This window comes from Setaria viridis, chromosome 8 (genome assembly GCF_005286985.2).
Source record: "Setaria viridis chromosome 8, Setaria_viridis_v4.0, whole genome shotgun sequence".
NCBI classification, from domain to species: Eukaryota; Viridiplantae; Streptophyta; class Magnoliopsida; order Poales; family Poaceae; genus Setaria; species Setaria viridis.
The window spans coordinates 33,883,936-34,026,439 of NC_048270.2; the positions used below are offsets into that span (position 1 = coordinate 33,883,936).

General features: G+C 43.8%; 8 protein-coding genes, 2 long non-coding RNA genes and 2 pseudogenes across 21 annotated transcripts; 5 read left to right on the plus strand and 7 right to left on the minus strand.

Annotated features, from left to right (window-relative positions):
* The first annotated feature begins 12,812 nt into the window (after positions 1–12,812).
* LOC117866919 (wall-associated receptor kinase 2) lies at positions 12,813–19,499 on the plus strand. The gene is made up of 3 exons (XM_034751217.2): positions 12,813–14,046; positions 14,159–14,323; positions 18,280–19,499. The coding sequence occupies exons 1-3, from the start codon at positions 13,014–13,016 to the stop codon at positions 19,323–19,325; spliced, it is 2,244 nt and encodes a 747-aa protein (XP_034607108.1). The 5' UTR covers positions 12,813–13,013; the 3' UTR covers positions 19,326–19,499.
* A 3,072-nt stretch (positions 19,500–22,571) lies between these two features.
* LOC117866633 (disease resistance protein Pikm1-TS) lies at positions 22,572–33,182 on the minus strand. Its single transcript, XM_034750916.2, has 4 exons — positions 32,988–33,182; positions 31,938–32,797; positions 23,086–25,381; positions 22,572–22,985 (listed from the first exon to the last, which is right to left on the minus strand). Exons 2-3 carry the CDS (start codon positions 32,777–32,779, stop codon positions 23,263–23,265), a joined length of 2,961 nt encoding a protein of 986 aa, XP_034606807.1. The 5' UTR covers positions 32,780–32,797; positions 32,988–33,182; the 3' UTR covers positions 22,572–22,985; positions 23,086–23,262.
* Positions 33,183–33,436: 254 nt separating this feature from the next.
* LOC117866734 (disease resistance protein Pik-2) lies at positions 33,437–37,922 on the plus strand. Its single transcript, XM_072295627.1, has 2 exons — positions 33,437–34,695; positions 35,405–37,922. Exons 1-2 carry the CDS (start codon positions 33,791–33,793, stop codon positions 37,719–37,721), a joined length of 3,222 nt encoding a protein of 1,073 aa, XP_072151728.1. The 5' UTR covers positions 33,437–33,790; the 3' UTR covers positions 37,722–37,922.
* A 217-nt stretch (positions 37,923–38,139) lies between these two features.
* LOC117866457 (uncharacterized) lies at positions 38,140–42,393 on the plus strand. Its single transcript, XM_072295629.1, is given in 2 exon segments — positions 38,140–39,538; positions 39,541–42,393. Coding segments are annotated over 2 exon segments (2,022 nt in total). The 5' UTR covers positions 38,140–38,610; the 3' UTR covers positions 40,635–42,393.
* Positions 42,394–49,400: 7,007 nt separating this feature from the next.
* LOC117833067 (uncharacterized) lies at positions 49,401–58,275 on the plus strand (annotated as a pseudogene).
* LOC117833064 (LRR receptor kinase SERK2) lies at positions 53,414–59,274 on the minus strand. 4 transcript variants are annotated; one of them, XM_034712438.2, is made up of 12 exons: positions 58,844–59,274; positions 57,625–57,789; positions 56,926–57,055; positions 56,569–56,640; positions 56,309–56,452; positions 56,171–56,242; positions 55,979–56,044; positions 55,818–55,885; positions 55,579–55,716; positions 55,057–55,404; positions 54,338–54,726; positions 53,414–54,038 (listed from the first exon to the last, which is right to left on the minus strand). In XM_034712438.2, the coding sequence occupies exons 2-12, from the start codon at positions 57,692–57,694 to the stop codon at positions 53,715–53,717; spliced, it is 1,821 nt and encodes a 606-aa protein (XP_034568329.1). In that variant the 5' UTR covers positions 57,695–57,789; positions 58,844–59,274; the 3' UTR covers positions 53,414–53,714. The 4 variants fall into 4 exon arrangements, with proteins under 4 accessions (XP_034568329.1, XP_034568328.1, XP_072151731.1 ...); XM_034712437.2 differs by having other exon boundaries at positions 57,625–57,811; XM_072295630.1 differs by having other exon boundaries at positions 57,625–57,822.
* Positions 59,275–71,795: 12,521 nt separating this feature from the next.
* LOC117833062 (uncharacterized) lies at positions 71,796–96,466 on the minus strand. Of its 4 annotated transcripts, none has more exons than XM_072295626.1 (22): positions 96,246–96,465; positions 95,027–95,191; positions 94,410–94,539; positions 94,053–94,124; positions 93,793–93,936; positions 93,655–93,726; positions 93,463–93,528; positions 93,302–93,369; positions 93,063–93,206; positions 92,488–92,888; positions 87,577–87,832; positions 86,589–86,811; positions 86,342–86,468; positions 86,013–86,240; positions 80,933–81,127; positions 77,991–78,233; positions 77,857–77,916; positions 77,732–77,782; positions 77,443–77,640; positions 76,714–76,977; positions 76,083–76,280; positions 71,796–72,227 (listed from the first exon to the last, which is right to left on the minus strand). In XM_072295626.1, exons 2-22 carry the CDS (start codon positions 95,094–95,096, stop codon positions 71,973–71,975), a joined length of 3,465 nt encoding a protein of 1,154 aa, XP_072151727.1. In that variant the 5' UTR covers positions 95,097–95,191; positions 96,246–96,465; the 3' UTR covers positions 71,796–71,972. The 4 variants fall into 4 exon arrangements, with proteins under 4 accessions (XP_072151727.1, XP_034568323.1, XP_034568324.1 ...); XM_034712432.2 differs by having other exon boundaries at positions 95,027–95,304; XM_034712433.2 differs by having other exon boundaries at positions 95,027–96,126.
* LOC117833066 (uncharacterized) lies at positions 78,701–80,480 on the plus strand. 2 transcript variants are annotated; one of them, XR_004635336.2, is made up of 5 exons: positions 78,709–79,135; positions 79,278–79,340; positions 79,519–79,608; positions 79,757–79,869; positions 79,984–80,480. It is a non-coding gene; the product is annotated as an uncharacterized lncRNA (long non-coding RNA). The 2 variants fall into 2 exon arrangements; XR_004635335.2 differs by having other exon boundaries at positions 78,701–79,135; positions 79,757–80,480.
* An 8,083-nt stretch (positions 96,467–104,549) lies between the features above and the next one.
* Positions 104,550–106,485, minus strand: LOC117833015 (uncharacterized). The gene is made up of 3 exons (XR_004635314.2): positions 106,095–106,485; positions 105,795–106,002; positions 104,550–105,704 (listed from the first exon to the last, which is right to left on the minus strand). It is a non-coding gene; the product is annotated as an uncharacterized lncRNA (long non-coding RNA).
* Positions 106,486–109,679: 3,194 nt separating this feature from the next.
* On the minus strand, positions 109,680–123,678 carry LOC117833013 (uncharacterized). Of its 5 annotated transcripts, none has more exons than XM_034712351.2 (13): positions 123,536–123,678; positions 121,054–121,219; positions 120,280–120,538; positions 116,698–116,917; positions 116,439–116,565; positions 115,585–115,806; positions 112,710–112,907; positions 111,886–112,125; positions 111,725–111,802; positions 111,598–111,660; positions 111,313–111,510; positions 109,817–110,072; positions 109,680–109,737 (listed from the first exon to the last, which is right to left on the minus strand). In XM_034712351.2, exons 2-12 carry the CDS (start codon positions 121,210–121,212, stop codon positions 109,842–109,844), a joined length of 1,995 nt encoding a protein of 664 aa, XP_034568242.1. In that variant the 5' UTR covers positions 121,213–121,219; positions 123,536–123,678; the 3' UTR covers positions 109,680–109,737; positions 109,817–109,841. The 5 variants fall into 5 exon arrangements, with proteins under 5 accessions (XP_034568242.1, XP_034568243.1, XP_034568241.1 ...); XM_034712352.2 differs by lacking the exon at positions 123,536–123,678 and adding an exon at positions 122,026–122,218 and having other exon boundaries at positions 111,743–111,802; XM_034712350.2 differs by lacking the exon at positions 123,536–123,678 and adding an exon at positions 122,026–122,215.
* Positions 123,679–125,379: 1,701 nt separating this feature from the next.
* On the minus strand, positions 125,380–128,201 carry LOC117866998 (G-type lectin S-receptor-like serine/threonine-protein kinase At1g11410; annotated as a pseudogene).
* An 8,593-nt stretch (positions 128,202–136,794) lies between these two features.
* Positions 136,795–138,317, minus strand: LOC140220293 (uncharacterized). Its single transcript, XM_072290312.1, has 2 exons — positions 137,864–138,317; positions 136,795–136,904 (listed from the first exon to the last, which is right to left on the minus strand). Exons 1-2 carry the CDS (start codon positions 138,315–138,317, stop codon positions 136,795–136,797), a joined length of 564 nt encoding a protein of 187 aa, XP_072146413.1.
* Positions 138,318–142,504: the final 4,187 nt, after the last annotated feature.

Consider the following 142,504-nt stretch of genomic DNA (forward strand, 5'->3'; position numbering starts at 1 on the left):
TAACTATAAATTAATAGAACTAAACTCATGAAAAATAGAAAAAATGCGTGTAATATTTTCAAAGTACTAATAAGGTCAGTCTAGACATATAATTATGGAAAGTTAATTTATTATTCAAAGCGAGGTATTGATGATCAAAACTAAAATGTGTTGACTATGCGTATCATAGAAGAACAATTATTTAGAGAATGTAGGAAGTTGAATAATCTTGACAACATTAATTGTTGGCACATCTCTATCCAAGTCATTGCCTGCTCACACCGATTGTTCATCCAGCTATGCTTAAGCTGTTAGGTGGTATGTCTAATTTCTGATATATAGTAAGGGAGACGAGACACTTAGATAAGAAACGGCTTAAATAGGATTTTAAGGAGATCAATGATCAATTAAGGTCGTCTTATTCATTTGAAAATATATGCTGCGTGCTTGTCAGAGATTGGAAAACACGTTGTAGAGATAGTAGATGTAGATTTCTCATGTAATTACGATTATAATAACCATTTGCTGTGCTGGTGATAACATCTTGCCACCGCAGGAAGAGTACAGGTATGGAAGCTAAGGCTTTCATGCTTCAAAAATACGGAGTCTCCTCTTAATCATCATTTGTCAGCAGAGGGAATGGACAAAGTCATTGTTCTGGCCCACGGCAGAGAGCAACATGCCAACTTGAAGTAATAATTGGCCAACTTAGATGGCGGGAGGGTCGTTGTTATTTCTTAGGTCTTTGAGACGGGGATAATAATTGGCCAATACCAGCAGCATATGTATGCGCTACCAACTTGTACCGTGCGACAAGCTAACTGTACTATAAGTACAACAGAAAACATGACAATAATCGAGCCAACTTGAAGTAGAATAACATGAGCAATCGTTGACATCTCAATGTCGGCTTCAGAATATGCACTGGGCGGAACATAGTGTGCAATGGATTCGTTGGAGTATAGTGTATTTTAATTGTTTCTTATATATTCCTATTAGCTCTTGACTCCCGACTGAACGCTGCAGTGTTATCGGTAGAATAGCTCTTTGATTTTGCAAAGACCCCTACTCAACCCCACGGAGTAGGAAGGCCCCTACTTGGTAGGTTTTGTCTGTTTCTTTTCCTCATCACGAGCCCATCCTCGCCCCGTACCCATTCCACACGTGCTGCCACAGCACACCCCTTCTATGTATGGAATCTTTGGCTAACCACTAGTAGAGAACTGACTTTCGATCCACCCCTTTTATCCCGGTTTAAAAGTGGCCCGGGACAAAAGGGGGTGCGCCGGGGTGCGGGAATTTGGAGGGGAGCATTAGTCCCGGTTGGTAATTGCAACCGGGACTAAAGGCCCCCCTTTAGTCCCGGTTGCAACGGCTAGCGGGGGGCCGTCGGTGGCGGGACCCTTTTATCCCGGTTGGAGGATCCAACCGGGATAAAAGGGACACCCTTTTATCCCGGTTGGAGGCACCAACCGGGATAAAAGGGTTAGTCCCGGTTGGTGCCTCCAACCGGGATAAAAGGGTGTCCCTTTTATCCCGGTTGGATCCTCCAACCGGGACTAACTTTCCAACCGAGACAAAAGGTGTTTCCTTTTGTCTCGGTTGGAGTTTTTAACCGGGATTAAAACTCATCCCCCACTATACCCCGAGACAGAGACTTTCTTCTTCCTCCAGCCCGAGCAGTCCAGCACATTGATAGAGAGCTGAGCTTCACCTACTCTCCGGTGGTGCCCAAGCAAGGGAGGTGCTGCCCGAACTTTTTTCCCTCATTTTCGTGGGAATTTGACTCAGCCAACAAGTGCTGCGAAGGTTTGCTACTTCATCCTCGTGTTATGCTTTGATTTATGCTTTGGAGATGGAAAGATTATTTGCTACAATGTGATGATGAAGTAGAAAAATGGAGAGGTATTTTGAGCTAGAATGTGAGGGAGATTGATGTGTCATATATAGTATGCATTATTTCAGTGGTTTAAAAATGATGCTACCTTGTCTAGACGGTTTATCTTATCAAATTCAATATGGTTTTTTAAATCCATATACTTGTTGAACTTGCATACCGTGTTCATTTCGGCGAGAATGTTCTCCGCCGAGCAGCAACGTATGTCAAGAAGGAGGTTCGATTCTACGAGAAAGAGTGGATACGGACATCGTGACCGTGTCCCCTTTTCCGTAGCATCTAACCTCTTTCATGACGAAGTGCGGTGCTGCCGAGCTGAGGACATCCTCGCGAAATGAACACGGTCTTCAAGTTCAACAACTTCTGTAGTGGTAAGGAAAGAATTTTTGTACATAGATGACTTCTGCTACTTGTTGAACTTGCATACCGTGTTCTCTCGCCGAGGATGTTCTCCGCCGAGCAGCAACGTATGTCAAGAAGGAGGTTCGATTCTACGAGAAAGAGTGGATACGGACATCGTGACCGTGTCCCCTTTTCCGTAGCATCTAACCTCTTTAATGACGAAGTGCGGTGCCGCCCAGTTGAGGACATCCTCGCGAGATGATCACGGTCTTCAAGTTGAACAACTTATGCAGTGTTTGGGACTTTAATTTAAATATGTGTATTTGGATCTTCATGTTGTTGTATTGTACCATGTTGTTTGGATCTTTAATCGATTTTCACGCGTAATCCATTGTCAAGTGTAATCCATTTTCGTGCGTAATACGATGCAGATGGACCGGCATTGGATGTATAATGCAGACAGGCGGAGCAAGGTGTTTATTGATGGCTTGCATTATTTTCTCGAAGTGGCAAAAGCGAACAAGCCAGAGAATGGGTTCGTATGTTGTCCATGCTTCCAATGCAATAACAGGAAGGAGTATTCAAAGAATTCCTGGGGGACTATTCACAGCCACTTGTTTAAATACGGTTTCATGCCTAACTATTTGGTTTGGACCAAGCACGGTGAACTAGGGGTTGTAATGGAAGATGGTGAGGAGGAGGAGGAAGATGACACCATTCCGGACTGGGTTGCAGGCCAAGCTTTTGCAGGTACTACAATGGGCGAGGCTGATGAAGATGAGTTTGCAGAAAATGACCCTACTGATGACCTTGGTCAGGTGATACGAGATGCATACAGAGATTGCGAAACTGAGAAGGAAGCAGCAAAGTTGCAGCGCATGATAGATGATCACCAAAAATTGTTGTACCCAGGTTGCCAGCAGGGCCATAAAAAACTAGGTACGACACTAGAATTTGTGCAATGGAAGGCAAAAAATGGTGTGTCCGATAAGGCATTTCAGGGGATGTTGAGAATTGTCAAGAAGATTCTCCCCGAGAATAATGAATTACCGTCCACAACATATGAAGCTAAACAGATTATTTGCCCTCTCGGATTGGATGTTCAGAAGATACACGCATGCCCTAATGACTGTATCCTCTATCGTGGTGATGAATACGAGGAATTGGATGCTTGTCCCGTCTGCGAAGCCCTGCGGTATAAGATCAGGCGAGATGATCCTGGTGATGTCGAGGGGCAGTCTCCCAAGAAGAGAGTTCCCGCGAAGGTGATGTGGTATTTCCATATAATACCACGCTTGAAGCGCTTGTTCAGGAACAAGGCGAATGCTAAGTTGATGCGATGGCACAAAGAAGAACGTAAGGAAGATGAGATGCTGAGACACCCCGCAGATGGGGCACAGTGGAGATCAATTGATAGAACATTCCCAGACTTTGAAAGTGAAGCAAGGAACATAAGGTTTGGTTTAAGCACTGATGGATTCAATCCATTCGGTGAGTTGAGTAGTGGTCATAGTACTTGGCCTGTGACCCTTTGTATGTTCAACCTTCCTCCTTGGCTGTGCATGAAGCGGAAGTTCATTATGATGCCGGCGCTTATCCAAGGCCCAAAACAACCCGGCAACGACATTGACGTGTACCTAAGGCCGTTGGTTGATGACCTTTTACAGCTCTGGAAGGAAGAAGGTGTACGTGTGTGGGATGAGGATAGACAAGAGATCTTTAATCTACGAGCACTGTTGTTCGTAACCATCAACGATTGGCCTGCATTGAGTAACCTTTCAGGACAGACAAATAAGGGATATCGGGCATGCACCCACTGTTTAGATGACACAGATAGCATATACTTGAAGCACTGTAAGAAGGTCGTCTATATGGGTCATCGTCGATTTCTCCCTGCTCACCACCAGCTGAGAAAGAGCGGGATGCATTTCAAAGGGACGCCAGACCATCGTAAAAAACCTGCACACCGTAATGGAAAGCGTGTGTTCGAGATGATGAAGGATGTACATGTAGTCTTTGGAAAGGGACTTGGTAGCCAACCTATTCCGAACGATGATAACGGACATGCACCCATGTGGAAGAAAAAGTCAATATTTTGGGAGCTACCTTATTGGGAAATCCTAGAGGTTCGCAACGCAATAGACGTGATGCACCTGACGAAGAATCTTTGCGTGAACGTGCTAGGCTTCATGGGTGTTTATGGAACCTCAAAAGATACATTGGAAGCAAGACAGGACCTGAAAGCCATGGGGCAACGAGATGACCTACATCCGGAAAAGAGAGATAATGGACAGCACTACTTACGTCCTGCCAGTTACACTCTCAGCAAGGAGGAGAAGGATAGCATGTTTGAATGCTTGAATAGTATGAAGGTCCCATCTGGGTACTCCTCGAATATAAAGGGAATAATAAATATGAAACAAAAGAAGTTTACAAATCTCAAGGCTCATGACTGCCACATGTTGATGACCCAGTTGCTTCCGGTTGCACTGAGGGGTGTTCTACCCGAAAATGTCCGGTTGCCGCTCGTAAAGCTATGCGCGTTTCTCAATGCGATTTCGCAGAAGGCAATCGATCCATCCAAGCTATCAAAGCTACAGAACGATGTGGTGCAATGTCTTGTCAGTTTTGAGTTGTTATTTCCACCATCCTTCTTCAATATTATGACGCACTTACTGGTTCACCTAGTAAAAGAGATTGGTATTCTCGGACCTGTATACCTGCACAATATGTGGCCTTTCGAGAGGTTCATGGCAGTCCTAAAAAACTATGTTCGTAATCGTGCTCGTCCAGAAGGAAGCATCGCCAGGGGATATGGAACAGAGGAGGTGATCGAGTTTTGTGTTGATTTTATTGATTCAATTGACTCGATTGGGGTTCCAACTTCACGCCACGAGGGGAGGCTCCGAGGAATGGGCACCCTTGGAAGGAAATCAAGTTTGAGCAATGATACTAATTTGTTCGACAAGGCACACTACACTATTCTACAACAGTCATCCTTTGTGTCTCCGTATATCGAGCAGCACAGGCAGATGGTAGCTTCCAAAAACCCGACCAAATCCGATGCTTGGCTTACCCGTCATCACATGGAAACTTTTCCCTCCTGGTTGCGCCAACAACTTATGGGTAACTCTGAGATTCACCCACAGCTTGCCTGGTTAGCCAGGGGACCTGCTACCACAATCGTCAAATTCCAAGCTATGAGATAAATGGTTACACATTTTACACGAGAGCCCAGGACCAGAAAAGCACGAACCAGAATAGTGGTGTCCGCATAGATGCCATGGACAGAAATAATAGCAAGGAGTCGTATTATGGTTTCATACAGGAGATATGGGAACTCGAATACGGACCGCTGTTCATCCCTCTATTTCTTTGCAATTGGGTGAAGCTAACTGCCGTTACCAAAGATCAGTACGGAATGACAATAGTAGATCTGAGCAAGACTGGATACAGTGATGACCCATTCGTACTTGCCAATGATGTGCATCAGGTGTTCTATGTGAAGGACATGTGCAGCAAACCCAAGAGGAATCCAGAAGAGACATGGGAGCCAAAGTGCCACATAGTTCTTCCAGGTAAAAGAAAAATCGTGGGAGTCGAGGATAAAACAGACCAATCAGATGATTATGATCAGTTTGATGGCATGCCTCCATTCGACGTTGAAGTTGATCCAAGCATCCTGCTGTCCAAAGAAGAGGCTCCGTACTTACGCCGCGATCATGATCAAGGAACTTTCGTGAAGAAGAAATTTTACAACGTTGTATTGTAATGCGTTAAATGTGCATGACCTTTGTGTATTAATTGATACAATTTGTAATTTACCCTATGTATGATTTCATGTGTTATTAAATTTGTTAGGTGAAGATTTTTTAGATATACATGAACATTGTTAACCACATACTAACATGGATTTTTCTGCGCATTCAAAAAATTTAATTGAATAATTTATTGATCACAGCAATGCAGTAAAATAAATATTTTACAGGCTACATGAGTTGGTATAGAAATAATGATTACTTCATACTTATTGTCAATTTACTCGTTAATTAAATATATTTTTGCATGTACAAAATCTGAGAAGGTTTTGTTTTTCATCCTGGAATGCAGTGAAAAGGTTAAATAAAATCCATTTCCAAAAAACAGGCGGGAGAAGAAAAATAGGAAAAAGGACCTTTTGTCCCGGGTGCTAACAGCAACCGGGACAAAAGGCCCCCCTTTTATCCCGGTTGCAAACGGCAACCGGGATAAAAGGGTACGTTTCGTCTCCCGCCCGAACGTACCCTTTTATCCCGGTTGCCATTTGCAACAGGGATAAAAGGCCCCCCCCTTTTATCCCGGTTGGTGACGGGACCCGGGATAAAAGGGTGCGCTCCCAGCCCCACCTGGCGGGGGCACCCTTTTGTCCCGGGTCCCGTTACCAACCGGGATAAAAGGGGGGGCCTTTTATCCCGGTTGGTAACGGGACCCGAGATAAAAGGGTGCCCCCGCCAGGTGGGGCTGGGAGCGCACCCTTTTATCCCGGGTCCCGTTACCAACCGGGATAAAAGGGGGGGCCTTTTGTCCCGGTTGGTGACGGGACCCGGGACAAAAGGCCCTTTTGTCCCGGGTGCCATTACGAACCGGGATAAAAGGGGGGGGGGGGTTAAAAGCACTGTACTCCCTTCTACCCCCCGCCAGTTCCACACTTAGCGAAATTTTCGCAAGTCCCGCGCTCTCCGCCCGTCGCCGCCCGTCCGCCTCCCTCGCCGGCCGCCGCCGTCGTCGTCCCCCATTGCGCCGTCGAAGTCCCGCATTGCGCCGTCGTCGTCGCCCGTCCGCCTCCCTCGCCCGTCGCCGCCCGTCCGCCTCCCTCTCCGCCCGTCGCCGCCCGTCCGCCTCCCTCGCCGGCTGCATCGCCCCTCGTCGCCGGCTCCATCCTCGTCGCCCCTCGTCGCCCCTCGCCGGCCGCCATCGTCGTCTTCGCCTCGGCCGCCGTCGTCCCGCCGTCGTCGTCTTCGTCCTCGTCGCCGCCCCGGCCGCCGCTGTCCCGCACGCCGCCCGGCCGCCGCCGTCCCGCCGTCACGCCGCCCCGGCCGCCGCCGTCACGCCGCCCCGGCCGCCGCCGTCAGGCCGCCCCGGCCGCCGCCGTCCCGCCGCCCCGGCCGCCGCCCCGCGCGCGAGAGGTCTGCCGCGCCGGCCGGTGCGCCGGGAGAGCTGGCCGTTTTCTTTTAATTTTTAATTTTGTTTTTTTAGATGGAATTGTAATTTTGTTAAGTTAGATTTTTAGATTTCTAATTTTGTTAAGTTAGATTTTTAGATTTCTAGTTAGTTTGTTAAGTTAGATTTGTAGTTAGGTTGTTAACTACCGTCCCGCCGTCGTGATCGCCGCCGTCCCGCCGAGTAGCTACCGTGAGAGTCGCCTTGTAGCCGTCGTGATCGCCGCCGAGTAGCCGCCGTGATCGCCGCCGTCCTGCCGCCCATCACAACGTAGTAGCTTTGGCACCGCCCGTGGTTCCGGTGAACCGCCTCCGCCGCCCTGACCGCCGCCGTCCCGCCTCCGCCGCCCTGACCGCCGCCGTCCCGCCTTCGCCGCCCTTATCGCCGTCGTAGAAATTCGTAGAAATTCGTAGAAATTCGTCAAAATTCGTAGAAATTCGTCAAAATTCGTAGAAATTCATAGAAAATCGTAGAAATTTGTAGAAATTCATAGAAATTCGTAGAAATTTGTATAAATTCATAGAAATTCATAGAAATTCATAGAAATTCATAGAAATTCGTAGAAATTCGTAGAAATTCGTAGAAATTCGTAGAAATTTCATTATATACATGTATGATTCCGAACTGTGATTATATACAAATTTGTATTAAGACGATTTCTATGACTGTCATGTATGATTCCATGTATGTTTGCAGCAATAGTTGAAATGGCAGACGATGAGACCGCAAGGTATATCATGGAGCAGATAATCGCTGGTGATGATAGTGGCGACAACGTTCCACTATCATACACGGATGAAGAGGGCACCCAGGCGGACATGTTCCTCAACATGTCTGCCGATGTGAATGAAGAGCAACAGCCGCAGCAACAACTTGCCGTGGCGGAAGGTTCCGGCGAGGTATATACAACCATTCTTGTATTGTTTCACGCCACCGCTACTAGTACGTACTAATTAACGAATCTTAAACTGTTAGCCCTCCGGATCGACACAAGGGCAGAAGACCCGAGGTCGTACAAAGGTGATGGAAGGGAGGCTTGTCATCACCGAAGTTACAGATGAAGGCAGGCCGGTTGCTCCCGAGAAAGTCGCAAAGAAGTACGTTAGTCAAATCGGGGCAATCGTCCGGGACAACGTACCTATCAGCATCAGAGAATGGAAGGGCAGAAGCGATAATCCGTACGCCCTTCCAGAGACAGAAAAGAATATGCTGTGGGAAGACGTGAAGAGGCATTTCACATTCCCCGAAGATTATAGCGAGAAGGATGTCAAAGCGTGGACACTTAAGAAGATGGCTACTCAATTCCAGACATTCAAGAAGATGCTGGACACCCACTACATCAAGAAGGGCAAAACTCCAGACTTCAACGCGTGGCCCAAGTTGAGGGACCACTGGGATGCATTTGTTGAATACAAGAGGAGTGAAGAAGGGGTGAAAAAGATCACGACCAACGTTGCAAATGCTAGTCAGAAGGGCTACCACCATCATTTGGGGCGAGGTGGGTATGGCTCAGCAATTCCCAAGTGGAGAAAGATGGAACAAGATCTGATCGAACGGGGAATCATACCTGCAACTATTGAATGGCCCGAACGATCAAAGAACTGGTACTACGCTCATGGAGGCTCCCTAAGCCAAGAGGATGGGACGCTGATTTTCAATGACAGAATACGTGAGAAGGCCGAACATCTCATGAAGAACATTGAAGATTCCAAGGCTGGGAGGTTGAGGGTGGACCGAGAAAATGATGAGCTCACATTGGCCCTCGGTAATCCAGAGCACCCAGGACGTTGCCGGGGGTTCGGGGTGGTTCCGTGGAAGTTCGCTTTCCGAGGCGACAGCGCCTCTTACAGAAGCCGGAAGCGAAGAAAGGAACAGATGGAGGAGAGCTGGCGGCAGATGCTAGAACAACGAATGATGGATGAAATCAATCGGCCGGTGGCCGACGTAGTTGCGGAGTTGGCGCAATCTGGAGCACTGCCGAATCCTCACACCGCCAGCCCTTCTCAACGCCTCGGGAGCAGTTGTGCTTCTACAGGGGTCCCCGATGCGCAGACGCCCAGGTTACCCGTGGAGGAGCAACGGTTCCCCGTGGATGCCATCACGCAACGGACCTCATGTGAGCTGCATGCACCGGTCGGCAACCTCACTATTAAGGTATACTTATACATAATATTTATGCAATCTTGTCAATTGATCCAGGCCTCGAGATCGGAGTTCAACTTGTTTACTTCTGCTATATGTACAGGTAGCGTACGGGAGTGCGTTACCAACGCTGGCAGGGCAGAGCAGTCATGGCATGGACATTCCAACAGGCTACGCCAGCGTCTGCGTCGAGCAAATAGTAGATGCCCAGTATGAAGGTCTAGAGCTCGACTTCCCGGGAGGCGACGGGGAAAAGACATTGGCAGATGCGCTTCATGGGATCATTCTATGGAAGAAACGCTACATCATTATTTCCCGCACGGAGCCATCTCCTCAGACCTCAAGACCGCTCCCCGTAGATCCCGAGCAGCGACCTTCTCCTCATACCTCGAGACCGGCATCTCCTGCTCCAGGACCGTCGCTTCCATCTATATCAAGGTCTCCATCTCCACCACATCCTGGTGCTGGGAGCGACGACGACAATAACAACACCCCTCCCCGATCACCGTCGCCGGCACCAAGAGCGGCCCCCTCGAAGGAACCTGCAGCACCACTCAAGAAGTCACGAGCACCGCCTCCCAAGCAAAGACAGCCTCGAAAGAAGAAAACAAAGGTCGACCCTGAAGTGGCTCGCAAGGAACGCTTTGAGGCAATGTCTCATGCGGAACAGTGGGCAGAAATCCAACGAGAGGCCAGTGAGTGGTTCAAGAAACAAGCCGAATTAAAAAAAGCAAGGGAGATGGAGCCACCGCCAGTAAGTCGGCGGGATTTAAACTTTTTTATCAGGATGGAGGAAGGAGCCAAGAAAAGGATACCACTCTTGTCAAACTATGAACGGGCTCTAGTAAAGGCTGATGAAAAGGATAAAAGAAAAGGAAAATCATCCTCCAGCGGTTCAGTCCCCGACCTCAGCCATTTATCAAAGAAAGATGCTCAACGGGTAAAAGCAATGCCCTTGGATCAACAAGAAAATATATTGAAGTTCATGGAAGAAACAGGTCTGGGACTTGAAGAATGCATAGGGCAAGTCGAGACGCCAACTGCACCGCCCCCTGAGCCGAGATGGCCTTATGAGCTAGGCAAGCCTCTAGTGAAGCCGGCAATGGTACGGAAGCTGTCAACAAAGATGTACGAATTCCATCAATGGTACATGACGGCATCCGCCAAATCGAGGGAGATGATCGGCATGAAGGTAAAACCGATAGATTTTCACGGTGAAGGGGAGAAAGTACTGTGGCTAGACTTCAAGGATATATACGAAGTGTGCCATCATGATGCCCTGGACGTCTCTCTGATCAGCGCTTGGATTCTGTAAGTGTCCGTTTATTATCTCTACATGTAAATTTTGGCGTGCGTCACCGTACTAACTTCATCTTCCATTTCATGTAGGATGCTAATTCAGACATGCCGCCGAGAGGCGTACCTACATGTAGGCTTCATGGATCCATCTGTAGTTAACCAACAACAGATACAATTAGCGCCGGAAAAAACCTTTGCCGAAATATACAATTTCCTACACAAACAAACATTCAAGGATTTCATACTACTTCCATACAACTTCAAGTAAGTGTGTGTATACCGTCTACTTTCGATGTCTTTTTCCTTATCTCTACATGTTAGTTAGCTCTAATATGCATGAACATTTTACGCACGCAGCTTCCACTGGATCCTTATTATAATTGAGCCTGAAAGAAGCCACGTCACTGTCTTTGATTCGTTACGGAAAGATCCGGTGGACTACCAAGAATTGCAAGACATGCTAGGCTTGTAATAATTCTGGACCTTTATCTCTATGCAAAAATTTATTTCCTAAATTTTATCCCTGTTACACTATGTCATTCATTATTCTAATCCGCAGCGTATGGAAACAATTCATAAGGACACACAAAGGTCCATTCAAAGAAGATCTTACATGGAACACAGACTTCCCGGTACGTATGAAGTCTGCACATTTATTACATTGTATAACACGAATATTTCATAACTTATTTTTTTTCCGCACTGAAGTGCTTAAGACAGGAACCCGGGAATAACCTATGTGGATACTACATCTGTGAGCACATGCACAGTTTTTTGGGACCCAAGGGACCGAAGATGACGCCGCACAACTTTAAAGTACGTAAAATAAATATATTACTAGTTAATTATTTTCTAGCTCCTTATATGTATTTGTTCATGTAACATTCACAAATTTCCAAATTATAGATGTTAAATATTCAACAAGGACTCTTGAAGGAAGAAAGAGTAGCGGCAATATGTGAAGGTCTCATTGGATTCATAATGGACGAGGTGGTAAATCCAAGAGGAGAATTTTATTACGATGGACGACAATTAGACACTCCTCTCAGCAACACCACGACGGGAAGATCGTAGGAAGATACTTTGATTTATTTGTATATATGATCGATTTGTACTAATTAAGCTAGTTGAATTGTGTATATGAATTGTGTATAAGGATTGTGTATATATATAGTAGTTGTATAATTACAAATCCCATTCGTTTAAATACTAGTTGATTTAATTCATTCTAAAAAAATCTCAACTACAAGGTTAACAAATTAAAAGGGCCGCGGTACTACTATACGTATACGTGATGCATGCATGAAAAATTCAGGCGTCACCAGTGCCATGCAAGCGCAATTTAGTCCCGGTTGGAATTGAGCCGGGACTAAAGGTGACCCCTTTAGTCCCGGTTGGGAAATCCAACCGGGACTAAAGGGGACCCCTTTAGTCCCGGTTTGGAAATCCAACCGGGACTAAAGGGACCCCTTTAGTCCCGGTTGGTGTCACCAACCGGGACTAAAGGGCCTGTCCCGCGCCTGGCGTGGCAAAGACCCCCCCTTTTGTCCCGGTTGGTTTATCCCGGATGGATATCCGAGAGATATGACCCTTACCAACCGGGACTAATGCTCAGTTTTCTACCAGTGAACAAAGAACAATTCTATGTTTCGATATCAATAATGGCAAGAAATACAGATGGTCTTGAGGCAAATCTGGAAGTGTATGGTGGCTTGGAGGCCGACCGTCAAAGAATGCATCCGGGATGGGGCAATCCAATGGTTCTGCATGCTAGTTGGAGGGGCCCTCAAGACCCATTAGGAAATCGCCTCTTGTAAAGCAGATCGATCAAGCTGGGGATGCTGGAGCTGGACTTTTGAATCAACCGCGTCTCCCAGGCTCCAAGATGGCGTGCTCTCTTCGTTCTGAGGGCATGCCTGCTGGAGTTGTTCTTATTAAAATAAAACAATGTTCTTATTGTTCTTTGCTAAGTCTTGTTACCAGCCATCACCAATGGCTATGCAGAGGAGAAAATACAATTAGCAAGTGGGGTAACCAGCAATGCGCCCACCTCAGCCTTCTATATCAACCTAGTACAGTGGTGCAAGCTTTTTCGTTCATGGAGACGACATAGACCTAGCCGCCTGCTAGCGCTGCATATTAATCACACACCGCCATGGCCGCGCCCTCGCAGTACTCCCAGCTGCTGCCCACTCTACTGATCCTCGCGGCGGCGATTCACCTGATCCTGGCTGCCAATCCTGATGAGCAGAAGAAGCCGATCACACTTCCCGGTTGCCCCGACAAGTGCGGCGACATCAGCATCCCCTACCCGTTCGGCACCAAACCCGGCTGCTTCCTCCCGGGTTTCGACGTCACCTGCAACCGCTCCTTCAACCCGCCTCGCGCTTTCCTCAACGCAACTGCAAACCAACATTACGTCGGTGAGCGATACTACTCGGAGGCGTCGCCGAATCCGACCGGTGCCCTTACCGGAGACAGCCGGTCGGTCTGGCCGTTCGAGCTCGTCGACGTATCGCCGGCGAAGAGCGAGCTGCGTGTGTACGGAGCGATCAGGTCCGACTGCAGCGACGCCAGCAGCAGGAACCACACCGTCAGGCTGCAAGGCACGACGATGAACATCAACTCGGATGGCCCCTTCTTCCTCTCGCCGCTGCGCAACGCCCTCGTCGGCGTCGGCCTCAACGTCCAGCCCAAGATGGTGCGGTCACCGTCGATCGACACCACCACGGGCTACATGCTCGCCTGCCTCTCGTACATCGCCGACGACAGGCTTGCGCAGAGCGGGTCGTGCACGGGGCAGGGTTGCTGCCAGGCGACCTTCAGGGCCAGGCCTGAAGCTTCCATCTTCAGCTACAACTACTTCTCAGTGGCGTTCCAGAAACAGGACAACACGTACGGGACTGGCCCCAAGCCCCCGTGCACCTACGGCATGGTGGTGGATAGCTCATGGTACGACTTCTCGACGGAGGACATGTACAACTACGAGGCGCTGCCCAAGAAGTACCCAAGAGGTGTCCCCTTCGTGCTCGATTTCGCCGTCGGCGGCGGCTCGTGCGCGGCGCCTCAAGGCACCGGATGCAGCGGCAACAGCTCTTGTGCCGACGCGCCCAGCGGCGCCAAAGGCTATGTCTGCAGTTGCTTGACATTTTACGAAGGCAACCCATACATCCCTAATGGATGCCAAGGTACATTCCTAATTCCACGGCGACGGCGTGTAATTCCGTTGACTTGATATCTTTTTCAGCGATCGAACTAACTCAACTTTCATATCTTGTTTGACCCTCTATTAATTTCCAGACATCAATGAGTGCTCCGATCATAGTTTGAATGGTTGCCACCACACTACGACCTGCGTGAACAGACAGGGTGGCTATGACTGTAAATGCAAACCCGGAATGACACGCCGTGGGACTGAAGGACCCTGCACCGAGAAATTCCCCCTACCAGCGAAGATCATCGTCGGTAAATAAGCACTAAACTAGCGCACTACATAGTTGAATTACATCCGTACACCAACTTTTTCTGTAAATGCATGTTTTTTTAAAAATAAGATAATTAACAGATCATTATGTTAAAAAAATACTTCAATTTAGATAGGTAAGGTGAATCTTTGCCTTAATCAAGATTACCCTTGGCTCTCTAGCCATGTGAGCAGCGACCTTGAGTCGCCTTCCATCCCCAAGAGGATGATGGAGTCTCTAGGAGTTTTGACCCTATTCATTTCATAGTGCTCATAAGTTTAAGTTTCTAGTGATTTGGTTGCTTTTAGAGAAACTCCAGCAATGACCTCTAAACGGAGGCTCCTACCTCTTGAGTAGGGGCTGCACCTACCTTCTAGAGGCCTGTTTTCTACAACCATTTTCTACAACCAACTTCAGCAAGGGCCTCTAAATTTGAACCCCTATTTCTAAATTATTTCTTCTTTTATTTTCACACACATCCTCTATGTATATTCTTCATTTCACACAACATTAATTCAAACTAAAATATTAATAATGCGTCCCTTCATGATTTGAAACACGATCCATATTCAAATTCAAAAATTTTAAATATGGAAATGACCATATTCACAGCTCACTATCTTTAAATTGCAAAACCATCACACAGTTTGAATAAACAAGTGAGTTGAAGTTACATCCATGTGAAGTCACAAAATACAAATATTTTAACCAAAACTAAAAATGTTCTAATTGTAACAAATGGGCAAATAGACTTAGAGAGTGAAGACATTGGACCCTTTCAAGAACCGTAGCATGCATTGTAAAACATATGCAATCAGAAATCAAACATGCTACCATGTACCAAAATTCAGTACAAGGGGCTGCAATACTAAAATGCTCAATGCATAAATTCCATATACCTATGGATATACAACAGCGGCATCACATCAAACAAAATTAAATAGGCCAAATGGAATGAATAGCACAAGATAAAATGATTGATAATGAAGCATGCTACCATAAAACATACCTATTGTGATGCTCCATTGACATCACCACCTTTAGAAGACTCAAACCCACCATCAAACCTGCTACCAAATCCACTATTGAAGGCAGCCATCTTTTGTGCTGCATTTTGTGCCCTCATTGCCAACACATAGGTCTTCCGATCCAGATTCAAGGTGCTCACATCACAGAACATGATCCTCTGTTCTTGCTCCCACATGAACTTTTCCTTTACCAAGGATATCTTTTGATGATGAATCATCCTCTTTTCCTTCCACCTCTCCTCCTTTAGTTTTTTCTCCTCCTCCCTCAGTTTCTTCTGCTCCTTCTTATCCAAGATCAACTCCTCAATAGCTTCTTTATATGGACCTGCATCTCCTCTAGTCTTCAACCTTTGCTTTGCTTCCTTCCTTCCAATCGGCCTCTTAGTTTCACTTGCTTGTGCTCAATCAGGAGTATGACTCTTACCATTCTCATCTCCCTCTTCTTCTTCTTTAGTGCTTTTCTTAGACAGTGTGGAAGACTTGCTGGGCCTTGGTCTCTTGTGCGATTTATCTATTTCTTGAAACTTGGGACAATTCCTCACCTTGAGCCTAAACTGAAATGCCTTCTTTGGTGGCATGGTAGTGAACATTGCATGGGCTTCAAGAAGCTGCAAAAAAGTAAGTGTTAGTTGATGGCAACACAAAAGAATCTATAGAAAATGATCAGTATAGAATTACACTTACATGCTCCTTATATGATACGTCGCTTGGATGTCAACGCTCATCTTGTTCATAGCATGCATGAAACTTGCCACATTCCTTCTTTATCGTGTCCAAGCGATTCTCAAGTGAGTTTAAATTCTTATCAGAATGAAAAGTGCGGTTGGCATGGAAGTGCTCAGCAATTCTTTCCAATATGCCCTGCCCGGCTGCTCATTTGCCACAATAGGATCCATGCTGATACTCTCCCATGACATGCACAATTGCATATCCTCCTGTGGAGTGTAATTGGTTGATCGTTTGGTGCTTCCTCTTCCACCACTTGCTGGAGTAACAGTGTCTTCAAGTAGCATTGATAAGCTCAATGCATCGACAACAGTCTCATCGGACATGAGGTCAGTCCAAGAACCACCTCTTGTTGTCATCTGCAGAGGAAAAAACAAGTTTGTGGTTGGCAATATCTAAGAATTATACATTTGAATCTTAGAAAATAATAATTTGTTCGCACTGCCAATACACAAAAATATCATCCATAGTAGCAATAATTGTTAGGAGCAGTATAAATATTTCAGCCAAAGAACCATCTCCCGGTATAAGAAAATTATGCTAAAGCTTAAGCAATAGGTCTGCGAACTTATCACTAACCTGTCCTACAATAGCATAGGGCCTGTTCGCTTCAGCTTATAAGCCGGTTGAAAAGCTGAAACGGCTGATTTGTTGTGAGAGAAAAATACTGTTTGGTGGCTGATAAGCCGGTCGAATAAGCTGAAGCGAACAGGGCGATAGTAGTCATTGTTCTTAATGGACAGTATACGAAAAAAGTATCCAACTATTTCTACGAGACTCTCAGTAACATTGCATATTCACTTTTTTCAGGACTAAAAAATAGGGCAATCATCCCTGCATCTCTCATTGTCTCATTTGGATTTTGGTACTGAGCACTATTACTGCTGTAGAAATTCCCCAACACCAAACTGACCCATTGAATGCTAGTCCTATTTGCTGCTTATCCGAATGCCCCAGCAGCAACACGACATACCTTGGAAATTACGAAATCAAACAACAATAACAACATAACCTTGAATTGGGAGATCAAACAAATAAACAAAACAAGAGCATGCAAGCTTCGATGCACCGATTGCAAGCCTCGGTAAACTACAAAACCAAACTAATTTTATGACAAAACAATCAAACAAAAAAATACATTGCAACCTGGTGGAGGCCTGGTAGAGGTGCTGGTGGAGGAGGGGCAGATCAGGGAAGGTTCGATCGAGGGAGGCGCACCGCGCGAGGGTTGGGCCAGTGAGGAGGGATGGAGGTGCTGGTTGGAGTGGAGCACATCCACGCACGTTGTAGCCCCACACTCCAGCAAGAGCTCAGGCTGGCCTGGATTTTATCCTCCTCGCGACCTAGCGTGGTCTTGGTGGAGGAAAAGAGATGAAGAGGGAAGGAGATGAAGAGGGAAACATAGAGGCGATCATGAGTCTCGGGTGACTCAGTCAGTCCACAAAGTCTTAAGTGGGCCATAAAAATAGTTCACCCTTGTAGCTAGCTGATGGGCCTCCATAAACAAAGAATTATTGTAACGTGAGTATGACATGACTCATATTGCTAGCCATTGGTTGATCTCTGCATTCATTGTTTTTTATTTCCACCAGGTAATTTATTGTACTCACTCTGTCTGAAAAAAGACAGCATTCTAATAGAGTTGTTTCCAAGTGTAACTTGGAATACACTTTTATAAGAAAAACAAACATCAGTCCCTAACTTTGGCCGGTCCTTTTCCTTTTAGGCTTACAGCCTATGTAACACTTGCTTATAAATATTTTCCCTTTATATATAAAAAAAAATAGGTAGGAGCTTCCCTACTAATTCCGTCAAAAAAAACAAACATCTAGGATACCATATAAGTAAGATTAAGAAACAGTAGTTCATGATGAATCTAATATACTAATTTACTATCGTGGACGTTGATATTCTCTTATAGAAACCTGATCATAAATAAAAATAGTTTGACTTAATTAGGACAACTTTAGAGTGCTAACCTCTTACTTTGAAACTTAGTTTACTTATTATGTGCACAGTTAATATATATTACTTCTAGTTGGTGTAGTTGTTGTGCTATTTATGCGCGGTCACAAAGAAATAGCACAGCAAAACAATATAATCCTTTTGTTATCTGAAAGAAATCTTGTATACCTTGAATCAACATTTTGAAATGTTTACAGGGTTTGAAAACTAAAAGACTCATTGCTTTATACTTCCGCAGGTCTCTCTGCCTTGGTTGTTGTCTCTGTACTCGTGTTTATGGTAAATCAGATCCTAAAGCTCAAAAGGTTCTATGAACAAAATGGTGGTCCATTACTAGAAGGTGTAAAGAATATAAGGATTTACACCAGGAAACACCTTAAACAAATAACAAATAACTACAAAAATTCCATTGGAGAGGGTGCCTTTGGTAAGGTTTACATGGGAACTCTCAAGAACAAACAGCCAGTAGCTATAAAGAAGTCAATCAAAGTTGATGAGGAGAGGAAAAAGGAGTTCACTGATGAGGTTATAATCCAATCTGAAATGAGACACAAGAACATTGTCAGGCTCTTAGGTTGTTGTTTAGAGCTAGATGTCCCCATGCTGGTTTACGAGTTTGTAGCAAGGGGAAGTCTGTATGATTTTCTCTTTAAAAGAAGAGAGAGCATTCCAGTTGATACACGTCTGAAGATTGCTATTGGGTCAGCTGAAGGTCTAACATACATGCATTCTGCTGGGGAGAGTACCATCCGTCATGGTGATGTTAAGTCTGCTAATATTCTTCTTGACGAAGAATTCAACCCAAAAGTTTCAGACTTTGGGACCTCAAGTCTGCTGGCACGAGGGAAGGCGGAGATGACAGAGCGTGTCATTGGGGACATGAGTTACATAGATCCGATATACATGGAACAAGGGATCGTCACACAGAAGAGTGATGTGTATAGCTTCGGAATTGTTCTTATAGAGCTTGTTACAAGGCGGGCTGCAACGTATGATGAGAAGAGGAGCTACATTGAAAACTTTGTTGGTGCTTGTCAAGACAATAGAGCAAGGTTCTTCTTTGATAATGATGTCACATGTGAGGACGACATTATCATCTTGGAGATGGTAAGTGGAGTCGCTGTGGAGTGCCTGAGGCCTAATCCAGAAGAACGCCTAGATATGAAACAAGTGGAACACCACCTTAGGGGTATAGTTGGACTATCTGCACAGAATGGGCAGGAGAGAGGAAACTTTAGGGGAGGACTTAGTCCTGCACCAGATGATGTTGCTTTGCTTAATTAAGCCTGGGAGAATGATGCACCTACAACTTAAGCACATGTAATGTTTTGCACGTTTCATCTATAGTCAAGTAATTTTATTTTGTACTTATCAATTTTATACGTTCTGTCAAGATTCAAAATCAACACCGTGTCACCGCTATTTATATATTTGAATTAAATGAACAGTTGTTTCGTACGTGCTCTTTTGAATTTGTATGTGTGAACTGACATGATTATCATCTGGACTCTAGTAAATAAGTAATATGTGAAGATATGATCCACATGTTCCTAGTGAGAAAAAACTAGGAATATCTCTCCTCATTTGTATTTCGGAGTTCCTTTGGCCGTAACCAGAAATGAAGATAAGTCCAACTATAGGTACATTACATACAAACAAAAATGATATCCCAATCAGTAGTATTATTTTTCAGGCAAACAATAAATTTCGACCAAAATTTTGCACACTTGGTAGGGGCAGCATCCATGTCATCGTAGATGAAGTCTAGATGCCATCGTAGTTGCCATTTCTCTAGTTTCACCAAGACTTCAAGGATATATGACACTTGGTAGCAGCAGCTGTTTTTGTAGCCTTCAAGGATCGACCGATCGAATAAACATGATTGAATATGACCAGACCATTCGCATCTGGGGACAGAATCTTCAGATCAGTAGACGCAAGCACAGGTGCCACTCAATATATGACAGATTTATACAGATCACACGGTAGAGTAGCGTACTTATAGTCTGAATGTCTGATACACCACCAATCATGCACCTAGGAGCCCAAAGCACTGGTTTCTGTTGATTCTAGTGCAAACAGCAGCAAGCAGATAGCATGAGAAAATGAAGTCGTATATGCTTTTCTTCTCTTTAAAAGAAGATTGCTATTGGGTCAGCTAAAGGCCTAACATACATGCATTCTGCTGGGGAGAGTACCATCGGACATCCGTCATGGTGATGTTAAGTCTGCTAACATTCCTCTTGACAAAGAATACTTCAACCCAAAAGTTTCAGACTTCGGGACCTCAAGTCTGCTGCTGGCACGAGGAAAGGCGGAGATGACAGAGCGTGTCATTGGGGACATGAGTTACATAGACCCGATATACAAGGAACAAGGGATCGTCGCACAGAAGGGTGATGTGTGTAGCTTCGGAATTGTTCTTATAGAGCTTGTTACAAGGCGGGCTGCAACGTATGAGGAGGCCGCGGGGCTGAAGTGAGTGGAGGCAGCTCCACCCCATGCCGAGATGCTCTCTCGCCACCCCCACGCCCGCCGCCGCCGCCGCCTCCTCCCCCCGAAAGCTCCAGCCATTCTCCACCACCTCCACCTACCGAACTCAACCTCCCGCTCCCTCGTCCACCGATGATGCCATTGCCATCCCCGACGCCTCCCTTCCCGCGGACGACGCCATCGCGGACTCCGCGGGCTCCGCGGCGGCGCTGGCGCTCTTGCGCCACCTCGCCGCGCGCCCGGACCTCCGCCGCCTCATGCGCCTCTACGCCACGGCCGCCACCACCTTCGTCGCGCGGTGGAACCTCCCCATGGTGCACGAGGCCATGCGGGCGGCTCCGGGAGGCCGCGGACATGGCGCTCGAGATGAGAACCCGCGGGCTTCAACTGGGTGCTTCCGACGCGCGCAAGGTGCTTCGTGCACGCGCGCAAGGTGTTCGACGGAATGGTGGCGCAGGGAGAGGTGCACCCCGACGCGCAGCTTTCAGCCCTGCTCATGGTTTACGTGGGGGAAGGGGTCAGTACTTCAGTCTGGCAGTGCGACGTGCACAGTGGTTGTGCGCGCGTTCTGCCAACAAGGATGGTTCAAGTATGTGTCTGAGCTATTGAGAATGATGCCAGAGATGGGCATCCCGCCAAGCATGGTGAATTAAGCTGTGTACGCCAAGAAGAGGCAATTGCAAAGCAAGTGTTCCATCTATTGAAGCCTGGAGGAGATTGTTGGGAAAGGGTTCAAGCCCAAATGGCTATGGGATTAGCAAGAGTGCAAGACTGGGTAGACAGAGTGGGCATTCAAGCATTTCTTGAAGCTCGCTAAGAGTAGCTCAAAGCTCATATAATCCTAAGCCTAGTGTCCAGACACTATGCCACACACTTTGATGATTCAGAGCGTACTACTAAAGAGGGCAGGCTTGCTCGGCCTGAGCAACCAGGGCGAGGATATTGTGCATACCAAACACATACTATGCTATTCGATGGTCAGTGCAAAGGAGGCGGCTTTGATTGTACTGTTCAGCTGATGAAGTTGGATGGTTTTTTTTTTTTGGCTGAGAAAGGATGGTATGAAATACTTAGTGATCATGATGACTACTAGTCTGCACCTGGATTTTGATAAGGTGGCATACACCACCCTAGTTTGCTGTATACTGAGAGTAGACCAAATGGAAGAAAGCCAACACTGTTGAGAATTCCTTGAAGTAATATATTGGCAACCAAGCAAACATGTATCTCAGTGATTGCAGGTACTCTTCCTGTTTCATAGTAAATTAATGCACCTATGTCACATGTTTCTTAAGACAACCAATATGAAAAATTCAGGAAGTCATACTGGTTGCTAGTAGTTCTTTTTTTTTGGATAACAGCATACTGGTAGGTAGTAGTTGAAGGATCATTCATCACAAGTCATAAGTTTGGTACAGAGCTAGTAGCACAACATGAAAAAGTGACTGCAGGACTTTTTTTTAAAAAAAAAAATGCAAAGCAAACTACAGAGATGACACATGAATAATAATAAGATGCTGGCAGTGGCAGAGGGGCTGCCTGGTTGATCCATGGGCTTTGCTGTACGTGCAAGTAAACAAAGCCAACTACAGAGATGATATGTGCATGAACAGATAGACTGCAGGTTAACGCGAGAAGCTAATCAAAACATTCTACATGTCACGAATGACATTTTGCAATAAACTAGTAATTTAATTATACACTGAAGTAGACATCTCACGAATGACACTTTGGGATGGAGAAAAAATCATATAAAGAAATCCATTGAGTGTCTTAGAAAGAAAAATTGCAAAGTTCCCCCTGCATCGATTGCCCCTTCTTGCAGCCATTTTATGTCATCATGCACTTCCATTTGGTTTCTCTCTGTTCAAACGATCCTTACACTGCGTCCCCAGTGTTCTGTTTTCTGCAGTCATGTTCTTTTTGTACTTTGCGTCACATGCTTCATTGCCCGTGCAGTCCAAATGTGCTGGCGGTCTTGCAGTTACGAGTAACATTTTTAGCTGAATTAGTCCAAGTGACTGACACAAGCACACAAGGCACAACACGGTGGTGGCATTACCAATTTACCATAGCAAAGTCTCTTACATGCGATCCACAAAATACAGCTGAATCAATACTACAGTATCTAAGTCTTAGAGTTTCTCTGTGGAACTCGAAGAACACCTGAGTTCCCTACCTTCTACACACCTTACATAATGGTTATACAAGCAACAGCATAATCAGACACACAGACATATACGCCAGTATATAGTATCTTATTGATAATGTGGTGAAACTAACACGGCATGACCAAACAAATACAACATCTGACATGGCAATGCGGATACAAGTGGCAATGACAATTTACCACGGTACATCAGGCTGCACCTCTTGTTCTTGTCTTCACTTGAACCCAAGCGGAGCACTCCTTTCCTTTCAGCAATTGATGCCTCTGGGATATCACTGTTCCTGCGGGAAAAACAAGCATGAATCTTATCACATACTCACATAAGTGGTGCTAGGTTACTTTATATGTGGCATTCGGAGATACATTCTGTAAACAGGGTACCTTGTCTGGAGGGCCAGCTACGCTTCGTTCATGTCAGTATGTCACCACCTTCAGCTTCAGGTTCAATCTCGCCCTGAATCTCTGTTCGAGGCCTCAATGCCTCGTTCCCAACTGCGGCCTAGCCCATATACCCAGAATCCAAATTGCCTGACGGAAATTCCAACTGCAACGTGACCACTAAGAAATTTCGGTTGCCCTCTCAGTCTCCTGATCAACTTCTTGGACATCAACTATGGTGCCATCGATGATGAGGTCGATTGGGTTACGATGCTTGGCAACCTCTTCCTTCACCGCCTCGATGGTCCTCTTGATGCTGGTGCTATCAGCGCACCATTTGCTGTAACTGAGGACTACCTCCGTGAGCCTATGGAGATTGCTGATACCGCACGGACGACTCCCTTGACTTCCTGGGCCTGAGCAGAACTTCAATTGAAGATATGTAAGGTTTGGCATAGCTTCTGTACTAAAGGTAAGCCATGGCACTGGGCAATCGATGGATAATCTCAGAAGCTTACTGAACGACCCATTTTGAATCACTATCACTTTTCTGGGAATGAAGTCCAAACCTAGTATTAGGCACTGCAAGCTGGACAAGTCGCCGAGTATTTTCAGATCATCTACCTCTAGTCTGCAAATGGTGATCTGCACAAAAAATAGACAGTTGAGCCCACTGATCCATTTGGGAACACTTATAAATCTTCCTACTGTGACCTTCAACTTCTCAAGCTTCTGAGGCGGATCAGATAGGGAACCCAAGAACTCCATGGAGCAAGCGAATCCACAGCGAATGGTCAGGGACCTGAGCTCCTTCCACTTTCTAATGGATGATAGCAATGCTTTAGTGTAGGCTCTGTCAGTGCACAACTGGAAGGACCATAAGATTGCAATCACTCTCAGGCTTTGCAGACCATCAAGTGCATCTAGAAAGCTTGCAGGGTGTTGGCTTAAATCAACAGTGGCCAGTGTCTCCAGATTGTCCAAGTGCCAGATATCCTGTGGCATCCTTGTTGTTTCAACAGAATCAGTCGGTTCTTCACCACCAACGAGAAGAGCATTCAAACTATCCTTTAGCTTCACAATTTGCTTTGGCAGCTGCCTTATCCGCGTGCTTCTTAGATCCAGCTTACTCAAAAATCGTAACTTGAACACTTCTAAGGGGAGCTCGGATATTTTAGTGTGACTTACATCCAATATTTCCAGAGAAAATAGCTGCTTGACCTCTGATGGGAGCTTTCTGATCTGAGTGTTTCTAACACTCAGATACCTCAGAAACAACATTTTGCTTCTGCATATCTGCAAAAGGTCATTCTCTTTCAAATTCTCCCAGCCTTCAAGATCTAACACCATCAAATTGATAAATTTGTCAAATTGAATTGCATTGACTGCACCAGACACAGCTAATGAACGAGTTTGAGAGAAATCCATCTTTTCAAGCAGATATGGGAGGTTTGGATCTGGATGATGGAGTGCTAGCCTCCGTGGTGTTGGATTGCCGCTGGCTGTTGTTGGTGCCACCGAGTTGAGCGTGCCACTGGTAAAAGCAAAACCCACCTCTGCTGATTTGGAGGCAAGGAACTGCAACATATAATGGTTGACTTGCCAATAGCAAGCATCAACTTTATCCGGGTCGCATTCATAGTTTGCTAGTACAGGGTTGATGACATTCCTGTCGACTAGCTGGAAGAAACATATCTCTGCATGCTCCATAGATCCAAGGATAAACCCTTCCTGTAACCATTTCGTGATGAGACAGTCCATCTTGAACAAATACCCCTGCGGAAATAGGCTCATGTACAAGGACAAATGCCTCAACTCGCGAGGAAGGTCATAGTAAGCATGTGCAAGTGCCTGTTCGAACCGCTTTGGTAACTGGGGGACTTGTTCCTTCCTACAAGACACAAATATCTGATGCCGTTGCATGTTGTATTTATGCTGTAGTTTCAGCTCTTGCAGTAGTTGTTGTTTCAACCAGTCTACCATGCCAGTTATCAACAATGGTACACCTTCGCACGCCGTGAAGATTTTATCACAAGCCAGCACCACATTGTGTAGCTGACAACCATCCATTGAATCAAAAGTTTTTGCTAGGAGCAACTTTTCAGAATATTTCTGATTCAGAGGCTTCATGTCATGCACAAGGCCATCGAAATAAGAGTAACACAACCATCCTATGCTTCCCATGCGCGTTGTGATCAATATTCGGCTACCACAATTGTTATCAGGAAAAGCATCCTTGATCATTGTTAAATCCGACTCTCCCCATACATCATCAACTCCATCGATTAATATGAAGTACCTAGCAAGGATAATTGGAAAATATTAAGCTAACTCCAAACTATGTTTTCATTGTATCACAGAGCAATCTATATTGTAGCTCAACACTGTCGACACAAAAAAAATGACCACAAAACAAGTTTTTATGAACATTGGATAGTCCGGTGATGGAGGGCATAGCAGTAGTGGATCGTTCTTGGTGAAAAGAAGGCTAGTGCGAAGGAGAAGGCTAGTGTGTGAAACTCTTGTGTGAGCATTTTCGGAGCAGCAGACTATCCAGTGAGAGAAGCAATGAGCAAAGACTAATACAACGGAAGAGTACACATCGAAAAGCATTGAGAGCTAGGTTCAACTTCAACATGATTATAATCACCAGATAGTCCAATATGCTCACTTGTGTTCACTTGACTATCCAGTGCTCCTTGTCTTTTTGGGATCGATTAGGGTTTCATGTTCTATATTTTCAGATTCTTTCATGTTTTGAGCCTAATATTACTTGTGTATGGCATATGCACACATCCCATTGGGATTGCCTAATTGAATTATCCCTCATATTTGGGAGTTTTGACCGAACCAAGTTAATTAGGAAAGTGTTTAGTGTTTGGTTTAAGGAAAATATGTATAGTATCATGATAGTGAACGAAAAGTCTATGCCGCCCCACGTAAATGCAGAGGAGTGCAGACTCAAATCACCATAATAGCTCAAACAAATAAGTCTTTTACTTTTCATCTACTTTGATCATACTCTTCCAAACCCTATATATAATGTTCATCTACTGATCTTAACGACTAGAGATGGTGGCCTAGGCTCACTAGACAATTTATGGCAAACCAGCGATGCTCATGCCCCAATAGGGTCTCTCTTGGGCAAGTGCTTTGACAACCTTTGCTGATTTGCTTGAAAACTAGTCTCATGTCACCGTGAAAGCGCGATAGCTACCTTCACTAGCAATAGCTACAATCACTTTGCTAGGGAAGATTAGATGTTCCATCAAGATAGTTGTTGCTACAAAGAGATCATCATCAAGGATTTACAATCTACAAAGTAATGCTCAATCTAATCATGTAGATGTACAACAAATCTCTATGTTAATTTTGCTAGATCTATTGTTGAGCATATTGCATCGACTTGAATCTACTTAGATAATTGCTCTAGATATCCAAATTATGCATATTAAAATTATATACAAAAGCGTGTGCTAGATAATGTGTATGCAGCATCAAATTTTAATGTTCGTAGAAACATGCAACATATAAATTGGTACTTCAACAAGTTCATATGCAATGAACATATACTTTGGCCAAATTTATGTGATGAATTTAACTGATTTTTATGAATCATCACACATTAAACACTTTAGTCGCATGCGACAAGATGCTTCATCCTTTTATTCATTGCCAACAATTTCACAACCCATGATTGCATTGCAAAACATGTATGTTGAACCCAATATTTCATATGTTCAGCCTCAACTCTATGATCCACTGTCTAGTATACCAAGGGACCACTTGGGATTAGAGTTCATCGGAAATAGGTCCATATCAAAATCCTTATATCTCGAGCATTATAATTAAGTCACATGTCCCTAGGACATGTACAAAACCTTAGAAGACCTTAAAGCAACAAAGAGAAGCCCGGACAAAGACACACGAATAAATGAAGCAAAATGGTGAAGATTCCTCACAGTCGCATATCATAGTATGATACGGTGATAGCCATAAAGGGAGCATAGGATGAATCAGTGATTGGCTCGGTTTGAAGTTAACATGCATCATAGGATGATACATTGATGGCCATGAAGGGAGCACATTGTGAATCGGTGTGATCGGCACGACTCGGCATCATCACAAATTTGGCTCTACAATACCTGAAGCATAGGATCAATTGGTGATCACAGTACGATACGGTAATAGCCATAAAGAGGTTATAGTATAAGTCAGTGATCACTGTTTTTGTGATTGTTAGAGCAACGACTAGTTTCTTGGCTTGAGGATATAAATATCCAATTGTCTGGCCATTTCAAGTGTGTTAGAGCTTGGAGAAGCTATAGGCTTAGTTTCCACACATACACAAGTGCTCTATCCACCAAAGTGCTCAAGAGAAGATTAAGACAATTAGCATAAGACTTAGATCTTGATTAGTGCTAGTTTAGGCCTATTAGCGCATTGCTTTAGGGATTATCCTACACAGTTCGGTGAGGTTTGCACACCTCTTTGTTATCGGTGCTTGCGTGCACCAAGAGTTGTAAATCCAAGGCTTGTAAATCTTGCGAGACCCTTCAACCGCATTTGTGGAGTTGGGGCCAGTACATGTGATAGTAAGGAGAGGCCCTAGACATTTTGCCGAAGCTCTACCAAGTGAAGAGCGGTGAGGAGCTTCTGGGAGAGGCTAGGTGGAGATCCACTTGCGCATGGAAGGCCTATCGACTATCCATGGAGTTACTTGACCGATGAGCGTATGCCCTTGTGTGAGCATTCCCTTGAGAGGAGCTCCAACAATGAGGACTAGTGGAAAGCAAAGCTTTCCATTACCTCGATAAAAATCATCGTGTCACCGTGTCAAGAGGTTGCATCCTCTACCCCTTTATTTTTCGCATTTTCTATTGCACTTTTCGCGTTTACATTTTCTAGAATTTCCATCTGTAGTTGATAGGATTGGAACATAGGGTGCAGAACTCTTTTGCGGTAGAGATAGCAACACATAGAAAAACATAGTGCCCATCTAGATAGAAGTTGGAATATATTTTTATATGTGCTTCTTAGGGTGTCACGGTCTGCTTACACAACAAGAGATGTTGGAGTTCCATCAAAGAACAGAGCAAGCATCATTCAAACGAAGGAAATGCCATGCTTCTCCAACATATTTGATAAGGTAAAATTTACAAGTATCTTACCTAATTCTATTTTTTATTGTATGATTGTATATATTGACACCCCTATTCCTGTATTTTGCATACGTGATCCTAAAGATCATTTGGGGAAGTTAATTACTTTTTGGCAATGAGATTATTACAAAGTATGTATATTAATGCATTGTCCAACCTAGAAAGGCCAATAACAACAATTCAATAGAGTTAGGTCTTACCTCAGTGTTTTCATCGAGCTTTGTATCTACATAGATTGATTTATTTTTATACTTTATTTATAGTTGGTCACAAATGAGGTTCAAATTCTTTAATTATTTTGCATTCATATATATATAAAATTCAAGGTTTAAAAACATTATAGAAACCAATGCTAATATAATAATAAATCTAAAACATCTAACAAGAGAAGCACAAACAATGGGTGGAGGAGAAATCTGAACCATTCTTTATGTTTAGCTCTAAAGCTATGTAAATTAAATGATCAGAGAAAGACAAAAATGTACACTTTTGATTGGATTATGAGTTATTCCATCCCTCCAAGGTCTAAAACAATAAGTTTATTGCAAGTGGCATAATTCATTTGTCAGTAGTGCAAAAAACCACAACATGTTTCGTTAAATAATACAATCAGCTATCGATAAAGGATGGATGAGATTCGCTGAAACAAACGTTTCTTGATGGCAAGAAATTGTTGTAGCGGCTCTTATAAGTCATCCATTTAAAGTTGTAAAGGTAATTGTTGATATGTCAAAGCCTTTGAGTGGACTATAGGATGTCGTTTGTGATATGCAATTTGAAGACGTTCTTAAAGGGGAAGAATTTGTTAAAGCTGCATCAATCACTCATGGCAACAAGGCAATTCAAAGATCGGTGCATGCAAGTTCAAGGAAGACAGAGGCTGTCATAAGCACATGGGTCAAATGTCTAAGGTTACATTTAGAGAAAATATAAAAAAGAGAAGGAAGTAAAGAATGATTATCAGTCAAATGATGCCAATCAAGATCATCTCCAATGCTCAAGTGTGAAGACCGGATTGGCAAAGAAAGAAATTTGATACAATAGTAAACTTCCTCCTTTTGGGCTGTCGATGCTAACGTTATGGGCCTCTTGGTGATGTTTATCCATGTTCATTATAGGGCTGGTATGGTCCAAGGGCACACCACCTCCCCCCCCCCCCCCCCCCCAAAATCATATTTTAAGGAAGTGAGCCTAGCTCAACTGGTTAGGATGGGAGGTGTGGTCGTGCACTCTAACCATCCAGGTTCGAGTACCCTCTATCTCAAATTTGGGTGCCTATTTCTTCTTCTTAATGAAAAATTGCCTAGCTTCTCCTAGGTTGATCTATTTTTTTTAAATCATATTTTACACCATATTACTTAGAATATCCAGCCCCAAGAAGACCATCATTTGAAGGATAATCATATACTAATGACCGTTTTGATCAAACAAATCAGTCTAGAGCTAATGTGAATAGAAAAGTCATCAATCAAGTTTAGGCATCAAAAGGGATGGTCTCAAGGATATAAGGTCATATCAAACTTCAAATGAAAAGCCAATAAATTTGGCTCCTAAGAGGCAAAGAGATGAAGCAATTAGTTGTTCATACTTTTGGTGCCAAATATGAGAAAAGAAGTTGAAACTTCCCAAAATTAGGGAATGTTCAAAACAAAATAACAAATGGGATGCACACTTAGTCTATTAAGTTGCCATATGAAGAAGTTGAAAAGGCTTAGTATATAGAGGCTGAAAGAGAAGAACGTAGCATGGATTCCCAAAGGAAGTGTTAAGCTCAATCAACTATTGATCAAATAAATAAATTCCCAAAAGGAGTCACTACTGCACAACAGTTCATCACCGCCAGCTCTAAACCCTGCATCACCACCGGTTTGGGGGTTCGGCAGATATAGGTTGGTTCCCCATCACCGCCGGACCATGAACTAGCAATGAAGCCTCATTAACAAACAAAAAAATCCCCCATCTCGCTGCTCCTCCGCTGCACCATTGCGCGCCGCCGTAGCCCCCTCGCCAGATCAGAGAGAGAGAGAGCGACTTCGCCGGATCTGAGAGGGGGGGAGGAGAAAGTGACTTCACCGGATCTGGGGAGTGGGGATAGGCTCACCGGGGGGAGAGAGAGGTGGAGCACCCTACTACCCTACGGCCGCTCCCACCCTGCTACTAGTGGCGGATCTTAGGGGGGGCTAGGGGGCTTGAGCCCCCCTGATGCCTGTGACACAATGGAGCCCCTCCTCCAAATTTGAGGCACCATGGATGAGAACTTGAGAAGTTGCGGATTTACTTGGCTTAGACAGATGTAAAAGATGACATGTGCATTATTGGGCTAGGATGGGTCGAGTAAAGGAACTTGGCAATTACTTGGGCCGTGGCGTATGGCCTTCCAATTACACAGCCCAAAACAAATGAAGCTTGGTAACCCAAGGTCAAGGCATGCGCGTGCTGCTAACAAATACCGAAGGTCTGTAGTATGCTAGTGAATACTCTGTCAAAACCGGCCCAAACCAACCCCCTCGCTATGGATTGTGAGTGAACAGTAACACAACTTAGAAATGATGAGCCTTTGTTGGCAGTATGTTCAACCCCCCTATATTTTTTTCCTAGATCCACCCCTATTTGCTGCCGCCGCGCGTCGCTGGTCGCAACCCCGCTGGCCACCACATCACCGCTGTGACCCTACACCATCCGCCGTCGTGGCCTCGCCTGCAGCTTCATCCCAAGGGCTGCCTCCATACCTCGTCCCGCCGCCACTCCTCACTGCAGCTATGAGCGGCTCTCTAAGGGGCGAGTGGTGGGTGGAGGGGAGGGGTAGCGGGGAGTGAGGGGCTCGGTCGGCTGGCTGGCCGCTGTCGACAGGAAGAGATCGACGAAGAGGAGAGGAGAGATCGGGGGGAGATGGAAGGATGGAGAGGGGATTCGAGGGAGAGATGATGAGATCTGGAGAGGTTGGGAGAGGGAGGGGTGGTGACGGGGTGAGATGAGGGGACTGAGGGAGAGTGGGGGTAGGGGCGGACGGGCGGCGGGCGCAAGCTCTGTCAAAATCGGAGTTTATAAAAATTTCAGGTCCGAAGGAAACATCACTGCCGGCTCGTAATAGAAACCGACGGTGATGGTAAATTATCATTACTGGTTTCAATTTTCACCGTGTAAAAGTCTTAGCTGAAAACTGGCAGTGATGGCCTCCTCTCTAGTAGTAAGTGCAGGATGATTGAATCACCCACAATTGATATTGATCAAGTAAATATTTCTAGTACTTCCGATCTACTTTTATCGTACTCTTCAAAACTCTACTAGCGAGGGGGGTAACTGGGTAAGCATTGCGCGTGTACATCATGGGCCAATCATGTGGCCTGCTCCGTGTTTGGCGTGACTTCTTTTTTGTCAACAATTATGTACACTTTTTTCTAGTACTCTCACCAGTCACCAATAGTCTGGGTCATCAATACGGTGTACAAGGTGAAACCTTGACTACCAATTTCTATAATGATATTTTCTACTAAACTTAATTCTGTAACAATATATTATTTCAAATATCAAGCATTATCTACTGTGAAATTACTTTTCATGTAGAATCTGGTAGTATCAACTGTACATGCAAAATTATTTGCACTTGATGATATGGCTACGTTAAAGTTATAAAAATATATGAGTTTGGAGAAATCTAAAACAACTTTATACATTTATGAATGGAGGAAGTACCTCTTATTTTGTAGACATATTGAGACGCAGCGAACTAGTTCCTCCAATTTCGATGTCACGGAGAGAAGAGATGATGTTTGTGGCGGATCTGAAATCTGCGAAAGGATGTCTCGGAGGAGAAGCTTGTTTCTATCAGGCCCTCGGGAAATGTGGGCCTTGGCATGGAGCTCGAAACAGCAGCGCCCCCCGCCGCCACTATTATACTGGAGTTGGCGGTGGAGCTCCATGGCAAGAGTCGTCTTACCCACCCCGGCAGGTCCGACAATGGACAGTGCTCTTAGGCCATTATTACCGGCCTCTTCGCCGTCGTTGGTTGGCGTGAGCCACCTGAGTAACTTGTTGATGCGGCCGTCGAACCCAACAAGCCGGACCGTCGCCCCAGCGGGTGGCACCACAATGTCGGGCGGAGTAGCAAGAAGCAGCCTGTGATCTTGGGCAATATTGTGACATGTCGGACTCCGGAAAAACCGACTTAGGTTACTGGGATGCAAGCACGGAGAGATCCTTGGCAGCAGCATGTGACGCCGGGACTCAGCTTCTTCGATGATGATGCTGGTAGCTCGGGCCCACGCAACAACGTCGACCAGCCAGGTATACACGTTGTAGTCCATGTCATTATCCCGCCATGGGCTCCGCGACAAGGACGAGATAATGGCGCGCACCTCCTTCTCAATGAAGGCGAAGCTGCGCCGTTGAAGATAGCCAGGGACGGAGCGGCAGCCACCAGTCTCCAGCAGCGCCAAAACCCTCGCATGGAGGGGCTCCAGCATCCCCAATGCAACCTCGATCCGCCATGCCCAGCTTGCTTCTCTCGCCTCCTCCTTGGAAGCTGCAGGCGCCATGCATTGCCAAGCAACCCCCTGCAATGATCAAAAGGAGGCCAGGTTGAAGACGATGGAAGGCTGTGATTATTTTTTTATTTAATTGTGATGAGGAGGAGGCGATATATATCGGACTGGCAACAATTAATCTTCCAAAAATTAAATGCAGAAAAAAAATACGCATGGAATTGGCGCAGAACACAGTGTACGTAGATTGAAACCGACTTACTGGCTCCGCGCTGCTAATTAGAGATTGACACTTTTGTTGGCCAGCCGGATGATGGCGCGCACGCTTGTTTTGGTGTTTCGTTGCTGATGTCCCGCCTCTCTTTGAAACGAAGGACTTTTTTGTTTTTTGAAACAATGATGTCCCGCCTTTCAGTTCACTGTTTGGCACGGATATGCATAATAACTCTCTTCTCTGCAGCGTACGTGAGATGATCAGTATTACTAGGTATAAGGAGGAGTCGCCAGGAGGTTATGTCGATTCGATTCCAAAACAAAGCGTGCACGCCACCCAATCTGATCATTCCATTCCTTGCTTCCTGCATCACATGCATGCGTCCTCCAGGGTGTAGGGGACTTGGCATCAATCCCATGCATGCCCACACCCTTTTTGTTTGCCCCAAAATCACGTCATCCTCTCTCTTCTCAGATCGATCCATGTCCTGCGTAATTTAGAGATGCCGGCCACGTTACAGATGGTTGGACTCTATTGGCCCGTCCTTTTTTCTTTTGTATCAAACACCTCTATCGGAAAGGAATAAGCAGGTGATGAGCACCTCTAGCGGGAGTGAGTCTGGACTTAGAACCTGGGTGAGCAATATCCTCCACCGCCGGCTCTGAGATCCTTGTAATCAGTTTCTCACCTCTCAGATGAGTTTTTGGCTACATCTCAGCAAATGGTTAGACAAATGTAACAATTAGTTACCTCTTGGTGATGCCTGAAAACATGCATCGCATGCATTAGGTGACGGCCGGCCGAAGACGAAGAGACAAGGCAGCTAGCCCCTGCGACAGAGCTCGACGAGCATGGACCTCGCCGTGGGCGCCTCCGAAAGCGCCATGAGCTCATTGCTGGGCAAGCTCGGCAGCCTCCTCGCCCAGGAGTACATGCTGATCAGCGGCGTCCGCAGCGAGATCCAGTACATGAACGACGAGCTCGCCAGCATGCACGCCTTCCTCCGCAAGATCGGACGCGCCGAGGCGGCCGGTGCCGTCCACGACGAGCAGACCAAGGACTGGGTCGAGCAGGTCCGCGACGTGGCCTACGACATTGAGGACTGCGTGGACGACTTCGCCCACCGCCTCGGCCGCCAGCCACGTGGCGAGGGCCTTCTCGTCAACCTCCGCCGGGCGTGGTACACAATGACCACGCTCTGGGCGCGCCGGGACATCGCCGCCAAGGTCATCGACCTCAAGAACCGTGCGCAGGATGTCGGCGAGCGCCGCACGAGGTACGGCGTGCAGGACCCCAGGCACCGCAACTCCGGGCGCAAGTCGAGCAGAGCGCCTCGATTGTACACGACCGACCACCTGCAATCACCCAACCCGCGGCTCGTTGGCATGACGAAGCCGGTGGGGCAGGAGGAGGCCATCACGAACCACGGGCAATGGCTCACAGATCCGCAGGCTGACCACCAGAGGATTCTCGCCATCGTCGGGTTTGGTGGGCTCGGCAAGACGACGATGGCATTAGAGCTGAAACGCAGGTTCGGGGAGAAGTTCGAGTCCCGGGCGTCCGTACAGGCGTCACAGAAGCTGAACCTTGCATGGCTGCTGAGAGATGTTCTCAGGCAGGTCATGCCGCAGCAGGAGCCCGAGCACAAAGGTGACGCCGGTGTCACGGCCTCATCAGAAAGCCGTTCCGATGCGAGCCAGGGGTGGAGCGTGAAACAGCTCAAGGAGAAGCTCAGAACACAACTCGAGCGAAAGAGGTGAGAGATCCTTCTTGACCTGTTAGATGCATTGTTTGAAGATTCTCTTGCAACCAACATTTTCTTAAATGCATTGTTAATATTAGTTGCTAAGCTTCCTCGAAATCTAAAGATTTTGTTGGTGAATTGTTTGGCTCATCGAATGCTCAATACTATACCAAATGCCATAAATTTATCCTGACGACATATGTTTAGAAATGGCATAAATATTTGTATTGTTAGGAGTAATCCTGTGCGTGCTGTCCAGGTTCAAAGTGTCTGGGTGCAGAGCCTGTCCAGGTTCAGAGTGTCCAGGTGCAGAGCCTATTTACTTAGCAGATTTCCAGTTGCTAGTTAGTGAGAATAATGAGTCAATCAAGGTAGTGATGGCTGTAGTTATTAGCTTTCATTTACAGGCTCTATTGTAGTTCTCGACTGTGTACAAATAGAGAAGAAAACAGAAAAGGCAGCAAGCAATTGCACACCAAAAGAGACTGTTGTGTACGTGTGTGTTATGTGCTTGAGTTCCTGGGCTACCTGTGGGGCTTTAGGCCTTTCATGTATTGGAATCTCTATTGACATCTGGTTGAATTAAAGAAAAAAACTGATAACAGATGTAGTGATAAAATAGTGCAAGCGAGTAATATCATACACATTGTTATTTATAACAGGTTTGGTAATAGTGCTAGTACCATGCCACTAATTTTATTTGTACATGTTGTCCTAACAGGTATTTCCTCTTAGTTGATGATGTATGGTCCGTATCATCGTGGACAAATATATGGGAATCTTTGCCTAAAAATCAAAATGGCAGTAGAATAGTGGTGACTACAAGGTTCAAGTCTGTGGCCAATGCTTGTAGCCATCAACAAGGTCGTATCCATATGCTTCAACCACTCTCTCATGAGGAGTCTAAAAAACTGTTCTTTGAAATAATTCAAGATCAAGATCCAGGGGAGCCCAGAAACATCATGGAGGATGAGCCCGAAAACAAGGAGATGCCCAAAGACAACAGAGAGGACTCCAAAAACACCAAAGAGGAGGTGTCACTAAACAAAGAGTCTGAAAATAGTAAGGAGCCCAAAAACACCAATGACAAGTCCAAAAACATTAAAGGGGAGTCCCAAAATACTATGAGGGGTGAGTCTAAAAACACCGTGGAGGAGTCAAACAATACAAAAGAGGAGTCTAGGAAAACCAAGGAGCAGTCCAAACACACCAAGGATAAATCATCAAAAAACACTGAGGGAGAGCAGTCCAAACACATCGAGGAGTCAAATAACACCAAGGATTCAGAGGAATTTACAAAAATCAAGGAGGATATTTTAAGGAACTGTGGGGGTCTGCCTTTAGCTATAGTTGTAGTAGCAGGGCTCCTAGCCCGAAGAGACCTAAACAATATGAACCATTGGAAAACGGTGAGAGAGTCTCTAAATTCAGAGTTGGACAAGAATCTGACCCCAGAGGGAGTGACACAGATCCTTAATCTCTGCTACAACGACTTGCCAGCTGATCATAAAAATTGTTTATTGTACTTGAGCATATTCCCAAAGGGTTGCAGCATAAACAGGAGGCGTTTGACAAGGCGGTGGATAGCTGAAGGTTTGATCATTGAGAAGGATGGGAAAACTGTTGAGGAAATTGCTGACGACACCTTTAATGAGCTCATCAGCAGGAATATAGTTCGGGCAGTGGAGCATAGAAGCAATGGAATGGTGAAGGCTTGCCAAGTTCATGATATGATCCTTGAATACATTGTATTTAAGTCAAGCGAAGACAACTTCATCACTGTAGTTGGAGGCCACTGGCTCACACCAACACCAAGCAACAAAGTCCGTCGACTTTCATTGCACAGCAGCAATCCAGAGGATGCAAAAGACAAAATAGAGAACATGAACTTGTCACACGTCCGGTCGCTAACAGTATTTGAGAATTTACACCAACTGCCTTCTTATTCATTCAAGTCTGGGATATTGCAGGTGTTAGATCTGGAAGGTTGCAAGAGCTTAAATACTAGTCAGCTGAACAAAATATGTACGATGTTTCATTTAAAGTATCTGAGCCTTCGTAGGGCGGCGTACATCAAGAAGCTCCCAACAGAAATAGGAAAGCTAAAATATTTGGAGACACTGGATATAAGGGAGACAGATGTGACTGAGTTACCTTTATCCATTGGCCAGCTCCAAAAAATGGTCCATCTGCTTGGTGGGAATAAATCCACACGTCTTGCCTTGAGGTTCACTGAAGTAATTGCAAAGATGACAGCATTACAGACACTATCAGGCATTGAGATTAGTAAGAGCTCAAATCCGGACCTTGGAAGCATGCACAACCTCACCAGATTGAAGAAGTTAAGTATCTTCAATCTTAGAGACCTTGATGCCAGCAGCCATAAGTATGATGATTTAATCTCAGCCATTGAGTACCTAACTGGCTTCTCCCTGAAGTCTCTTGCCATTGATGATGGTTTCACAGGCTTCCTTGATTCAGTGGAGGAATTATCCACTCCCCCAAAATACATCCACTCACTTGAGCTTTCTGGCAAACTGACTCGTGTGCCTGGATGGATCAAGGAGCTGGAAAGTCTCGAGAAGTTAACTTTATCATTGACTTCATTGGGGACAGATATGTTGCTAGTTCTTTCCCAGCTCCCTTTGTTATTCTCTCTCACATTTTCAGTAAATGCAAAAGGGCAGGAACGCAATGTTGTGGAGATTCTTCATAAGAATACAATGGATTCAGGAGGCAAGATCTTTGTTCCGGCTGGTGGGTTTATGAGTCTTAAGCTACTCAGATTCTCAGCACCGGTGATGCCACTACTGAGCTTCCTAGAAAGGGCAATGCCGGAGCTTCAAAGGCTAGAGCTACAGTTCAGGCTACTCGAAGGTGCTTATGGTTTGGAGAACCTAGAAAGTCTTCAGCAGGTGCATCTTAGAGTCAGCCAGCAGGCTTCTGAAGCTACCATAGTGAAGGTGTCAGATATTAGGACTTCAGTAAGTATGCATCCAAACAAACCCACAGTGGTAGTTGATGAGTACTATGAATGATCAAAGTTGAAACGACTATTGTATTTGAAACCTTGCAAGCAGCAGTTTTTTTTGTTAAAAAAACTATGCAAGAATTCGCGTTGTGTGAACATGTTATTATTGAGTTTGAATAATAGCCCATTGGGCCGACTGGCTTGTGTGCGAAATGTAAAACAAGTTCTGTTAAGTGTCCAAGTAGGTGTGTGGCGTGATGACTGAGACTCTTTTAACCATAACTTCAGTGGAGCTTTTTCAAAGTTTTTTTCCTGACGTTTTACAAATTTTTGGTTGTAGAATACTATGAGATATATCTATTGTAATCCAAACAAATCACAATCGAGGCACGCGAACCAATGGATCGATTCTGATATCATAACTCAGAAGACAGAAGGAGCACAAAAGCAATATGAACAGTTCCTCACGGCAAACGCACTTCAGGATAGGATTGGAAGAGTTGGAAATTACCAAGGCGACGCGGAGCCCTGGAGGAGGGCGCCACGGCGGCGGCGGCGGCGCCGCTGATGAGCGCTACCGAGAGCTCCCACGGAAGGTGCAGGCAGCCAGGGAGCGTCACCAGCAGCCTCATCTTACTTGGCCACCGTGAAGGAGATTCAAGTCGTAGCCGATGGTGTGACCCGGAAAGGCCCAGGCCATGGCGGCGGCGGCGGCCGCCGGTGCAGGGGAAAGCGGTGACATTTGCAGTTGCAGCGCACGGGAACCGTCCATCATCGAACTAACGGTACAGAGCATGGTGGCAGTTCTAGACGTTTCCGTATCCGCAGCTCCAACGCGTATCTCTGTCTGGTACTGAAATACGTATTCGCCACACGAAAGCGGGCTTCGCGCAAGCACACCGCACACACTCCTCCAAACTGGAGGCCACGGGCGGGGCTGCAGGCTCCGCTCCGAGATGCTCTCTCGCTACCGCCGCCGTCACGGCCGCTGCCTCCTCCTCCCCAGACTACCGCCATTCTCCACCTTCACCTACCTAGCCCCACATCCCCCACCCTCCGCCACTGATGCCGCCCCCGATTACTCCCCCGGCGGTCTCGACCCCGCGTCCCTCCCCGCGGACGACGCCATCGCTGCGCTCCCGTCCCTCGCGGACTCCGCGGCGGCTCTGGCGCTCTTCCGCCGCCTGGCAGCCCGCCCGGACCTCTGCCGCCTCATGCGGCTCTACGCCACGGCCGCCACCACCTTCTTCGCGCGGGGGAACCTCCCCATGGCGCACGAGGCCATGCGCACGATGGTCGCCGCCTTCGCGGAGGCCGGGCGGCTCCGGGAGGCCGCAGTCATGGTGCTCGAGATGCGGAGCCACGGGCTCCCGCTCTGCGTCGAGACGGCCAACTGGGTGCTCCGCGTCGGGCTGGCGCACTCCTGGTGCTTTCTGCTCGCGCGCGAGGTGTTCGACAGAATGACGCGGAGCGGCGGGATGCGCCCCGACGAGCGCAGCTTTCGGGCGCTGGTCCTCGGGTGCTGCCGGGAGGGGCGCTTTGAGGAGGTCGACGCCTTGCTGGTGGCGATGCGGCAGAAAGGGTTCTGCCTGGACAACGCGATGTGCACGGTGGCCATGCGCGCGTTCTGCCAGCAGGGACGGTTCAAGGATGTGTCGGAGCTGTTCAGGAGGATGTGGGAAATGGGAACGCTGCCGAACATGGTGAACTACACCGCGTGGATTGATGGCCTGTGCAAGAGAGGCTACGTCAAGCAGGCGTTCCATGTGCTGGAGGAGATGGTTGGGAAGGGGTTGAAGCCAAATGTGTACACGCACACGTCGCTGATACATGGGCTATGCAGGATTGGGTGGACAGAGCGGGCGTTCCAGCTGTTCTTGAAGTTGTTAAGAGTAGCTCGTACAAGCCGAATGTGCATACATACACTGTGATGATCGGAGGGTACTGCAAAGAGGGGAAGCTTGCTCGAGCTGAGATGCTGTTGGGCAGGATGGTTGAGCAGGGACTGGCGCCAAACACAAACACATACACTACACTGATCGATGGTCACTGCAAAGGAGGCAGCTTTGATCGTGCCTTTGAGCTCATGAATAAGATGAAGCTGGAAGGTTTCCTGCCCAATATTTATACATATAATGCTATTGTTGGTGGTTTGTGCAGAAAAGGACAGATTCAAGAAGCTTACAAGGTTGTCCGAGCGGCAACTAGTCAGGGGCTGCATCCTGATAAGGTGACATATACTATACTGATAACTGAGCACTGCAAACAGGGCCACATCATGTATGCCCTACGGTTGTTCAACAGGATGGCAGAAAATGGTTGCCATCCGGATATAGGCACATACACCACCATCATTGCTGCATATTGCCAGCAAAGGCAAATGGAAGAAAGTCAGAAGCTGTTTGAGAAATGCCATGCTATAGGATTAGTGCCAACCAAACAAACGTATACTTCAATGATTGCCGGATACTGTAAAGTTGGGAAATCAACCTCGGCTCTGAGAATGTTTGAGAGAATGGTTCAACATGGATGCCTTCCTGACTCTATAACTTACGGGGCCCTAATAAGTGGGTTATGCAAGGAGTCCAGACTAGAGGAAGCACGGGCATTATATGAGAGCATGCTTGATAAACATTTGGTTCCATGTGATGTAACTCGTGTCACTTTAGCTTTTGAATATTGCAGGAAGGAGAAGATAAGCATTGCGGTATCCATGTTGGATAGACTGGACAAACGGCAACAGGCTCACACAGCAGATGCACTTGTTAGAAAGCTCAGCGCCGCGGACAATTTGGATGCTGCTAGTCTTTTCCTTAAAAATGTTCTGGAGAAGCATTACACTGTTGACCATCTAACTTATACAAGCTTCATCAATTCATGCTATAACAGCAATAGATATGCCCTAGCTTCTGAAATATCTGAAAAGATCTCGAAGAGGATCTCTAACTTTCATCAAAAGGATGCCACAACCATTGCTTGATTAACAAGAGTAATCCAAATTTTGTCTACCAATGCAGACAACTGTGAAGGCATCCATTGCTTATGCCTTCACAGTTGTTGATTAACATAAGAGTGATTAACATAAGAGTGAAGCATAAGAATATTCCATCCAAATGAAAAACATTCCTTCTTTATGAACAGTTGGGAACTTGGGATCAATTACTTCACCCATAGTTAGCTAATAGAATAAGAAAATTCCTTATATTCGAAAACCATATTGTGAATTTGGTTAAACCTTAGCTGCCTTGGTCAGTAATGGAATTCAAACTTCAATATAAACTTACATTTTTGTAACTTTGTTGTCCTGACAAGTAACATGGTTCCAATAGCAGGGGCTCATTTGATTATCCTTCCAGTCATTAAGCACACCACTGTTATCGATGAGTTGTTGCCTCATTTCATACAGTGCTTCAACTGCAGACAAAACAGAGTTTTATTTCTGGAGTCTGAGTTCTAAAAAAAAAAGTGGTTAAATCCTCCTTATTGAATCTATTCAGTGTCTCACTTGCAACCTGGATTCTGTAGCTCTTTACTGTTAGGGCGTCATAGAGTATATTTTGATAATCTGAAGCTGTCTATTTGAACTAAGGAAAATTAACTGTGCTCAATTTAATTGCTTTTATGCTCCCTGGAAACTACAAAGAATATTGCACCGGCACTAGCATGCTGAAAGGGGTCAAGAATTTCACTGCTCCACTCCACTGGTACGCGTTACAGCGTTAGATCTATCGTGTAATTTCCTTCTAAAGTTTCTCATTCAAACATTTGACTGGTGACATGGATGGGGAGCCAAATTTCTAAGATCCACTTCTGTGGTCTTTAGAGATAGTCTAGTCAATAGCACTATAATTTCCATGTCACTTATGACAGCTTGTCATTTTAAAGTCAACATTTCAATTTAAATATACTATCATCTTATCTAATGCTAGCTAATAAAGAATATCTTATTTCAATTTAAAGGCCTTACCTTGGAACTCTGCAGCAGCAGAAGATTGTAGGCATCCCAATAAAACTAGTGCAAAAGCTAACAGCTTCATGCTTTCTGAAAATATCCTCAGTTTGTTATGTTTTCAGGAATTGGAGCACGGCTGATGTACTCAATCCATTTCATTGATTCAAACAGAAGCCCTCTTGACGCAAGATCAAAGTGCAACTGCTGCGTCACTGAAAGAAAAGAAGCGTATGAGATGGAGGAACAGAAATGCTCAGAGAAGGATTCTAAGGATGATCCTCAACTGGAAGCAAGATGGAATGATACCTGAACATGCCAAGAATCTACTTCAAAATAAAATTAAGATTATTGAAATTATGTCTACAGTGAGAAGAACTAGCTCAGTTTGGATTGTTTTCAGTTGGACCACTTGTATGAAAGAAATCATTGCTACGTCTGAGGAGTCTCAGTGTGGGTACCTAAGTAATATCCAATGGCTGGTCATAATAACTATCCTCACAATTAAGAACAATAGTTTCGTTTGGATGCTCCTCGAACTGCCACGCGTTGATCGAACTGCCACGCGTTTCCAAAGGCAGGTCTCCACTCGAGTACCTCCTTTGGCTGGAGAAGCTTGGCATCAACAAGCGCCTGAATGGCCGCCTCCTTCATCACGGAATTCTGCCACGTGATTCCAGCCGGTGGCGGCGCAATCTGGTTCGTCGGACCAACCTTCAGCACTGGCAACACCAGCTTCTTTCCCTTCTTTCATTTGGATCTTAACTTACCCGCCGTCGGAGCTTTGCCCTGAGTTTTCTCGGGTTCCTTCCCCATTTTCTTGGTGCGCATCAGACGATCTCAGCCGCAGCAAGGAAAAAAGAAGTCAACCTTGGATCTCTCTCAAAGAACAACAGCAATGGCTGCGGCGGCAGTGGAAAATTGCGACGGCGCAAAGAGGAACAGAAAAATGGGGAGAAGGGGCAAAACAGATCTGCTACAATGAAATGTAACCTTAACCAAAAGGGGACCCTCTTGTTATATCTCCTCTACCTCTGGATTCCAAGCGTCAGTTACGCAACGGTCAGGTATAAAACAGATTCATTGCCGTAAAACCCAACGGCTACTCAAATCAACGGGTTTTGACCACTTCATCGACAAAAATCGCCTAAGTGCTCGGGAGCTGCGGGTACCGTACCAGATGGACAAAGTTTTCTTTTTCAGACTACCAGAAAGAAACAGCCAAGAAGCAGAATTGACCCTAAGCCTGACTCTTCGACTCAAACTAAGGCTCAAGGGCTACTCCATATGGAGTGCGATTGTCATCGCACTACCATATAAAATTCTTGGAACAGAAGCAACTCAAAGGAACAAGAAGAGTACCTTCCAGCCACGCGACAGTACTCGAGCACTTTGGACACTACAACCACTGCGAAGGACTACTCGGATGGTGCCTCCAGTACTCGTGACTATGACACACGACTACAAAGTACTCGGGGGCTTGTCGAGCATGCACCCCAGGCCCACGAGTAGGCCCTGAATGGCCCACTAAGGGACGTACTCGGACACAATCAAGACAAGAGGGCTACGCACCAATAGGTGTATCCCACTCGGACTAGTTAAGTGTGCATATAGAAACTACTCAGACCACACCGAGTAAAACTCTGTAATTGTACCCGACTAGGATTCAGACTTGTAACCCTGCCCTCCCGAGTATATAAGGGTGGGCAGGGACCCCCTCAAAAACAACAACTCTAGTTCATCCAAGATCAATACAACCAACTCACGGGACATAGGGTATTACACAATCTAGCGGTCCGAACCTATCTAAATCGTGTTCCCTACATCACCATCGACTCCTTGATTCTCGATAGCCCTTACCGCACAAAAGACCACCTAGGGTACCCCCTAGGCGGGTTGCCGGTCTAAAACACCGACACCCTCACCTTCCGAAGGGCTAACAGTAACTCTTCGTACTCTGCTACATTGTTGGCGCGATTTTGACAATTCAATCTCAGTGTGTATCTTAGTTTGACGCTCGATGGTGACTTTAAAACTGTTGAACCACTGTACCTGCATGATAGTAGGCTCCATCACACTAGACCTCCCACACTGGTTCGGTGATTGTGCCTTCACTTTGTGACGATGCTGGCGTCCAGTTTGCGACGAAGTCCACCAATACTTGTGATTTTATGGCACTCCTCAGAACAAAGTTGATGACATGTTCTGCCAGCTCTGCGGCCCACTTCCCCATTCTTCCTGATGACTCTTTGTTCTCAAGCATGTCCCGAAAGAGGGTACGAGGTTGGTACTGTTATGCTGCGACTCTGAAAATAGTGCCGAAGCTTGCACTTAGGCATAACCACTGTGTAGGCCATTTTCTTCATTTCTATGTAAAACAGCTTCGAGACACTCAGGGGCTCGAAGACATAATAGATAGGCATCTGCATTAGCTTGTCCTCTACCCTTCGTTCTTCTACCAACACTACACTGAGAGTTGTATTAGTTGCTACAATGTACAATAACAATTCTGCCTTCGGAGACGGGCTTGTCATGATGGCAAGCTTCTCCAAATAATCTATCAATTCTTCGAATGCTTTTTGCTGCTTCGAACCCAAAGCTGTTGTTTGTTCTGAGGACCCTGAAAAACGGTAGGCTTCGTTTTGTTGCTTTTGAGATGAATCTATTAAGAGATGCTCTTCGGCCTATCAATGTTTGGACTTCTTTCCTTGACCTCGAAGGGTGCATTCTGCGGATTGCTTCGATTTTTTCTGGGTTTGCCTGAATGCCTTGTTTGGAGACCATACACCTCAGCAGTTTTCCCTTCCATACCCCGAAGATGCATTTCTTTTGGTTGAGTTTTAGCCCATACTTCCTCATGTTGGAGAATGTCTCTCGAAGGTCAATAATATGATTAGTGTCCTTGAGACTCATGATTACCACATCATCTACATACGCCGAAGCGTTCCTTTTCAATTGTGTTCCAAGGATAATTTTCATCATTCTATTGAAAGTTGGACCTGCGTTCCTAAGCCCCTCGGGCATCCGAACAAAGCAAAATATTCCGAAGGGTGTAGTGAAACCAGTTTTGCCTTCGTCTGATTGCCACATCCACATCTAATGATATCCGGAGAAACAATCTAGCAGACTTAACATTTCACAGCCTGCCGCTTGATCAATTAGTATGTCAATTCTTGGCAATGGATAGGGGTCCTTTGGGCATGCCTTGTTGAGCTCAGTGAAGTTGATACACATTCTCAACTTGCCGTTCTTCTTCGGCACCATGACTACATTTGCGACCCAGATTGGGTATTGCACTTTTCTTATTATGCCCGCATCTAACAACTTTTGGACCTCCGCCTCTACTGCCCTTCGTCTATCATCAGACATTGGCCTTTGTCTTTGAATTCAGGGCTTGACCTTCGGATCTGTGTTCAGTTGGTGCTCAATCACGCTCTTGTCAACTCCCTTCGGGTCACTAGAGGACCAAAAAAATACATCTTGATTGTTTCTCAAAAACTCTAAAGGTGTTTTTCTTCTTCGTCTTCCATTTCCTTCCCAATAATGACTGTTTTGTCCGGGACATCTTCGCACAATGGGACGGCCTTCGTATGGTCTAAGGCTTCCATTCTTTCCTGCTCAGCATGCTTCATCGACTCCCTCATCTGCTTTTTAGCTAATTTCTCTACCTCAGAGGCCTGCTCCTCATCTTGCCCTTCGTCAATGACATGGACCTATCTGTTCAAGATTGATGTGTTTCTTTCTGCTTTTCGTACATCGTCCTGATTCCCATATATACTGAGAGCACTCCAGGCACCATTGGTATCTTCATCAGTAGGTACCCTTGATGAATCACCACTGCGAACTTGTTTATTGTATTCTTGCCGAAGATGGCATTGTATGGGTAATCGAAATCAATGACATCAAATGTGATGACCTCTGTCCTCATCATCGATCTTGCTCAGAAGGTAACATTGACATTGATTTTGCCAAGCGCTTCGATTCTTTTGTTTCCGAAGCCATATAGCGGACAGTCTGCTTTCTGCAGGTCTTGCTTTGTGAATTTCATGTCTGTGAAACACTTCCATGTCAAAATGACTACCGAGCTGCCATTGGCTACAAAGATACGGCCCACATCGTTTCTGAAGAAGTATGCTGTGTTTTTTTTATGTTCGCTCTAATGACGAGGGGGTCATTGTGAGGATAACGTTGCAGTCTAACATCTACTGTTGTGAAAGAGATTGGTATATGTGACCATGGCAAATGGAAATACTTCCCTGAGCATATATGATTTACTCCTCGGTAATATTCTTGTCTCTATTTCTTGCTTGTGTGACTCCTCGGTAATATTCTTGTCTCTGTTTCTTGCTTGTGTGTACTGGCTCATTCGATCCTCCGGAGATGGCATTAATGATGTTTACCATTCCGAGGGTTCCCCCTTGTTCCGAAGGTCCTTCATGGCCTGAAGCTTATGTTTCTGTTTTTGGCTTTGTTGGCAGATGGCAGTTGATAGGATCATACATGGTACTGATGTGTTCTTCGTCCAGGTTGGAGTGAACACCAAAGGGTGTGTTAGCTGTGGTAGGGGTGATGGTGGTGGTGGCAGCTGTGTAGATGGCTGAAATACTTGTTGCGTCATGTATGGCTGCATCATGTAGGGGTGAGGCGAGTATACAAAAGGATTCGGAGCTTGGATTTGCCCAGCTGCGGCAACGTGATTTACTGTACTTCTGTTGAGACCCCTTTCTACTCATCCTCGTATTCTTTCTTCTTTTGTATGGCGGGAGGTGTGTGGTGCTCTTTGTTTGTGCCATGAAGCCAATAGTAATACATCTGTTACTGGCCTCTGCCTCCTCTACCTCCTCGTCCTCCTCTATTGCTTCTTCCGCCCCTTCGGTTGAAATTGAAGTTTTGACTAGCTCTGCTACACGGATACGTCAGAAAGGTCACGTATCGCGTATCCGATACACGGCGTGGATACGTGCGGCAACTCATAGGTAAACTCGCTCTGTTTTTTTGCTTTCCCGTTCTCGATCAGGTGCTCTTCTTCTTTGGTTTCTTTCTTCCCTTACTCGAAAGGGATGCTCATCAGCTTGACACTTTGACTGACGGGCCGGGGACTACACGCAGCAGGGAGCAGGCCATGAGGGCATCAACGCATCATCAGGCTGTGCAGCAGGAAGATAGAAAGGAACGCCGACCTGTTCTGATCCAGTGACTTCTTCATGATTATTGATTAGTGATTACCCTCTTTCCCTTCCATTCTAGCTTTCTTCTTGCTTGATTTATTTGTTCCCCTTCCTGACCCAACCACGAGTAGATGACCTCACATTTAAGTAGTGCTAGTGTAATTGTTAGCAAAACGTCCAGAGAAGGCTATATTGCAAAGTAATTTCAACGTTCCTTAGGATGCTATTCTTTTTAGAATTTCAATATGCATAAAATTTATTTATTTTAAATATTAAAATGTATCCATGAATCGGGTTATTTTGAAAAATGTCGTATCCCCGTATCCTATCCACCCGATACTGATACCCGTATCTGTATCCGTGCAGCATAGTTGACTAGGCCCTTCATTTTGCCCTCGAAGACATTGTTGACCGGCCTTCCTTGCTGTTTGGGGGCCTCATTTTGCCAAGGCTTCAGCTGTCCTCACTGATTCTGCGTTTGTCTCTGCTTCTTCTTGGCAACGAGGTTATCATTCTTCGCCTCCATCCCTTGTCTGATTTGTAGTATTTTTGCATCACCTCAAATTTGGGTAGTGTTTGGCCGTTGTCTATCCAAAAGGTCCTGGTACGGTCCTACCTTCAAGCCTCCTATTGTGGCATCATTTATGCTGTCCTCAAACGGGCTCTAGCTGTCATTCTAACAACTCTATGCATGTATTCTTGCAATGTTTTCGTTTCCCTTGGATACAAGTGTGGACGAAGTCATTTGAATTAAGTTTCTCCATTTGCATTCCCTTGAAACTGGACAATAACCTGTTTTGAAGCTGGAACCAAGAAGATACCTGCCCCTTCGGGATGTTTGTATACCAATATTGTGCGGGTCCTTTCAAAGCCATGATGAAGGCCTTTGCTTTTATTGTGTGATCACCTCCATTGGATTCGATGACCGCTTCGTATTTCATGAGAAATTCCTTTGGGTCAGATTCGCCGTCGTATTGTGGAAGGGTCATCACATTGAACCTCGGAGGCCATGGGGTTTCCTCCAACTCAAGGGACAACGGACTAGTCAAAGCGTTAATGAACCTATTCTGTGCCCTTGCCTCCGCCCTCGCCTGATGAAGCGTTGGCTGCGCTCCGTGAGCGTTGTTGTTCTGCTGGATCTCATTTAATCTGCTTTGCATTTCTTGTATGGTCTGCCACAGTTGAACCTCGGAGGATGGTTATGAAGGTTCCACCTCTTCATATAGTATTGCTTTGGCGAGTTGATTCTTCTTATTTGCAATCTGATTATGGAGGATTATGTATCTTTGTTCTGCTTGCCTTAGTTCTTCTTCTTCTTCTTCTTCTTCTCCGTTGGATGCAGCTAGCACTTTACCCTTTGACTGCCTTGTACGCACTTGAGAAGTTGATGGGCGAGCCGCTGCGGCTTGCTGCGTTCTTGCCACCGCCTCTGTCACTGCAGCTTCAATTCTCCTTAGTGCCGCAATGTCCTAAGCTACAACTGCCAAACTCTCTGAGCCTACTTCCAGCTCACCGTCTGATGTGTGCTCAACCTCTACTTCCTCTTCTTGCTCCTCTCCGTCGCTTGGGTGAGTGATGATGGCTCCTTCGTTTGCAGGTCCCGTCGGTACCTTCTTCTTCAATGGAGCCATGTGGTCATGAAGCTATCACGAGGTGGGCACCAAAATTGTTGGTGGAAAATGGCTCCGAAGTGGACCCTGTCACAACAGTCAATAAGTCCTTCCTCCGAAGGGGTAGGCCCCTCTCCAGATGGAATAAATATGCGAGTGGCTAACCTAACCTTCTTCTAACGGTTCGAAGTCAAGTCCAACTGAGAGTGAAAAATGAGGTGTAGTAAACATCAATAAATGGCCTTAGCTTTCATTTACTTTGGACCAGCCGTCCCATCATTTACAGTGATTCCGCTATAGGGAGATGAACCGCCACAAAGTACAATTACAATTTACCGTTACTCATCTGTTGGATTCCTAGAATATCACAGAACATTACTCCTCGTACAGCTTCTTCGCTCCACGTGGTGGACAGCGTGGTCTTTCAACATTCGCCCTACTTCGGAGGTCGAGGTGCTCTTCGTGGGATCGCTTTGCTCCTCTATCCTCTGATAACTCGCGTTGAAGATGAGCCAAACGCAGCAGCTTCCATTCAGGGAGTCCTGAGGGCCGTCCTGCCATCGTCGAGCCCGAAGGCCCCTTCGTACTCTAAGGCCCTTCGTTTCCGTCCTCCTCGTCCCTGAGAGTTCGCCACAAATCAAAGAAGTCTGTCATGATCAGAGACGAAAGGATTTCTCCCTCCGAAGGTGGTTTCCCAAACATTGCTGTCACCCGTTGGAGTCGAGGCCATGGGAGGATGACGAAGGGGTCGCTGGTGACCGCATGGTTGCAGAAAGCAGCACCGTCGGCTGCAGCCATGGAGCCGTCGCGTACTCCTCAACCACGGATAATGATTCAACGCATCGCAGTCGCTGGACTTCGGCGGCTCATAGCGGCGGCCACCACTGCCGCCGGTAAGGTGGGCTCAGGAGGGCGTTGACTGACTCATTTTTGCAGAAAGCTCCCTGCCCCTGCGGAAAGCCGGTGCAGTGCTTACAACAAGCCGCGACCGTCCATCACCAAATGAACGGTCTCGGATTATGATAGCGGGTTTATTTGCAAGGGGGATTCGGAACTCGAAAGCGTATTTAACTCACATTTTCCGCCTCCGCCGATGGAAAGCGGGTTTACAAGCTCTTCCCGTGTTCCAAAGAAAACAAGTGGAGTGGCGCTCTCGCCCGCTCCGTCTCCATGCCGAAATGCTCTCTCGCCACCGCCATGGCCGCCGCCTCCTCCTCCTCCCCAATCCCCATGCTCCGGCCTCTCTCCACCGCCGCCACCCCGGCCGCCTCATGCCCCCCTCTCCCTCCCCTCCACTCCTACGATGCCGCCTGCCCCGGCGACCCCGACCCCGCCACGCTCGCCCCCGACGACGCCATCGCGGCGCTCCCGTCCCTCGCGGACTCCGCCGGCTCCGCGGCGGCGCTGGCGCTCTTCCGCCGCCTCGCCGCGCGCCCGGACCTCCGCCGTCTCATGCGGCTCTACGCCACGGCCGCCACCACCTTCGTTGCGCGGGGGAACCTCCCCATGGCGCACGAGGCCATGCGCACGATGGTCGCGGCCTTCGCGGAGGCCGGCCGGCTCCGGGAGGCCGCGGACATGGTGCTCGAGATGCGGAGCCACGGGCTGCCCCTCTGCGTTGAGACAGCCAACTGGGTGCTCCGCGTCGGGCTTCATCACCCAGCCTGCTTCCCGCACGCGCGCGAGATGTTCGACGGAATGACGCGGGGCGGCGGGGTGCGCCCCGACGAGCGCAGCTTCCGGGCGCTGGTCCTCGGGTGCTGCCGGGAGGGGCGCTTCGAGGAGGTCGACGCCTTGCTGGTGGCAATGCGGCAGCACGGGTTCTGCCTGGACAACGCGACGTGCACGGTGGTTGTGCGCGCATTCTGCCAGCAGGGGCGGCTCAAGGATGTGTCCGAGCTGTTCAGGAGGATGTCGGAGATGGGAATGCCGCCGAACATGGTGAACTACACCGCGTGGATTGATGGTCTGTGCAAGAGGGGCTACGTCAAGCAGGCGTTCCATGTGCTGGAGGAGATGGTCAGGAAGGGGTTGAAGCCGAACGTGTACACGCACACGTCGCTGATACATGGTCTCTGCAAGATTGGGTGGACGGAGCGGGCGTTCCGGCTGTTCTTGAAGCTTGTTAAGAGCAGCTCGTACAAGCCCAATGTGCATACATACACTGTGATGATTGGAGGGTACTGCAAAGAGGGGAAGCTTGCTCGAGCTGAGATGCTGTTGGGGAGGATGGTTGAGCAGGGACTTGTGCCAAACACAAACACATACACTACGCTGATCGATGGTCACTGCAAAGGAGGCAGCTTTGATCGTGCCTTTGAGCTGATGAATAAGATGAAGCAGGAAGGTTTTTTGCCCAATATTTATACATACAATGCTATTGTTGGTGGTTTGTGTAGGAAAGGACAGATTCAAGAAGCTTACAAGGCTCTCCGAATGGCAACTAGTCAGGGGCTGCATCTTGATAAGGTGACATATACTATACTCATAACTGAGCATTGCAAAGAAGGCCACATTATGTATGCCCTAGAGTTGTTCAACAGGATGGCAGATAATGGTTGCTATCCGGATATAGACACATACACCACCATTATTGCTGCATACTGCCAGCAAAAGCAAATGGAACAAAGTCAGAAGCTGTTTGACAAATGCCTTGCCATAGGATTAATGCCAACCAAACAAACTTATACTTCAATGATTGCCGGATACTGTAAAGTTGGGAAATCAACCTCGGCTCTGAGAATGTTTGAGAGAATGGTTCAACATGGATGCCTTCCTGACTCAATAACTTACGGGGCCCTAATAAGTGGGTTATGCAAGGAGTCCAGACTAGAGGAAGCACGGGCATTATATGAGAGCATGCTTGATAAACATTTGGTTCCATGTGATGTAACTCGTGTCACTTTAGCTTTTGAATATTGCAGGAAGGAGAAGATAAGCATTGCTGTATCCATGTTGGATAGACTGGACAAACGGCAACAGGCTCACACAGCAGATGCACTTGTTAGAAAGCTCAGCGCTGCGGACAATTTGGATGCTGCTAGTCTTTTCCTTAAAAATGTTCTGGAGAAGCATTACACTGTTGACCATCTAACTTATACAAGCTTCATCAATTCATGCTATAACAGCAATAGATATGCCCTAGCTTCTGAAATATCTGAAAAGATCTCGAAGAGGATCTCTAACTTTCATGAAAAGGATGCCACAGCCATTGCTTGATTAACAAGAGTAATCTGAATTTAGTCTACCGATGCAGCAGAGAAGTTAACAGTAGTGCTCAATGCTCCTGTTCAGCAGAGCTGCTATGTCAATCAATTGGCCATAAATGGTATGCCAATCAATTACTAGTAGTGCTCAATGCTCTTTTTGCTCCTTTTGTAGTTTTCATTTACCAGTACTACGTTCTCAAAGTTTTGCTCTTGCATACTTGTTGATCTTACAAAATAATAAAATATACAGGTGATGGTCTAGATGATCAGATATTCATCAATGACCTGGGTTAGAACTGTTTGATGATGGCATGGAATTTTCTATTGCATAAACTATGTGAGAAGATTGCTTTTGCATACAATATGTGAGAAGAAACAAGGCAAGTTGTTCATAAGGAATAGAAATTGTGATATCCTCGTCATTTTAGCAATCTTTCATTTGGGCCTGATTTCAATTTTACTGATGCAACTCTTGTGAATGCTTATGTTTCTACAGGTTAACAATTTTTTCTTAAAATGCTTTGAATATGTTCAGTGTTATAAAATTCATCTGATTTGTGTATGATGAATTTAAGGTTTGTTCTCTCTCCCACTGTACCTAGTTCTGAAGAATATATTTGATTTTCTCTACTGTCTTGTTCGAGAAAAATGTATATATTTGATTTTATGTATTTGAGACTTTACACATGTATGTTCTGTTTATCTGTGGTCTAATTTCTGCAGACGTAATTCTTGATATTTGAACCTGTTCAGGGTGGCTGCCTTCAGTGGTTTGAACTCCTATGACTTTTCTAGGTACTGTAACTGTTGCGATGCTGTTGGCTGCATGCTTATTTCACACCAGACAGACTTTGACTCTACCTCTCAAGGTTAACCTGGTTGGAAATCAACAAATTTCCTGCAAAAACTGAATTCTAGCTAATTACAATATTACCGAATAAAAGAGCATCCTGAAAATGGAGAAAAGTCAATCAGGATGCTCATAAATTAGAGGCATTCGTCCCCAGTTATGTAAATCTCGGTGATTGCTAGTATTCTGGGGAACTCTTGGTGCCTAGGCAAAACATTGATTGTCCCATATAGCAGTGTTTCAAAGGCGTTACCTAGGCGACGCCTTGGCATCCAGGCGGACCCAGCTCGCCTTAGGAAACAGGTCTGCCTTGTTGCCTAGGTGATAAGGCTTACACAGCTCACCTTAGGTCGCCTTGTTGCCTTTAAAACACTGCCATATAGGATGCCTTCACAGTTGTTGATTGAAGATGCTTACGTTGACATGTTTGATTTGAGCTCGATGTGACATTTTTTTAACCAAAAGTTCCACATTATCATCGTCTGTTTCTTGTATTGTATTCTTAAATGCTAATTTTGTCCTAAGAAAGTCATGACATTGTTATTTTAAGGGCCTGTTTATTTGCCTCCTAGATTATACAATCTAGCTGGTCTAAGTACAACATGGGAAAAGACCACCTTCGACCACCAAAATAAACTGAAATAAGCTCTGCCCTGATGGCTTATTTCAGATTATTTTTGGTGATCTAGGGTGACCTTTTACCATGTTGTCCTCGGACCATAAGTTAGATTATATAATCTAGGAGCCAAACAAACAGGGCTTAAGTTTTCTTTGTTGGTTGTATCTTTATTGATGGGAGGTTCAATACATTTGTCCTGCTAAACTAAGAATTGAATAATCTTTTTTTTGGTTAAAACTGTTAGAAGACACACTTTAGGCAGAAGGTCTTTTTAGCTCAATGATGAGGTTTTTGGTTTTCTAGGCTAAATGGTTTTTTTTCAAGTTTCACGTTTGAGGATTTGTAACAAGCAAATGATACACACACGATAATGTCATTTGCAAGATTTATGCACCGATAGTTATCCACTGATACAGAATGCAAATAAAATGTAGAACAGTCTATAGTCTATAGTATACACATGGTCTGCACTAGATGTAATCCAATTGTTATATTCATGGACATGGATGCACTTGCCCATGCCAGCTATGGCATCAGGACCCTATAGACTATTCCTAGCAGTCAACATTCATAGAGCGTACTTCTGGAGTTTCCTTGCACCATTTCTACTGAAGGAACAAGTGAAAATCATGTCACTTTTTGATGATCTTGCAGCTCATCTTCCAGTCGACAGCTCAATGGCTTCCTGAATGTTTAGAGACTCTTCGCTGAAGCTGAATGGTTTGCATTGCTGCCTCATTTCATACTGTTGTCGTCGGTTGAGCTCAGCCAGCTGCCACTCCTGCCATCGCTCTGCTGGGACCAATTCTCCTTCCAGCATCTGCACCACTTCGGACATTGCAGGGCGATGATCAGGTTCCATGTCGGTGCAGAGGAGTGCTATCTGGATAATCTTCTCCAGCTCTTCAAGGTTGTATAGATCACCTAGATTGCGATCCACAATGGCTTCTAGTTGCCCTTCTTCCATCATTAGTTTGACCTTCACATTCACAATCATTTGAATCAACTTGTGAATTTAACAATTGTTTTTTTTAAGTGAGGTCAACTATGTGAACATATGAAGCAATGGTTCATCAGAAAATGTAAGATAATTGTGTGGTTATACCTATACGTAGTGTCCACTAATAATAGATTACTGATTACTGTGGTTAGGAGAACTTTCTGTTTAGACCTTAAAATGCTTCTCTTAATTTTCCTTGATCTATCAGTAACATTTTGCAATTTGATATCTATTCATGTACTTATACAACAATCATTAGGATCATGTAGTTATCTTACCCGATCAATTAGCATGATCTCGCCTGCTTCAGGATAGAATGCAATTACCCTTTCTCCTGTCACAATCTCTAATAGCGTGACACCATATCCAAAGATATCTGTCTTAACTGATGGCCTTCCTGTCTTTATGTACTCAGGAGCTATGTGGCCCATAGTACCACGGAGCCCCGTTGTGACTGTATTCCTCCCTATGTCCATCATCTTCGCTAGGCCAAAATCTCCTACCACTGCTTCAAAGTTTCCATCAAGCAGGACATTGGCAGCCTTCACATCACGGTGGATGATCTTGGGATTGCAGTGCTCGTGAAGGTACTCCAAACCACGTGCAGCACCAAGAGCTATTTGCATTCTTGTAGACCAATCTAATGCTGGTTCATTCAGTTTTATATCTGCATTTTCAAGTTTCGTTACTAAATATTTGACAAGATGGATGGTAAACAGGAATTATTACGGTACGTCTATACTTTTATGAAATTATAATAGTATCCTGGATAAAATTTAGAGAAAATTCAACTATGCATACTTTTGTTGCATGTTTTCTGCATCATTACCTTACCACTTCCATTCCTAATATCTGGCAATATATTAGATTATAGATACAACTGCATGCTTCAACTGACAATTCTGAGTGAAGAACAATCTAATAAACAAAGCCATAGACTATTATAAATAAAGATATATAGTATAATGCAAAAGAGATGGTCTTAGCTTAGTTGTACCTCTTAAACGGGAAGCAACACTCAGATTCTCCATGAAAGGGTAAACTAAGAGCCTCTCTGTTGGTGTCGTACAGAACCCTATCAACCTTAGTATGTTTTTATGGACAGCGATGCTTATTAATTCAACTTCTCTGAGGAAAGCCATTTCCCCTTCAGGACTCTGCACGTCAAACAGTCGTTTCACTGCAATCTTTATACTGTCTGGACCTGGAAGAACTCCTTTGTACACCTTACCAAAACCACCCTTGCCAAGAACATTCTGTTCACTGAAATTGTTGGTTGCAATCTGGAGCTCTCGCCATAAGAACCGCTTTATTTGCCCAAACTCTAGCCTGTGATCATTCTGACCTGGAATTGTTGAACATTTTCTTCTTGTATCAGTTAAAAGAAGTTTGGTACTTTCTTTCAGAATGCTAATTTATCTAACCATTTCAGTCTATGGGAAAATGTTTCTGCTTTTAAAATCACCATTATGGTCACTATGGAAAAAACATTGTTATGCACTTATGCTGCTAGACAAACCTGAGACGTCAATGTAGATTTCAGGTCGGTAACGCATTCTTTGCCACCATAACACAAACAGAACTCCAAGGACAAGTAGTGTGACTGCTCCAGCAATGCTTCCAAGGACCACATTTAACTTGGAGTTTTTTGATCCACCTGAATGTATTATTACCAAACATTTATCCTGAGAAAAATGCACTCACAGTTTCCCCAAAATTTAGTGTTCATTAGGGATTGCCAGTTTGTTTGTAAAGTACCTGTCTTTGTGCTGCCTCCTTCACATGGAAATAAATGTTGACCACAATTCAAATGATTGCCTGTATAGCTGGAAAGACAAATTTACAATTACTAAGTATATTGTACAGTAGCACACATGAAATTTGTTTCTGTAATATGCTATGGTGCAGATATGACATACTTGTATTGAGGCACCCGAAGTAGATATTGTGGTATTTCACTGCTAAGATTATTATATGCAAGATTACTGCAAAATAAAGTGACTTATGATATATGATTGCCGAACTGTTATTGACTTCCTTTATTAAACAAATGGCAGCAGTAAATATAACAAATATTTTTCAGGTTTTACATCATGAAGTTAAAAACTTACATATTATTCAATGATTGAAGATTTATGAAAGAGCTTGGGATACTCCCACTTAAATGATTTTGGCTTAGATCCCTGTCCAAGTTATCATTGTTAGGGCCTTTTTATCAACCTTGATAACATGAGTCATGGCTGACTTACATAATTTCGAGTTTAGGAAGGCGGCCAAGAGTGTCCGGTATCGAGCCATTTAAATTATTTTTTCCAAGGTCTAGAGTTTTCAAGCTTGATAGGTTTCCAAACTCCTGAGGAATCACTCCAGTTATGCTGTTGCCATGCAATATCCTGAAACCATAGTATGTAGCAAACAGCAAGTTTATCCCTGTATTAGACATAATTTTATTTATGATTGGACTCATGTTTGTGAGGACAAAATGTTGCACAGGCAAAAGGGAACTTACAGCTCTTGTAAAGTTGTTATCTTTGCAATGCTGGGTGACAGGGTTCCTGTTAACCCAGATGAGGACAAACTTCTGCAGACTTAGAAATGAGAAACTAAGCAAATAGTCATGTAGACAAAGTACATGGTATTACAAATTTAGAATAGTGAAACCAGATAAGAGTGAAGCATAAAAATATTCTATCCAAATGAAAATGTTCCTCCTTTATGAACAGTTGGGAACTTGGGATCAGTCACTTCACACATAGTTAGCTAATAGAATAGGAAATATCCTTATATTCGAAGACCACAATGTGAATTTAGTTAAACCTTAGCTGCCTTGGTCAGTAATGGAATTCCAACTTCAAAGTAAACTTACATTGTTGTAACTTTGTTGTCCTGACAAGTAACATGGTCCCAATAGCAGGGGCTCATTTGATTATCCTTCCAGTCATTAAGCACACCACTGTTATCGATGAGTTGTTGCCTCATTTCATACAGTGCTTCGACTGCAGACAAAACAGAGTCTTATTTCTGGGGCCTTGATGTAACTCGAGTTCTCAAAAAAGTGGTTAAATCCTTCTTATTGAATCTATTCAGTGTCTCACTTGCAATCTGGATTCTGTAGCGCTTAACTATATAGGGTGTCATAGAGTATATTATGCTAATCTGAAGCTGTCTATTTCAACTAAGGAAAATTAACTGTGCTCAATGTAAATGCCTTGATGCTCCCTGGAAAATGCAAAGAATATTGCAACAGCACTAGCATGCTGAAAGGGGTCAAGCAATTCACTGCTCCACTCCACTGGTATGTGTTACAGTGTTACGAGATCTATCCCGTAGTTTCCTTCTAGAGTTTCTGATTCAAACATTTGACCGGTGACATGGACAGGGAGCCAAATTTCTAAGATTCACTTCTGTGGTCTTTAGAGATAGCCTAGTCAATAGCACAATAATTTCCACGTCACTTATGACAGCTTTTCAATTCAAAGTCAATACTTCAATTTAAATTACTATCGTCTTATCTAATGCTAGCTAATAAAGAATATCTTATTTGGCAAAAATGTAAAGGCCTTACCTTGGAACTCAGCAGCAGCAGAAGATTGTAGACATCCCAATAAAACTAGCGCAAAAACTAACAGCTTCATGCTTTCTGAAAATATCCTCAGTTTGTTATGTTTTCAGGAATTGGAGCGCGGCTGATGTACTCAATCCGTTTCGTTGTTTCAAAACAAAAGCCCTCCTGAAGCAAGATCGATGCTTGACTGTTGTGTCACTGGAAGAAGCGTATGAGATGGTGGAACAGAAATGCTCAGAGAAAGATGCTCCTCAACTGGAAGCAAGATGGAATTGTACCTGAACATGCCAAGAATCTACTTCAGAATAAAATTAAGATTATTTATTGAAATAATGTCTACAGTGAAGAACTAGCTCAGTTGGGATCCCATTTGGACCACTTGTATGAAAGAAATCATTGCTACGTGTGAAGAGTCTCAGTGTGGGCACTGGACTTCAGTAGTTAGAACCATATCCTTCATTTCTCAGAATTTTCCTGGGGTAGTTTTCTCAGCAAAGAAAAGTTCCTCCAAGACATATGTACATGTGAGTCCATTATTTGGTCCCACCGATATTCTGTATCTAAAAGAGGTGCCCAATGAACCTACAGACCTATACCTTCAAAAAGGGTGTCATTAAAAATCCAAACTAAAGGCAGCCACTGTTTTTCGTACTTGATGGAATGCATCTTTTGTGTTTGGATAAACGCACAATGGAATGTACAACAAAGCAGAATCAGCTCCTAGTTGCAACAGGAACCTGATACTGGAAAACAAGCTGAGCAATAGGCATGTATGTTCCCTCTCCTTTTCCCAATTACATGGAAACTTCTCAACGATCACTGACTACTCTGTTCCCAGAACTTGCAACCATGGTATGCAAATGGAATTTCTCACCAAGTTTCCTGTCCATTTTGGTTATGCAGGGTCCAGGTGGAAGCTTCCTCTTACCAAAGGTAGTGTTTGCCTGTTTAGTAGTGTTTTGGGCTGAAGCAAAGGTATTCCATCCACCCTTTGGTGTCTCTTCTTCCCCGTTTTCCCCCAAGCACCCAACAGCCATTCCACAAAATTAAAGGCAAGACACAGGCTATATTCCCTCAAAGCTCAGAAGCGGCAAACCACTCTAATGGAGAGGAAGCAATCCAGTCAAGCAAACAGGTGCTCCAAGAAGATGACGACGACAATGAAGTCAAACAGGCAGTTCTGTATGTGAGCATGCAAGGAAGGCCGGCAAGAACTTACCTAGAAAAGGGGAAGGAAGAAGTATCAGGCAAGTTGTGCTCCAAGCTTCTGAGAACTTTCTTTCTTTGAGCTGTCTCCCGGGGTGAAGGCTGAGATTGAAGAGGAGAGGAGAGCAGGCTTATTCTCAGCAGCACGGAGAGGAGCTGAGGAACAAGTGTTTAGCTAGTGGTGCACAAAGAATTGAATGGGTCAAATATATCACAGCTCTCTCTGAAGTGGAGGTACTCCCGGCCAGTTCATTGGATCGTGCAAACAGACAGCTCAGATTGATCCAAGCCGTCCACTTGTAATCAACGGCTGCCGAATAACCTTCTCATAGACCCGTCGGAGGACCAAAAGTTTCTGTTAGGGGCCTTTATCAGCCGACTAACAGATCTTCTAAATCTCAAGGGCACTACTACCTTTTATCATAAGATTTTGCTGGGAGTAGAGCAAGTTGAGTATTAGAGAAAAAAAAGGAAGTGCAGTGGGTGTGAGCATAGGTTGTTGAAATAAAATGATGGGAGTTCGCACCATACCATTGACTAGCTGATACGCAGGGAAACTGCAAAAACCACCCTATATTTCTTTATATAAACTTTGTGGAGCATCCAGGTCCCATGCAATTATTGTTAGGCGACACTCTTGAAGAATATCGATGTGGACGCCACCCTAGTGAAAGTTTTGTTGTTTTAATACAGCAATTGGAGCAAGTGAACTACGCTGTGTATAATTGTATACATTTCTCGAGAAAGATTAGTGACACTGTCAGCTCACTAGTGTACTGTGCTGACGTTGCTCCTGCTGAGTCATTTATTCCCTGGTATTGAAAAGACAATACGTGGATGACAAATTACAGGTCGTCAGTCCTCTGCTCTGTGTGTTTGCCCAGCCTAAAATGTACCTTTCATGATTACATGGGTCCATCGCACTAAAGAGTGTTGAGTGTATCTACTTGTCATTTACTTCCACTCGATTAGCATTACTAATTGCGTGTTGTTATCCCTCTTCACATTATTTGCATGTTGTTATGGGAACTGGTATAGCAAAGCAAAGTTTTACCAATCCTACTAGTGTAAATTTTTGTTTTTAGTTTACTTGCATCTAACACTAACAACCTGAATTTTTTACTCACATGGCCTATGGTTGCAAGGTTTCATGCAGTATAGTACAGACAAAAATGAGGCGCTTTTGACCGTTGACTTCTCTCAAGGATCCTCTCCGGATCAGTTTCCACTGAAATGTCTACATGCCAATCATACTCTGTGCAGTTTCCTAGATGATTGTGAGTTTTGTGGGGTTCAAGAATGGTGAATCTTAGCAGCAAATGTGCCTTTTATCCCCACAGGAATATTGGAGAAACCTATATCAATATGGGTAAGTTAATCCATTCCTCAGCACATTTGTTTCTTAAAATTTTATCCTTATTTTTATTTGTTCCTTTACCTTAAAGGTTGTTCCTCCACTCCGGGGAATGAAAAAAAAAGGAAAAGAATCTGCTTTAATTTGTGGATCTCTTTTTTATTTGTTCCTTTACACAGCTGGAGATCAAAAGGTTAATTGGAAAGAAGTTGTTCTTGTTGTATTAAGCACATAAATTTCAAACAAGTGGATAGCATAATTCACCTTTTTCATTTTTTATCTTGATGAAATTGAGAAACTAATTTCCTTGTTCATATTTATATAAATTTTTGGCCTCAATTTTACTTCACATATGCTGGTACAGTTATTGGTACATGCATTCCTCTAGCACCATTGCCAGTGGGCAGTTTGACACAAAACAATTATGTGGAGCTAAAATATGCTGCTTGAAATCCAAAGTATATATATGCAAAGTATTTTTAAATACATTTTGTCCTTGTTAAAATAGAAAATATTTTAGAGTAGGGTACTATAGAAAAAGTCTCCTAATCCTAGGAATCCAAGACTCCAAGAGAGACTATTGTTTTAGCAAAATAAAGAGTGGAAAACACATGACTAAAACTTTGTTTAGTGTAGCTAAGCTACCTACAAGTATGAATAAGAAATGCTTTACAGCACTGAAACATTTTGACATTAAACACGAAAGAGAGGATTATTCCTGACAAAACTCTAGCAGGTGCTCTACAACTCAAAGATTCAATCTTAGCCTCTAACTTGTGTTTATAGTAGTTGTATTGTTGTAACTCCTTGCAAGTGTGGAATGTGTGGTTTACACGGGAGAAACAGATAAATAATACATTAGAAAAAAGGAAGAGTTCTTTGCATTGATGCCCAAATAGGTGACCTACACGTCAAATATTCAAAGGTTAGCCACAAGAGCGCCACCCCAGCATAAACAATGACTAACACAATCTTTTGCAAAATTCAAAGTTGTGCAAAATCTAGTGCGGGTGTTGGACGCATATATTCTGTTCCCACTTCGATTTGCTCGTGCCGCACATTGCTCCAAACCCATCCTCATCCAGCTGCCCTCTCCATGAAGCAATTATCCATGCCATGGCTTTCGGTCACTTCCAGCTCTGAGCTGTGCTGTTTCCTCCCAACTTTTCGTAGTATGGCACACAGACAGGTGAGTCCTGATGCTCTGATGCAGAGACAAGAAGACAAGAAAACAGAGGAAAGGACCTGAAGGACAGTACCATCATGCTGGGGATACAACTATGCATTGTACATGAGAGATAAGCCCATTGCTCACGCTCAACGTGTCAAACCGGTTACTGAGTCTAGTGCGAGTCGTGCGACTGTGGAGCTGGTGTAAAGGCTGTTTCCTTTTGATGTTCTGTTTCAGCCCTAGGGAAAGTTGAGGACCTGAAACACAGGGTTTGTTGGAAATAGGGTGAGTTGAACATGGATCACTAGTGTTTAGATTAAATTGGGTCCAGAACCTTAAGATTTAGTCAAAACTTGAACTAAATCATAAAAGTTAATTAAGTGATCCTCTTCCAAACACTTGATCTAAACCATAGAAGTTTGCAAAGCAATCCCCTTCCAAACACTCCAAGGGTATAACCAGATCGGAAGTATTCTACATGTACTTTCATCCATTCACAAAAAATCAGCAGAAGATAGAGAGGAAACTTAAATGATTTTTTTCTTTAGAGGAAGATAAAATGGTAGGTGAAAGGGGACCTTGCAAGCTCTTTTTTAACTCATGACGAACAGATTGGTTGATTTTCTAAACACAGGGAAATGGACATGTGTGGAAGGCACCTCCAACTAGTTGCCCTGCTTCATACGCTAAAATGATTAGGATGTCACTTTCTGATGGTACAATGCTACACCGACTGATTTCAAACTAACCGTGCTCTGATTCAATATTCTCTTTCTTTCGGAACAAATATCTTTTTTTGGAGAGCGTTTACACACTTGGATAATCCTGATGAGGTTGCAGTTTTTGCCAACAATGGGTAGACCCAAATTACATTGAGTAAATGAATTTAAATGTTTTTGCCTTTACTTGATGGGTTGAAAAAAATCAAAATACTGAAATAGCTGTGGAACTAAAGATATATTGTTTCACTTCCAATTAACATTGCTCACGCTCAAAGTGTCAAACCAGTGGTTTGAGTCATGTGAGACTGTTTGTGGGCCCAGCGTAAAGAGTACGTATCACCTTCTCAACTTCTGCTTCAGACCCCTGTGGAATTTTGATTCAATTAATGGGATAGCTTGCTTGCACAAGCTCCAAAATTAGAAACATGAATTTGGATTTTAATTAAACTATCAAAATTCCTAGAGCCCAACATGATTGGAAGTGTTCATCTGAATGTTTTCACTCATTCACATGTGTAGCAATTAGCAAAAGATGGAGAGAAAATTAAAATGATTAATTCCTATGAAGTTAAAATGGTTGTTAAAAAGGTGGATCTTTTTGTGTTACTATTTCAGCAAACAGATAGATGGTTAACAATGACATGAGTGGAAAAGGTAACCAGCTACTTCCCCTGCTTCCTAGGGTGAAAGAGTTGGATGTCACTTTTTGATGGTCTAGTGCTACAAGCACTTCTCTAAGCCTTCAACATCAAAATACATGACAATCCTGCTAGATATGTGAGATCAATAAATGAAATAGAAATTAAGGAACTAGCATGAACAAAGTTCAGAAGTACAAAGTTTTTCTTATGCAAACTAAACGTACTCGAACTGAATATTGCATTGGCCATGATTTCGAGGAAAATACGAAGCAATCCAAATATCCAGTCTTATCCATATGCCTTTGGTTTCTTCCCATCTCTGTGTATGGCAACAGACGCTGAGCCCTAAAGCCCTAATGCACGGCCATGCCTAAAACTTCCGTGGACTGTGGTCAACGACAGCTCATTGCTCATTTGCAGCTGCACGGTGAGCCAGAAACATGGCTCTGAATAAGGAACAGTTTCAAAAATAAATATGGTTTAGAAAACAAATTCTGAAGTAACTGTTACAACAAAATTGTTGAAGCAGTGCTGTTCTCCCAAGAAACGATGGCAAATTGCAAAATCTCAAGTAAAAGTGTGGCCTTTGGTCAAAAGGACAATGAAGTACTGCTAGTCCCTATCAGACAATATGTAGGTGCTCGTCACTGTTAGCTTTTTCATGCCATGAAGATTATTCTCATGCATAGGTCCAAGTTGATGTCTGAAAACAAGGATAAGCTGGGAATTTTTGAGAAACATCCAAATCTGCCTTTGAAATGAGTTTGTACATCACATAGTTCACAATCAAATGTTATGCGTACTTTGGAAGTTCATATGGATATCCATAACATAATGATGGAACACTATTTTCTTATTCATGAACTTTGTAATACAACTGCGAGACAATGCCCTGGACTTTGAATTAACCAGCAAAATCATCTGAATGTTCATGATTAAATTGGGATTAGGTTGGAGCTACAACGTAGAGACCAAGTTGGAATTTTCGAAAGCAGCAAGGGAACAGTCAGTGGGAGCTGTCGTCAATACTGGTCCCCGTTTCGTTATCCAAACGTGTCCACTGACAGGAGACAGGATTTGCCATCATTTCACAACAGACATACAAAAGATTGCTCAAATGCGAAAACTGTGTGGGTTCTCACTAACCAAATCTGGTAGCCTTCTTTATGTCACGCAAAGAATCCTCATGGGTCCATATTGGTATCTGAAATCAAGGAAAAAGGTTGGAAAACTGGGCCTGTTCGCTTCAGCTTATATGTCGGCAAAAGCTGTTCGCTTCAGCTTATAAACCGGCTGAAAAGCTGAAACGGCTGATTTGTTGTGAGAGGAAAACACTGTTTGCCGGCTGAATAAGCTGAAGCGAACATGCACAGTATCAGAATCATCCAAACACATGTGTTGGAAGTAATCTTTGACATGAATTCGTAGAAATGACATGCGTCGCAATCTGACGTGCTAGCCCTCCAGATGTCCACATCTGTATTCTTACTTCCTGTGTCAAATTTTGTTTTTTTGCCTGTGTAGCATCAGTGTGAACAGTTGCAAGTTGTTCCAAGTACCTGTTGCTCTAGATGCTGTCAGTTTCATGTGCTCCTCTTTGTCTTCCCTTCTGGATTTTATTTCGTTCTCATAGATACCGCAGAACATCACGCATGGATCATCGCGCAACATCATCCCATTTGGAAGTTTATAGGACCCCCAAAAGATAAGGATGGAAACTCTGCAGGGCATAGCTTGGAGAAGTCAATAGCAATCCTGAACATGATTGAGATGTAACGACAGTGGACATGACAGCACCGATTGAAAATCTGGAATAAGCAGCGACGCAAGCAACCGCACATTCAGGCCTGAATTGGGGGCAAGGTTTGAAATTTGATTACTGCAAACTTGTAGTCCATGCTGGATAGCAAAAATCATTTAGCAAGTAGGAGCGCACGACTGAACTGTCGTCTCAGCACCTGGTCCCCATTTCATAACTGAAACATGATCGGTGATAAGAGACAGGGTTCATGCTTTGCTAGACAACAATGCTCCCATTGCTCTGCAATGGGACGTGGGCAACAGTTGTTCCTCCTCTCGTCCAAACAGTCCATACCAAGTGTCAGAGAAGTTACAACATTTGGCAAGCTCCCAACCCAAATGCTCCAATTGTTTCAGAATGTTTCACCACAGCTTCCGAAGGGCCAAGCTGAATCTGCAATGGTAGATAAAGGGGCGATTATGAAGCTTGTGGTTGTTTATTTGTACACAAGAAAATAGGTAGTCATCGAACTAGATTTTCAGTAAGGTTCACGCTCACCTTTGATCACTTCAGCTGTTAGCTGTTGCTGTTCTGTTCTGGAAACGCACAGGATTTTCGCTGTTTCAAGCAGTATTGCTCTCGTGCAAAGACAAAAATAACGAGCTTAAAAGGAATTCGTGGAAATGAGAGTGGACTGTGGATAAAGAGTACCCCATTGCTCACGCACAACTTGAGCCAATCGAAGACATTATGATTGAAAATCACAGCATTGAGCCAAAAAGAAGGCTTTAAATAAAAGGAAGTTCAGCAAGAAAAGTGGGTTGTGCGAGAATAATGTTCTCGTAGGAAAACAAAGGCCAAATGGAGATATCTCACGCAATAGAAGGACCTTTTAGTCAACAGGCAAAAGTAGTACAGGTACAGCCAGCCCAGACGAGACGGCGATGTATCGGTCTTTGTCCCTGCTAGCTTTTTCATGGACACGAACAACGTTAACTGAACAAGAGGATGGCATCTGAATGAAAACAAGGACGAAATAAAGCTGGAAAGTTTTCAGAAGCATGGTTTGGAAGCTAATGGCGGATTGATGCTCTTCTGGCGTCCACGCAATTTGCTGGAACTGCAACTTGTTCTGAATGCAACTGGATTCCGTCCGTGCGCTCCGTTCGGTCACCATGCCTTCATCACCATGCAACGTCACTCAGGCCGAGTCAAAATGGTGGAGAGCATGTAATCGGCTGTTTTCAATAATCGTGACTTCGTGAGGTAGTAGCTGAATCACGGAACAAAGTATCTTTTTTTCCCCCGCAAAACTGAACACAGTATCTGGTGGGAAGTTCCTCAGAAGCTTGGACTCTATCCGGACTCCACCGACGCCCACGAGAAGACGGACCCCAACGGGCCCAAGAAGGCGCCTTCTTCAAGGCCGCGGTCTCATGGGTCCAAATTGATCAGTCTTTCAGAAGCATCCAAACTTGCTGTTCTTCTCATGTCCACCTATTCATGTTTATCATGTCCATATAATAATCGTCGTCGGAACTGCAACTTATTGTCGATAATTCAGGGTCCTGTCATTTTTCATTTTCACACGCTCCGTTTTCTTTTCCTCTTCTGATTTCCCCCCCTCTGATGATGGGTACTAGAAAACAACATGCGCAGATCATAGTGCCACGTTATCCAGTTTGGAAGTTCATATGGACACCCAGGACATATTGGTGCAACACTATTTTCCCGTCCATGAACTCTGCAACACGTCTGGACAATCAACGTTTACAATCGTGGATACAATTGCGATATAACCGTGGACTAAAACTCTTGTTCAATGAATCAGATCTTTTTGTTCCATATGATACGAGTTTTTGTTCCACGTGATATCTACATTTTCCATTTCGAAACATTTGTTCCAAAGGATCGTACATATATGCATCTTGTGTTCAATGTGATGAGTATTTTGTTCCATCAGTTTGATACATTGTTCCAAGAATGAAGTATATTGTTCCACATATATGATATAATCAATTGTAAATATTTTAATATTGTGAACACATCTCTAGAACAGTTTAATATTGTAAATAGTCAAGTGTGATCTTATTTTGAAAATCTCATCTTAATAATAAATATACAACGGCACAGTCGAAACTTGATTCGGTTAAACAACTATTACTTTTCTAATTTAAAATTTTATTGCACGTGCACCGATCAGCAACCTTGTCTTTCGCTGTAGCATGCAAAGTTCTTTTCCTCGTGCCTGTGTGTTTCTGCAGGAAACATAGCAAAAACAAATATGTGGCCCTGTAGAAAGAGAGACTAGTGTGCGCGGATACCAGAGCATAGACGACCTATAAAAATTCCATCTCACCAATAACTTTGCAGCAAGTGAACTCTGCAGCCAGTGCTCAATGTTCAGGCAAATGGATACACGATTAAGCGTCTTGCGTTGATGTACACCAGCTACTATTTCAATATTCATGGAGGAAGAATACTGAATATAGTACAGGCTTTGGATACAGAGCGCGAACATAGGCGCCAATTGCTTCGATGTAATTTTCTCCGTGCGCAAAGAAGCCAACAATTCTGCTATTGCCTTTCACAGTTCCGACCAGCCCATTCCAGCACCCGAATATCTAGCGACCAGATGGAGATCTAACGGCTAGGTAACCTTCTTCAATCCCAATCCGACCTGCCCATCCCAAAGGTCCTTCACTTCGATGAGACCTTACCGTGCCCATGGTATACCCTTCCCGACTGACCGAGGATGAAGCAGAAAAGACCCGATAAACTAAACGTCGAAGCAGCAATGCTACGGTGAAGCCTGCCATGTTATTAGTTACTGCAGTCCTCGCTGATCGAGGAAGGATCCCACTCGACAGTCCAACCCGGAGGGAGTTAGGACGGCCAAGTAACACTCGCAGCAAGTTCACTAACATCCATATTACCTGAAAATAAAGCCACAAGTAAGGCTGAGTATACTAATACTCTGCAAGACTTAACCGTTGGGTGGTAACTACTCCACCAACTTCTAGACATGCAAGGCTTTTTGGCCGAGGGGTTTGTTTTTAAAAAAACATCTAAAATAGGTCTTTACTTTCAAGTTTTAGCATCAGGTTCTAGTAGATTAACTATTCTAGGTAAGCACCTGTTCTAAACAAGCATGTTGTGCAAACATTTTATACCAAGCATCATCATTAGATAATCATTCTCTGTTCCACTTCTTACTCAGTGCAGCATGGTTATTACTAGACAGACGGGGCAAAACCACCGAATCGGAACCAAAGCCCGGCCTCGCCCGTCATCCTTATGGTTGTAGCATAAGTAAGCAAGCAACTCTTACAACTTGCGAGTGATAGGAAATCACTCGACTTTTACCGAGTCCCTATTTAGCATTGCAACTACTCGGCCTATCATGCTAGTGTTCAGACATAGGTACCTGAGATCATGCAACTAAGTTTTCAATCAACTCTTATGACCTTACATGCACAAACATAAGTAGCATAGATATTGCATGAATTTTAAATCAAGGTTATGCTCTGGGGCTTTCCTTCGTGATCTAGGTTAGTGGGGAGCTCTTTGCGAGCCTGGCTAGGATCTGGCTCGACCTCGACTTGGTGCAGCTCTGCTAGTATCTCCTCGGTCATCTGGAGCAGCTCGTAAGTTCTGTCGACGAGCTTCGCTTGTACACGAGATGCATACACAATAATTCAAGTTTCACGCTTTGATATGCAGGGTGCATTCAGTTATTATTGTAGAAGTGTAAAGCTTACAACAAACACATGCACCTAGACAAGATTTAAACTTAAATTCTTTGTAAGGTAAAGTGATTTCGTGTTTTAAACCCTAGGTTTGACTTGATGGTGATTGTGTACACATATATTATTATTTCATTCACTTGAACTCTAAAAAGGAAGGTAGGTTCATCTCACGTGAAGTAAAGTGCTTTCGTGATTCTAATCCTCGGGCTAGCCTGATGGTGATTGTGTACATATATAAAGTTTAATTCTTTTAAACTTCTAAAAAGGAAGGTGAGGTCACTCTAGGGTTGATCAACTTCCATTTCAAAAGCTATCCTGTTTCTGAATTTCTTAACCACCTAGATGTACCTTTCCTATTCTACCCTTCTTATTCAATATTTATTTTTATTCCATTTTGTAAGATATGGTTATGAACATTTTACAGAGGCTTCTCAATGTCATCCGTGAGCTACTGTAAAATTTTGGGACTTATTTGACTTCTACAAAAATCAATAAAATTAAAACAACACCCTATGGCAGATCTCACATAACTATTTTTAACTCAAGTTCCGTTGACAGTTTGACTCTGATATTTTTATAGGAGGTTCTTTAGGCTTAACAAAGGCTACTGTAATTTTTCCCATGATTTATTAAGAAGGACATCTATCTTCCATATATTAAGTGTATCAAACCATGTGTACGAGTTTAAACGAGATCAAAACATGTCTCAATAGGAACTAATATTTTTCCTAAGGAAACATTTGTATCAGGAACTCAACAAAAGTGGTTTTGCATTTTTACCTATTTTCTTCCATTTATAGTGTAAATACTAAGATTAGACCTAGCATTTCAATGTTTGAGTTAAATCAGTGTGTTCATCACCTAAACCAGTGTCACAAAATTCATATCTAGAACAAGAATATCACCAGTAAACTAACAGAAGTGGATCTATCTCTTTATCATTTTTGTGTGATTTATGGGGCATTTAAAGGCTTAAACACAAAATAAATCCTAGAGAAAAATCTACAACAGTAACATGACCAAAACTATTTTTTCAATGAAACTACTCAACATCCAGAGTCTAACAGAGTTGGTTTCACATTTTTAGCGTTTTTCTACAATGTTTTAGGCATTTCCAAAGTTCAGCCATTTTAAACCAAAATAAAACAGAAAGATTAAACTCATTTCATGCTCAAGCCCCTGGAAGTTTTGAACTATTACAATGGTGCCCCTACATTTAACACTAAAGTCCTTGGAAAGAATTAGGAACTTGCAAAGGGGTCCTTGGGCGGCCGGCGGTGCTCCTGCAAGAATTCTGGCGAGCTCCGGCGATATGGGGGCGAGGGAAGGGCTCAGGAGTGGTCAGGGACTCACAGGGGTGTTTTCAGCTCTGGAGGTCGCGGGCTGGGATGGCGTGACGGTGGCGGCTCACGGCGGTGCTTCGGGCATGGCGGCAGGGAGGTGTTTCCAGCGTCAGCGGTGGCGAAGCTGGCTGAGAGGGGCTCTGAAAGCTCCGATGGGATGTGCGTGATGCACTTGCGAGCTCAGCGGGACGCGGGGATGGCCGGAGGGCTGGGCTCTACGGTGAGGTGGCTCTGGTGGCGCGGTGGAGCTCTAGCGGAGGGAGAGGCTTGCGCGTGCGCCGGCGAGGTGGGGAGTGAAGGCTTTTATAAGCTAGGAGGGGTGCAAGGGGGAGCCAAGGGTGCGAGGATAAGCGCGGGCTGGGGTTGGGGAGCACATGCGCGGCTGGGTAGCGGTGGAGCAGAGGAGCGGCGCTGATAGGGCCCGTGCGGCAAGCGCAGAAGCTCAACGGAGAGTGGCGGAGGGAGATTATGGCGTGCATAAATGCTTTGCCGCGTGAAAGGAGTGGCCAGGCATGTTGTCCAGTCACGGCGGCGAGTGGCAGAGCGGCGGAACCCAGTGGAGCGCCACGACATGGCGGCGGTGGCCTGCTGAGGCGCGTGGGCACGTGCAAGACCATAGGCCGGTGGAGATATGGTGTGGAGGGGTGGAGATCGCGTGCGAGCGGGTTGGGCGAGTGGCCGGACCGTCTCGTTGCATCGCTGGCGGCGATAGGCGGCGGTGCTGCACGAACGGCTAGGTGGCGCGTGGTGCGGCACGACATGCCGGGCGCGGTGACCACTCACGGGCTCAAGCGCTGGAACGCGATGGCGTGCGAAGACAGCAGCTTTGAGCCGAAATTCGCACGATTTCAAACTCAAACTTTGCAAAAACCAAAAAGAAACATTTCTGTCCAAAGTATAGGCTACAAGTTCTACAAAGGCTTTGGTATGAAAACTTGGTTAGATTTGGGGATAAACAAGTGCCAACATTGGAGGAACGCCAGTTCAAGGAAGAGTTTGAAAATGAACTAAGTTCAAATTTTCTGAAATTTGGCTCGAATTTTGAACACCTTCCACTCCAAATCAGTGAAATCTCAAATAACAAAAGTTGTTGGATTTGAAAAGTTCTACAACTTTTATGTTGGCCAAAAGTTGAGTTGTTATATAAAATTTTGAATTTAACAACTACCCCCAATTAGTGCTTTTTAAGGCTTTTTTGGACACTTAGTGACTTTGAATTGGTTCCAAAAGTTGGGATTTGAACTTTTGATTGTTTTTATACCTTTCCATCCTAGTTTTATTGTTTTTCACACTTATTTTCTTGTTTGGCCTAGTTTGACTTTAATTTGCCCCTTTTTGTGATATTTCAAGTGCTAAGTGCATTGCTTGTTAAACATGACAAGGTTTAAAGTTTAAGTGTGGTTTGAACTCCTAATTGCTCTAATTAGCCTTTTGATATCCACATGCTACACAATGAACCGCATAAAATGTTTTTGCTGGTGCACAAAACGATTTGTTCCTGCATTTATGACACCCGCCAGCACCTTCACGCCAGTGCAAATGACGATTTTTGCTGGTGGGCCACATTGGCCCCATCGTCACATATTTATTATAATCATTTTTCTGTTTTAGTTGGCAATAAAACCTAAAAATATTTTATATTTGAGGAGGCATCTACACACAATTTGTGCTGTCGGTTGCTTACGTGGCCCGCTGGCACAAATGCCCCTTATTTGTGCTTGTGGATTAGCAGAAATCGTTTTTGTACTAGTGGAAAAGAGAAGTTATGAAATAAAATAATATGGAGAGAAAAGTACATCTTCTTGTCCAATTATTTCCAACTCATGATTCGTGGAGACACCAATTGAATTGAGATATCGGCCAAAACGCCCAAAGAAACCAACAATGGAGCCATTGCTCTGCATTGGAATGTGGAAAGAGTTTGCTCTCCTTTTTCCAAATGGTCCATAGCTACGAGCGTTGGTGACAAATGTAAGAGATGTTATTACGATTATTTTATTTTTTAATTGACCGATGGATCCAGATACTCCTATCATGAACTCCGAAGGACCTAGCTGAAACTGCAAGAAAAAGAGAAACAATATTTTTCACGTTGAAATATATCCCTCAAACAATTATGAGTAGTCAGGTAGTAACTTTTAATTGTACCGCCTTGGAGAGGTATCAAGATTTATCATTCATTAGCACCATAAGAGGTATATAAAATTACCGTGTTTTAGTACCTTATTAAATTATTTTTAGGAATGTCTTCAAAAACCCTAGTTTACTTAATTATGCTTCTCCCAAGGTAGTTAGCTGTCCCTGCATGTATGACATGAGAGTTTTGGAGAGAGTGCCATTACGATACAGCAGAAATAGCCTTAGGAGTTACAATATCAAGCTAGTTAGCTTGAGATGTAGCTTGATTAGTACAGGCTTTGGTTACAGAGTGCGAACATAGGCGCCAATTGCTTCGATGTAATTTTCTCCGTGCACAAAGAAGCCAACAATTCTGCTATTGCTCTGCACTGGAACTTGGAAAGCAGCTCCAAGCTCTGTTCCAAAAGGTCCATGTGATTTACCTGCGTTGGTGACAAGTGTAAGAGAAGATACAACACTTGGTATTGATCTATCCCATGGACATGGATGAAATGTTCCAGAAAGTTTCACTATAAACTCTTCAGGTTCAAGATGAATCTGCAAAAAGGAAATGAAAAATAGTACTGATCAAGTTTACTTTTGGAGAAGGCGCGCTGCATGTGTTTAGTAAAGAGAAGGGGAATAGCAAATAGTAGTACTGATTAAGCATGAGACATTTTTCACCTAGCACGGAACGTAAGTAAAGGACTCAGCGGACAAAACAACAACAGACCAAACGGTAGCTGGAACAACAAACAACAGGCTTAGTCGACACTACAGCCTTCCACGGCTCCGACCATCCCCAGCCCAGCACCCGAATAATATACTACTAGAATTTAGGCTTATGGCAACATAGTTGAAAAACATGGCAATAGGGCTAATATAGTTGCAATAGGTACAAATTGCCATAACGGAAGTTTGGTTGCGAGCCGTTGCAATTACCTTTATGGTGCATTGCAATGGTTTTGTCAAGTTGCAATACCTAGTAATTATCGTGCAAAACACAAGTTCATTTACCACTACACTAGAACAACTTTTGTTGTATATTTTCTAATAATTATGTTTCACCCTTCTCTTAACAACAATAATACACAAAAAACGTGGTAATAGATGGAAAATATCGCAATAGTGTACATGTATTGCAACAGTACTTCCCTCAGTGCAACCATTTATTTTTTCATTGCTATATAAACCAACATTTTGCAAAGAAAGTAAAGATTATTACAATGCAAGAAATTCGTGGTAATATTATTAACTAATCGTAACCATTTTATAAATGGTGGCAATAATAGCTACCTTCTACGAAGAAATTCAGGATTATCGCAATGAAAGATATTCATCGCAATATTATTGAAATATTGAAACCATTTATTAAAATGGTGGTAATAACACCTATCTATTGCAACAAATTTTATATTGTTTTAATGTGTTTTGTGGTAATAGAATAAAAATCTAGCAACAAATCTAGCAACTAGATGGAGATCTAATGGCCAGGTAGCCTTCTTCAACCCCAAGCTGACCTATCCTTCCCAAATCTCCTTCGCCCCCATGAGACCTTAAGACGCCCGTGGGAGCCACCTCCCTACCCCTCCCAACCCACCGCAGTTTCATGCTATGGCAATCGTCGCCCCTACCCCTACCCGGCCAACCGTCCTAGCAAGCAGCATCATTGCTGCCTTGCATTCCTCACCACGCCCCTACCAGCGGTAGTGGCCTTCCCCCAAGGACCGCCATCATTCCCCTACAAGGAAACCCCGCACCCCAAGCCTCGATCCATAACCTTGGAGATCATACTAGAGCCAATGAGCCATGTAAGATGCAGCTTTGGCATTTAGTGATATGCTCGTGCTTAGAAAGAACACCTATTTATTTTTACAAGCAGATAACACTACGTGAAAACACATTTTAGGTAACACGGGATAGGTAACGGGCACATGTCGCACATTACAAAAACTGTCATTAGTAATGAGCCTCAGTGATGCATGTGTTACCAATAAGGCCTCAACATTGGTATGACGCCCGTAACCTTTGACTAGTAATATGTAATTGACTCAAACAAAGGTTGTTACCAACAGCGTTGGCAATGACCTTGCCAAAGCCCGTTACAAATTCAAGCCAATGTCAACGGCTGTTGCACGCTCGTTACTTGGCTTTGACTATTTGTAATAGGCTTTGTCTTTGTTCGTTACCTTTATACTTTTTTGACCGAAGTCAGTAGGGGAAGCAACAACCTAATTTTTTTTATAATTTGTTTATTGCAAACCTGTTTAATTCGCTCCTATGGTCGAACCCAGGCCTGCTAGATGCTAGATGCTGAGGTGTATGTTACCTTTATATATTTGCCCCATGTTATAAGTCGCTCCTCTATTTCGAAATCTACAAGTACCTAGAATATTGTCCATTCCTCTCCTTGTTATAACCCTATCCTAGGAGCAGCGTGCCCATACGGCGCACCACCGCTGCTCGGCTATGGGTTGTGTGCTCGCCGGCTGGATCCACATGATGTGCTCCTTCCCCAACCCCCACATCTGCGATGCTCCCGCAGCTTGGCCGGATCCTGGTCACCTATGCCACTTGTGCATGCATCGGCGACTCGAGCCTCTCCTCCAATGGATGCTAACCTCGACCAATCGCGCGACCTCCCTTGGCTATGACCGGCCACGGTGCCATCCATATGTTCTTCTCTTGTTTTTCGTATGTCGTCCTTTCCTTGATGAAGTTCTTTATTTCCAACTTGGTGGTCTAGCTCAAGATGATCGCAAGCTGGGAATTTTAACTTACTCCTATGTCGTTGGAGCTATCAATGTCAATGTCATTATATTACAATAACACCAAGAGGAAACATGTTAAATGCAAGTTTAGAAATTCAGCTTGCCTTTTGACATGTTCCCTCTTGGTTTCATTTTAATGACAATAACATCAGTACCTCCAATTGCATAAAATTCCCAGCTTACGAATCATCGTCAAGCTCAGTCACCTAGCTAGTTAAAAATAAGGAGTTTTGCAAGGGAAGGGTGAGAAACGAATAAAGGAGAGAAAAATAATATCTAAATGAATCAAGACCGGCCGTTTGCACAGTAAACCTAGTACCTCAAGGGTTTATCTCACTCGGTCTTTTATCTTGTGGATGACATATTGTCTCGTCCTAGCGGCCGATATCTTGTTGATGGCATATTGGCAGCCGAATACAAACATTAGGTTTACCTGGCAAGTCCACGATGTCCATGAGATAATAATTTTGCTTTAGTTCCTGATTTTTCGGTTCACGGAGAAGCGGGGTTGTTGCTACCTAGCATAGGTATAGGTAATGAACTATGTTATTTGTCCATTACCTATATCGATATGCAGGTAACGAACGAAGATTAAGTATGTTGCTACACTAAGTAGAAAAACGACCTTTCATCCTGAAAAAAAATCTCGGTTGTTTTTGGACCCGGGATTAAAGAGGCTTTAGTCCCGGTTGGTCCACATGAGTTACTACAAAAGGATTGCATCCACTACTCAGTCAGATGTGCTGTGTAGGTTCGAATCCCACACACCGCGCACGTTCATATTTCGCGTGAAAAATCGCATGACTTGTAATATACTAACCGGGACTAAAGATATGGTTTTAGCCTATGTGAAAGACCTGAGACTAAAGGCTGGGACCTTTAGTCCCGAATGATTAGTCTCGATTGGGAAAACCAAGATATGAGGTTTTCCAACTGGAACTAATGCCAGTTTCTCTACAAGTGCCAGTTTCCCCCTATTGGTAAGGACCAATCATCATCTGTTACCAATGTTTCAATATAGATAACAGGCTACATGCAAAGACCGTTGCCAATAACTCCTTTCAGGTACGTGCATATTTGAGCTGGTTTCTTCCAATGGTCATAGGTACATTGTGTCCGTTAGCTTTAATGCATGATTAGTAAGGGTCTGTTTGGATACCCTATGTTAAAATTTAACAAGTGTTAAAGTTTTAACACTCTCAAATAGAGTGCTAAAGTTTAACATATTAGGGTGTTTGGATGATGTGTTAAACTTTAACACCTTTGGTGGGAAATAACTCCATTGTCCCCTCATTTATGGCCGGCGGAGAGAGAGGGAGGAGAGAGAAGGGGTAACCTAGGAAAAAGTGGAGAAGGGGACCACTTTTAACACCTTTAGCAAGTTTTAACACCCCCTCCATATGTTTATGAAAAATATGGTGTTAAACTTTAACACCCCACTTTTAACACAAGTGTTTGGATAGGAAAGTGTTAAAAGTGGGGTGTTAAAGTTTCCCAAATAGGGCCTAACCCATTTCTGGTAACAGGCGTGATGATTGTTACCAATGACGATCTGTGTCCATTACCTATTACCTGTTAGATACCATGTATAGTTTCATGTCTTGAGAGTTGAGAGCTAGATTTCACTATGATTAACGCTCACCTTGCGACCGGTACCTCCACAGCCGCCCCATGGACCTGCAGTGTGCTGCTGCCCGTTTTTATCACTGTATAAATACTCAAGTGAATTTATGATAGATCCACTGAAAATTGTCACTCTTTGTAGATGATGTGGTTTTTCCTTGATGTCATGAAGAACCTTTCCATCTCCACCCCAAGGTCCAATTCTGGTGACCCCAGCCTGGAAGTAAACCAATTAAGTAAAAAATTAGAACGAACCAATAATGAACATTAGCATAAAAAATGTTTTTGCTGGCGCACAAAACGTGCCAGCAGTAATGACACCCGCCAGCACCTTGGCACCAGTACAACTGCGATTTGTGATGGTAGGCCACAGAAGCGTCCATCATCACATAATATTGATTCTAATCACTTTGTTCTTTTAGTTGGCAAAAAATCCTAAAAATATATTATATTTGAGGAGGCATCTACACGTAATTTGTGCTGGCGGATGCTTACGTGGCCCATCGGCACAAATGCCCCTTATTTGTGCTTGTGCTGACCATAAGAAATGCTAAACATCAGTATGCAAAAGTGGCGTGTTTGCAGAAATCTTTTTTGTAGTACTGGAAAAGAAAAATTATAAAATACAAATAATATGGGGAAAAAAGTACCTCTTCTTTCCCAATTGTTTCCAACTCATGATTTGTGTAGACACCAATTGAATCAAGATAATGGCCAGAACGTCCAAAGAAACCAACAATGGAGCCATTGCTCTGCATTGGAATGTGGAAGGAGTTTGATCTTCCTTTACCAAACGGTCCATAGCTACGAGCGTTGGTGACAAATGTAAGAGATGTTATTACAATTAGTTTATTATTTAATTGACCAATGGATCCAGATACTCCTGTCAGAAACTCCGAAGGACCTAGCTGAAACTGCAAGAAAAAGAGAAACAATATTTTTCACATTGAAATATCCCTGAAACAATTATGAGTAGTCAGGTATTAAACTTTTAGTGGTATCGCCTTGGAGAGGTATCAAGATTTGACATTAGCACCATAAGAGGTATATAATAGGGCATCTCAAGTACCATGTTTTAGTACCTTAAACTATAGTTTAGCAATGTCTTCAAAAACCCTAGTTTACTTATTATGCTTCTCTCAAGCTACTTAGCTGTCCTTGCATGTATGCCATGAGAGTTTTGGAGAGAGTGGCATTATGATACAGCGGAAATAGCCTTAGGAGCGAGTTACAATATCAAGCTAGTTAGCTGCCTTTGTATGCGCAAGCTGGCATGTCAATTATGACCTCCAAGAAAAGCAAATTTAACTTCGTGATGCACACATCTAAACGATATGATTCAGATTTGTACTGTAAGGAGTTAATCTCTTCACACTCACAGAGTTATTGCCTCCCCCCTGGCCGCCCCAAGGGCCTGCAGTGTGGTACTGGCCATCGTGGTCGGTATATGAAAACTCAATTGCATCGATAATAGTTCCACTCCTAATTGTAACCCTGTCCAAACGGTAGGGTAGAATTTTGATGTCTCGTTGGCTTCCTCCATCTCCACCCCATGGCCCAAATTTGGCAATCTCAAGCTGAAGCACATCAATTAAAAAAATTAAGACTATAAATAAGGAAAATTATCTTGAGAGTTGAGAGCTAGATTTCATAATGATTTATGCTGACCTTATGATAATCTCCTGATGGACCTGCACCGTGCTCCTGCTCGTTGTGGTCCTGGATGGAATCTCAAGTTAATTCATGGTAGTTCCACTAAAAATTATCATTCTTACTAGGTGATGTGGTTTTACTGTGATGTCATGAAGAACCCCTCCATCTCCAGCCGACGGTCCAATCCTTGCAACCCCAGCCTGGAAGTAAACCGATTAAGTAAAGATTAGATTTAAAAAAAAAATAAAATTAACATGGAGGAAATTATTAGTACATCTTGGTTCATGTAGACACCAATTGCATTGAGATATTGGTTAGAACGGCCAAAGAAACCAACAATCTTGCCATTGTTTTGTATTTGTACGTGGAATGGCGTTCCTCGGCCTTTTCCGAATGGCCCATAACTACGAGCGTTGTTGGTGACAAATGTAAGCGACGTTATAACGTTCAGCAGATTTCTGAATGGACCAACTGTTCCAGATACTCCTGTCAGAAACTCCGAACTACCAAGCTGAATCTGCAAGAGAAAGAGAAATAATATTTCACATTGAAATATCGTTTATACAATTATGAGTAGTCAGGTAGTGACGTATCGAGATTTACCATTACTTTAACATCTCATATACCAAATTCTAGTACTTAAATTATAATTTAGGAATGTCTTCGAAAAAGCCTAGTTTCCTTGTGCTGGTCTCTAGAATTATATACGAGTCCAAATCTTATCAGGCTACTCCCAGTACTCCCAGTCCATTCGGAGTACTCCCAGTCCATTCTTTCATAGCTAGCTCTCGAAAGATGTCATGCCTTATGAAGAGGAACGATATACCCTCATAGTGTATATTATAGAGAAAATTCCTATTTGACACCGGAAAAATAACCCGTTCCTTCATGATTTTAAAATTTTCTCCCTTCCTTATTTAATACTCACTTCAACTTTCATCACTAATATGACACTGCCGTCCGTTCCATTAGCTCGTGCCGTTAGATGACCCGGGACACTGACAGATATTTCGTTGGGGTTCAAAATTGCCCTCCCGTCACTTGTTCTGGACCCGTGCCTTCTCTCCCGTGCTCTTCCTACCCTCGATTCAGGATTCAGGACAGGCGAACCCTAGACTCACTCGGCGGCGGGCGGCGAGATTTGTGGCGGCGGCTGGCCGTCGGCGGCGAGATGGAAGGCGACCCGGCGGGGGAGGATCTGGATCCGGCCGGCAGCCCCCTCGGGCGGGGTGCGAAGGCGGTCGCGAGCCCCCCCCCCGGGCGGGTTGCGCAGGCGGCGGCGGCGGCGAGCCCCCCCGGGCTGGTTGCGCAGGCGGCAGCGAGCTCCCCCTCTGTGTGTCTGCAGATCTTGGGGGATTCAACATTGTGGAAATGCTATTTGGCTCAAGCCTTCTTGTCATTGTCGGAACCGGTGAAAAGGTGCCTCAGGAATTTCTCTTTTTTTTTTGCTTACTATGTTGGGCTAGTTCCTGTTGATTGTTTGCTCCTAAACTTTCTGAACTCGCACATGTTAGTCGATTTCACCCGTTGATTGCCAGTTCATTTTTATCCTTTTTTGCAGCCTTCAATGTCTCCTCGCCGTCTCTGCTTGTTCAATACCAGAACAGGAGCATCAAAGAAAGAGGTAAACTGCTGCTTCGTTGTATTTATCAATTCCTGTGGCGATTTATGCTGATGTTCTGTTAATTGATGCTTACCAATCAAATCCTAGTCTCCCAGACACAAACTGGGAATCTTGTTTTATTGTGCATGCTTGAGCTGCAGTGTTCTTTTGAGTAAAATAGTTGTCACATCATGTGCAGGCTTGTTGTATTGCAGGTCAGGACTTTTGTTTATGATCTAAAAAGAGCCTACTATCTTGGAATAAATTGAAACAGTGCCCAATACAAAAGGTATGGATCCTACTGCTGCCTCTGTACCAAATGTCCATACCATTGCTCCTGCTAATATTTCTTGCTGCCAAGCTGGCAAAAAAACATTAAGTTTTAGTTATTTCTACTTGCAGTGTTTGCTGCTAATATTGTTGTGCTTTATAATCAGGTCTATGTGCATTTGCTCCAAATTCAGAAGAGTATTATTTGGCTCTGCCAGCAAGCACATTCAAAGGATCTGCTTTAGTATACAAAGCATCAAAACCTGAATTAATATGTCAGGTAATCTGTTGTTTCCTCACTTCATGTGCCATAGTATTGGCTCCAGGAGGTTTAAATCCTTTCCTATTACGATTTTCTCACATACAGCTTAGTAAAGATCACTATATTCTCCAGGCTTGTATCTCAGTTGTTAATCACTATAAAAGCAAAAGCACTACTAAAAATGGTGCTCCAGTCAAATAGTCTACTAAAAAGAGCCTACTGCTGCTCCAGTCAAGGCAACGAGCAAAAGGAAAAAGGAGCCCTACTAAAAAGAAAACCACCATTCCTATGTTGCCACTTGGTAGCCCTGCAATGGGCACAAGAAGCAAAAGGGTGGATCCTTCTAGCCCTGCAATGAGCACAAGGATCAGTCTGTGATCCTCATGCATCTGTGAATTTGGAACTTGCATGTTTGAACCTCGGTGATCCTCAAGTTTGAACCTTTTTATCTATGTATCTGTGAACTTGCAAATCTGTTGTCTCATTCCTATGCTGTTACAATCATGTTTGAACCTTGTGTATGTTGGCAACCTTGTGTATCCAGTTCATTTGTAACATTTCCTTGTGTATCTGTGACCTATATGCTGGAGGTTTGTTATAAAAACAGCTTGTGTATCTATTGAAATAAATACTGTAGAAATGTTGTAGAAAAATGTTGTACAAATATTGAAAAAATTGATGATAAACGGCAGCCAGGGAGAAAATGCTGTAAAAAATGAGGGAACTGCATGCGCCAGCGAGTCTGCATGCATGCGCCAGCGAGCGCCCAGGGGCAGAAGGGGACTTAACTCGTTAGCTAACAGAATGGACTGCGGTATCATATTAGGGACGAAAGTTGAAGTGATGTCAAATAAGGAAGGGAGAAAATTTCAGAGCTAAGAAAGGAACGGGTCATTTTCCCTGTGTCAAATATGGAATTTTCTCTATATCATATATCATGATATTCTATTTTACCTATCTTAATAATCCACGTCTAACCACACCTTGTGGGGAAAAGCTTGACTGTCAGGGGAGAATTAACATATCTAAATAATTAACACCATTCATATTCGAAGACAAAGAGTTATTTTTTCACACTCACCTTATTCTTACCCTCACAGCCACCCCAAGGGCCTATAGTGTGGCACATGCCATCATGGTCAGTGTATGAAAACTCGATCGAATCGATGATAGTTCCACTGCTGATTGTTATGCTATCCAAACGGTAGGGTGCCAGTTTGATGTCACGTGGCTTCCCACCATCTCCACCCCATGGCCCAAATTTGGCAATCTCAAGCTGTGGCACACACCAATTAAGATTAAAATGAGGAAACTGAAAGAAATTAAGATAAATTGATACTGCCCTAGAAATATATGACCAAATGCATTTATATAATGTAACCTTAAATTAATCCATGTCAAAGTCTATTATTTATTCTCTCCATTCCTAAATATAAGTATTTGAAGCTTTCAGATTTATCCCTAATTAAATATAAACATTTCAAATTGTCCAACCCCACAATTAATTAATTAAACCTGCCAGTCGTTGCATCAATTAGCCCAACATTTTGCCCAAAATCTGTGGCCCATGCCAACACCACAAATAACTAATTAAACCTATGGTTTATTGCATCTGTGGTCCTAGCTGTTAAATTAGGTCATTATGGATTTTTTCTCTTTTAGCTTAATTTTTCCTAAAATTGCTAGATGCTTATATTTAGGGACGGAAGGAGGATACAAATGTGCACTTTTTAGATGTGCATGATGTCTTGTTTAGAAATATATGTATATGAAGTGTGTAATATTTGCACAAAATGTGGCTCAAATTGAAAGATGTAGGGAATGTGGCTCAAAATGTGTGATTGTTGTATGAATGGTTGAATGTGCAAAGATGTATGAAATAAGTTTCCAGAGATGGTTTCATATATAAAACATATATCTTATGGATTTAAAGGGTTAACGGAAACTAGGTCTATGTTACTATTTTACATAGTAAAATTTATCTAATTAATATATTGTCCCATAAATGCCTTTTCATTTTGATTCTTATGTTTTCTTGTGCTTACAGTGAACTGGCTTATTGGTTTCTATATAACTCAACTTATATTTGTTGGATTTATAAGACCGGCAGTCCACCAGGGGGTTACCCAAGTGGTTGATTTGTAGGTGGAGGTGATTGTGAAACCAAAAATTCGAAGGTGATCGCGAGAACACAAGAGACACGAGGGTTTTAGACAGGTTCGGGTCTCCGAAGAGTAATACCCTATGTCCTATATACGTGGATTGTATTGCTTGCATGAGATTGAATGCCCTCGGGAGGCTATAGGCTGACAACCTAGGGTTACAAGTCGGTTTGAATCTAATTTAGTCGGTTGTTATATGGAAGGTAATCTGAGTCGGATTACAATACGTGTCTCGCAATATTCAGGCAGATTTGAACTGTTTGGTTGCCTCGGCGTGGACTCCAAGTAACTTCATGTCGTAGGCCCGCATGCCCTGGTTGGGCGGGCCCACTTGTCAGGTCCGACCAGTATCCTGGTTGGTAGGGACCCATGGGGTACCCATATCCCTTAAGCCCCCAAGCGATGTGTAGGCGAACAAGAACTTAAGGTCATCACAGTGAAGTTTGGAATGTAGTCAGCTGAAGCTGCGATGGCGTCATAGTGATGGAGAGGCTGCGCAGTGCTCAGAAAAGAAGAAAATTAGAGCGAACGTGGAGCCAAACACGCAGAACGAAGTCGAGTGCCGAGTTGATGGATGTAGGGCATCCAACAAGTCGAAGTGAAGGATTTGGAGGGCACCGCAAGAGGCACTCCATAGGAGTAGCCCCCGAGCATTGAAGCGATTAGTATAATTGGTCCAATGGTCCAAAAAAGAAAAAAGTTTAGCCCAATAGCACATCCAAGTGCCTGAACACAAGGAAGGGCAAATTCGCGGAGGCACGCCGACTAGAAGTAGGCGCCCAGCCCCCAAGGATGAGGACTTGCGGAGCCGCGGAGGCACGCCGCCTGAAGTAGGCGTCTAGCCCCCGAGGACGAGGATTGGTGGAGCCGCGGAGGCACGCCAACCTGAAGTAGGCGCCCAGCCGCCGAGGACGAGGATTGGCAGAGCTATGGAGGCACGCCGACAAGAAGTAGGCACCCAGCCTCCGAGGATGAGGATTGGCGAAGCCACGAAGGCACGTCGACCTGAAGTAGGCGCCCATCCCCCAAGGACGAGGACTAGTGGAGCCACGGAGGCACGCTATTGAAAGCGCAACGGAAAACCCGCGGACTCTGTTCTGCGCGAGCCGAAAACCCGATTATTCCATTCGGCGCGAATTCCATCGTAAGTTACGCCATCACGCCCCTCAAAAGTGCAAGGGAACACAGAGCCGTTTCATTTCCTTTGTAACACTTGCAGTGCCGCTGCAATAGTCCACTGAGCTCATTGACATCGCGCCCGTGAACCCAAGGCCGTGCCACCGGAAGTTCCAATCTGCACGCACGCATTCCACCGCCGCCACGCCACCGTATGCGCATCAAAACCCTAGTGTCCATCAGATCCAAATCGCAAGGCCTGGAGACCGAAGACATGGCGGAAGCGAACATTTCAGATCCATCCACGATCTGGATGAAGTCCGTGATGACCCAGCAGCACATCCAGGCCGAGTTCCTCAAGCTAAAGGGGGAGAGGGAAGGACCCCGTGCTGACCTGGTTGAACGTAGCGCCACCTCAGATAGATCTATGCACTCAGAAATAGTGTTACTGATGCGATCTAGCCGCACGATCAAGTCAGAGGGCGTGGGTGGGCAGGTAGCAACTGGGATGCTTGGAACCCTCTCACAGAGAGAGAGAGAGAGAGAGAGAGAGATCGCCAACCAGCTAGTCAAGCGGCGTGATGATTCTCGGATGGAGAACTTGTCCCGTCGGAGCCGATCCGATGGAAGCCGAGCTGCCGGTGGATGCTGAGTCGACGGAAGGCGCTGAGTCGATGAAACAAGCGGCAGGATTAGAATCCGCTGGCATGGTCTCGAAATGAATCTGTATCGGGTTGGCGAGATAGTCCTTCATGCTCTCGGGGAAAACAACACTGGAGCGGGATACCATCGAGGTCGCTAGGAGGATCTCACAATCACCCCTACCTGGCGCGCCAACTGTCAGATTTATAAGCTCGACAGTCTACTAGGGGTTACCCAAGTGGTTGATTTGTAGGTGGAGGCAATTGTGAAATCAAGAACTTGAAGGTGATCACGAGAACACAAGGGACATGAGGGTTTTAGATAGGTTCAGGCCTCCGGAGAGTAATAAATATTCGAGCAAATTTGAACTGTCTGGTTGCCTTGGTGTGTACTCCAAGTAACTTCATGTCCTCGGCCCGGACACCCTGGTCGGGCAGGCCCACTTATCAGGTCCGGCCAGTATCCTGATCGGTAGGGACCATATGGTACCCATATTCCTCAATATCTATTCATATGAACTTAAGTTCTCTTTTGCTGTTCATATCCACATAACACAACTTTTTCCAGCTCATATCCAGATAATTCAGCCATCAACATGCTATTATTCTTTGTGTACGTAATGATCCCATGGCAATGCATTAGGCTGAGTCCGGTTGCAATGAAGCAATCATGCAAGCTTAGGTGCATGCTAATCCTTCCTAAACTTAAACATGGGTCCATATATGTATTAAATCTTACAGGTACTAGTTGGAGGCCTCCAACAGAGTCTCCATGTTAATCCTCATGAGACATCCTAGGAAAAATGATAAATCTTAGAAATTTTCAAACTGAAAGAAAGATTTGGCACCAATTTGATAGACTCTAATAACTACTGATAATAAGAACCACTAGCTCCACACTATTTTTTAAAAGAAGTGACCCGCATATCCCATTATATATAAAACATTAAAGTAACATCAAGTAACACATAAATCTCCATCAATATTATCCACCTATGCTATTTTGGAACATGATATAAAGTAACCCCTTCAATTTGCAACTAAATTACCTACCCATTGTGATACATAATCTAAGTAACTCCTTAAATTTGTTCTACCAATTATGCATTTATAAAGATAAACTTAAATACCACCTCAAATCTATATCTAAATTAACTTCATCCGCTATTATATAAATGTCCAAGTAACCATAATTATGCCTTTTTATGTTTATAAATTAACAACTTTTATTACTATTACTATATAAAAAAGTAACTTAAAGTAAACTTATGTTGTACCATCGTGCATGTCATGTGTACATCTATGCATAAGTGATAAGCATGCACCCTCAATTATTCATATACAAGGACAATACGTAACAAATAATTATCCAAAACATTGAATTATGCAAGTTATTATTTTTGATAAATTTATACATTTAAGTGAAACATAAAACCTCATTTTTAATGAAATACAAAAGAGGATATTTGAATAAAAGGTACAATAAGCACAACGGTTTCAATTTATCTTGAGGATAAAAATTTCGTATCAACTAATAAGATCATAATTTGAAAATGTAAATCTAGATTTATGACATTGTGCGGAATAGGTGTTAAAAAATACACTAATAAAGACACATGGAGGTCCCATACGGAGGAAGAAAAAACTACGGATATACGTGAAAAACATATATAGTAATTAATAAGGTTTCCACAATTGGATAGGGATTACTTAATATCTATATTAGTATTGTCTTGGAAAAACAATAGAAAGAGGTCAGCAAGAGATTAGTATTTTTCTAATTACTAAGTAACATCTTCTAAGATTATAGTCCGTGCAGGAGCTTGGGTTGACATTATTCCAATCCTAGGAATGCGCATGTATTTATTTTGCATGAAAATCACATGACTTCCAACTTGACATGCATGACCGTATGGGTAGATTACCTTAGTCATAGATGATTTATTTTTAGCCATATTTGATGACAAACCATTATATATTGCAAAATTTGATGATTCAAAAACATGGTGGTATGGTGTTTTTTTGAAACGTTTTAATGGGTGCCTGTATTCTGTATATTTGTAGTGCCCACTGTTCAGAAATTCAGTTTCTTGGCAGTTGGGTATATGAATAGCATTTTTTGTGCTAGCAACTTGTGGGAGCAATGAACGGTTGACCAATTGCAGGGAAGAATACGAGAGGAAATTAAATTCACAACCGTTTTAGCCAACAGGTTAGATTATCCTAATAAGCATGTACATACCCGCCCGACATTTAGAGTAGGCCCCACGACCAATTGGACCCCTGCTTCTGTTTCTTCAAGTGTACGTAGTATATCCTGCATACATGGCCTATCCTTTGGTTTAGGTAGCGTGCACCTCTGTGATATCTCGATGCATGCTTTTATTTGCTTTTGGTAGCCTATTTCCCATTGGGTCTGCCTCATCTGTGATGACTCCTTTTCCAACCTAATCACCCAGCTCTCCAGTACCTGGCTAGCAAAGTGTCTCATTATTACAAGAATCATTGAGAACAGTACAGAGATGTCAAAAATATATGAATGTATGAAGATATATTTCTTCTTCAACATACATCTTGATCAGTCATAGCTCCCGTGTTATGTCCCTTCACCATGTGTCTAATTATCACACCCAAACTATATATGTCTGACTTGATTGTGATCTCTCCATCATCTAAGTACTCAGGTGCCATGTAACCCCTGCATGCATGAACACTGATAATGTCACTTCTGACAGTAGAGAAAAAATATTTCATTTGGACAGGTAATACATCCCTGATTAACTATAAATTTCTTAGGGAAAATATATACTTAGCTCACCGTGTTCCGATTTTTGTTTGGGTGATTGTGCGGCTTTTTTCTTCACCCAAAAGCCTTGACAAACCAAAATCTGCAATTTTGGGCACCATGCCATCATCAAGCAATATATTGTCTGGTTTGAGATCTAGATGAATTATGTGCCTCTCATGCAGATAGTGCAAACCCAGACAAATTCCTTTTATTATTTTGTAACAAACGCGCCATTGAAACCCACATGGTTCGTCTGTACAAGTAAACACATGAGTATCACTGACTGTGCATAACCAATATTAAAGAAAAAAATTCTCAAATCATCAATAAGATAGTATGTAAAAATAATTAAGGAAAATATTTTTATATTTTAGATATTGATATATTTTTCTATAATCTTGGTCAAAGCTAAAGAGGTTTTACTTAGAAAAAAATAAAATGAACTATAATTTAAAACTAAGAAAATGTACGATAGTGAGCCAATGATAATTGATTTTGCCTACATTACTATGCAAATAAGCACAATGCAAATAAAATTTTACAAAAGCCACTTATTTATGCAGTAATAATGTAGGCAACATGGATTAGTCAAGTGTCATGTGAGTAAAACCACATTGCTGCGTTCTGTAGAACAAAGTTTCTATTTGATTTGTGAAATTTTACATTATAATATCTCTTGAATATTTCCTACATATCAATATACTTAGATTTCAAAAGCTTATGCCAAACTTTACCTCATACATTTAATCCCTCTAGTCTTACATGCTTGACATTTTGAGCAGAATCTAGTTAAACTTTGACCATCAACAAAGGACATCTACTCTAGAAAAAAGGGTCATACATGTGCATATATCTAAGAAAGTACACCAACAATCTCATTAATTTAGTAGATATTTCAAACACATGGAAGGGCATGTTAAATCAAAACAATCAAGTATTTTGGAACCCACAGAATACTTAGAAAGAAAATCCCATCTCCAAGTAACTGTATCACATGTTTATCCCACAATAATCATACCAGTAAGATACTTGTGAAGGCTTCCATTACGTAAATACTCGAAGCAAAGCAACCTTTCTCTTTTTTCTGCAAAAATATTTAATCCTCCTTGCCGCACGACCACTTCATGCGTCTCAGCACAGTAACCAACAAAGCAGACTATATTGCGGTGACTAATATTCATCAAAAAATCAACCTCGCGATGAAATGGTTCTTCTTCGATTGTATGAGATGAGTATAACTTCTTTACAGCAACAAAGCCATCTTCAAGCACTCCCTGTGTGTTTGCATCTACGCTCCTTAATTTTTATGTAATATTTCCACGAGTACGTAATTATTTAATACTAAAAACATACAATGTCTATAAAAATAAATAATATATAAATTCAGCTAAAATATTTGTTCATTTATTTTGGTGGATACCATGTGAGATTAAATCATAACTAATTATATCTAAATAAACTAGAGCTGAATTAGTAACACAAATAACTAAGCACAACATCCAACAGATAACTTAAGAAAGGCCTGACGAGGATGTACTCACTTTAGCTATAAATACTCAACATTTTTTTGGACAAATCTGGTCAAACTTGTAAAACATTGACCAACCATAACTCTTAAAATATATGGTTTGGAAACATAAAAGTCACATAGTTAGATCTATCATAAAAATTATTTCAAGTTGTTATAGTTTTGAGGGGAGCAATTTCCAAATTACTCCCTTCAAGTATAGTAAAAATATATTCTAGTAAATAGTGGTACATACTTGCGTCCTATTGCTGTAGAAGAAATTAAGGGCCAGTTTGGAAGGGCTCCGGCTCCTTCTAAAATGGCTCCGGCTCTAGCTTTCTCTGGTGTAGGTGGAGCCGTTTTGGAAAGTGTTTGGCAAAATAGCTTCTCTTATATTTTTAGGAATGGATGTAAGACATCAAATGCCCTCTGTGTCTTTGGCTGTGGGGATTGTTTGAATAGATGAATTGAATGTTTAACATTAGTTTATAATTTGAGTTCATTAGAATTACTGAATATAATGAATAAAATTATTAATTAACCTCTTTTTTTATATACGGTGCTCTTTCCTTTTTTGACCGCACTATTTTTTCTGTTATTATCCTTTCCAACTTTCTCACCCATCCAGCCGTCCAAAGTCCAGACCATTCCTTTCCATCCTATCTTCTTCATTATCCATTCATTTCACGAGCTGGCCACGCTCCTGTGCCCACGGTTCGAGGTGGCCACCAGACCACTGGCCCATGAGCTGCCGTCCTGGTGAACCGCTGCCTGGCCAGCCACTTGCTGCACTGGCCCTTCGCCGGCCGCCGCCGGTCCAGGCAGGGTGCCATCCGGCCTAGATGCGGAGCCTCCAACGCCCCCAATCCCCAGATCGAGGTCAGCCACAGTCGATCCACTGTTTTCCCCACCCAGAGCGGCATCCCTGTGCACCGGCGTCGGGCGTCGGAGGGGATTCATGGCGCCGGCGTCCTTCTTCCTGTGAGCGCAAGAGAGGGAGCGCGACGCGACAGGGTGCGAGAGAGGGAGCATGTCCTTCTGCCTGCCTGCGGTGGCATTTTTTATGTAATTTTGGTGAATTTGAGGGGCAATTATGTAACCGATGGGGCTGGCCTGCGGGGTGGAGCTGCACGGAGCCACAAATTCCGGCTCCGTCTCACGTGTAGAAAAATGGCTCCGGCTTCACCCTGGCTTCTACGATAGAGCCATTCCTTTCAAGCCCTTTGGCACAGCTCCACCTAAAACGGCTCCAGGAGCTGTACCAAACTCACCCTAAAAACAAGCATGTCCACCTTACCAAAATCAAAATCTGCTAGTAAAAGCTCATCTGATTTCTACATAGTAATCAGGTTAATATTTTTGAACGTAGGTAATAATCTCCAGATTAAAAAAAATGTCTTCTTCATCTCTAAGCCATGAACCAAACACACCCTACATGACTGAAAAGTAGCGATCTCAAGGGAGGAGGAAGTAGTTTTGCTGGTATGAAATGGGAAATCCCATTTTAGTGGCAGAAACTTTTCAATTGCAGATCCAAAAGTAGTTGCAATGTTTTTGCAAGATTTTGGCGGCAGAAACATGTCATCAACTGCAGACCCAAAATTAGTTGCAATGGTTTAGCACACTATGTGTCTTGCGGATTTTGTAGATTAGATAGATGTGAGGTCAACTGTGATGCATGGCTAGGTTTTGATTAGGTGGAGGGAGGTAGATCTATATAGACCTGGAGATTGAATTTTATGATAAGGCCTTGCAAATTTGTTAGAGATGGATGTGGGTGTATATATCTTGCAAGTTGGCCTCAAACAAATTTACTTATTTTGACTTAAATTTTAAGGTGTGAACATATTTTAATTTCAGGATCTGACTTTTGACATGGGGCGCACTTTTAAATCGAGCCACACTAATATGCACGAAGTTAATTTCAGTTAATCATATCGTGTCATACAAATAAATTACAGTTAATTTTGTTCAAATTTCAAGGTATGAATCTGAGGTTTTAGTTGTAGGTTTCAGGTTTTAACATAGGTTTTTCACCCTAGTATTCTCATATGCATAAAATCTCCCCTGTATGGCCTAAACTACGAGTGGGAACCACGCACATGACCCTTCGAAAAATTTGATTACGGAATAAAAGCTTAGGGGTGAATTGCTTAGTACTGAAATGCTTGGGGGAACTAAATCGTGTCAAATTTGTTCGGAGTGTGTCATACCTAGTTTTAAAACAAAATCAAGTGCTACCTGTATGTATACCAAGATCTAGTTCTATACATATAGTGACACCATCAGTGAATAACAGTAACAATATTATGTAAAGGAATATAAATAAAGATTTATAAGTCTATAAGAGATAAATAGTTTAATCCTAGAAACGAAGGCTCCAAACTTCACGTGCAATCGACTGGGGCTTGTGTACACCTAGAACTCAGCATCATCTTTAGAAAACTTCACACACTTTCCTCTTTTGAGCAGCAGTAAGCAAGGGTGAGTACACTTATGGTTGGTACTCAGCAAGACCACAAGAAATAACCAGAATAACGATTTAAGTTCATCTTCAAGTTCATTAATCATGTGAGGGTCCAGGCCGCTCTTGATCGTGAGCACGGTTGATATATCAGTTTTACACTCTGCAGTATAACTCTAACTACATTTTATTTAGAAATTTTATTAAATAGGATTAGTCAAATTTAATTAACCATGAAAAACTGATATGTAAACCCTAATTAAATTTTATTAGGAAAAGACATTCAAATAGACAAATCAAATTTGTTTTAAAATAAATTATTAAACATATATTAAGGTAAACATCATGGCTAGCACGTAGTTTATGTTGAGATGAAACTAACGTAGCAAGAACAAGCAAGAACGAGCTTAAATGGATACGAAACGTGAGAGGTATGGTCATCTAAAGGTTTTATAGGTCTATTCATGATTAACAGTAGATCTAGAGGGTTAGTAAGTAAGATTGGCAAGACACATGGAATAGTGCTACCATTAGGTCAAAGCATAAGGTTAGATCTATTAACGTGCTCGGTTGGATTGTCTTGCATGAACCTAAACTTTCCAGGGGACTTTCTATAAATTGGCCAAGACACAATAGTTAAGCTGAAAGTTACATGATTCATGGAGGGCCTTTTTGCAAAAGCTTGGTGCTTGCTCACATGGTGGGCAGGCTCCGGCGGATCAAATCGATGACGGTCCGGTGGCCTAGGTGCTCGAGCGGGTGGCACAAAGGGAAGAGGAGGTCGAGGGGAGCACGGGGAGGTTCTCACCGACAGTGGAGAGAGACAAAGGCAGCCGGATTTTGGAGGAGGGCTGCCGGCTCGTCGGTCTTCACGACGCGGTGGCGGTCCGGTGGACGTCCGGCGGCGAGTTGTAGCTCTCTGGACGCGGCTCATCGCAGGGACGCTTGAGGAAGCGCCGGATCGGCTCTGGGGCGGCCGCCCGCGGCAGAACAAGCGGCAATGGCGCAGCGGTGCTGCTCGGAGGATGGCGGCGGCGCTTGCGCAGGCGGGAGCACGAGTCGGCGAGGAGCGAGCAGCAGCGGCACGAGAGGCTTAGGCGGCGGCTATATAGGGCGCGCAAGGGCAGCACCTGGCATGTTAGGAACGCACGCCAAGGATGGCGGGTGGCGGCACTGTGCACGGCCGGGAGAGTGGTGGCAACTAGGCCGAAGCGAATCCGGACTAGAGGGAAGGAGAGCTGGGCCATGGGTCGTGGGTGCGGGCTCGGCCCAAAAGAAGGGGTAGGGTCCTGCAGGGAGAGAAGAAAGCTGGCGCGGATCGGGTTGTTGAAGCGGGTTGGGTTTGAATGGATCCAGCCCGATCCAATAGGGATTAGGACTTCTATTTTCTGGAATCTAATTTCTAGTGCAAAACAAATCCAAAAAATTCTAGACAATGTTTTTAAAGAACTAAAAATATCCATAAAATCCCAAAAATTCCAGGAAAAATCCTCGAGATAGTTTTGGACACGAGGAGTCCAAATAAAACACTTATGAGATTGTGAAAAGGGTTCCAGAGCCTTCTAATAAATAGATTTAGCTCTAGAAAAAATGAGAATGAATTCCAGAAAAAGTTGGAAAATTCTCAGAAGGACCTAGTCGTCGAATCAATGTGTTTTAAAAATTTTGCACTCAAGAAATACCAAGATGCATTAGCATGAATGCAACACACATAGAACCACTTTATTTAATTAAAAAAACAACCATTTGTTTTTCCAATACTAAATTTCCTATCAAGAAAAATAAATGCTGGAAAAATTTTAAAATTATGAGAAAATCACATCCTGAAATTTAAAAATTTCAGGGTGTGACAGAGTGTTAGACGGACAAATTATGTTATTCACAGAGTGAAATATTTTTTTGTATTTTGTTACGTTTTGAAATGCTCTCACGACTACCAAAAAGGTCCCATGTCATACCTTGTAAACTTCACCAAAGCCACCGCACCCAATAAGGTTCTCTTGGGAGAAGTTGTCTGTGATGGCTTGCAAGAAGTGTAGCTTAAGACTCAACGGCCCTCCTGTTTTCTCATGTAGCATGTCTTTCAGAGTGCGAGATGTATCATCTTCAGTGGCCATTTCTTTCAGAGTGCGAGATCTATCATCTTCAGTTGCCATTTCCCCTTCAGGACTCTGCACGTCAGACAGTCGTTTCACTGCAATCTTTACACTGTTTGGACCTGGAAGAACTCCTTTGTACACCTTACCAAAACCACCCTTGCCAAGAACATTTTGTTCACTGAAATTGTTGGTTGCAATCTGGTGCTCTCGCCATGAGAACCGCTTTATTTGCCCAAACTCTAGCCTGTGATCATTCTGACCTGGAATTGTTGAACATTTTCATCTTGTATCAGTTAAAAGAAGTTCGGTATTTTATTTCAGAATGCTAATTTATCTAACCATTTCAGTCTATGGGAAAATGTTTCTGCTTTTAAAATCACCATTATGGTCACTATGGAAAAAACATTGTTATGCACTTATGCTGCTAGACAAACCTGACACGTCAATGAAGATTTCAGGTCGGTAACGCATTCTTTGCCACCATAACACAAACAGAACTCCAAGGACAAGTAGTGTGACTGCTCCAGCAATGCTTCCAAGAGCCACCTTTAACTTGGAGTTTTTTGATCCGCCTGAATCTATTATTACCAACCATTTATCCTGAGAAAAATGCACTCACAGTTTCCCCAAAATTTAGTGTTCAGTAGGGATTGCCAGTTTGTTTGTAAAGTACCTGTCTTTGTGCTGCCTCCTTGACATGGAAATAAACGTTGGCCACAATTCAAATGAGTGCCTGTATAGCTGGAAAGACAAATTTACAATTACTAAGTATATTGTACAGTAGCACACATGAAATTTGTTTCTGTAATCTGCTATGGTGCAGATATGACATACTTGTATTGAGGCACCTGAAGTAGATATTGTGGTATTTCACCGCTAAGATTATTATATGCAAGATTACTGCAAAATAAAGTGACTTATGATATATGATTGCCGAACTGTTATTGACTTCCTTTAATAAACAAATGGCAGCAGTAAATATAACAAATATTTTTCAGGTTTTCCATCATGAAGTTAAAAACTTACATATTATTCAATGATTGAAGATTTATGAAAGAGCTTGGGATACTCCCACTTAAATGATTTTGGCTTAGATCCCTGTCCAAGTTATCATTGTTAGGGCCTTTTTATCAACCTTGATAACATGAGTCATGGCTGACTTACAGAATTTCGAGTTTAGGAAGGCGGCCAAGAGTGTCCGGTATCGAGCCATTTAAATTATTTTTTCCAAGGTCTAGAGTTGTCAAGCTTGATAGGTTTCCAAACTCCTGAGGAATCACTCCAGTTATGCTGTTGCCATGCAATATCCTGAAACCATAGCATGTAGCAAACAGCAAGTTTATCCCTGTATTAGACATAATTTTATTTATGATTGGACTCATGTTTGTGAGGACAAAATGTTGCACAGGCAAAAGGGAACTTACAGCTGTTGTAAAGTTGTTAGATTTGCAATGCTGGGTGACAGGGTTCCTGTTAACCCAGATGAGGACAAACTTCTGCAGACTCAGAAATGAGAAACTAAGCAAATAGTCATGTAGACAAAGTACATGGTATTACAAATTTAGAATAGTGAAACGAGATAAGAGTGAAGCATAAAAATATTCTATCCAAATGAAATTGTTCCTCCTTTATGAACAGTTGGGAACTTGGGATCAGTCACTTCACACATAGTTAGCTAATAGAATAGGAAATATCCTTATATTCGAAGACCACAATGTGAATTTGGTTAAACCTTAGCTGCCTTGGTCAGTAATGGAATTCCAACTTCAAAGTAAACTTACATTTTTGCAACTTTGTTGTCCTGACAAGTAACATGGTCCCAATAGCAGGGGCTCATTTGATTATCCTTCCAGTCATTAAGCACACCTCTGTTATCGATGAGTTGTTGCCTCATTTCATACAGTGCTTCGACTGCAGACAAAACAGAGTCTTATTTCTGGGGTCTTGATGTAACTCGAGTTCTCAAAAAAGTGGTTAAATCCTTCTTACTGAATCTATTCAGTGTCTCACTTGCAATCTGGATTCTGTAGCGCTTAACTATATAGGGCGTCATAGAGTATATTATGCTAATCTGAAGCTGTCTATTTCAACTAAGGAAAATTAACTGTGCTCAATGTAAGTGCCTTGATGCTCCCTGGAAACTGCAAAGAATATTGCAACAGCACTAGCATGCCTAGTCTCTGATTCAAACATTTGACCGGTGACATGGACAGGGAGCCAAATTTCTAAGATTCACTTCTGTGGTCTTTAGAGATAGCCTAGTCAATAGGACAATAATTTCCACGTCACTTGTGACAGCTTGTCAATTCAAAGTCAATACTTCAATTTAAATTACTATCGTCTTATCTAATGCTAGCTAATAAAGAATATCTTATTTGGCAAAAAGTAAAGGCCTTACCTTGGAACTGAGCAGCAGCAGAAGATTGTAGACATCCCAATAAAACTAGCGCAAAAACTAACAGCTTCATGCTTTCTGAAAATATCCTCAGTTTGTTATGTTTTCAGGAATTGGAGCGCGGCTGATGTACTCAATCCGTTTCGTTGTTTCAAAACAAAAGCCCTCCTGAAGCAAGATCAATGCTTGACTGTTGTGTCACTGGAAGAAGCGTATGAGATGGTGGAACAGAAATGCTCAGAGAAAGATGCTCCTCAACTGGAAGCAAGATGGAATTGTACCTGAACATGCCAAGAATCTACTTCAGAATAAAATTAAGATTATTTATTGAAATAATGTCTACAGTGAAGAACTAGCTCAGTTGGGATCCCATTTGGACCACTTGTATGAAAGAAATCATTGCTACGTGTGAAGAGTCTCAGTGTGGGCACTGGACTTCAGTAGTTAGAACCATATCCTTCATTTCTCAGGAGTTTCCTGGGGTAGTTTTCTCAGCAAAGAAAAGTTCCTCCAAGACATATGTACATGTGAGTCCATTATTTGGTCCCACCGATATTCTGTATCTAAAAGAGGTGCCCAATGAACCTACAGACCTATACCTTCAAAAAGGGTGTCATTAAAAATCCAAACCAAAGGCAGCCACTGTTTTTCGTACTTGATGGAATGCATCCTTTGTGTTTGGATAAACGCATAATGGAATGTACAGCAAAGCAGAATCAGCTCCTAGTTGCAACAGGAACCTGATACTGGAAAACAAGCTGAGCAATAGGCATGTATGTTCCCCCTCCTTTTCCCAAATACATGGAAACTTCTCAACGATCACTGATTACTCTGTTCCCAGAACTTGCAACCATGGTATGCAAATGGAATTTCTCACCATGTTTCCTGTCCATTTTGGTTATGCAGGGTCCAGGTGGAAGCTTCCTCTTACCAAAGGTAGTGTTTGCATGTTTAGTAGTGTTTTGGGCTGAAGCAAATTAAAGGTATTCCATCCACCCTTTGGTGTCTCTTCTTCCCCGTTTTCCCCCAAGCACCCAACAGCCATTCCACAAAAGGCAAGACGCAGGCTATATTCCCTCAAAGCTCAGAAGCGGCAAACCACTCTAATGGAGAGGAAGCAATCCAGTCAAGCAAACAGGTACTCAAAGAAGATGACGACGACAAAGAAGTCAAACAGGCAGTTCTGTACGTGAGCATGCAAGGAAGGCCGGCAAGAACTTACTAGAAAAGGGGAAGGAAGAAGCATCAGGCAAGTTGTGCTCCAAACTTCTGAGAATCGAACTTTCTTTCTTTCAGCTGTCTCCCGGGGTGAAGGCTGAGATTGAAGAGGAGAGGAGAGCAGGCTTATTCTCAGCAGCACTGAGAGGAGCTGAGGAACAAGTGTTTAGCTAGTGGTGCACAAAGAATTGAATGGGTCAAATATATCACAGCTCTCTCTGAAGTGGAGGTACGCCTGGCCAGTTCATTGGATCCTGCAAATAGACGGCTCAGATTGATCCAAGCCGTCCACTTGTAATCAACGGCTGCCGAATAACCTTCTCATAGACCCGTCGGAGGACCAAAAGTTTCTGTTAGGGTATAACCAAACACTTGATGTAAACCGTAGAAGTTTGAAAAGCAATACCCTTCCAAACACTCCAAGGGTATAACCAGATCGGAAGTATTCTACGTGTACTTTCATCCATTCACAAAAAATCAGCAGAAGATGGAGAGGAAATTTAAATGATTTTTTTCTTTAGAGGAAGATAAAATGGTAGGTGAAAGGGGACCTTGCAAGCTCTTTTTTAACTCATGACGATCAGATTGGTTGATTTTCTAAACACAGGGAAATGGACATGTGTGGAAGGCACCTCCAACTAGTTGCCCTGCTTCATACGGTAAAATGATTATGATGTCACTTTCTGATGGTACAATGCTACACCGACTGATTTCAAACTAACCGTGCTCTGATTCGATATTCACTTTCTTTCGAAAAAATCTCCTTTTTTGGAGAGCGTTTACACACTTGGATAATCCTGCTGAGGTTGCAATTTTTGCCAACAATGGGTAGACCCAAATTACATTAAGTGAGTAAATGAATTTAAATGTTTTTGCCTTTACTTGATGGGTTGAAAAAAATCAAAATACTGAAATAGCTGTGGAACTAAAGATATATTGTTTCACTTCCAATTAACATTGCTCACGCTCAAAGTGTCAAACCAGTGGTTTGAGTCATGTGAGACTGTTTGTGGGCCCAGCGTAAAGAGTACGTATCACCTTCTCAACTTCTGCTTCAGGCCCCTGTGGAATCTTGATGCAATTAAAGGGATAGCTTGCTTGCACCAGCTCCAAAATTAGAAACATGAATTCGGATTTTAATTAAACTATCAAAATTTCTAGAGCCCAACATGATTTCCGAGCATTTCGCAGACGAGGAACGCCGTGATTACATGGAGTTTTGTTTCCTGAATACACACGATCGACGCGTTCGCGTCAGTGACCATCGCACGAAGGCAGTCGCGTCGACATCGCGCGTTGAGGCCGCGAACGTTCCACACCAGTACGTTGTAGTTGGCAGGTTCCATTGGTCTTGACGACGGGTGTAGCGATGCTGCCGGCGATCAGGCGCTGGCGCCGCCGCCCGCTTGGCTTGCTATCTGCAGCAATTCAGCGTCAGAGAGAAGATTAGCCGCGGGGAAGACATCTCTGATGGCAGCAAAATGCCGCGGCTGCATGGTGGTTCTGAGGAACTTGTCAAATTCGGTGGCCGTAACCTGATTAGCTTCTTCCTCACGTGCAATTATTCCCAATTTCTTCATTGCCAGCACTTCCCCCCTTTTTAGAAGGCCTCACCGTTGTGTTCAGCGGCTGAGCGGCGAGGCGGGTGCTGCGGCGCGGTGTGGGCGCGGCCACCGCGGCGGCCGGTTTTGGTGTTGGCCTGCGTGCGAGGGGCGTCTGCAGCGCCAGACGCACCGTGCTGAGGAAAGCCTCCGTCTTGGCTCTCGTCGTGGCTGAGTCAGTGGAAGCGGCCGGGGTGGAGGTTGTCACCGGCGACTGCGATGGTGCCGGCGTTGTCGTAGTGTTGCTCGCCACGCACCGTGGTTCATGCCTGGGTGCACTGTTCTGGAGTGCCACCGACAGGCTCCGCCTGGCCACCGCCGTCCAGGAGCCATGTTGATTATCTTCACCGAAGTGCAGCGTGACTGGTTCGGTTGCGCCGCCAGGGCCGTCCACTGTGTGCTCATTGCTCTGCTGCTTTGGGCGGCGGGAGTAGGTGCGCGCAGCGCAGGGGATGGTGGCGTTCGTAGCGGCGTGTGGTGGGACAGTTCAAAGTTTGTATTCGAATCACGGGTTGGCCTGCCTCGGGCGCATGCGCGTCAAGGCCACGTCTTGTCGGCATGGTAGAGATCCCGGGTTCGCTGCTCCGCGCGGCGTCGTTGGGAACGGGCGCCGAGTTTGACCGGTCGCGATAGCCGTGGCAGGAGTTAGCACGGGCGGCGCCACCGCGCTCATGGCCGCCGGCGAGGTACGGACGGAAAGCGGCGAGATTGGCACTTGCACCTGAAAATGAGCTTGATCAACTCCTGGCTCGGACGTGGGAATGGCTGTGGGGGCGCGAGGCGGCAGCTCCGCTTGCACCGGCGGCGGCGGCAGTGTGTTGCGCCGCCGCAAGCGCCCCGACGACGTCTCCCCAGCCGGCGGACTGTCTCCATCCACCACTCCCTCCTGAGTGAAATAGCCGTGCAGACGCGGTCCCTGGCCCCTGGATTCGCCATAACCGCGATCCGGGTTGCCATCGTGCCCGGAGTCGCCGTCGCTGGATGGCGGCGACGGCCCAAGCGACGGCGAAGGTGAGCGGGACCGAAAGTCGGCGACGTTGCGCAGATGAATGATGACGTCGTACGAAAGAGTTTTCTTCTGTCGGAGGTAGGGAGCTAAGTTACCGAAGATGCGCTGCATGTCTGGGTCGTCGTAGACGACGCGCGGCTCGTGCTCGGCTATGAAGTGCTTGGACTTCCTCGGTATCCTGCATGGATCGTCCGTCCACGCCATCACGCGCATCTTCGTCAAGTCGGAGCGTTCCTCCGTGGCTGGTTCAACGCGCTCGATCCAGTAGGAAGAAGAAAGGATCTTCCTAGCGGTGCGCATGCTCCAGGCGTGCGCCGGAACTCCCTCTAGCTCGATTGACACTCGGAACAGGAGCGTTCTCGTCTCGGCACGGACAAGGCGCTTCCATGGCCAGAAGAACAACCGTACGCCGCCCGCGGGGACGCTTCCAGCGCGCATGGCGGCGTCGCGAGCTCTTTGCGTGGCGAAATTGACGACGAAATTCTCTAGCCAAAAACGCCTGATGGCGAAATTGTCATCGGCAACTTCCGGGAGTTCAGCAATGGCGCGGCGGAGACCGTCCAACGGCACGTCTGGCGGGCCTCCTGGCGCCGTCGCGAGCAATGCCAGCCGCAACCTCCCTTCCTCCGCGTCCATGTCAGCATCACGAGAGATGAAGCAAGCTTCCTCCGCCGGTCGATTCACCGGGTGGCCCGGCGGCGCTTCATCGTCAAGGTACGAGACAGAGAGTGACCCCGTTCCTCGGCCGATGTTGGTTCGTGAACCCGACGGCCCTTCCCCACGGGGCGGCCGCGGCGGGTTCACCTCTTGGCGCTCCTGCTGCTGCCGCACAGTTCTGTCCCCGCACGGGCGGCTGGAGGAGACGGAGCTCACCCGGCTCCGTGGCCGCTTGCAATCTCTTGCGAGATGCCAGAATCCGCGGCAACGGAAGCACCTTGTTGGCAGCCGGCATTGGGCGACGATGTGCTTGTACGAGAGGCAATTGAGGCACCGACCCGAGAACTCCCTGTGGGAGGCGCTTCACAAGCCGTGGTGGCGGTGCCGCTGTCGCCGTCTGTCGCTGGGCAAGACGCTGACGACGCCGGCGCCTCGACCTGGACCGTCGACTCTCCGCCATAGTCCAGCCATCCTCCGCCAGTCGTCGGCTAGTGGTGTCCTGAACAACGACGGAGCGTAGTCGCTGAGTGCCGTGGGCGGTGGCGCCCTATGACCGCCGGACAGGCAGACCGTGGACCAAGGTCGTCTGGCCGCGGCGGCCATGGCGCATCTTGTCCTTTGGTCCAATGCGGTCACGCACCGGCGCCGAGGTGCGCGGGGGGAAGTTGCCAGGGGGAGAGCATCCGCCGGAGTCTGCTTCGGCGACGGCGGAGAGCAGAGCAGCACGTCACGGTAGGAGGGCCGCGGTGGAGAAGCACAAAAGGAAGCGGCGTCGTAGTCCTCGTCAAGCCACCTTACCTCCTTCCCTCTCCCGCCGGATGTGCCTCCGGGGAAGAAAGGCGCGGCGTCCGGGGAGAGAGCGGAAGGCGGGGAGCGGTGGCTAGAGGGCCCGTGGGTGGTGTTCGCCGGCGCCGGAGTGGCAACCGGCGAGGGGTGGTCGTGGGGACCGGGGGAGAGCGAGAGCCATCTCTAGCAAGTACACATTCCTTAGTATACTTGTGGTATGTTCCTGACAGCACCGATTGAAAATCTGGATTAAGCAGCGACGCAAAGCAACCGCACATTCAGGCCTGAATCGGCGGCCAGGTTTGAAATTTGAGTACTGCAAACTTGTAGTCCAAGCTGGATAGCAAAAATCATATACGGAGTAGCAATCGTATACGGAGTAGCAGGTAGGAGCACACGACTGAGGGGTTGTTTAATACTTTAGTCCGTGTCACATTGAATATTTGAAAGTTAATTAGGAGGACTAAATATAAATTAATTCTAAAACTAATTACACAGATGGATGCTAAATGGCAAGACGAATCTATTAAGCCTAATTAATCCATCATTAGCAAATGGTTACTGTAGCAGCACATTGTCAAGTCATGGACTAATTAGGCTTAATAGATTCGTCTCGCCGTTTAGCCTCCATCTGTGCAATGAGTTTGTAATTAGTCTATATTTAATACTCTTAATTAGTATCTAAACATCAAGACGGGGACTAAAGTTTAGCCTGGGATCCAAACAATCCCTGAACTTTCATCTCAGCACCTGGCCCCCATATCATAAGTTCATAACTGAAACATGTTCGGTGATAAGAGACAGGGTTCATGCTTTGCTAGACAACAATGCTCCTATTGCTCTGCACTGGGACGTGGACAACAGTTCTTCCCTCCTCTCGCCCAAACAGTCCATACCAAGTGTCAGAGAAGTTGCAACATTTGGCAAGCTCCCAACCCAAACGCTCAATTGTTTCAGAATGTTTCACTACAGCTTCCGAAGGGCCAAGCTGAATAATGTGCAAGGTAGAAAAATTATCAAGCTTCTGGTTGTTTATTTGTACAAGGAAAAAGGTATTCATCACTCATCAACAAGCTAGGTTTTCAGTTTTCACCCTCACCTTTGGTCGCTTCAGCTCATCTGTGAGCTGTTCTGTCATGGAAACGCACGGATTTTTGCTGTCTAACAGTATTGCTCTGTTGCAAAAAGCAAAGTCAAAATAACCAGCTCATAAGAAATTTGTGGAAATGAGAGTGGACTGTGGGTAATGAGTAGCCCATTGCTCACATACAACTTGAGCCAATCGAAGACATTATGATTAAAAATCACAACACTGAACCAGAAAGAAGGCTTTAGTAGAAGCAACTGTACGAGGTGTTTCTTCGCGAAAAGAAAAAACTGTACGAGGTGTTGGGCGATAATGTTTCTCGTAGGAAAACAAAGGCCAAATGGAGAATAGAAGGACCGTTTAGTCAACAGGCCAAAGCAGGTACTGCCAGCCCAGACGAGACGACGATGTGTCGGTCTTTGTCCCTGCTAGCTTTTTCATGGACACGAACAACTGAACAAGGCCTTTAGTCGCCAGTTTGGGAGTGTCGATTTTGTTATAAATGCGCAACGGTAGTATTTCGTTTGTATTTGTGAATTATTGTTCAAACATTGACTAATTAGGCTCCAAAGATTCGTCTCGCAAAGTACAACAAAACTGTGCAATTAGTTTTTAATTTCATCTACATTTAGTACTCAATGCATATACCGCAAGTTTGATGTGATGGGGAATCTTCTTTTTGAATAGTGCTAAAGTTGGTATTTTGGGAGACCGAGAGGATGGCATCTGAATGAAAACAAGGACGAAATAAAGCTGGAAAGTTTTCAGAAGCACGGTTTGGATGCTAATGGCGACTTGATGCTCCTCTGGCGTCCACAGAATTTGTTGGAACTGCAACCTGCTCTGAATGCTACCGGATTCCTTTCGTTGGCTCCGTTTTCTCTTGCCCTTGTGAAATTCTTATTCCTTCTCTGATGGGTCACCATGCATACATCATCATGCAACGTCACTCAGGCCGAAACTTGTGGAGAGCTACGTCACTCAGGCTTATTCCTTGTAGTCGGCTGTTTTCAATAATCGTGAGATAGCTGAATCACTAAACGAAAGTTTCCAGAATCAGTCACCCACCTCGCTTCACTCCACGTGGTAAGCATCAGAAATGGGCTCCTTCCTGTATGCCACACGACCACCGGGTCATCGTGCGCTTGGTTGGAGCTGCCGGAGTCCGACGAGGCCCACGAGAAGACAGACCCCAACGGGCCTAAGAAGATGCTGGTGGCCCGTGCCTTCTTCCTGGGAGCCCACCGTGGTCAATGCCGACTATTCTCGTGGGTCCAAATTGATGTCTGGAAAAAGGGTAAAAGCCGGGAAATTTCAGAAGTAGTTCATAGGAATAAAAAAAAATAGATGGAACCTACCCATAACCAGTTTATAGTGCTACCCACAAACTATATATGGGCTGTCTATATGAAATAAAAAATAAATTTCTCTTTTCTTCCTCTCTCATTAGTCGCTACTCAATCACCAATACCGTTGCTGGGATGCTTCAGCTTGGATATTTATTTTATTTGCGATTACAATTCTTTTCGATAGGGCCATTGCTTCTTGAATCTGAATATATGCAGCGCAAATTGCAGAAGGAGCAATCATGCAGCAAGTACCCTGACAGTAATAATTTTTTGACAGCACAACAGTTGAAGTGGTGGCATAATTTTCTTTAATGCTTTGACAGGGTTAATTTGGATGTAGCATGGTCCTTAGCGTGCATGGAAAATAAGAAAAAAAAAAGATCAACAATGCGTGTTAAGTTACGACATCTAGCATGGGAACCATTCACAATGCCGTGTCCACGGCTGAAATACTGAGCATTGGTCTTAACCATTAGTACCGATTGATTTTTATCCTCACATTAGTACCGGATCTAACGTATAGCTCCCTACGAACCCCCCATGACCCCGTTAGTATCAGTTGGGGGCTCCCAACCGGTACTAAAGGAGCTCCCAACATTATCCATCTCCCCCTACCCGCTCTTGTCCCCCTTATCTCCTCTCTCTCAACATTATCTTCTCTTCTCTCACACTTCTCTCTCAATCTAATCTGCCTGCCGCCTCCTCCCCCTCCCCCTCCTGCCGCCGCCACCCCCTCCACCTCCCTGTCCCTCCCTCTCCCACCCCTCCCCCTTTGCTGCCCCTCCCCTTCCCCCTCTGCTCGCCCCTCACTGGCAGTGAGGAGCGGCAGCGAGGCGAGGTGCAGGGCAGTGCTTGGGCTCGCGGGGGAGTGGCAGCTAGCTGCAGGCGGTGGGGCATAGGCGGGGTGCGGCGGCGTGCAGGGCACATGCACGGTATTGTTTGTCCCTCCCTCTCCCTCTCCTCCTACTCCCTCCCTCTCTTGGACATGCACATGTACGGGGCGAAGGCAGGGTACGACGGTGGGCTGGACGCGGCGGTAGCGGTGTCTACGGGGCGGGGCAGCCGAGCACGGCCGGCGGGGTCAGGCGCCCGAGTGGATTTTATTTTTTTATTTTTTAATACCCCTTTAGTACCGGTTATTTGACGTGGTACTGAAGGCCCTCCCCTAATACCGAAGTAGCAATACCGGTTGCACAACCCGTACTGGGGGTTGGGTTAGGAACCGGTACGGAAGACGCTTTCCCTAGCAGTGGTCATGTGTTAGAATTTTGGTTACTCTCTCCATTTCTGATTATAAGGCGCACATGCATATCAAGGTTCAAAGTTTACAATCCTTGACCAATAATTTAGCTAATAATTTTTTATTTTTACAACATAAATTTGATATGGTTGGATTTGTAATCAAATATACTCTCCAATATTTATAGTATAACCATAAACACTATAATATAAGATAAATGAATGATCAAAGTCTAATTTGGGAGACCATGCCATGTCATACCATGCATTATAAACAGAAATAGAGGGAGTAGTGGTCTTAGAAGGCCCGTCTCAGTGCATAGTTTAATTAATGGTACAGTTACCAAGGCTAAAATTTGGTAATTGTATCTGCTGGGTTTCACAGTGATGAAGTTCCTCTCATGCACATGTTACGATGAAACCACTCTCCTTTCTCCTCATAATAACCTTGCCACATCAGCACATGTTATTTAATGATCATGAAACTTTTAAGAAAACCTCCACTGAGACTAGTCTAAGGGTGATCCCAATGTATTTGGACCGGTTGATCCAAATAAATAGGCCAATGTTACGGTAGTCTTTAGTTGTTAAAATCTGTACGATATTGAAGGTCAAGTGGGCCAAACAGGTAGGACCCACAATACATTGTCGAAAATTGTCGAATTTCAAGCAAAATTATCGAAAATTGATCAATACAATTCTGCTTGTCAACCGTCCAGCACCCAGACAATGCGTACAAGGTCTCTTATATCTGCTATCCTTTTTCATGTCATGCAAAGGATTCTGATGGATCCATATTGGTATCTGAAATCAAGGATGAAAACCCGTAGAATTATATGTGTCGGAAGTGATCTTTGACATGAATTCGTAGACGGGACATGTGTCGCAATCTGACGTGGTGACTCCAGATGTCCACAATATATTCATACTTCCCGTGTCATTTTTCATGTGTAGCATCAATGTGAACAGTTGCAAGTTGTTCGGAATAGCAACTGCTGGATCCTGTCAGTTTCATATGCTTCTCTTTGTTTTCCCTTCTGGATGAGGATGAGGATGGAAAACCTCACGCATAGATCATCATGCAACATCACCCAGTTTGGAAGTTTATAGATACCCAGGAGATGAGGATGGAAACTCTGCAAGATGTAACTTGGGGAAATCAATAACAGCGAGCATGATTTGTAACAGTGGAGACGACAGCCACCAGTTGAAACTCTTTGATCAACCAGCGACGCAAGCAAGCGTATTTTCAGGCTTGAACAAGGGCAATACTGCGACATTACCGAGCAAGATTGATAGCAAAACTCATAGAGCAATGAGGAGCTCACGACTGAAGTGTCATCAACATTTGTTCCCATATTATCACTGAAACATGTTCATTGATAAGACAATAAAGGATATAATGAAGAAAGGGTTCTAATGGATAGCAGCCAATTGCCAACTTTTTTTGTTCTTTTTTGCAACAAAGATATCACGGGAAGGAAGAAACAAACACTGAACAAGGTGTGGTTACTGAGTGCTAACATAGGCGCCAATCGCTTTGCGCAAAGAAGCCAACAATTCTGCCATTGCTCCGCACCGGGATGTGGAAGGCAGTTCCTTCCTCCTGCCCATATGGCCCATATCTACCAGCACTGGTCACAAGTGTCAGAGAAGTTCCAACACTTGGTATCCCCCCAAATGCACCAATTGTTCCAGAAAGTTTCAGCACAACTTCCGAAGGTTCAAGCTGAATCTGCAGGGCATAAAAAGGGTAATTATCAATTGGCTGGTTATTCATTTCTAAAAGGATATGGTTACTAACAAGCTCCATTTTCAAGCTCACCTTATGATCGTAACCTCCGCAACCACCTCATGGACCTACATGGTGCTGCTGACTTTTGTGATCGATCTCTGAACGAAAACGCGATCGAATCAATGACAAGGCCACTGCAAATTGTCACACTTTCTAGATGGTGCGGTGTCGCGTCGATGTCGTGACACATCCCCCCATCTCCTCCCCATGGTCCAATCCTGGCAAGCCCAGCTTGGAGCTGGAAACAAACCAATCGAGAGCACATTTAGAAAGAGGAGGAAAATAATTAGGTAAAAGTAATTTATCAGCAATAAATTATTATATCTCTACCGGATGCATTATTTCGATCTTATGGTTCGTATAGACACCAATTGCATTGAGATATTGGTCAGCATGGCCAAAGAATCCAACAATGCAGCCATTGCTCTGCAGTGGACTGTGGAAAGGAGTTCCTTGCGTTCGTCCAAATGGTCCGTAACTATGAGCATTCGTGACTAACATAAGAGACGTTATGACATTTGAATGTTCTTCATATGGACCAATCGTCCCGGATATTCCTGTCAGAAACTCTGAAGGTCCTAGTGAAACCTGCAGCAAAAGAGAAAGAACGATTTACATTGGGATGCTAGTTTAATCATGATTCTTCCAAGCATTTTGACATGATTTGTTCGGAATCCTGACATGTACCAGACACTAAAACACAACTTCAATTTTAGTTGCAAGCAACTTCAACTGGGAGAAGATAATCCTTAAGATACGCACCGTGTTAGAGGCCCCACCATGGCCGCCCCAACGGCCCGAAGTGTGGTACTGGCCATTGCAGTCGATGTAGGAAAATGCAAGTGAATCAATGACTAAGTCACCGCTAGTCGTCACACTTTCTAGACGGTGTGGTGCCACAATGATGTCGTGACTCCTCCCTTCATCTCCACCCCATGGCCCAAACTTGGCAAGAGACCAGCCTGAAACGCAAACCAATAAAGGCAAAAACTAAAAAGTTAGTATATTAACAATAAATTTAGGAAATGGAAACATAACTTAATCAACAATAAATCCAAACCCTCTTCTTTCTCTCAGTTTCACGTAGACCCCAATTGCATCAACATACCACTCTGCACGCGCAAAGAAGCCAACAATGCAACCATTTCTTTTCACTGGAATGTCAAAAGGGTGTCCTCCTTTTAGTCCAAAAGGTCCACGGCTACAAATAATGTTGGTGTTAAATGTAAGAGATGTAACAACATTGGGTAATGAACCAAATGGACGGATTGTTCCAGAAATTTTGCACAGAAACTCTCCAGAGTCGAGATAGATGTGCAAAAGACAAATAAAACGGGAATGTGCTCAAGGAGACAATCAATGGGAAGGGAAAATGGTTTAACAGTAGAAAGCTTGTTTTCAATTAAAAATTCACAATCACCGTATGCTCGCTACCGCCAGAACCACCCCATGGGCCTGCAGTCTCCTCCTTCCCATGCATTATGGTCACAGTACGTAAACGCGATCGATTCAATGACCAGGCCGCTGCGAATTATCACACTTCTGAGATGCCACGTTGATGCCATGAAGCCTCGCTCTATTTCCGCCCCACATTCCGAGCTTGGCAACCCCAGACTGAACGCAAACCGGTCAGAGCAAAAGTTAGAATATTAAACGTAGAAAATAAGGGAAAGGGAGGAAAGCAAGAATTGGATTTACTCAAATCAGTACCAGTTCTTGCATTATTATTTCAGGCTCAGGGATCTCCCTTGTTATGTCCCATGGATTATCTCTTTCAAAATGTCTGCGCAAATCAAGGCTGGGATGGCTGGGATTCGAGTCGATTGAATCCCTTATCGCAGCCTCTGCATGTCCACAGCCTTAAGAGAGGTGAGTTTGTCCAAGCCCAAGTAAAAATCGCCATGAACATATTTTGTCTCTGCAACACTAAAACTAAGAGAGAGCACTCGAAGCCTCTGCATGGCTTGCTCTCCGAACACCAGCCCTGATGCACGACTAACTAACTTGAAGTTTGCAAGACACCTGAATTGCACTGCATTATCAGTACTTATGTGCAAATCAAGAGAACAGAGTGCAGGCAACGCCCCAATAACCTCAAGATCCTTTCGGGGTAGTGTATTGACCACGATGGATAGCTCAGAGAGGTTGTTGAGAGTGAGGGTTTAATCCAATTTGGCAGTCTAGAGAATGGACTGAATTCTGACCATACAGCGGATTGAGACTGAATATATGTTCAATCTGGCGACCAATACCTGCCGTAAGTCTTTGGAGATGTGGAGGTGTCCGGCAACAGTCATTTACCAACATGAAATCCAGAGACACATCTGAGCAAAAATGTGGAGTGTTTGGAGTTCCTTCAGATTGCATAGACACTTGAGCAAAGGTTCCCTTTCTCCTGTCCCATGGATCGAGTGACATCTCGAGGACCCTCAGTTTATACAGTTTGCCAAGCTCTTCCATGAGGTTTGGATATTTGCCAAGTCCTTTATTTAATTTAAGCGGTGTAGGTCTGCACCTATCGCTGCTTGACAGCAAATTAATTCATAATCCAAACCGTGGCATCCGTGTTAGATTTCTTTAAGAAGTAAGTTGTGTGATTGAATATAATAGCTGTCCGACACCCATGTGAGTATCAGAGTATGTGACAGTCTACCTAACCTACCAATCATCAGTTGGTTTTGCGGCGATCAATGGACCAGTAGTGCAGAACTGCAGATTCGTTAGTTCTAAGGCATCGATTCTATCCTTTGTCAAGTGCTATACCCAAGCTCTGCTCTTCTATCGCGCCCCACCTCACATCGTACGTAGACAAGGAGTGGACAGGAAGTTGAAGGAGAGTACTACGTAGGAATTCATGCCATTCTTTAAAGTTACGGAGCCAGTAGTAACAGGAGTACACAATCTTAGGCACTAGATGATTCTTTGTCTAAAAGACAATATTTCCAGTAACGAGTGCAGTGTTGCCAAAGATGTAACCCTACAGAGAGAATCAGAGAAACAAGTGTGCGAGGACACCAATTTACAGAGCATACAAAAATGACTAGACATCAGTTGGGCGCAACAAGTTCAATGGACCCTACTGAAGTTGCAACTCAAGAACATTGCAGAAACCGGACTATGCAGCCAGTGCTCAAATATTCAGGCAAATGGATACACGAAGCAAGGGTCTTGATGTACTGCAGCCAATTGCCAACATTTTGACTCTCTCTTTCGCAACCAAGACAAGACATCACTGGTCATGGAGAAACAGCATAGAACAGTACAGACTGTTACAGAGTGCGAACATAGGCGCCAATTGCTTCGATGTAATCTTCTCCGTGCGCGAAAAAGCCAACAATTCTGCTATTGCTCTGCTCCGGAACGTGGAAAGCAGTTCCAAACTCTGTTCCATAAGGCCCATATGATCTGCCTGTGTTGGTCACAAGTGTAAGAGAAGATAGAACATTTTTAACTCCATGCCATGCACAAAATGTTCCGGAAACTTTCACTATAAACTCTGAAGGGTCAAAACGAATCTGCAAAAAGGAAAAGAAAAATTAGTGTACTGGTTAAGATGCTGGTTATTCATTTCTCTAGAAGGTTCGCTGCATGTGTTTAATTAAGAGAAGGGAATAAGTTTCTGTACGACCCAGGAATGAGACATTTTTCACCTGGCATGGAATGGAATGAAAGTAAGGAACCATGCGGGAAAAAAAACAAACGACCTGTAGATGGAACAACAATCTAGTCCACATTGCATATCCCGTAGATTTCAACAGGATTAATTAGTGCTAACCTTACGACCGCCACCTCCACAGCCGCCCCATGGACCTGCAGTGTGCTGCTTGCCGTCATGGTCACTGTATAAAAACTCAAGTGAATCTATGATAGTTCCACTAAAAATTGTCACTCTTTCCAGGTGATGTGGTGTTACTGTGATGTCATGAAGAACCCCTCGATCTCCACCCCAAGGCCCTATCCTGGCGACCCCAGGCTAGAATTAAACCGATTAAAATAACATTAGAATGAAACTAAAAATTATAAAATAAAACTAATATGTAGTAAATCAGTACCTCTTCAAGTCCAATTCTTTCCATCTCATGGTTTGTGTAGACACCAATTGCATCGAGATATCGCCCTGCACGCCCAAAGAAACCAACGATGCAGCCATTGCTCTCCATTGGAATGTGGTCCTCGCCCTTTTCCAAATGGTCCATAACTACGAACGTTGGTGACAAACGTAAGCGATGTTATAACGTTTACTAGAGTGTTGAATGAACCGATTGATCCTGATACTCCTGTCAGAAACTCCGAAGGTCCTAGCTTAAACTGCAAGAGAAAGAGAAACAATATTTCACATGGAAATATATCCTCATAACTATGACTAGTCAGGTACTAACTTTTAGTCATAGCTCCTTGGAGGGTTAACAAGATTTACCATTAGCAGAACATAGTTGGTATGAAAATTTGGCAGCTCAAGTGAAACATTTTAGTACCTTGTATTAACTTATAATTTACAAATCTCTCACAAAGATTTTTTTAGAAAATGGAATCTCTCAGAAAGATAAAACCCTAGGCTATTTCTAGAATTATACAGGAGTCTAAATGTTACCACTAGGTTACTCCCAATACATTCATTCATAGCACACTCACCAAAGATGAAATACCATATGTAGAGGGAATGATATACCCCTTCCAGTACATAGTATCATACTATTATTATATTCCTCTGTAGTAACCATAAGTCAAATAATTGATGTATTGATTGTGGACATGATTTAACGCATCAAGATACTAGTTATAAATACCATTCCTATTTCATTACTTACCATGACAACAAAATATCCTAGGTGGCACAAAATTAGTGTCTACAATATTGTGTCCAGTGGCAGTAGCCTTAGACCCTATTTGGATCTCACCAACTAAACTTTAGCTGGCTAAACTTCAGCTAAAAACCTATTTGTATCCATAGCTAAAGTTTAGCTAGTATCTTACCTACCGACCAGATAAAGTTTAGCTACTGGCTTGTTGCCCCCAGCTAAAGCAGTTAAACTTTAGTTGGGTGGATCCACATAGCACCTTGTCTATTTCTAGTGCACAACATTGTGGGTATTAAATGACTGCCACGTACATTTTTTTTCTGATTCAACAAGGAATTAAATAAGAGAGAGAGCTTTCGGTCCATAACCAAGGGTAAGAAACCATGTGTAAGCTTATGACACATTGTCTTGGATACACATGCAACAGTTAATTGACTGAAGGTTCCTAAAAACATCACTAATATGCTACACATTGGACGAGTTCTATTATACTTTTATTTGTATGACATGAGAGTTTTGGAGAGAGTGGCATTATACAATGCAGTGGTGAATAACCTTAGGAGTCATAGAATCAAGATAGTTAGCTGCCTCGGTTATGTGCATGCTGGCATGCATGTCTTGATATTTAGTCCCCCAGCTTTAAATAATGATGACCTCTAGAAATGCAAATTTAACTTTGCGTTGCACACGCCTAAACAACATCATTCATATATAGTTATTTAGGAAAGAGTTATTCCCTTCACACTCACCGTGTTGTTGTTTCCCCCATGGCCGCCCCAAGGGCCTGTAGTGTGGTACAGGCCATCGTGGTCGGTGTACGAAAACTCGATCGAATCGATGATAACTCCACTGCTAATTGTAATGCTGTCCAAACGGTAGGGTGGTATTTTGATGTCTTTTGACTCTCCTCCATCTCCACCCCATGGACCAAATTTGGACAGCTCAAGCTGAGGCACACCGATAATATTCAAAATTATAAAAGAAAATTATCTTTAGATCGATTTTGGAGCTATTTCACAATGACTAACGCTAACCTTACGAGCGCTACCTCCACATCCTCCAGATGGACCTGCAGTGCACTGCTGGCCGTTGTGGTCCTGTATAATTAAATACTCCAGTGAATTGATCATGAAAGTTGCACTGAAAATTGTTTTTTTTTACCAGGTAATGTGGTTTTACTGTGCTATCATGATGAACCCCTCCATCTCCACGCCAAGGCCCATTTGAGGTGACCCTAGCCTTGAAGTAAATCAATTAAGTATATATTAGAATTGAAAACATAAATCATAAAGTAAAACCAATATGAAATAAATTAATTGTACATCTTGGTCCGTATAGAAACCGATTGCTTCGAGATATCTCCTAGAATGCCCAAAGAAACCAACAATGCAGCCATCGCTCTGCACTTGAATGTGGAACGGTCTTCCTCGCGCTCTTCCAAATGGTCCATAGCTACGAGCATTGGTGACAAATGTAAGCGATGTTATAACTTTTTTGAGACCATTGAATGAGCCGATTGATCCTGATACTCCTATCAGAAAGTCCGAAGGACCTAGATGAAACTGCAAGAGAAAGAAAAACAATATTTCACATTAATGAAATATCCTTCAGACAAATATGAGGTAATAACTTTTAGCCGTACCACCTTAGGGAGATATCAAGATTTACCACGAGTACAACATAGGAGGTACATAAAAATGGTATCTCAGATTATAATTTCAGAATGTTTCAAAAAAAAATCCTAGTTTTTACTTATGCTTCTCCCCAGTGAGTCCAAATGTTAGGCTACTTCCAAACCATTGTTTCATAGCACACTCATCGAATACCATGCTATATGGAGAGAGATTGATACAAGCCTTACAAATACATAAGAAAAGTTAATTATTTTAGAAGTTGTGGTCGTGCCAAAGGGACCAAAATATGTGCGTAATTTCTTTGTTTTCACGTACCCAAGATGTAACCCCATGTAGATATTGCTTATGTTTCTCTCTCTTATTTAATCACTTGCCATTTCAGCAAAATATCTTAGCTGTCTGTGAAATGAGACGTAGTCACCCAATAAGCTTAAACAATTTAACTTTTTATGTTGCACACATCTAAATAATATCATTTGTATTTGAACGGAAGGGGTTCTTTCCACACTCACTGAGTTAGTGTTGCCGCCAAAGCCGCCCCAAGGGCCTATAGTGTGATACTGGCCATCGTGGTCAGTGTATGAAAACTGGATCGAATCGATGACAACTCCACTGCTAATTGTTACGCTGTCCAAACGGTAGGGTGCAATTTTGACGTCTCGTGGCTTCCCTCCAGCTCCACCCCATGGCCCAAATTTAGCAAGCTTAAGCTGAGGGACACAAATTAACATTAAAATTAAGTGAAATGGAAGAAAACAAGATAAATTGACACTACAATAGAGATATATGGCTAAATGCATTTATGGAATGGAACATTAAAATATCCGTGCTGAAGTCTACTACTTATATAAACGTGCACTTTTTAGATGTGTATGATGTGTTGTTGTCTCAGCTTAGAAAGATATGTATATGAAACGTTAATCTTTGCACAAGATGTGGCTTAAGTTTGAAAGATGTATGGAATGTGTAATTTTTGTATGAATGTCTGAATTTGTAAATATGTATCATGTATGAAACAACCTTATAGAGATGGTTCCATAGAGAAAAATATGTCTTATGAAATTAACCGATGGTTAGTAGAAAACATGTCTACGTTACTATTTACCAATGGCAAAAGTTATCTAACATACTGTCTTATATATATTTTTATTTTTTAATTTTCTTTTTATGTTTATGGTTTTTTATAATGAACCGATTTATTTTTTCTAGATAACTCAACAGATGCCTCTTCATGTAAAAATATGTTAACTTTTGTCGATTCATATCGACATAATGCAAGTTCTGTAAATTCATATCCTCCGTCACTAGTAACCTAGGCCCAAGGGGTAACACAAGTCCCTAACAGTGAGTGTCTACGGAGGCAGCTAATGAACCTACTTTGGAAATAATTTCTAGAGGTGGCCCGTCTAAGCCGATTTGATTTTCAGAATCATAAAAACTGCAAGAAAAATAGCATTTTTTCCTTTAACATTCAACAAGCCCACTAGCTAAGCACTGCAGTCGCGTGTGTCGAGGCAAAAAGTCACGCACCCATATATGTTTCATAGGATTCAAAATGAAGAAACCTCCACCTTCACGGGAGCCATCGTTACCACCCCACTTCGCGCTTGTTGCTGATTGTGATAAGAGAACCTTTCCTTTAGTAGCTTCAGCGGGAGCGACTTTGAGAAGCTGTCTTCTTAATAGCACGCCTTTGGAATTTTTCTTCAAAGGCGGGTCTCCTAAGGGCTCGCCTATGGAAATTAAAAAAATATAAAAATAGTTTTAAAATCTATTTGAGAACTAGTAATAAGTTTTAAAATAAGTTTGTCCTCGCCCAACTTTATATATTAAAAGTTGAGTTTTTTTGTGCTGCATCTATTTTTAATGGTGGTTTCGGAGGTTGCCATTGAGCCGCTTGACTATTTCCAAGGGCAATAGCTCGTTTCAACTATCTGATGTCTCCAAAAATTATTTTTACTGTTGCGGAGGAGAAGCATGGAGGGATCATCATAAGAGCACTAGGATTATGATTTATATAATTCAACCTTATATTCTTCTAGCTGAATACAGCTGTGATGCTAACTTCATCACCACTGTGGCGCACCAAGAGACGATGCTATGTATTAGAAATAATTATAGTGTAATTATTATTCAATAATGTAAATTATATATATGAATGAAGCAATCTATTATTGAGATTATTTATTAGTTAATTATGTTTTTTCTTGCAAAAAAGTAATTTAGTTTCTTTTTCCCAATCAATATGAAATTGCTAAGATGCATGGTAATCCTTTCTAAGTTTAAATATGGGCGTACATATGTACAAAATCCAAAGGAATGCATAAAAAACAAAGTAAACCTATAATTTTGATCCCACATGCCAGCTAAAAATCTCAAATTTAAGATCCAAACTAAAATTAAAGGTACAAAAATCCATTTTATGTGAAACAACTACCTTTCAAACATCTAAAATCGATCAAATTCCCACTACATAGAGAACAAGACTCGCAAGGAAAGAAATATCGCACAAAGATGGGATGGTTAGTAATTAATTAAACTCTATACAGAGTATGAAGCTGTTCTTTTCCAATCCTAGGAATTGCATGTGTGTGTATTTATTTAGCATGAAAATCACATGACTTCCAACTTGTCGCGCACAATCATGTGGGTAGACTAGGTCAGTATTCTAAGGGCCTCAGAATAGAACCACCTGGGATACTTGTTGTATCAGATGAGTTTTTTTTACCCTTATTTCATAGCATACCATTATACCTTGCAAAATCTTTGATTGTTCAAAAACCAAGTTGGTATGTGTTTTTTTAACCATTTGAATAGAGTATCTGTAAAGTAGTGCCAAGTCTTAAGAAATTCAGTTTTCCTGGTAGTTGACTATATTAGTAAGGCTATTCCCAATGGAGGTCGTTTCATATGAGTTTCATTCTCATTTAATGGCGTGACACATCAGCAATTCTGCTAACATGGCATGATAATTATGAAGAGAGAGAAGGCAGCAGTTTCATCATGATGAAACTATGTATGCACTGTATCCAAAACTATGAAACCTGTTGAAACCAGCATTGGGGCTAGAGAGTTTCATTTCGTATGATCACGTGCATCGTAATTAAATGCAATGGCCACCAGCCTATAAAACTACGAAGTGAAACTATGCATTGGAAGGCTTTGTTTTATTCATCAAAATATCTTGTAGTGCGAAATGAAACTCCCCATTGGGAATTAACAAATTTGATGCCCGGAAGTTGTGGTGGTCATGAAAGGAAGACCGATTGAAAGGAAAATACAACAGGTAGTTAACTTTTTGCAACTGTTTCAGCCAGATTAATGCTCTTTTCTGTGTTATCTAGAAGCCACTAGTTTATACTATCATGCAAGTTGATACCTACTTACCCGGCCATTTTGAGCAGACCCAACGGCAGATCGGTTTGCTGCTTCCGTTTCCTCCAGCATACATAGGATATCAGGCATAGATGGCCTATCCTCTGGTTTAGGCTGCGTGCACCTCTGTGATATCTCGATGCATGCTTTTATTTGCTGGTAGCCAATGTCCAATTGCGTCTCCTTCATCTGTGATGAATCCTTTACGAGCCTAGTCATCCAGCTCACCAGTACCTGACTAGGAATAATGTATCTCATTACTAAAAAAACATTGAAAAATACTGGTTGTTTTAACTATATTTATTTATGTAAAGGGAGTGATCAATTAGGCTAGTCTCAGTGCATTGTATCCTGTTACAATATCCAAGGTTGTCATGTCAAATACTAATACAAATATGATAAACTCTAATAATGCATAGTATCATAGGGTTTTTTCCTTATAGTCACACAAGACAATTAATTATTGTTTGATTGTGTCTATGGTAGTGGACCCAAGACAAGTATCATATGAAACAATTCCATCCCAAAGCTAGGTCCGCTTTCCAATCGTGGGATTTCGTGCCAAAGCTGTATCTCCACGACGGTACATGTTTTTCTCTCTTTATTAATTCGTTAAGTTAGAAAAAAGTCCTACATGGCATCTAATTGATGTGCATGATGCTAATAAGCATTCTAAATTATATGTTTCTTTAATTTTATCCTATATCAAACTAAATTTGAACAAATTTACAGAAGAATACACTATCAAGACATATTTAATTTCATTGTATATTTAATAATTTGATGTTGTAAATGTTAATATATATGTTTTCTACAAACTTTGTCAAAGTTAGACAGGTTTGACTTAGGACAAAGCTAAAGCATACATCTTGGTCAGACGTAGCTCCGGTGTTACGTCCCTTCACCATGTGTCCAATTATCACACCCAAACTATATATGTCTGCCTTGACTGTGATTACTCCACTGTCTATGTACTCGGGTGCCATGTATCCCCTGCATGCATGGAAAACGACAATGTCAAGGTGGGATCCAAACTGAAAGCTGACACCAGGAAAAAACATATGGACAGATAGTATGCATGATTAACTATGAACCTCTCTCAGGGAAATTATAGACTTAGCTCACCGTGTTCCACATATCTTTTCAGTGATTGTGCGGCTTTCTTTATTTAAGAGCCTTGACAGACCAAAATCCGCAATTTTGGGCACCATGCCATCATCAAGCAATATATTATCTGGTTTGAGATCTAGATGAACTATGTGCCTCTCATGCAGATAATCCAAACCGAGACAAATTCCTTTTATTATTTGGTAACAAACACGCCATTGAAGCCCACAAGGTTCGACTACATAAATAGACACATGAATATCAATCAACATATGTCAACAATGCTAAAAAAATAAATATCCAGATATTTTTACTAAAAACAGTATCCTAAGTCAAACTTTTTTAACTTTCATAAATTTTTAGAAAAATATAACTTTAGATATTGGTATATTTTTCTATAAATTTAGTTAAACTTAAAATTTAGACTTAGGACAAAATCTAAAGTGAGCTATAACTTGGAATGTAGAGCGTATAAAAATTAGGGGGTGTTTGGGAGAGGGGTGCTAAATTTTAGCACCCCCATTTTAGTCACTTTTAGCCACTAGTGCTCCCAAACACCTAGGCTAAAATGGAGGGGCTAAATTTTAGCCCCTCATAATCCATTAGCCCCTCAAGAGGTGCTAAAATGGACTAAAGGGGCTAAAAGTGGTCCCCCTTATCCAAAATTTCTCCCCTTGCCCCTCTCTCTCTCCTCCCTCCCACTCCTCCAACATGGGTAAATAGGTCTTTTATCAACATAGGTGCTAAACTTTAGCCCCTTACCCAAACACCCCAAGGGCTAAACTTTAGCCTCAACTTTTGAGAGGGCTAAAGTTTAGCCCAAGGCTAAATTTTAGCCCCTCCTCCCAAACAAGGCCTTAATATGTTGACTAAACCTTGTTACTTTGGCATAACAAGCACATTACACTTTTTCAACATAAGGCCATAATTCTATCTATGATAGTGGGCCAGTGGCTGCTTGGTAACATGTTTTTCCGCCACCTGATGACAAGAGAAGGTACCTCAATTTCTTTGTGGAAATTTGACTACGACATACAGCAAAAGAGTGTGATTTTATTTACAGGACAGTAGATTAGTCGATTTACATGCAGAACGTGACTTTTATCAACGGGATCCTGTGGGAAGGGACCAGCATGCATTTTCCCCCCACTAGTAAAGAACTCACCTTCCATCCACCCCTTTTGTCCCGGTTAATATTTGGCCCATGACTAAAAGTGGCGCCCCACCGAAGGCCAGCACGGGGGCGGAGCTTTAGTCCCGGTTGGTATTTACAACCGGGGCTAAAGCCCCCCTTTAGTCCCGGTTGTAACGGTTGGAAAATTTGCACCGGCGCCTCCTCCTTTTGTCATGGTTGGTAACTCCAACTGGGACAAAAGGTTTACTCCGGGTTGGTAATTCCAACCAGGACAAAAGGCTGAGGCTTTTTCCAACCGGGACAAAAGGCTGAGGCTTTTGTCCCGGTTGAAGTTTCCAATCGGGACTTAACTACCAACCAAGATAAATTTGTTTTTTTATCCCGGTTGGATATCCCGGTTGGAATTTCCAACTGGGACAAAATCTCCTTCCCTATAAAGTCACCATACAGAGACCTCTTTTTTCTCCTCCAGCCCGAGCCACTTGGCTCCACCAGAGACATTCGGCCTCCTCTCCATGGCAACGAAGCAACCCTAGGGGAGATGTTGCCCGAATTTTTTTTTTCCTTATTTCTGTGGGGATTTCACTCATCCAAAGTGTTGTAAAAGTTAGCTACTTCGTGCTCCCTTCATTTATTATTATTATGCTTTATTTTATGCTTTAGAGAGGGAGAGAAATGAGTTTTTTTAGAATGAGGAAGAATGAAAAGGATTTTTATTTATACATGTTTTTGAGCTAGAATGTGATGGATAGCTTACTTGTTAAATACGATTCATATTAGTTAAAAGAACTTGATCAATATTAGGTATGAAAAAATATAGTAAATGTGTTTTTAGTATTTAGTCATTGCAATAAAATTAAGGTAAATAAATTGTAGGTGTAAGAAAATAGAACAGTAAGGATTAGGATACACCACCATACAAACCAAATAGTTGAAATAGCACAGTAATGATGGAGATCATGAAGTACAAACCAAATGTTCTTCTCCATGTCTTCTACATCTCCAACTTTCCAGTACGTATGAAGTTTGCACATTTTGTATATTCTATAACACGAATATTTCTATGTGAATACTACGTCTGTGAGTTCCTATACAGTTTTGTGGGACCCAAGGCCATGATTATGCCGCATGAGCAGCAAGTAGGTAAAATAAATTTATTAATACTTAATTATTTTCTAGCTCCTTATATTTAATTGTTTGTGTAACACATATTTCCAAATTACAGATGTGGAATATTCAACGTAGAATCTTGGAGAAGGAGAGATTATGGGCAATATGTGAAGGTCTCGTGGGATTCCTAGTGGACGAGGTGATAAATTCAGCGGGAGAATTTCATTACGACGGACGTTCATTAGACGCACCGAGCAACACCTCGACGGGAGGATCCTAGGAATGACCGGGACAAATTTTTGTATATATAGTAATTGTTTAAATACTAGTTTGATTTGTATAATATGCTAAAAATTGTATAGTATACTAAGAAATGTATATATAGTAATTGTATAAATACTAATTTGATTTTATTAAAAAAAGTCTTAGTACTAAAGGGGTACATGCATGCACCATGCAGGCACATGCATGGATGCCCTTTACTTCCGGTTAAACGATCAGGGACTAAAGACCTCCCCTTTCATCTCGAAAATTTTATCCTGGATAGATTTTAGAGAGATTTGAGGTCTACCATCCAGGACTAATGCCGAGTTTTCTACCAGTGCCCTCAGTTCACAAATTAAAATCTCTTCAAAATTTGCAAAATGATATAATGCTCTAATATGATACTTGTGAATTTAAATGATTTTTTGGAATTATTTGCTTGGGTTTCCAAAATCATTTCAGGTTGGGGCCAGGAATGCCGAACAAAATATAATGAAAACAATCCATAAAAATCCATAAAAGACCAAATGGTAAATTGAATATTGCGCCATTATCTATGTTTCAGCATATATTATGTTCTATGCATGGAGAAAAATTATTCATAATGGTGTTTTCCCATGTTTCAGTGTTCGAGCACAAAAGCTATGTATTTGTGCAGCGATCTAGGCAAAATCGATTAGTCAAATATCCTGTGAATAAAACATTTTTTTTGAGGTTTGTTGTAGAACTAATTTCGCAGCTGTACAACTTTAATTTACATTTTAATAGCTCTAGAATATGTCCTACTTACCAATATACTTGTGTTAAATACTTGACAGTTTGAACATCATGTAGTCAAATTTGTAAAACTCGAACAATCACTAAGTTTTAAAATATCAGTCTAAATCTGTCTTGGAAAGAACAACCAAAGTCTCATAAATTTGTTAGATATTTAAAACGCATTCAAGTATAGAAAGTAGTGTTTAAACGTGTGCACATAAAAAAACATGCTAAATAAAAAACATAAAGTATTTTGAACTGGACGTTGTACTTAGAAAAGAAAATCCATCCATTCTGAGTGACTAGATCACATGTTTGTTCCACAGTCATACCTGTAAGATGCTTGCCAAGGCTTCCATTACGCAAATACTTGAAGCAAAGTAATTTTTCTCGTGTTTCCGCGAAAATATTTTTCACTCCTTGTGGCACCACCTCTACCTGCGTGTCAGCACAGTACCCAACAAACCAGACTATGTTGTGGTGCCTAATCTTCATCAGACAACCAACCTCGCGATTAAATGTTTCATCTTCGATTGCATAAGATGAGTATAACTTCTTGACAGCAACAAAGCCAGTTGTTCCAAGGACTCCCTGTGTGATTTCAACTATACCTTCCTTAATTATTGACTATTGTGTAATATTATATTTCCAGGAGCATTTATCTATTTAATAGAAAAAGGTAGAATGACTAAAAATAAATAATCTATAAACTCCGATAAAATATTTGGTCATTTATTTTGGTGAATGTCTTGTGAGCATAAATATTATATTTAAATAGACTAGATCATTGACACTACGAAGCATGCCGGCTAGCTCTTTCTGGTGGAGGATGTATTGACACTATCCCAAAACTTTTTCATGATGGCAATTTGCACAGCTCATAAGGGGGACTCAGTTCTGTGTGGCGATGATCTGCTAGCCCTTTCTTTCCCCTTCTAACTAGTAAGACCTTGATAGTGTATTGCCCCATACTGAATGCTTTGAGATGTAAATCATGTCAAAATTTTGTCCGTTCAGATGAAGAAAGTGAACTAATTATAGAATGGAATGATTTTTATTGTAAAACTTAAAAAAAATTGCAATTAGGAAAAAAAAATCCCACGTACCTTGTAAACTTCGCCATATCCACCGCGGCCAATAAGATTCTCCTCAGAGAAGTTGTTTGTGATGGCTTGCAAGAGGTGTAGCCTAAGCCTCAATGGCTCTCCTATTTCATCACATACCATGTCTTCGAGAGTGTCATAGATATCATCTTGAGTATCCATTTCTTATCTGTAAAACGTTTCAAGAAGAAGGTCAAATATGTTTCTCTCTTCTGCAAGGCAATAATAAACAGTGGCAGTATCTACGGATAAGATTTCGCAAAATCAAACCAATCTCCAAACGAACAAATGACATCACATCTTATTGCCAAACATTTAAAATGAGAGTTCACACCGTAAAAAACATAAATAAGTACATCTACAGCTCATGATTGGCCATGCGTGCATTTGTGGACCCACACCGAAATTATATATGAACAAGATAATTCCAAATTGATTTTGTGTGCTAAAATTAAATGGTACCCCTCCTTCCCAAATTACTATTTGTTCTAGATACATAACTTTTAACAGGACCTATACATAGTCACCATTACCGCTGCCCAGGCCTCCCTCATCCACCCCATCTCTTTCTTCTCGGCGCTCCGTCTCCCCGTGCTCCCCCACCTCCACCCCCGTCCCGTCCAGCTCCAGCGGCGGCACCGCCACCGGTGCTGCAACCTCCTCAACTGCTTCCTCGACGACGCTCGCGACCCATTGCCACACCTCCCCACCCACCGTCGGGCTAGCGGCCTCCTTAGAGTTCCCTCTATAGCTGGGGTACATCGAATCTCTCAAACCTCCAAACCCAAAAGCCTAATGTATTGGATCGGAGCTAATGGAACTTGCCGGACTTGGAGATCATGAGGGGATGAAGTAGGATGGAGAAGAAGAGGGGTCGTCAGATATGAAATTCCATAGAGTTCGACCGGAACCCCAAGAATCCGTCGACAAATGCATAGCTTAATTTCAAAATTAAAAACAAAATAAAAGTCTCACCGGCCGGCGACCGGAGAATTTGCACGTCCGACGGAGAGAGGATGGAGGCGGAGGAGCGCCGGCACCACGGCAGGAAAACCGGAGCAAAGACGACGACGACGCAGGCGGGCGAGAATACCGAACCTGCTGGTCCTTAAATCGAGGCGCAGAATCCCGGTGCGGTCAACGTTCAATTATCCGTGGTCCGCGTACGGGCCTACGAGGCTACGCGTTTCCGTTCATGCATCTGCATCGCGACAGCATGAAAGTTGCTACCAACAATTCTTGGTCGATTTGTTTTTTTTTTGGAAAAAACCGTACTGATGTTCCTTTCTTTCTTTTTTGATGGGCCACTGATGTTCCTTTCTAATAATGGAGGCAGTACACCGGCGTCTTCCAAGAAAGTGTAGTTACATCAACGTCAAGGCAGACCACCAGCTAGCACCGGGGTCTACATCCAATCGAGGCGGTCACTGTGGTAGGAAGGCGATCGACGTCAGGTCGGCAATGCGGAACGTGTGGGTCCTCGCACCATGAGCGTTGACGACAGCAGCGCCGGCAGACTCTTCGTCGATTCATACTAACAAGGGGTTTACATTCTCGAAACACATTTGGTGATTTCTAAAACCGTCAGACCATTGAAATCACCAATCACTACACCAGAATTGATTTATGCTGACACAAATCCCGTCTAGATAAGGTTGCGGATAGCTTGTTACCCAACCAACCTTCCATTTGGAGCATGCCTAAGAGGAGTTTGGGAAAAAATCCAAAAACACCAAATCTAAGGGAGAATATTTTGCTCTTAATTTCTTTGGAGGAGGTGGAAATATAAGGTGAGTTTGTGCCATTCCAACCTTTTTTTTCAACTTCTATCCATTATTTCTAGCTTCATTAGGTTGTCATCTAGATCTACATCTAGAGTTAGAAGAGAGAGGAGGGAAGAGAGAGAAATAAATTAGAGATGGATTATTTTTTAAATAAAATTCTATAGTCATATTATAACCATTACAATGCTATGTTTGTCATTTTAATGTAATATAGAATTGAGTTGATTATATGTTTCCAATTAGCTCCATAGTTTTAATTAATGAGGTTGATTGAATTCTATGTGTCCATTCGTCGATCTGCTTGCTGTGTTTGGTTCTACCCAAAAACGTACGATTCTGGAATCCTATCATGAGGCTTCATCGGTTGGATTCATTGTAGCGTCAGACGATACGATCCATAGGATGACGATATATACTAGCTAATAACCTTGATCTTCTCTAGCTAGTCGATCGTAATAAGAATATAATTAGAAGAAGAATCTTAATATTAACTTGTTGATGGAACGAACTCGGTTATCACGTTCCTCAACATCCGCAAATTAAACATGATGCTGGAGATCGTACTTACTGTCCACATGGAGAAATTATTAATAAAGGTCCATGTACGTCGAACAACAAAAATATGTACAAATGGAAAAGGAACAAGCGAAATCCAAATCGATTTGGAATGCTAAATTAGAAACAAAGTAAATATGTCTCACCGGCGGCCACCGGAGAATCGATCGCACGCCCAAGGGAGACAGAGAGGATGGAGGAGAAGCGCTAGCTAGCACCAGCACCACAGCAGGGAAACCGGAGACGACGACGACGACGGCCACGCAGGCGGGCGAATACCTAGCCGATCGAACAGCTAGCCTGGTCCTTAAATCGAAGCGCACAAAGTGTAGTTGCATCAACGTCAATACAGACCAAGCACCAGCTAGCGCCGGGGTGTGCACATGCAATCGAGGCGCCTGTCGTCGTAGGAAGGCAACGTCAAGTCGACAATGCAGAACGTGTGGGTCCTCTCGCACCATGAGCATTGACAGCAGCAGCGTCGGGGGCGGCAGACTCTTCTTCGATTCATATCTAACAAGGGGATTGACATCCTCGAAACACATGTGCTAACGACTAAAATTGACATTACCTTGGATTTGCTAGGCAATCAGGCCAAACCGGTCTCACGGAGTTTTCGGAAACCTGTCAGATCGGTAGAACGGCTAATTTGCATTGGATATTGGATTTTTTATGAGGAAGATGTGGCTCTCAAAAGATATATGTGCTTGTGCAACCATAGAAAACATCCTAGGCTTTATTGGTTGGCCTAGGGCACGCCAGTGACATCCACGTCGTGACCGAGTCCCTCTCATGTGAGAGTTTCGATGACGTTGCTCGTAAACTAATCATTTTTTATCACATAATTGCGCTGGTTATCCATTTGCTCATTTGCTCGTAAACCCATGATAGTTACCCCTTGAACAATCGAGTAAGTACCAATATTCCATAATAAATTTCTTGTGTTGTCTCCTTTAAAAAATTGTTATGTCGTCGTATGTACGTTCTAAAATTTACTCATCTCTGTGAACATGCCAATTGCCAGATTTAACTTCTATTTTATGGTTGTCATCCATTCACCTTCGTCGGATGTAGAAATTAACATTACAAATTACTTCAATCTTCATTAGGAGAGAATCATACGTGAAGACGGTTCTTGCATTAGAGCATTTCGCTTCTCTCACTAACATTGCCAAGTCTTAAATGGGCCGGCTGATGGTTGATAGTTTGTTGGATTTCGAACCGGAAATGGACCTGTATTCAGTGTTCCCAGAGCTCCCTCTCGCGCGTTTGACAGTTAGTATTGGATTTCGGACCTGAAAATGGGCCTATATTCAGTGTTGCAACAGCAATAATGAATTTGACCCGGCCCGCGCACTCTCCTGGAAGTAGTCACCAAGTCGCGTGCGCGGGGCATCGCCGGCGGATCCTCTTCCGGCTGTGGCGGATCTTCAATAGCAGCGGGCGGGGACCATAGCCTTCAAGGGGGCCAAGTCTGCGGCGTAGGACGTCTTCGCGTAAGTGCCTTGCTGCATAGTAGTCCCTAATCCTGTACGTGTATTTTTTTTCAGTGCCAAATTGCCAATTGATCTCATTGTATTATCCTCTTAGGCCACAATGCAATGCGCTTCTTTAGCCCTAAAAGAAATGCAATGAGCTGCATTTTGCTGCTAAATTCCTATGAAATCCGTAGGTTACAGAGAGGCCTATTCGTAGCAGGTCCTGATACCAGCCGGTCATTATTACTAGGTCATGTACTCATGTGCGTGCTTTAACTTGAAAATGGAGAACATGGTATACACAGAACAGACGAACAGAGTGTTCTCTGCAATAGTTTTGATGTAGAAAAGATGGCAATAGTAACATTTCCCTGATCCAAATTTCTACGAAAGAAAATAGCATTCAATATGCATATATAGTTCCAAAGTTGAATCAGATTTTCAGAGCAGTTGACACAAGTAATCTCAAATGTAGTCATCATGCTAATAAATCACATCTGAAAAAGAAACTATTATCTACCTTGTGGGCTAGATATAGTTACATCATTAGCACTACATGGCTCTGCAGATGTCGATTCCTCTTCGTTGGCCACCCTTACATGGAAATATGCTGGGTGTTTAGGCTCAGGCAGGACCATGCTTACGATGCTTAGCATCCCAACCACACCTGACATTGTGGGCCTATCAGCTGCATTCTCTTGCACACACAGGAGCGCGATGTTTATGCATCTCATGATTTATAGTGTTTGATGACTCGCCGCAACTGATGATGCGTCCAGAAGTTGAAACCACCTTCCCTCACTCCACAGCTGCCATGCCTATGAAAATGTTAATCATAAATTACACATTTCAAGCTTATAACTTACTGTATAAACAGAACAAATTTACAAATGTGAAAATATCTGGAGAAGACTCACGTATCCAAGAAGGTTCAAAAAGTCTCCGTATTGCTGGAAACCTGAATTTCTTTTTTCCAATGATGATCTCTAGAATTAGCACACCGAAGCTGAACACATCAGATTTTATTGAGTAGATACCTCCTGAAGCATATTCTGGGGCCATGTAACCACTAGAAGGGCACACACAAGACAATAAACAAGAAAAAGTTCTTATTTCAGCTTGTTGTCATTTATCAACTTATAGCAATAAGGAACTTATTTGGCAAACAAAGCTTACTATGTTCCAACCACCCTTTAAGTGTTTCCTTCTGTGTCATTTGAGCTAAACATTTTAGCAAGGCCAAAATCTGAAATTTTAGGGTTCATTTCAGAGTCCAAGAGAATGTTGCTTGCTTTTACATCTCTATGTATAATGGGTAATCTAGAGTATTTATGCAAATATAGAAGCTCTTGTGCTGTTGCTTCAATTATGATTAGACGTTTATTCCAGCTAAGTAAGCTTCTTCTTGTTTCATCTGCACATTAACTAAGAGTAAATGCAACAGAAAAACTAGAAAAGTACCCAGGATGCATAATTGTTCGATATATATAGTACCGAAGAATAAAGAAATCCAAGCTTTTATTTGGCAAATATTCATAGACCAGAAATTTTTTCCTCCCCTTGAGAGCAACATCCCAAGAGCCTAACCAGATTTCTGTGCTGGAGTTTGGCAATCAGCTGGACTTCGGTTTTGAACTCTCTGAAACCTTGTCCTGAATGTGAAGCAAGTCTCTTAATTGCTATCTCCAATCCATCAGGAAGCTTAACCAGTAAAAAGTGTTACATTTTCTTGACCATTGATATGGTCTTTTTGTTGACAATCTGCTCTACCAGAAGCAAACTAACTTGAATGACATATAAAATCAGTCTTCACAATTTCTCATGGAGCATGAGTTTTAGTTCCTTTCTCTCTATGTTATCCCACACATTCTCTACCTTGTATACAGGACCAAAGCCACCTTGCCCAAGTTTATTTTCTACCGAGAAGTTTTTTCTGGCTTCCAAAACTTGAGAAAAGCTGAAAAACGTGAACATAATTGCTCCCTTCTATTCCCAATTCCAGTTCTTCATCTTGGTGCACATTCACTTTCAATCTATCCATTAAACTCCATTTACCTGTGTTAACAGTTGTATGGTCGTATAAGTTACAAATTTGCAAACAAAAACTTGATGACTGCATGCAGGTAATAGTAGCATAGTAGTTAGTAGAACGGTAATTTCACACACAACTAACCTTGTCTGTGCCTTCTCATCCATCCAAAGCCAAAAATGAAGCACATAAGTGCTGCCACTAGAGGAACAACTATGCCCATCGCCCAAATCTTGCTCTTGGGCCCTGACATGAGAAGTAAAGCATTAAGCGGCGTTTTGGTGTTTAGAGCATAACTTAGAAGCCAGGTACTCGATTGGGTTGCACCAATACCGGACAGGCCATTGCAGTCGGTTCCAAATTTAGTACACAATCAATATGTAATACTCAGTATCCTATAAAAGGCCCAGCTCTCACAAAAAGGTTAAATCGGAGATGCTACAATAGAAAAATGAAGGTTTATTATGTGGTGGGAGTTCCCAACATAATGTTCTCTATTCTACATATGTTTATGTACAAACTAAATCTTAATTTATTTGGTTTGGACATGTTTTTCATTATCCTTAAATTTTGTAGCATCTAGCTAAGAGCACAGTGCAAAGCAGTGCACAAAACTACAAGTCAATTTAATGATTAGGTATGTAAACATTGAATTAAAATCGCGGTAATCGAGGTAACTACAAAACTTTGAAATCACTCATCTGCTGGATTCCTTGGGAGATTTGAAGCAGCTCCAAACTCTGGATATCAGGGAGACATCTGTAACCAAGCTACCAAAGAGCATCATTAAGCTAGAGAAGCTGCAATACGTTCGTGCTGGCAGCACCGTAACCATGGATAATGATGCCGGCATGGTACAAGACTCACCAACCAGCAGCAGCGGATAACCCATCATCATCAGAACATCCAACATCACCACCACCAGAAGCAGAGAACTCACCATTATTAGTTACATCATCACCACCACCAGCAGATAGCAGGCCGGGTGCAACTCTGGTGCTAAACTGGTTGTTCATACAGCAGCAGCAGCACCAACTTGTTGATGGCTCTCATAATGGCGTCAAGGTTCCTCGAGGGATTGGGAACCTTTCCAGCATGCACACTCTGGATGTTGTTAACATCAACGCTGCCGCGAGGGCGTTCTGGAGGAGCTCAAGAACCTTACCCAACTGCACAAGCTTGGAGTGTCGGGCATCAACCAGAACAAAACAACGCCGACAAGTTCTTTTCAGCCATCGTCTCACGTCTCAACCATGTGTGCAATCCTTGTCACTGCACGTGCAGGGGCAGCTCAACGAAGCCAACTGCTTGGGGGGCATCTCCGAGGAAACTATCAAGAGCATGCGGCTGGGGAGCCTCAAGTTGTACTTGGATGACTGCAGGTTGCCAGTGTGGATCAAGAACCTTTGGAATCTCAGAAAATTGAGATTACATAAGACTAAGTTAGCGCAAGAGGAGATATTCCTCCTTCCAAACCTACATCGAGGAAATCTAGCTACGTCCTTTTCTGTCAGAGCTCCAAGATGGTATGCTCCAATGCAATTCTCGGTCCGCGCCGCGCACCTGGAGATTTCTTGCAGCTCCAGGTTACAGGCTAAAATAACATTTGCCCACGGAATGCATCATATTATTACGGTGCTGAAGATTCGGTGCCCGCGCGTGTCGTTACTGCAGATCCATGGCCTGCGCCCTGCGGCATCTAGATGGTCTGAAGGAAGTCTGGCTCAGCGGGCCCTGTGATGACGCCCATAAGCAAACACTATCAGAGCGAGCTTGCCACCGTATCGGGTAAGAAAAGGAAATTAAAGAGCAAACCGACCGGGTTCGTCGACCCCATGTACTACTCACGACCAGGTTGTAGCATGCCCATTCTAGTCGCCTCCATCCAAAGACCAGAAGGGCTCCGTGGTGATGGGCCAACTACCAAAAAGTTTACTAGATGACAGGTATATTCTTCCTTTTATCAGAAAAAACTATAGTCCATACTCTTTTTCCTCAAGCGGGGAGTGAGGTTTTTTGATGAGGTGGGCATGTAATCTCACTTGTGAAATATAAAATATTTTTCCCGTAGATGTTGCCTGCGCGTCTCATGTGTCGAACCGTGTGTCATCTTTTTTACTTTTTCCGCAAAAGTGTGCAGCTATCGACAGAGCTGAACATCGAAGCAAGAATCAAGTTTTCGCAACTGTTAGACTTTTCAACCCATGCCACGGTGAATACCAACTTCTCACGCGGCCAAGGCCAAAAGACATAAAGGGAGCTCCCCTAATAAAAAGTTAAAACACTTAGCGAGCGAGCTTGCCAATTATCCGGAAAGAATTGAAGGAGGGTTCAGCAAACTTGGGCCATGTTTAGTTTTCCCAAAATCCCAATTTTGACACTATGCAAAAAGAAGATTCCCCATCACATCAAACTTGCGATACAAGCATGGAGTACTAAATGTAGATGAAATCAAAAACTAATTGCACAGTTTTGTTGTACTTTGCGAGACGAATCTTTTAAGCCTAATTAGTTAATATTTGGACAATAATTCACAAATACAAACGAAATGCTACAGTTGCGTATTTATGACAAACTCCCAACTTTGACACTCCCAAATTAGGAACTAAACAAGACCTTGTTGTGACTTCTGAGGCTGGAGGAACCAGCAGGTTCGACGACCCAACGGCTAATGACCAGCTCGTCATGGTCGTCCTTATCGTCGCTGCCTCCGTCCTCCCAGGCGTCTTTGCCTGGGAAATTAAATACAAGGTCAGTGCTGTCCATGTCACCTATTGGCCCCTGCTACACTCACTGTTCAGTCATCTCGATAACGTACGGCAAGCTGCATGCATTAACGTTTTTCCTCACAGGCTGTCAGAGAGTAATAATCGCCGGCCATCATGTTCCAGAGCACCGTCTTAAATTCGCATATGGCCGGCAGAAGTGGATTATGTTGTGGCTTATGTTATGTCCAATACTCCAATTCATTAATTCTTTAGTCTTTACAGACTAGTGCCACTAATCGTGTATCATCTTCTGCACACATAGCTTTCCCGGCCGGTGTCATATATAGGACCCTACGCAGAGTAAAATCTGCACCTTATTTGTGATGCTCAATCTCAACATTAGAGAGGTGTTGTTCCCAGGACTTAAAATCTAAAGTTCGGGTTACCCAGAATATCAAATATTCTTAATGCATCCATAAGAGAGAGTTCGTCATCGGTGTACAGAGATGCCTCCGAGGCTCCGAAGCATGGAAAAAAAAAAAGCAACTACGGAAACATCAGAGCTCGGTGCCTAGGTGGTCTCTAGTCCAAGTTCCCAAAAATAGCTGATGACTGGTGTAACACATTCCCTTCAATGGTAAACCTTATGAGTGTAACACCCCCCCCCCCCCCCCCAACAAGTCTCAGTGGGGTTTCATCAAGAGTTTCATGACCATTAAGGGCCTGTTTGGGAAGGAGGTGTTAAAGTTTAACAGGGTGTTAAACTTTAACACCCTCAAATGAGGTGTTAAACTTTAACACAAGGTGGGTGTTTGGATGGGTTGTTAAAGTTTAACACTTTAGCTGGAAAATGACTGCATTACCCCTCAATAAATGAGGTCCCATACCCCTGTGCTGCTGTTATTTTTGGCGCCAAATGCTTGCTCTGTTCTGGCGCTAGGAAGTGCTAGCGCGGGAGGTGCTTGTGCTGCTGTTTTTTAGCGCCAGTACTGGTGTGCTCATTTTTTGCGCTAGGAGGTGCTTGGCGCCAGCAGTGCTTGTGCCCATTGCTTGTGCTCATTCTGGTGCTTGTGCTGCTCGGTCTTTGGCGCCAGGTGAAGTGGCCTTCTTTTGTTTTTTCATTCGGTCAAATGAAAGAACGATGAAATAAAATAAAAAATATTCAAATTATTAGATTGTCCTGTACACACGATAGAACGCAGATACTACAAAAATGTTGTCAACATCATTACAATACAATCATACAAATAATCTACGATTTGTTGTACAAAGCATTAGCTAATTCATCCCGAAATGCATTCATATTACAATCTTCTTCCCCTGCTTGTGTATTTGTCCCATCTCCTTCGTCGTTTGGCACTTGAGGCATAGGAATAAAATTTTCATCCCGATCGCACATATCAAAGGCCCTATCGGCCATATCATTCTCTCGTATGAAATTATGAATTGCCATACATGCTACTATGATTTTACTTTGTTTCTGCATCGGAAAACTTGGAATACCCAACAAAATCCTCCACTTCATCTTTAACACTCCAAATGACCTCTCGATAACATTTCTAAGGAAGGAATGGGCGTAATTAAAAGTCTCTTTCATACCTTTTGGCATTGGGCCACTCCTAAACTCCGGTAGATGATATTTTGTACCCTTGTAGGGTGCAAGGTAACCCGGACGATTTGCATAACCCGAGTCAACTAGGTAAAATTTGCCTACATATACGACAATTTTCATGAGGTTAACAAAGGTGCCACCATCTCACATACAAATGAAAACAAATCAAATTTACCTGCAGGAGGATGCGGAAACTTGTCACCATATTTGTTTAAGGCATCACTGAAGACTCTCATGTCATGAACCGATCCAGGCCATCCAGTCATAGCAAATGTGAACCTCATGTCGAAATCACATATTGCCAGCACATTCTGTGAAGTATATCCATGTCTCTCGGTGTGCTGAACCACCTTATCATTTGGGACCACCACCGGTATATGCGTCCCATCTATAGCTCCTATGCAGTTGTTGAAGTATGCTGCAAAGCGAGGGTTCCTCAACCTTGGGTGCACGGTCCTAAATTCTGGGTCCTTGGGCTTAATAATATCCACTGCTAGCTTAAGAACACTTGACAACACATTATCGAAAGTACGGCTTATTGTTTCTAAGGACCTTACAAACCGGTCCTCAACCTGTCTAAGGGATTGTGGTGCACCAATTACCCAAAGGAACATTCCTAAAGCCTCCATCGTGGTCATTCCTCTAGTTGCCCTCAACCCATAGTTCTCGACCAACAAGTCATGTAGCTGGTAAAACAAAACGCTTGACATCCTAAACATGTTGTAGCAAGCGGTTCTGCTACACAATGTTTCATGCACCCATTCTATACCCGACACAGTAGGAACCCTATGTGGAGCCTTGTCCATGTATGTGTCATAATACGTACCGATCATTACTGCGGCCATTGCAATGTCCCGGGTCCTTTTACGATGATACTGTTGCATCCACATGAAACCCATAACCTCTGTTGATAAGTCGTCATCAGAAGAACTTGACTCATCAATATCAAATTCATACTCCTAAGTCACCAAAGAAAACCATGTCAGTCAGAAATGAATACTCCTAAGTCACCAACTAAAACCAATGTAAGTCAGTAACGAATACTCCTAAGTCACCAAATAAAACCAATGTAAACATCCACATTTCAGCAACAATTGCACATATGCATTCAGCCACAAACCATATATAACAGAGCCTTCCACAAAACAGCAACAATTGCACATATGCATTCAGCCACAAACAGTCAACAATTCTTAAACAGCCATCAACCATATAGAAATTCCAAAGCACATTGAATCCTTAGAACAAACAGTCACATATTGTTCTAATAACCATAATTAGTACATAAAGGAACTCATATTCCATAAAACAGCCACATTGACTCCTAAGGACAACTACTTACTTCTACCAAACATTCAGTCCTAAAACACACACATTCACTCATATAGATTGTTTTCTTTGCAAACTCTCTGCAAATAACGCAGCCTTCCTTCAGGAGTTGGTATGTTGCAAAAAAATTCTCTCTCATATGGATCTTTGAATAAGTGCCTGCATGCATAGAACTCTACACTTTCAGGGGCTGCTCCACATTCCAAAGCCAGCTGTTGACACCTCTTAACAGACTCACCCATCTCTTTAATAGGGTTCAGCTTCTGTCTTTTCTCATTGAGGCTGGTTGCAATACTCTCCCCTACACTCCTTAAGAGGCCATCATCTTTGTCAGAGGTTGTCAATTTGTCAACTAGGCTGCTCACCATCTTCAGCAATGGGCTTTTACTTTTCTTGGAAGGACTAGTGGCAGTGGACTTGGTGCTGGGGGTACTTCCTCTTTTTTTGGTGTTGTAGCTCATAGGGCTGTCTTCATATGCATTGACATCCCCTTCTGTACCATACTGATCATCTTCCTCTACATCATCAACATCTTGGTCCTCATCCTCTTCACAACCAGCCACAAAAGATGTAGAGCCATCTACCACAACATCACGAAACATCTCCTCTAGGTGATCTATGTAATGTGGAACACCATATCGAAATTTCTTACACTCACTAAATTTGCCCTGCAAATGGATTATGATGTTATACACAGAAAAGTTACTGCAAACATATTTCCAGAAAACATATTTGCCCTCACCTTGGTGTTACTTTTCCACCACCCATCTGAGGCAATTATAGTTCCATCTGCATGCCTTCCAAGACCAGTATCCTTATTGCATGCTTTCCAGAAAGTATGCAATGTTTTCAATTGATTGATCCTGTTCCTGATCTGGGAATGTTGATGTTTCAGCCCAGTGGCCATCTGGTACTTATCAGCTACTATCCTCAAACCCCTTGAAGTAATTGATCCTTTTGGACAGTTGCCTGACCTAATCTGCTCAACCCACAAGTCACACAAGACACCAGTATTGTGTTCTGTCCACTGTGCCTTGTCGAATCTATTTATCTAGACAATTTAACACAGACATAGAAACAACATCACACACAGAGAAGGTAACAACATCACAAAAAAAACAGTCCTACTTCCTGTTTATTGAACTTTTGCAACTAACCATCACAAGAAAAAACAGTCCTAATTAAAAGTTTCTGAACTAGAGCCTTAACAATCACAAGAACAGGATGTACAACATCACAACAACAGACAGTAATCCACTCCTAAACTCCCACTAACCATCACAACAACATTCAGTACCACAGATGATCACAAAAACATCCAGAGTGTTCAATTGGATGGTTATCAGAACTAACCTTGGAGGTGGGGAAAATTGTCTCCACATTCTGTGGAGCACCATCTTCGTCGTCAACATCAACCCAATCCTCTACCTCGTAGGGTTCGATGTAGTCAGCAGTGGATCGACCTCCACGACCGCGAGACCGCCTTGCGCGGCCGCCCCCTCGGCCTCCGCTGCGGCCGCCGCTGCCACCAGCACCGTCGGCCAACGACGGTGCGAACAGGGGCCTTGTCACAGATGCACCGCCGCCGCCTGCTCTGCTGCCGCCGGCCCCAGCTCTGCTGCCGCCGCCGCCTGCTCTGCTGCCGCCGCCCCCTCCTCTGCTGCCACCGGCCCCAGCTCTGCTGCCGCTGCCGCCTCCTCTACCTCCACTGCGAGCCGCGCGTAAGCCGAGCGAACGGCTGCCGCGGCCACGGGGTGCTCCTTCTCCTCGAAGGAGGTCGGAGTACGAGCTGTAGTCGCCCCAATCTTCGGCCTGGGAGTTGAGATCCAGGGCTTGCAAGCCCTCGCGAGGAACTCCAGAGGATTCGGCCTGGGAGAGGAGGTCGAAGGCGGGGGCGGGGAAAGCTGGATCCCCCTCGGGGAACAGATCTTGCAGTCCATCGTCCCCGTGCCCGTCCATGAGCCCGTGTATGCGGTGGATCTGGGACGCGGGGTGGGGATAGAGCAGGGGGGAAGAAAAGGTTTGGAAGGGGAAGGTCACGGCGGAAGGCGACGAACCGCGGACGGGAGGAGATGGCCGGCGGGAGGGGTTGGCGGCGGGCGCGGAGGAAGCGATGCGGAAGGAGATGGAGATGGCGGCGGGCGCGCAAGCAGCGATGTAGATGCGGGAGGGGAACGAGCGGGTGTAGATGCGGCGGCCGGGATGGATGGCCGGCGGGAGGAGATGGCCTGCGGGAGGAGACGGCGGCGCGCGAGGAGGAAGCGATGCGGATGGCGGCGGCCGTGGAGGATGCGATGCGGAAAGGGTGGGAGGGGAATGCGGGAGGAGGAGGCGCTGGCGGTCGGATAGGGGAGAGAGAAGAGGAGAGAGAGAGGGGGGCAACCAGGGAAAAGAGGGAGAGGGGGACCACTTTTAACACATTTGCCACATTTTAACACCCCCTCCATGTGTTTATGAAAAGGGAGGTGTTAAATTTTAACACTTCATCTTTAACACTTGTGTTTGGCAGCCAAAAGTGTTAAAATCTGTTAAAAAGGGGGTGTTAAACTTTAACACCCCCTTCCCAAACAGGCCCTAAATAAAATGCCACATCAATAATTTTGTTGATGTGGCAATGTTATTATGAGTAGGGAGGAGAGGAAGTTTTATTATATGTGAGAGAAGTTTCATTACCATGAAACCTAACAGGCACAATTAATAAATTCTCAACCTTGATAACTGTACTTTAAGACTGACCTTATGGAACATGAGGTGTGGGGCCCTACTGAGTATATTGTACAAAAGAAAAGTTGATATTATAACTTAGCGAAAAGAACAAAGAAGGAAAATAAAGAAAAAGATTACCTAAAGGCATCCGGACATTGCACTATGCTAGAGAAATAATTATTTTTTGACCTATGGATAACCATGGCCGTTTCTTTTTTTAAGTAATCCTTGCATCTTTAAATTGTGATAGGCTGGTATTCATAGATGAACTTATTCCTGGTTGTCCAAATACTATATAGGACATAAGCATTATGATTTCCATGAAGAAAGACTGAGCGATTTGTAACTTGACAGATTCTAAATTTTCATATCCTAGGTGAGTGTCATCTACTACAAAAATGATTTTCAAGCGCGCCTCACTTTTTTTTAAGGGGTGGACAAAAAGTTCACTTGCTCCTAAAGAGATGATCGATTACTGTACGTAGTTGTCTGCCTGCACCTACAAATGGATTTCTAGGATTTCTAGGCACCGGTCATGGGGTGACCCGTGCCTAAAAATAGCCCATGACCCACGCCTAGAAATCCATTTGTAGGCGCGGGTGGCAGGGTCATCCACGCCTAGAATTAACAGACGCGGAATTTCGTTTTGACCGACACCCGCTCCAACTCATTTTTATTTCTTCTCCGTCTCTCTCCTCGTCCTTATACTTTTCCTCTCCCTACCTCTCACCTTATCACTTCTCTCTCCCTCCTCTCATTCTCCCTCAGCAAGACGGCTGACCCTGGCCAGCCTTCACAGCGGGGCACGACGGCAGCAGCAGGGGTTGGTGGACCCAGCTTGCCTCCACACTTGGTGGGGCGCACCACGGTGGCACCGGCCTAGATCCAGAGGCGTGTCGGCCTAGATCTGAAGGAGCGGCAGCCAAGGGACCGGCGGCGGCGCAGCAGGGTGGTGGCGGCGCGGTGGGGCCTGGCTAGGTGGTGGCAGCCATGCCCTTTTTCTTTTTTTAATTTTTTATTTGATTTGTAGGGGTGGACGAGCACCCGCTCTTACTAATAGTCATTTTTAGTTGCGAAAAGTAGGGTCAACATCCCTGCACTAGAAACCATTGCTGTAGTAGTGTGAATTCCAGCATTTATTAAAAAAGGTGCATTAATTACAAGAAGATAGGATGTACCGTTTCATCCAGATTTTTAGAGCACAATACATTTTTAGCTCTGCAAACCCATATTTTTCGTCCTCATCGGTTCCCTAGTACTGACGCGATAACTGATAAGTCGCCAGCGTTCAATTAATTGTTGGCTAGTGAGAATGGGCGAGTGTGTGTTGCACAGTGTCAGCAGATAGTGATCAATGACGAGCGTTCGGCAGATGAGGTGACTACTGTGAGAGATCACACGACACGCAGCGTGCAGGGCTCAAGTCAAGGTCGTTCGATGGCTCCTAGCTCAATGCGATGTACGTTGTTTGGCAGAGCAGTGAGAGTTGAGACGTGCGTTTCTCTGAGCATTGCATACGGCTCAAGTCAAGGTCGCCGGGGTGCTAGCTTGAGGCCACCAGCGCGTATGTTCCGTGCGCTTTATTACTACCACGGTTCAGTGGCTCAACGCAGATGATGAGGGGCATGCAGTGTTGACTTAACATGTTAGGTCCTGTTTTGGAAGGAGGTGTTAAAGTTTAACAGGGTGTTTAACACCCTCAAATTAGGTGTTAAATTTTAACACAAGGTGGGTGTTTGGATGGGTTGTTAAAGTTTAACACTTTAGCTGAAAAATGACTGTATTACTCCTCAATAAATGAGGTCCAATACCCCTGTGCTGCTATTTTTTTTTGGCGCCAAGTGCTGGTGTGCTGTTTTGGCGCCAGTAGCTGCTCCTGCTTGAGCTGGCGCTCGGTTCTGCTCGGTCTTTGGCGCCAGGTGATGTGGGTTCATTTTTTTTTTCATTCGGCCAAATGAAAGAACGATCAAATGAAATAAAAAATATTCAAATTATTTAGAATGTCCTGTACACATGATAGAACGCAGAGACTACAAAAATGTTGTCAATGTCATTACAATACAATCATACAAATAATCTACGATTTGTTGTACAAAGCATTAGCTAATTCATCCCGAAATGCATTCATGTTACAATCTTCATCCCCTGCTTGTGTATTTGTCCCATGTCCTTCGTCGTTTGGCACTTGAGCCATAGGAATAAAATTTTCATCCCGATCGCACATATCAAAGGCCATATCGGCCATATCATTCTCTCGTATGAAATTATGAATTGCCATGCATGCTACTATGATTTTACTTTGTTTGTGCATTGGAAAACTTGGTATACCCAACAAAATCCTCCACTTCATCTTCAACACTCCAAATGACCTTTCGATAACATTTCTAAGGGACGAATGGGCGTAATTAAAAGTCTCTTTCATACCTTTTGGCATTGGACCACTCCTAAACTCCGGTAGATAATACTTTGTACCCTTGTAGGGTGCAAGGTAACCCGGACGATTTGCATAACCTGAGTCAACTAGGTAAAATTTGCCTACATATACGATAATTTTAATGAGGTTAAGAAAGGTGCCAACATCTTCTATACAAATGAAAACAAAACAAGTTTACCTGCAGGAGGATGCGGAAACTTGTCACCATATTTGTTTAAGGCATCACTGAAGACTCTTATGTCATGAATCGATCCAGGCCATCCAGTCACAGCAAATGTGAACCTCATGTCGAAATCACATATAGCCAGCACATTCTGTGAAGTATATCCATGTCTCCCGGTGTGCTGAACCACCTTATCATTTGGCACCACGACTGGTATATGCATCCCATCTATAGCTCCTATACAATTGTTGAAGTATGGTGCAAAGTGAGGGTTTCTCAACCTTTGGTGCACGGTCTTAAATTCTGGATCCTTGGGCTTAATAATATCCACTGCTAGCTTAAGAACACTAGATAAAACATTATCGAATGTACGGCTTATTGTTTCTAAGGACCTTACAAACCGGTCCTCAACCTGTCTAAGGGATTGTGGTGCACCAATTACCCAAAGGAACATTCCTAAAGCCTCCATCGTGGACATTCCTCTAGTTGCCCTCAACCCATAGGTGTCGACCAACAAGTCATGCAGCTGGTGAAACAAAAGGCTTGACATCCTAAACATGTTGTAGCAAGCGGTTCTGCTAGACAATGTTTCATGCACCCATTCTATACCCGACACAATAGGAACCCTCTGTGGAGCCTTGTCCATGTAAGTCTCACAATATGTACCGATCATGATTGCGGCCGTTAACATATCCCGGGTCCTTTTACGATGATACTGTTGCATCCACATGAAACCCATAATCTCTGTTGACAAGTCGTCATCTGAGGAACTCGTCTCATCATTATCAAAGGAAAACTCCTAAGGCACCAAAGAAAACCATGTAAGTCAGTCGTAAACATCCACATTTTTCTAAGGGACAAATCCATAAAACAGCCACAAAACAGCAACAATTTCTGCAAATTCAAACCTTAGAAAATGAAAACAGCCACATTCCAAAGCAATAAGTTACTTCCAAATGAAAACAGTCACATATTGTTCAAACAACCATACTTAGTACATAAAGGAACTCTTATTCCCTAAAACAGCCACATTCACTCCTAAGGACAACTAGTTACTTCTACCAAACTAAAGCACATTCACTCAACAATATTGTTTTCTTTGCAATATCTCTGCAAATGACGCAGCCTTCCTTCAGGAGTTGGTATGTTGCAAAAAAATTCCCTCTCATATGGATCTTTGAATAAGTGCCTGCATGCATAGAACTCTACACTTTCAGGGGTTGCTCCACATTCCAAAGCCAGCTGTTGACACCTCTTAACAGACTGACCCATCTCTTGTATAGGGTTGAGCTTCTGTCTTTTCTCATTGAGGCTGGTTGCAATACTCTCCCCCACATTCTTTAATAGGTTATCATCTTTGTCAGAGGTAGTCAATTTCTCAACTAGGCTGCTCACCATCTTCATCAAAGGGCTTTTACTTTTCTTTCCAGGACTAGTGGCAGTGGACTTGGTGCTGGTGCTACTTCCTCTCTTCTTGCTGGTATTGCTCACTGGGCTGTCTTCATATTCATTAACAAACCCATCTGTACCATATTGATCATCTTGCTCTACATCATCAACATCTTGGTCCTCATCCTCTTCACAACCAGCCACAAAAGATGTAGAGCCATCCACCACAACATCACGAAACATCTCCTCTAGGTGATCCATGTAATTTGGAACACCATACCGAAATTTCTTACACTCACTAAATCTGCCCTGCAAATGGATTATGATGTTATACACCATTGCACATAAAAGTTACTGCAAACATATTTCCAGAAATTATATTTGCCCTCACCTTGGTGTTTTTTTCCACCACCACTCTGTGGCACTTATACTACCATCCGCATTCCTTCCAAGACCAGTATCCTTATTGCATGCTTTCCAGAAATTATGCAATGTTTTCAATTGATTGATCCTGTTCCTGATCTGGGAATTTTGATGTCTCAACCCAGTGGCCATCTGGTATTTATCAACTACTGTCCTCAAACCTCTTGAAGTAATTGATCTTTTTGGACAGTTGCCTGATCTAATCTGCTCAACCCACAAGTCACACAACAGACCAGTATTGTGTTCTGTCCACTGTGCCTTGTCGAATCTATTTATCTAGACAATTTAAACAGAGACATAGAAACCCATCACACACAGAATAGGTAACAACATCACAAAAAAGGGTGTTAACCATCACAAGAACAGGCACTAACATCGCAATAATTCCTGTTTATTGAACTATAGCAAGTAACCATCACAAAAAAAACAGTCCTAATTCCTGTTTCTGAACTAGAGCTTTAACACACAAGACCAGGGTCTTAACCATCACAAGGACAGAGTGTTAAACATCACAAGAACAGGGTGTTAAACATCACAAGAACAGCCACTAATCCACTCCTAAACTCCCACTGACCATCACAACAACATTCAGTACCATAGATGATCATAAAAACATCCACTAGCACAGATGAACAATTCAATAGGATGGATATCAGAACTAACCTTGGAGGTGGGGAAAATAAGCTCGACATTCTGTGGACCACCTTCTTCGTCGTCAAGATCAACCCAATCCTCTCCACCGTAGGGTTCGGTGTAATCAGCAGTGGATGGACCTCCACGACCGCGAGACCGTCTTGCGCGGCTGTAGGAACGGCCTCCGCTGCGACCGCCGCTGCTACCAGCACCGTCGGCCAACGATCCAACGAAGAGAGGCCTTTGTTGGAGGTATGCCCTAGAGGCAATCATAGAGATGATGATATTCCATTTGTATCCATGATTTGTATATTGTGTTCATTGAATATCCATTAAAGGCTACTTGAATTGATTTGCAATTATGTGAATTGTATGTGAAACTCTTTACTTGTATGGTTATTCTAAAGTTGTCCCTGGTCGGAGTTCATGTGAGGACACACATGAATATTAGACTAGCACATGTATTAGTTGATGACTATGTTTCACAAGTCATGGACATGGAGATGTTGAACTAATAATATGGACACATGTGGAGACATGTGTTAGGACTGACCCAACACGAGAAGTAGTTCTCTCTTTAAACAACATATACGCTTTGTCCTTAGACCTGAGATTGTCGCATGTATTCTAGATGTGGATTGACCTACTTAGGGGCTATCAAACGCTACGCCGTAACAGGGTAGTTATAAATGTAGTTTTCGGGTTTGTCAAGAAGCATGCTATGAGACATGGTCAATCAAGATGGGATTTTCCCCTCTCTGATTGAGAGTGATATCTCTGGGCCCCTCGAGTGATCGGATCCGAAAATGCATGGCCATGCTACGTACGGTTAAGAGTTAACCTACAAAGGGATTCCGAATCACAGGATCGAGAAAGAGCGGTCGGCTTGAAGCTAGACCAAATATCGTGAGGCAAAGGGAATAGCATGTATATTATGTTGTGATGGTTCGTCTGATATGATCTTCGTATGCGTATAGGAGTTGGCACGTCTTGCTAGAGGCCGCTACCGACTATTGGGCCGAGTAGGAGTACTCGGGCCATGTCTATACGTATCCGAACCCATAGGGTCACACACTTAAGGGGCTGGAAGCCCAATTCGGATCTGATCCGAGTTGGATTAGGTTTAGGAGTACTAATGGGTCTCGGATCCAGAGGCCCATCAGGAACCCCTATAAATAGAGGGGTGGGGGCGCCCTAGGGTTTCACAACCTTTTGGCTGAACAGACTTGCCGCGCCTCCCACGCCCTCGCCTGTTGCAACTCGTGGATCTAGCAGTCCGGCTTGCGACGCTTCCTCCCTGCACGTGTGGATACCTTGGAGGTGTTGCGCCTGCAGCACTTGGACGAGCCATCGATGAGCCGCCGACGAGCCACGACGAGCCGACGACGAGCCGCGGCACCGGAGGCGATCTTGCTGTGCACGTGGACGAGCTGCTGAGGAGCTGCTGGACGTGATCGACTACGTACGACTACGTTGATCGACTACGTACGACTACGTGATCGTCTTCACTGCACCGACGCATATCTACATCTTCCGCACCAGTAGTGCGTCGAGTGGTAATCCCGTGATCCTTATACGGCAGTTCTTCCTGGTTATACGCGGTAGAAATTTTGATTTGCGCTAGTGTAGCCTACCTCGTATCCCAACAGCCTTGTCACAAGTGCTCCGCTGCGTCCGCCACTGCCGCCGCCACCTCTGCCGCCGCCTCGACCGCCACCCCCTGCTCTGCTGCCGCCACCGCCTCCTCTACCTCCATTGCGAGGCGCACGTAAGCCGAGGGTACGACTGCCGCGGCCCCGGGGTGCTCCTTCTCCCCGAAGGAGGTCAGAGTACGAGCTGTAGTCGGCCAAATCTTCGGCCCGGGAGTTGAGATCCAGGGCTTGCAAGCCCTCGCGAGGAACTCCAAAGGATTCGGCTTGGGAGAGGAGGTCGAAGGCGGCGGCGGGGAAAGCTGGATCCGCGTGGGGGAAAAGATCTTGCAATCCATCGTCGCCGTGCCCGTCCATGAGCCCGTGTATGCGGTGGATCTGGGACGCGGGGTGGGGATAGAGAAGGGGGGAAGAAAAGGATTGGAAGGGAAAGGTGACAGGAGGGAGATAACGGGGACAGGAGATGGCGGAAGGCGATGAACCGCGGGTGGGAGGAGATGGCCGGCAGGAGGAGTTGGCGGCGGGCGCGGAGGAAGCGATGCGGGAGGAGATGGCGGCGGGC

Bases quoted from the DNA above. Each gene is read 5' to 3' on its own strand.
- LOC117866919 (XM_034751217.2), top strand. From the start codon at position 13,014: ATGGCCGCGCCCTCGCAGTACTCCCAGCTGCTGCCCACTCTACTGATC. The intron at 14,047-14,158 runs GTACATTCCTAA...ATTAATTTCCAG, and splicing joins CATCCCTAATGGATGCCAAG to ACATCAATGAGTGCTCCGAT. The intron at 14,324-18,279 runs GTAAATAAGCAC...ATACTTCCGCAG, and splicing joins ACCAGCGAAGATCATCGTCG to GTCTCTCTGCCTTGGTTGTT.
- LOC117866633 (XM_034750916.2), bottom strand. From the start codon at position 32,779: ATGGCGCCTGCAGCTTCCAAGGAGGAGGCGAGAGAAGCAAGCTGGGCA. The intron at 25,382-31,937 runs GTACTTCCTCCA...TATCCTTGCTAG, and splicing joins ATATGTCTACAAAATAAGAG to GTACTTCATATTAATCGATG.
- LOC117866734 (XM_072295627.1), top strand. From the start codon at position 33,791: ATGGACCTCGCCGTGGGCGCCTCCGAAAGCGCCATGAGCTCATTGCTG. The intron at 34,696-35,404 runs GTGAGAGATCCT...TTGTCCTAACAG, and splicing joins ACACAACTCGAGCGAAAGAG to GTATTTCCTCTTAGTTGATG.
- LOC117833064 (XM_034712438.2), bottom strand. From the start codon at position 57,694: ATGAAGCTGTTAGTTTTTGCGCTAGTTTTATTGGGATGTCTACAATCT. The intron at 56,641-56,925 runs GTAAGTTTACTT...CTAAGTCTGCAG, and splicing joins GACAACAAAGTTACAACAAT to AAGTTTGTCCTCATCTGGGT. The intron at 55,717-55,817 runs GTACTTTACAAA...TAATACATTCAG, and splicing joins AGGAGGCAGCACAAAGACAG to GTGGATCAAAAAACTCCAAG.
- LOC117833062 (XM_072295626.1), bottom strand. From the start codon at position 95,096: ATGAAGCTGTTAGTTTTTGCGCTAGTTTTATTGGGATGTCTACAATCT. The intron at 94,540-95,026 runs GTAAGGCCTTTA...TTTTGTCTGCAG, and splicing joins TGCTGCTGCTCAGTTCCAAG to TCGAAGCACTGTATGAAATG. The intron at 77,641-77,731 runs GTCAGCATAAAT...GATGTGCTTCAG, and splicing joins CATCAGGAGATTATCATAAG to CTTGAGATTGCCAAATTTGG.
- LOC117833013 (XM_034712351.2), bottom strand. From the start codon at position 121,212: ATGGATACTCAAGATGATATCTATGACACTCTCGAAGACATGGTATGT. The intron at 116,918-120,279 runs GTATGACTGTGG...CTATTTATGTAG, and splicing joins CCTTGGCAAGCATCTTACAG to TCGAACCTTGTGGGCTTCAA. The intron at 111,661-111,724 runs GTAAAAAAAAAC...TTAATTATACAG, and splicing joins CAGTAAAACCACATTACCTG to GACCACAACGGCCAGCAGTG.
- LOC140220293 (XM_072290312.1), bottom strand. From the start codon at position 138,317: ATGGAGGCTTTAGGAATGTTCCTTTGGGTAATTGGTGCACCACAATCC. The intron at 136,905-137,863 runs GTAAACTTGTTT...CTTCCAAAACAG, and splicing joins GTTTCCGCATCCTCCTGCAG to GACCTAACATGTTAAGTCAA.